Raw genomic sequence first — 144179 nt, forward strand, 5'->3', positions numbered from 1 at the left:
TAAATAGACAAAACTCAGTCAGTGGTATTGTATATTCTTGGTAAGAGAAATGCCTAGGTGTATAATTATATGGTATGGGATTGATTGTTGCCAATGCTTTGGATTGCCAGGGACTTGGAAATTTCTTAACTGTAAAATTGAAGACAATGCTGTTTAGAGAAGATTTATATGAATAAATTTTCTAAATGTGTAATATGTTGGATTATATCATGTCCCACCAATGATAATACAAACCAGATTAATACATAGTAATCAAGTGGATAGATTGACATATTCTGTGGATACCTGTCAATCTTAGCTTGTTTCCCTTGCTATATCAAAATATCTAAGTAAGTAATTTATGAAGAAAAGCTCACAGTTTGGAATGCCAACATAACTCATCCATGTGGCTTCTGCTGAGGGCCTTCTTGGCCATACCACTTAGCTACTGGAGTCACAGTGGCAGAAAATGGAAAAAAAAATCATGAGATGAAAGGAGAGGTGGGAAATGCAAGGAGGGAAGCTCAGCCTTGGCTTAGAATCCACTCTCATGTGCACCACCTCACTCCATGAGAGCAACCTTCTTCTCCAGTGACAGTGATCCCGCTGTCCTAATCATTGTCCACTTGCTTCCTCATCTTAACCTTCCAACCCCAGCCCCTCCCCATATCACCATATTGGAGATCAAGCTCTAACATGTAACCTCTGAGACACATTCTTAAATTATATTCAAACTCTCCAATTCTCTCTCCTAGCTCCCTTAGTCCTCGCCTAATAGGCAATTACCTAATAACTTGACCTCCTTTAATGGGTTGGTGCATTTTTTTGCTTGAGTGAAAGATTGTTGTGTCACATTAGGTTGTAGCATGACATTGTTATTTCCTTTGTATGAGAAGAGTGCATATGTTGAAATACCAAGGTGAAATACCAAGGCATACCAAGGTGACAAGCATAGACTTATAAGGGTGAATTTTATAGGTCAGCTTCACTGGCCTCATGGATGACCAGTGAGTTGGTAAGGGGTTAATTTTGGGTGAGATTTTCTTAGCCAGTATGTCAGGTAAAGGAGATCATCCTCACCAAGTGACAGTGGGAAACATGCAAGTTAAGGACCTTTGTAGGGCAAAGAGCAAAGGAAGAACAAATCTGTTCAGCTACTCAAGGAAAGATAAAAGAAATTATGCTGCCCAAAATGCATTTTTCAACTCACTCTAGTCTACAAGACTTGGACAAATGAGATTTAGGGATTGAGCCACTAGAGTGGTGGTGGCCAGTCACTGCCTCCCAGATCAAGGCTGCTGCCACCAAGGCCTCTGTACTGCAGCAGCCAGATTGAAGCCACCACTGCCACTGCAATGGTGGCTGAGGCCTCAGCCAGAGTAAAGGGGATAGGCTTTGGAGACACCCAATCACACTCACTCACACACTCACACACACACATAGTCATGTAGTGATTTCTCCACTAGCCTGCTACTACACACACACACACACACACACACACACACACACACACACACAACGCAGTGACAGAATAACTTCCGCAAGGTTCGGGGAGCCCACTGCCCCCCACCCCCTCTCACCAGTCCTTCAGCCAGAGTGCCTAACATTATCACCACTACCAAAAGCTAAGTAGCCTTTGAGCAGTGGGCCACTACAATTTAAAGTGGCTTGCTGCCAGACCCCGTCTTGACTCAGGGAAGTCAGCTCCTCCTTTCTACCCTGGGCCTGTGGAGACAGGGAGAGGGAACATAGCCACTGTTCCTGTCAACACCTCAGGGAGAGCTGTACCTGGCCACTATTCCTGCCACAGCTGACTCTTTCCTGCCACTTCCATGGGAGCTGTCCATGGTGACTATTCCTGCTTCAGCCTACTGCCTTCATAGTAAACTGTGGACACATTGTACATTTTGTTATCCCTCAAGGCAGAAAATTAGCCTGACCTCTGCCTGAGAAAGCTCCACCACCTCATCCCACCCACCCCCACCCCACCCCAGACCTCTGTAACTGCCATCTTCAGGCCCTCAGTAGGACTCATCTAAAATTATGTTAATTTGAAGTGAGAAGTCCAGACCAAACACACACACACACACACACACACACACACACACACACACACACACACACACACACACACACACAAATTCCTGAGCATCCTCCAGCTCAGTCTTGAAATCCACATTCTGGAAATCCCTGCCCCAGAAAGATCTGACCTCTAAGAAAGACAATGTAAATGCTGTGTCTGCCCAGTTCTCTACTGTCTCCTCTCTGGAGCAGAGGCACCCACTCCTGGATTAATCCCTCCTCTCCTGGATTTAAGAGATTTACTTCTTGCTGTCACTCTTTCATCAGAGGAGGAAGAGGAGGAGGGGGAGGAGGAAGAAGAGGAAGAGGAGGAGGAGGAGGAGGAGGAGGAAGAAGAAGAAGAAGAAGAAGAAGAAGAAGAAGAAGAAGAAGAAGAAGAAGAAGAAGAAGAAGGAGAAGGAGAAGGAGAAGGAGAAGGAGAAGGAGAAGAAGAAATAATGAAGGAGCTGGGATCAAACTCCAAGGCTCCTTAGTTCCTCAGGGTTTAGGGACATCCCTTCCCTATGAGCTGCATCGGCTCTGTTGAGGAGGCCTCCTCTCAAAGCTGTGAGATTGCTGGGCTCTCATGCCTCAGGACACCCTTGGGACACTGTCCCACCTCAGGACTGGAATACTTCCCCAGCTCTCAGAGCTGTGACACCCTTCCACCCCAGTCCCAGAAGGCAGGCCACCCACATCCACATAGTGAAAGCAACAAGAGAGATGAATTACTGTGCAAAGAAAGACACTGCTACTAGTACCGATGATCTGAGTTTGATCACCAGAACCCACAGAGTGGAAAGAGAGAACTTGCACCCCCAATTTAACAACACTGTGACATCTGCCTTAATGCAGTGTGATTGACACCACTTTTTCATGTCAGTTAAAAGTCTTTCAGTTTCAAGAAACAGAAATCCAGCACAAACTGGTTCCAGAAAAGTAGGCAATTTGTGTTCATTATCTACTTCTGTATAAGAAATAGCCCCAAAACTTAATATTCAAAGAAACTAGCATTTGTTATTCACCATTTCACAGATAAGAAAGCCTGCATAGTTCAGCTGGGTACCTCTGCTCAGAGACTTTCACAGGCTACAATCAAGGTGTCAGTCAGGGATGTGCTCAACTCCCTTAAGTCCTCACTGACAGTTAGCCAGAGTAATCTGTTCCTTGGTGCACATCGGCTGAAGGTGCCCCTCAGTTATTCACCTTGGAGATTTCTGTAAAGCTGGCTTATGACTTCATACCCAGCTTCTCTCAGAGTGAACTAAGGGGGTAGGGTGGGGTAGGGATAGAGAGAGAGTGAATGGAGAGTGTGAGGTGAGAGAAATAGAGGGGAAAGAGAAGACAGGGAAGGAATTGAAAAATGGAAAAGAAAAAGTGGAAGCCACAGCCTTTCTTTAACACTGTATTCAGAAGTGACACCTCACTAGCTCTGTCACATTGTGCTCATTATAAGCTGACACTGAGTGCAGCCTGGATCCAAGAAGAGGGATGACACAAGGACAGCAATGTCCAGAGGGGAAGGTATTTAGCCGACTTCTTTACAACAACACTGGTTGACAAATTCCTTGAAGGGTCTGGATGTGCTTGGGCCCCCCTACCTCAGTCTGTGCAGATGCAGCGGTCTGTAGTGCTCAATATAAACAGCTTTCACACACGCACACACACACACACACACACCACAGGCCTGTGTTTGTGCCTGCCCCTGCACTCACATAATAGAGGAAGCTGTGGTAAGTGCATCTTCTGAGACTGAAAGTACAACATCATGGCGGAGCTAAAGAGATATGGGTGTGACTGGGCTCTAGAGCCATTCCCAGATCCATGGAGAAAGAGTCAGCTGCAGATATTTTATCCCATTTTTTGGATCACGCTCCTCTTCCTTCTCATGGGTAAGTCTGTGTTACAGCCACTACCACTTGCTACTGGCAGTCTCTTAGGCTGGTCTTCTGCCCAGAAGACAGATTCTTGTTGGTAAAATGAGGAAATTATCTTCCTTGTGGTAATTACTCTGCAGTTCTATTTATTCTAAGATCTGTACATTTGTAAGAGTGAGTATATGTATGCAGTGTGTGTGTGTGTGTGTGTGTGTGTATGTGTGTATGTATGTGTGTGTTTCTGAGTGTGTGAGAGAGAGATCATGTGTTCGAACTTTGATGCACCATAAGGAAGTGACACTCTAGCCCCAATTTCAAATAACTCTGCCATGAAACTTTGTTCCCTTCACCATCACAGCTTCCTGCTAAGAAATGCTGACTCCAGGTTGTTTCCTGTGTAGTGTGTATAAATTCACAGAGAGATCTGAGCAAACACTTCTGATGACAAGCTGCCTTCAGATGTCCTAGGGACACAAAAACTTAGAGTTCCTTCTACTTCCTGTCATAACTCTTATATCCACTGGGCTGTAGAAGCTTCATATAGTCAGGTGGCCCTAGACAATGTGCTTCTTTTCGTCCTCCTCCTCCTCCTCTTCCTCTTCCTCCTCCTCCCTCTCCTCTTTTTTCTCTTTTTCCTCCTTCTCTTTCTCTTTTCTCATTATGCTATACTCTACATTTCTTATTTTCTCATGATTTTCTATTATTTTCCCACTGAGAATTCCTGGAGTAGCCTTGCTCCAGATCTCATCTGATTTAATCTAAATTCCCAGTGTACTCTACAAAACTCCAGGAGGCCTGGAATTGGGGACTCTAGGCACCCAGCAGATACCACAGAGTCTTCAAAGGAAAACGAGTTGCGTTGGTCAAATTCCTGAGCTCTTCAGAGCTTTGATAACAATGTCCATCAGAAATATGGATCTTGCTTGAGACAAAAATATCAGGAGTGGGACAGTGCTATTATCTATCCCTAACCACAAGCCAGACACGACTAAGGGAGAGACAGTCTAAGATCCCTATATGATGACTTTGAAGGTAGGCTGATGAAGAAATTTTCAAACTTGAAAACAGTGTGAGAATTTTATAGTGAGCATGCATATACTTAGCATAGCAGCATGGAATATTCACTATGGGGGAATTACCATTTTTTTAGTCTCTCAGTGATGGTCTTCTCCCCTTGCTGAGCACCTAGGTTATACCAAGGAGTTATTTTATTTTTCTATCACTTGCCTAGCTGTCTCTCCACCTCTCTAGGCATCTTCCTGTTCATCTTATTTTTATTTTTTTTCCTCCTTTATTAATTTATTCTTGTTACATCTCAATGGTTATCCCATCCCTTGTATCCTCCCATTCTTCCCTCCCTCCCAATTTCCCCTTATTCCCCTCCCCTATGACTGTTCCTGAGGGGGATTACCTCCCCCTCTATATGATCATAGGGTATCAAGTCTCTTCTTGGTTTACTATTCAGCTATTAAAAACAAGGAATTCCCGAAATTTGTGGATAAATGGATTGAGCTAGAAATGATCATAATGAGTGAGTTAACCCAGAAGCAGAAAGACACAAATGGTATATACTCACTTATATCTGCATATTAGCCCAAGGGGCATGTCCCACAAAAGCCTTCACTTACCAGGAAACTGCGACAGAGGAGAGGACATTCTAGTGGGACTCTAGATGAGAGAATCATGGGAGAAAGGCAAAGTAGAAGGACCCAGAGGGTCCTAGAAGCCTACAAGTAGAACATTATGATAGGCATATTTGGGCCCAGGGGTCATGCTCAAACTAAGGCACCAGCCAAGGACAATACAGGCGGTAAACCTTAAACCCCTACCCAGATCTAGCCAATGGACAGAACACTCTCCACAGTAGAGTGGAGAGTGGGATATTACTTTCTCATCTTATTTTTAAAGAGGGTGTCTTTTTGCTTTTCTAGCTCCTTACAATTTGCAGCACCTGCTTTCACTTAAGTGTTATCATAATAACCCCTGTACATGAGGAAGTTATGATGGGTTTCTCAGTCTTACAGATCAATAAGATGGTTCTCAAAAAAACTCAGCCAGTCATAGGCTAATTCCCCAGTTAAAACAGAAATTTAGAAACAATGTTTTATTGATGACTATAACTGCTTTCATGGGAGAGAGTTTTATGAATGAGTGGTCAAAAGTATGCATGGATAGATGGATGCATGGATAAATGAATAAATGGATGGATGACTTAGAAGGAGAAAGTCTGGAGTCTCGTTCCTTTCTGAACATATGGAATTTGTGACAAATACATGTTTATTGAGTGAACAGATGGAAGCTCCTCTGAGGAGATCAGCTGTTCTTCCAAGTCCCTCTTCTCTCTCCACAGGGCTAGGAGCCTCTGGAAAGGAAACATCCCCTAGAGTGTTGTCAGGGATCCTAGGTGGTTCTGTGACTTTCCTCCTAAGCAGCTCGGGGGATGAAGATATTCAGCATGTTACCTGGATGTATCCCCCAAAGAGTCTTGCTGTAGCAATCTCCACAGGCGATATATTAATTCTGGACAAAGACTACTATGGCAGACTCAAGATCAGCAACAGCAGCTACTCCTTGTGCATGAGCAACTTAAAAAAGAAAGATTCGGGATCCTACCACGCTCAGATAAGCAAAAAGAATTCTGACGTCACCACAGTGGAAAAATTCATACTGCACATCTATGGTGAGTGCCAGAGAGCTTGAGGGGGGATTTTCCATACCACCCCCACATAACCACTGATCCTACTGAACCCTATCACTTCCACCTCCACCCACCAACCATTCCCTACCAATCCCTAAAAACCCTGTCCCTGGCCTTCCCAAATCCATGCTCTTCTCACATGCAAAATGTATTAACCTCATTCCATCAGCGCCCAAAGTTTTAACGTGCTCAAGTATCAACTTTAATTGGAAAATCTTACCTACCTCACGCATAAATAATAGTTGAAGTATATTTTGAAGCCATTCTCCAGTTGTAAACCTATGAAACAAGACAAGTTCTCTGCTTCCAGAATACAGTGGTGGATTTGGGCATATAATAGACATTCCCATCCTGAAAGAGAGAAAAACCAGAAAGAAAGAAGTCACAAACACCAAGGAAAGCTAAAGCTATATTCATTATATGTTAAGGCTCTGTGCCTTATCTTCCAGGCCCTTTGTTATGGCTGCAATGCCTTCCATGTCCCTGGGGTGACCACTCTATTCTTTGACCTTAGGCATTCTTCTGTCTCCAAAATGAAAAAATGAAAGCATCCAATATTATGCACTCCTGTCTCTTCAGGCTTGTGGTGACAGGGGGAGCCCTGAAAATTGTTGAACTGCCTGCATTTGGCGTTTGTTCCTTCTTCATGGACAGCACATACTTGCATCCCTGCAGCTCACTGCATTGTCTTACAGAATTCCAAAGGACTGACAGCTTTCTTTCCGCCCTATTTTCCTTTGTTCACTCTAAGCTTTTGGTATTTAATCAATATAGTCGATAAATCACATGCGCACTTTCTCTTCAGCAGACATTGGCTACACACATGTTCTTCCCAATATGTTTTCTCATGTTATGCAACATAAATAGAACAAAAACATCTGTATTTTTTTCCATTCCATTTATCTCTCTGCTCTTTATTTTTTGTGTAAGTAGCTAAGAGAAACAAGGTGTGCCCTCCACACTTTTAAAAGATATATTTTGATCCTTGTTTCTGTGTAGATGTGTTTATGTTTGTGTGTGCATGTTGTGCATGTGGTACACCAATGGGGGACAGTGTAAGGTATCAAATCCCCCAGAACTAGAGTCACAGAGAATGTGAACCACCCAATGTGAGTACTAGGAATCGAACTGTGATCTTCTGTGAGAGCAGAAAGTGTTCTCAGCCACTGATCCATCTGTCCAGCTCCTTACCTTTAACATTTTTCTCAGAAATACATTTTTTTACTTAAACATTCTATTTTCCACAAAACAGTAGTATACAATTAAGCCAAGTTCTACTCCGCTTTATGTAACCTTCTCTGCTCTCTAGTGTCTAATGGAATATGCCTAGTTTCTGAAACATCACCAGAAAGACTTAAAATGTTCTCATTTCTATCACAATTCTGTTTATGATCTTTATAGATTATATATATATCACAATACATTTCCTAACAATGCCCCTATTTTCTTTCCAAATCTTCAGAATCTGGCTTTAACATCATTTATCTACAACATGGGCTTTTACGAACAGGCTATTCAAAATTCTTCGAACCTCAAGCTGGGCAATGATGGCGCACTCCTTTAATAACAGCACTCGAGAGGCAGGTGGATCTCCATGAGTTTGGAGCCAGCCTGGTGTACAGAGTGAGTTCCAGGGCAGCCAGGGCTACACATGAAGCCCTGTCTCAATAAAAATTTTCCCAACCTCTATCCACTAGCCAGATCCAGACACCTTTCATATTTTTAGATGTTTGTTACAACACCTCACTTTGGGCATGAAAATAGCCAGTGGTTTGCTAAAATTATCATTAAAAAAAATAGTGTTCTCTGATGGCACTAGATAGATGGTTCAGTGGTTAGAGCACTGGCTGCTCATCCGGAGGATCCAGGTTCCACTCCAAGCATAGCCATTAACAGGTGTCAATAACTCCAGTTCCAAGGGGATCTGGTGCCCTCTTCTGGCCTCCGTGTACACTGCATGCATGTTGCACACAGAAATACATGCAGGCAAAACACTCAAACACTTACGTTTTCTTTACTATATCATTGGCTGAGTAGATAAATTATCGAAGTGTGCTTTGTTACAATCTTACAGTCTGATCAAGTTATCTGTAGATTTATATTTCTGAAGTCTGTTTTGGATTGAAAATGACTGTCTTTAGCCAGTGGTGGTGGCACATGCCTTTAATCCCAGCACTCCGGAGGCAGTGGCAGGTGGATCACTATGAGATCAAGGCCAGCCTGGCCTACAAAGCGAGTCCAGGACAGCTTAAGGCTACACAGAGAAACTCTATCTCAAAAAACCAAAAGAAAAAAAGAAAAAGAGAAAATAGCCATCTTCTATGTCCTCAGACGGTTGTCTATACAGTCGGTCTCCTATTTATCTACTAATAAGAATAATAGATAGATTTGAGGCCTACTGTAACTTATTCACACCTACCTCCAAGCACAAACCTGTCTCCTAAGTCACTTTCTGACATGTTGGAGGTCAGGGTTTGAATATATGAAGTTTTGAGAAACATTATTCACTTCATAATAACATCTTTCCATTGATCAGGTATTTTGAAACCTTTGTTGATTTCTAGGGTGTTCTGTATATATTAAGAAAGTTTTGTGCTGCTAATAAACTTAGGATAGATCATTAACATGTCGTGATATTTTTCATGTGTATTGCTACTGTTTAATAAGTCCCACACAGTATGAATAGCAAGCTGTTGCATATGTGTGGATCTAGAAGATCGCTAGGATGAGCAGGAAACTTTGAATGTACGTCTTGTGCACTAATCGACTGTGCAGCTGAAGATAAATAGGACCAAGATATACAGTACAAACCCCTCAGAAAAGTAATTTAAAATGTTGCTTTAAAAAGAAACTCTTAGGAGTAACTGACTCCAAAAAACAAATGAGGAAGAAGAAGCAGGTGTTGAGGTAGTAATGGTCACTTTTCTAAAATCACCTTTGCCTTTGCTTCTGTTCAGTGTTGTGCGTGGACCTATCACCGGTTCAATACATTTAAATATCAGTTGAACAGAAGAGTTGCAATAAAAAGAAAGCCTAGGAGGGAAGTTGTGGGTCCTAAGTTCAGACCAAAATGCAGGGGTGATTAAAATTCTACAACGTGAGCTCCCCATTCCCTAGGTCATGCAGTGTTTGCTCAGTGCACTGGAGTCCCAAGCACAGGGTAGACAGGGAGAATTACGCTCCCGGGAACGTTGACCTGCTGTCATAGTAAGATCCGCAGAGAGTGTCTTAGAAACAAGAGGAGAGGCACTCAGCCTAGGCTGCAGACACACCTTCCTTAGAACAGGCAGGTCTGAAGGTCCTCCAACCCTGGCTTCTCTGCCATCACCTTCTTCGGGGAACCTTTCCCTGCTAAGGATTCCAAACTGAGAAGCTTCCTGATGCTGTTACCCCCTCCTCCCTCAGAGCAGCTAAAGGAGCCTCAAGTGTCCGTTAAATCTGTCACCTCATCTGAGAATGACTCCTGCATCGTCACCCTGATGTGCACAGTGAATGGAGCAGAGGACGATGTCCACTACAGCTGGGCCCAAATGGACTCCCATTCTAATGAATCCCACGGGAGCCACATCCTCACCGTTTCCCTGAGTGCCTGTGACCCAGACCTACCATATACCTGCACAGCCCGGAATCCAGTCAGCCAGAACAGCTCCCAACCTGTCCATGTCTGGCCATTCTGTACAGGCAAGTGGCTCCACTCAGATCTTCCAGGGTACTCTAGAAACATCGTGAACACCCACGGGATCTAAGATTTGTTTTGGTGAGACTGGAAGTGAAAAGAAAGAGGACAACCCAAAGGCCTTCTGCTCAGAGCCTAAGAAAGGCTGGACAGACTTAGAAACCCCGGGCCACTGTGGCACCCAAGGGTACAACAAGGGGTGGGAGTGTTCTGAGGCAAAAGTACAAATTGAGCTTTCCTTGAGCGATATCTTGTCTCCCAGGATCGCCTCAAAAGTGGGGAGGGCTGGACAAGCCAAGAGGGAAAATAACCAAATAAAACAGGTGGTCTCGGGAGAACAGCAGGGATGCCTCATGAAGCAGGGCGCTATGGGAAAAGGATGTGGGGTCCCTGTCTCCTTCAGCTTGACTTGAGGGGGTGGGGACAAGGGAGATAGGAACAGAGGCTGAAGCTGCTGCGATGTCTCATCTCTGACTTAAAATTTAGGAGCCTTCAGAAGGAAGACAGTTGGGGAGACCGTGGTAGGGATCCTAGGAGAGCCGGTGACCCTGTCCTTGGCAACTCTGGCCAGTCAAGACACCAGGAATGTTGTCTGGCTGTCTAACACATCGATTATCAGCAAAGAATGGGAAGGAGCAGCAACAGGCGATCCTCGCCAGACACTCAAAGATCCTGAAGAAAAGAGAGTGAGGATCTCTGAGGAGGACCACTCCCTGAAGATCAGCCGGCTGAAGATGGAGGATGCTGGCCCCTACCATGCCTACGTGTGCTCAGAGGCCTCCAGAAACCCTAGTGTGAGGCACTTCACCCTGCTCATCTACAGTGAGTATCCCCTCACTGGCTTCCTCTCTTCCTCTCCTGTCCTGCTAACAAGCCTCGGGGCAATAGTAACAGCTAGTCAATTCACACTGTGTGCTCAGGAAGGGAACAAAACTACCATAGGTGAGCACCTTCCCTGCCAAGGTGTTCCTTGATCTACACCTCTGACACCTAACTCTTGTCTGTCTGCACTTCTAGGCTCCATCATCATTAGATTGGGGTGGGGATAAGCAGGGCGGAAGCAGAGTAGACTGGACAGAAGCTCTTGATCTCTCAAAACACTGCCATGCAGTAGGATGGGCCACTCCAGCAGCCAGCATGGGAAACACAGAATTTGTATCTTTCTTCTCACTCTTGGGCTTGTACAATAATTTGACTTGATGTTTTGTATGGTTTAAGCCTGCCAGCTCTTTTCCCTGTCTGTTCACATGCAGTAAGCATGGTCTCTGCCCAAGTTTCCTCTTGTCTAGGTCCCTGTGTTTCCCATCTCTACACAGTCTCGTTAAAGTGCTCCAGCAACCTGGTTAGGTTCATGTTACGTTCATATAGTCACGCAAATGCTAAAAGTTAAACATATAATTAAGCATTTTAAAGAACATTAAATAAAACATTAGCAGGCTTATGACAAAGAAGCCAAATCTATTCCATGGAAAAAGGATAGCATCTTCAACAAATGGTGCTGGTCTAACTGGTTGTCTATGTGTAAAAAAATTCAATTACACCCATATTTGTCACCATGCACAAAACTCAAGTCCAAGTGGATTAAAGACCTCAACATAAAACCAGAGACACTAAATCAGTTAGAAGAAAAAGTAGAGAAGAGCATGGAACACACTGGCACAGAAGACAACTTCCTGAACAGAACACCAACTGCCCAGGCCTTAAGGTCAACAATTAATAAATAGGACCTCATGAGGCTGAGAAGTTTCAGTAAGGCAGGAGACACTGTCAACAGAACAAAGTGACAGCCTACAGACTGGGAAAAGATCTTCACCAACCCTACATCTGACATAGGACTAATATCCAAAATATATAAAGAACTCAAGAAATTAAACACCACCAAACCAAATAACCTAATTGAGAAATGAGGCTCAGAACTAAACAGAGAATTCTCAACAGAGGAATGCCAAATGTCTAAGAAACACTTAAAGAAATGCTCAGCCTCATTAGTCATTAGAGAAATGCAAATCAAAACAACTCTGAGATTTCATCTTATACTTATCAGAATGGCTAAGATCAGAAATTCAAGTGACACCACATGTTGGCGAGGATGTGGAGAGAGAGGAACACTCCTTCATTGCTGGTGGGAATGCAAACTAGTACAGCCACTTTGGAAATCTATCTGGTGCTATCTCAGAAAACTGGGAATAGGGCTTCCTCAAGACCCAGCTATTCCACCCCTTGGAATATACCCAGAAGATGCTCCAGCATACAACAAGGACATATGCTCAACCATGTTCATAGCGGCCTCATTCATAATAGCCAGGACTTGGAAACAGCCTAAGTGTCCCTCAGTAGAAGAATGGATAAACAAACTGTGGTACATTTACACTATGGAATATTACTCAGCTATTAAAAACAAGGAATTCCCGAAATTTGTGGAGAGATGGATTGAACTACAAAGGATCATAATGAGTGAGTTAACCCAGAAGCAGAAAGACTCAAACAGTATATACTCACTTATAACTAGACACTAGCCCAAGGGGCATGTCCCATGGAAGTCTTCACTTACCAAGAAATTGGGATAGATGTGAGGACATCCTATTCTGAATCTAGGTGAGAGAACTATGGGAGAATGAGGAAATAGAAGGATCCAGAGGCTCCTAGAAACCTTTAAGACAGGCAGATCTGGGCTCGGGGTTCCTGCTCAAACTATGGCACCAGCCAAGAACAATACGTGCAGTAAACTTTAAACCCCTACCCAAACCCAGCCAATGGACAGGACATTCTCCACAGTTGAGTGGAGAGCGGGGACTAACTTTCATCCGAACTCTGGTGCTCCATATTCGACCACGTCTCCTTGATGGGGAGGCCCGGTGGCACTCAGGGGAAGGATAGCAGGCTACCAACAAGAGACTTGATACCCTATGATCATATACAGGGGGAGGAGGTCCCCCTCAGTCACAGACATAGGGGAGGGGAATAGGGTGAAAGCAGGAGGGAGGGAGGAATGGGAGGAAACAAGGGATGGGATAACAATTGAGATGTAATATGAATAAAAATTTTAAAAGAAGGTAAATATCTAAATTTGGGGTTGGCTAGAAGTGAAATTTGTGAATTTAATGACCCTATATGCTTTTTAAAAATATAAGTGAAATTATAGCATTGAAATTTTTTTAAAAAATCATTAGCAGGCTGAAGGTAAAACAAATTAACAAACAGTCTTACCATTTATTTTAAAATAGTTATGAGAGCTGAGGATGTAGCTTAGGTAGTTGAGTATCCTCCAAGCCAAAGGAAGCCATGAGTTGTCCCTTTAGCACTAAATAAACCAGGTATGGTGGCTTCTGCCCGTAATCCCAACACTTAAGATGGGGAGACAGGACATCAAGAATGTCAAGAACATCCTAGTCTACAGAGCAAGTTGGAGGTCAGAATATATGAATATATGAGATGCTGTCACTAAACAAATAGCCAAACGTAAAATAATTGTCTTTCAATAACAAAAATGAATGTGGTATTTATTTAAATATTAATTTTTCTTTTTAAAATGCTTGGTAACGTTTAAAACATTATGTTTAGAAGAACTGAACTTGTGTGTGTTGATCAACTGGTCAATTTTTCACTGTAAGGCAGTGTTTGGAACAAGTAGTTTCTTTCATATTTCTCTTTACCAGTCCTATTTCACACCTGAGTATCAGGGTCCAAAGAGGTGAAGTGGTGCATATGATATTTCGTAGGTGACTCGTGGGGGCACAATATATTCTTCATGAATGCATTTTTTTGCTTCTTTTTAAGTGTGTGTGTGTGTGTGTGTGCATGTGTGTGTGTGTGTGTGTGTGTGTGTGTGTGTGTGTGTGTGTAAACAGAGGATAGTGTTTAGGAGTTGGTTTTTCATTCTACTATGGAGGTCTTGGGACTCAAACTCAGGGCCTTGGCCTTGGCAGCAAGGCAGTGCTCTGACAAGTCTAGTTCTACACTGGCTCTGCCTTTCCCTCACACAGAGAGACTGAAGGAGCCCAGTGTCACCCAGAGTCCTGTGCAAATGGAGAATGACATCTGCAAGGTCACCTTGACCTGCTCAGTGGAAGATGGTGGAAACAACATGACCTACACATGGACGCCTCTGCAAAAGGAAGTGGATATGTCCCAAGAAAACTCACACCTCAGAGTCTCTTGGGAAAGTGGTGAACGTCTGCCGAACTTTACATGCACAGCCCATAACCCTGTCAGCAACAGCTCCAGACGATTTTCTTCTGGGACCACTTGTTCAGGTCTCTCTCTCTCTCCCTCCCTCCCTGCCCTTTCATCCCATCCCCTGTCCTCCCCCCTCTTCTCCCCTCCTGTACCATCCTCCTCCTCCTTCACCTCCTCCTCCTTCACCTCCTCCTACTACTTTCTTCTTCTTCTTCTTCTTCTTCTTCTTCTTCTTCTTTTCTCTCTCTCTCTCACTCTCTCTCTCTCTCTCTCTCTCTCTCTCTCTCTCTCTCTCTCTCTCTTTCCCTCTCTCCACTTAGGCTGCAGAAGCAGGAGCTTTGATGTTTAGTGTTTGTTTTCCAAGCTACTTAAGAAACTCAGTGAGAGAGTATGAGAGGGAATCAATTAGAGCATCATTTCAGTGTAATGGAATCCAGATATATAATACTAATGCTCTAATAGCTACGTTATTGAAAGCAAAAGAGACGAACATGTTAGGAACTACGTATATCCAAACACATGGGAGACTGAGGTAGAAAGTTTACAGATTTGAATTCAGCCTGAGCGACAAAGTTAAAACTTGTCTCAAAAAAACAAAACAAACAAACAGACAAAAAGCTGTGGATTTAATTCAGTGGGTAGAGTACTTCTCTAGTATGTGTGAGAACCTGGGTGTAATCCATAGCACTGCAAAAACTGAAGAAGGAAAAAAAGCAGGAAGAAGGTGAAGTCTACCTAGGATGCAGTGGTGCTGGGCAGGCTGAGTCAGGAATAACACCTAGAGTGTGGCTTCCTAGGAATCTGAGCGCTTTCTTCCTGGGGTCTGGACCTTCCGTCTCACTTACAGAGAAAGGCAGCAGTGCAGGGGTCAAGCCTACTTTGACATTGGCAATTCTCATTCGTGTCTCATGTCAGATCCTTAGAACTCTGGGTAAGCCATAAAGCTGTCTCTGGGGAGTCTGTGTCTGCCCATGTACTGCGGTCACCTCTTGCCTAGAAGGCTTGCTGGAAACGGCTATAGATTGAATGAAGGAATAATGTATGTCCTTTGGGCTGTCACAGGATTTTAAGAGGCAGTTGAAATGGTCATCGTGCTCTATCAGTCATTTGCCCTGATTTCTCTGTCAGGATTTGCATTAATATCTTCATTATCCTCTCCAAGGTCCTAAGAGACACACGAAGCTTTGGATCCTGCGCCTCCTGGGTATCAGTCTGTTGTTCTCGGGGATGCTCGGCGGCTGCTATATTTTGAAGCACAAGAAGCAGTGTAAGTGTTCTAGAATAACTTTACCCACCCTGAGGAGCCTTTGTGTTTGCAAACTATGAAGGCTTCTAAATCCTCCCATAAGCCCTTGCTACTTCTTTCTCAAAACCTAGTTTTTTTTTCCCCCTCAGAGTGATGAGAAGGCTGGGTATTAGTTGAGGGTCTTTAGTTAAAAATGGTTGTGGCCCAGCTGAAACTTGATTTTATAATTTTTATTATTCTATGTGTATGTGTGTTTTGCCTGCATGTATGTCTGTACACCGTGTATGTAACTGGTGCTTATGAAGGCCAGAAGAGAGCATCAGATTCCTTGAAACTGGACCTACAGATGGTTGAGAGACAGCACACAGGTGCTGGGAGCCAAACACAGATCCTCTGGAAGAATATCCAGTCCTCTTAACCCCTGAGCCATCTCTTCAGCCCTAGCTTAGATTTGTCCAGAGTGTGGAGGAAGGACAAGGACAGGATTTATTATTCCATGACTCGGTGGCCTTAATGGACAAATGGCAGAAGAAGCTCAGAAACCACCAGATCTCCTCATATCCTATCTGTGGTGTTCTCTTTGAGCCAGCTTGACTCTCCTACTGCAGCACAGCTGAGGGTCAAGAGGACGGGATTACCACAGCACAGCAAATTGTAGCTTCTAATAGTGCTCTAAAGGCTGGAGAAGGAGGATGTTTCCCTCCAACTTCAATCTGAAGAATGTAAGAAATATCTCTAATCACCCAGGTGGAAGCCATGTGCTTGTTGTTGAACCAATCACTGCAGACAAGGAGATAAGTGTCCATGATTGACATCTCCTCTAGAATCTTAATATTAGAGCGATAAAGGAGAATTTCTCCCACAGAGCAGGCAGGCTAACACACATGGTGCCCTGGAAGAACTGCTTCTAGGAGAGTTAGAGTTCTGTCTTTCAGAGAGATGCCAGAAGGTCCCCCAGCATTCTTTCCAGATGAAGGTGACCCTATGCTACCCTTGGCCCTATGCTTGTCTTGGGGTCCTCTCCTTCTCTATAGTCTCCTTGTTAACTGTGTCTTCAGAAGCCTCTCACCCTCTCCCTGCAGTCTCACAAAATCAAAGGGATTTCGCTATGCACAGTGCTCTTTGTAGCTTCTGCTTGCCTTCTTGGGTTCATCTTTGGCCGTCAAGTACAGCCAAGCCTAGGTCCCAGCTGAAATACCAAGTAACGTCATTGGTGACCCTGGAACATAGAGAACATAGGTTCCAGATATTAGTCCCAAAGCCTAGCTACTCAAAGTGTGGCCAGCCAACCAGCAACGTGGATTACTTGGCAGCTTGTTAATAACCACTGAATCTTGATCACTTCCACCAGAATACTGACTCCAAAGCTGCATTTAGAGGACCCATATGCCTGCCACAGTTTGAAAAAGCAGCGTGCTGAAAGGGCGTGGTTTAGGAGCAAAAGCTCAAGGAAAATGGTTCCCTTAGAGTTAATCACTGGAACTAGGAGGGGAAGCCTGTCTGCTGGAACTTCTTGGGTCCCTTGGATATTGACTGTTATCACTTGAATGTGATCTAATCATGATGATTAAGGTATTTCTCAGTTCTGAGAGCACAGAAACAAAAGCCAGGTGAAATTGTAAAGCTGTGGCAGGAGCAAAGTCAGAAGCTAATTTCTAATTTTATTAGATACACAGATACCTATTACTCAAGAGCAGCAATTCTCAACCTGGGGGTCATAACCCTCACAGGGGTCACATATCAGAGAACTTGAATATCAGGTATTTATATTGCAATTCATAACTGTGGAAAATTACAGTTATGAAGTAGCCATGAAATGATATTTTGCTTGGAGATCACACCACATGAGGAAATACATTAAAGGGTCGCCACATTAGGAATGTTGAGAACCACTGCTCAGGAGCATCATCAGTGGGTTTCCAGTTAGACCTAAGCTAAGGTATGCTTTCACAAAACAAACTCTTATTCAACACTCCAATAGCACAAAGCATGTAAAAGCAGAACTGTTCTGGTGGAAGTTGGGGTGCAAAGCTGAGATGCTTGCTTTTACTTTCCCATGACCATTCCATGGTACCTCAAATTACCACCTTGATCTCCACAGCTCTGGCACACTAAGGAGCTCCTCTCCTCAACCCAAATCATGCTTATAAAAACTCCCTGTCACATCTCATGAAGGAGATCTATCTACCAAGGAGATGGGGTCAGAGGAGGGACTGGGGCTGAAGTCGTTACACAATGTAGACTTTCTGAGAAAAATAATGCAAACCCCTAACAAATGGAGATGAAAGAGAAACCAGCAATGAGTCCTCATGGCTTTGCTGTGTTCTAAAGTCAACAGATCCTAGTTGTCAGATGTATGGACTCGGGTCAGACAACCCTGTTTAGACACTGCTTCTCTTCCCTACCAAGGAGAGCATCTTAGATAATTCAAGCTCTACCGTTCTTTTTTTTAATATGCAAATATAGTGGTCCTTCATTTTGTGTGAGGACCAGAGTGAAGTGATGTTCAAAATGGTCACTCAGTGATGATTACTGTGGTTGACTATAAGACCAACTCATACTTTATTTCACCCTGACGCAAAGCCAGAGAAAGCACCAGGGACCAAGTCACTTGAATCTATCTGGGCTCTAGCATGTAGGTGAGGACACGCTCAATCCATATGAGATCCAGCTTCCTCATTTCTGTGCTCCATGGTGTTTTAGGCAGATTAAGGACATTTGGAGCATTGCCCAACACATCATAGATATTTAGTGAATGGTAGATGTGATTATTCTACATTTGAGTCTAATGAGCTATTTTATTTACCCCCAATCAGGCTTGGTACCCTCTCAGTATGCCATGTTAGTTACTTGTGACAGACACCTGTTCTGATTGTCCAATGCCCAGGCCATTGCACTCATTAAGTATTATGAATGTATCCATTCTCAAAGGAAGATGATCCATGTTTCACATCTGCCTTAATCACGCTATTCCCCACACAAAATTTACTCTATCACTCATGGAACGCCCACCTCAATTCTGCCCATCTCAAGATCTTTCTTGTAGCACTCAGCTCAACTTTTCTAGAACTGTATCAAGCAGCTGTGCTGGCTTCCTAACACTTGCCGCCCTATGGCTGTGCCGCCCTATAAACTTTTAAAAGAGCACACACGGGCTGCTACAAATTACAGGCCTACCCCCTCCATAAACAATTATGTTAGTGGAATGTCTGACCAATAGATGGATGACCCCCCTGTGATTGGTTTCAGGTTGCTTGGTCACATTTACCTGGTGGAAACTTTCTGCTGGGAAATAGAATATTAGGAATTAGCCAAAAAGGAAACTGTTTCACAAAAAAGTTGGCAGGAGAGGAACTAGGATGAGGGCGGATATATTACTAGGAAGTCAAGATGGGCTTCTGGCTAAAGGTCATCTGCTTCTTACTAAAGAGGATATTGCTCATTGCTCAGCTATTCCTGTAGCAGCATGGAGAATTCTCCCTTCTTTACTGGGGGTGATAGGTCTCATACGTCCCTGCCTAGCACCGTTCATGAGGGAAATAGACTTGCAGACCTTGCTATGTGGACAGTTATCCTTCAGCATTGCCAGGGGGGAAAGAAAACCATAAAACTTTCAGTAAGATGTGTTGGCATAGTTTTAAACACTATATTTATTTTGGATTCCTTACATCTCTTTCTCCCTTTTCCACCTCAATCCCATCCAACACCCCAATGCCTGGCAGGGGAGAAAGAAGTGTAGTGGGAAGAACGCACATAGTTTTCCTTAGCTGCTTCTTCCTGTTTGGGGTTGTCGGGGTTCCTTGGGGCAAGTCCACCCTTCCTTTCAGGATATCTTTGACTTCTTCTCATCGCACTGCATCAACAGCAACCAGGAGCAGCAGGGGCGAAGCACCAGCGTCAGCAGCCTTCTTCTTTCATGGAAGCAGCACGAGGGAGTTCACGGCTGACAAACATCACTTGCCCTCTCGGGAGGCGACTATCAGCTGTGGACGAACTGAAGCAGCCCCCATATCCCACACCTGGGATTAAAACAAAAACCATGTTTACATATAACCCAAAACTTCCACAACAAAAATGGAAAGACGTTTTAACAGGTCAATGGAAAGGCCCTGGTGTACTTTTAACTGGGGGTTGAGGATATGTTTGTGTTTTTCCACAGGCCGCTGATTCTCTGACTTGGATACCTGACCTCCTGATATGACTTTGTAGCAGTGCTTCCCCCTGACCAGCCACCTCAGCAGCCAAGTCAGCAGCTAAGCCTAACTCCACACCCACAGTGTAAAGAAGACAGAGCTGACCACAAGGAGTCATCCATGAATGTTAATCCTTGTGATTCGAGCCCAGAACCTACAGTCCCAGGCCTTGGGCTCCATGTCAAAGACTGCTGATTCTCCTAAAAAAATGCCTTCTGGGCAAAATACATGGGTTCTTTCATTTCATTCTTTTGGATCATCATATTCTAAACCCATTTAAGTCAAAAAAAAATTACTACTCTCTAATTTTCTTCCTTGCAAGGACCATAAGACCATGAATAGACTTTGGGAACGTGTTTAGTAGGACTACTGGGTATCCTCCTTGGTTTGACTGTGGCTTCCCTACTGACAGAGTTGGTGTTAGGATTCTGCTTCAGTCTGCCTACCAATGATGTCACTGTGTACCTGCCACGGGGGCATGGCCCTGCCCAGGCCCATATACAAGGACAAACCGCCCATGTGATGCCCCCTTTCCTCCTTCTCTCCTCCCTCTTACTCTTCTCTCTCTCTCTCTCTCTCTCTCTCTCTCTCTCTCTCTCTCTCTCTCTCCCTCTCTCTCGTACCCTTTCCTCTTTCCTTCTCCCCCAGGCTCATTTAATAAACTCTGCAACATAATATCTGGTACCATGAGTCAATCATTGTCTTAGTCTAATATATAAAATTGGTGCCCTGTAGGGGGGAGGCTCTTCCATGACTAACAAGCCTGGAATCCTTTATGTCGAGCTCCATTCTTCTTGTTTCCTCATAATAACACAAATAACTAATTTTCAATGATCACTTCATGAAAAAAAAAATCCAGGGAAGCTAGACTTCCGGTCCAAAACTACTCATAAAACATAAAGTACTAGGCCAATGCTGCTTAAATTTTCAAAGGTATTAGGCATCTGTTACATGGAGGATATCTTACTGGCTGATTCAGATGTAGATAACCTTAAAGAAAATGTTTGATGAAATAAAATGTGACTTTGCCTTATTGGGGACTGTAGATTGCTCCTAAAGAAATACAAGGAGGGAATTCTGTTGATTATCTAGGATAGATTAGCAACAAATACCTTGAACCCAAGCAACCCCAGAATTTTAAGAGCCAGCTGACACTGAAGGGCTAAGGGTCCTTTAAAGGGCCAGCCCCACAAAATAAATTGCACTACATCTCCCCTATTTTTATAAAAAGCTACTAATTATGCAGTTTTGGAGCCACACCCATGCTACTGTGATGATTTTTGTTTCTCCATTTGTTCCGATGTGTTTTTCAGGGCTCTCTGGTGTCTGGTATGAGCTTTCTGTTGTTCTCTCAGGAGCATGTCTACAATGGAGATAAGAACCTAACAGTGATGCTTCTTTTTCCTGTAACTTTGGTCCCACTTCTCAACTTCTAGACTGTCTTATCTTCTGGTGTCTTGTGTTTGGGAGGTCTGTGCTGAAGGCTCTTAATCTTTGCTCCCAGCTCTGCGAACCTTTGGCTTGCATCCCCAACATGGGCATGCAGGATGCAGTGTTCGGCATAGTCTGTCTTCAGGTCATGCTCATAGGCCTGTTGTTGCTCTGCATTGTGGATGACTCTGCTTTGCAGGAGACCAAAGTCCTCCTTGTAGGCCAGGCAGTGGTTAGGTTCTGAACATTTTTGTTCAGACTTTTCTGGCTGGAAAAGGAAGGCATTTGTTGGCCAAGCTCTCTTTTTTTGCTCTTTGTGGGTCAACGTCCAAGGGTTTCAGAAGACCTCTTCTCCTCAACTCTGAGATGTATTAGTTTTGATGGTATCTACAGCCTTTTGTTTTTGTATAAACATAAACGAACCAGCAACCTCAACCCAAAACATTCCACAGGTATTTTCTATAACCCAGTGTCTCTGAGTCAGTCAGAGTTATATAATTGGTCTGATTGCTAGTAAGTCAGAGTGATAAGATGCCCTGAACATGATTGTCCGACTCACTTCTCCCTCCCCTTGCCAACTCCTTATCTCCTCTGTGTGCAGCCCTGTCAACAATGACCCTAATCTGGGGAAGGCCCCAAGCATCTGGCACCTGAACAGGGATCTGTAGAAGTAAGTCTACTTTTGGTATGGATAAGACTTTATCAGAGGCCTTCCTGAATCCACTGGTTAACAAATGGGAAACGTTGAAAAGTGTGAAGAGACAAGAACTATAAACGAGCCATGGGCCATAAGCCATCTAAAGAAATAAGAGTCTTTATAGAATTATACAGCATACTTTAAAGAATAGGAGAGTCAAAGTTAGTACTTCTCAATCAACTGCTTTATTAAAAGTTATGCAGCAATGTAGCTCTTGGTTCCTGGACCACAGGAGTTTGGATTTAGAAACCTAGGAAAGGATATTCAAGTTTGGTATCAGAAAAATAGATCTAAGAATGGCTCCACTTTATTGGAAAATTTTCATGCAAACTTTAGATACTGATGAGCTGCAAGAAAAGGACACTTAGCCTTGCTCTTCTGTAGGACACAACGATGGAAAAGATACTCCATCATTAGTTCATAAGATTGAATATGAATCCCCCACTATATTCCCTGTTTCTCATAAGCCTTTTAAGATTCAGAATGATAAAGTTGTGGGTGAAGTTGAGAAAGATACAGTTTCTCCTAAGGAAACGACAGATTTAGAGGAAGAGGCATAGAAACAATATTCCTCCCCAACACAGCGCAAGCCTCTCCTTTTCAGCAGTCAGTAAGTCTGGCACTCTCCAGTTTTGTAGAACAACACCTGCTAGAGAGGTGATCTGTTGCTCAAGGGACTTAAGATTGCCTGTGTTGGAAGCCATGGCCTAGTCAAGCTTATCCTGGAAGTTGTCAGACAGATGTGTTAGGTCCTTTTGCTCTGAAACATACAAACATCATTGTAGCTACATTTATGTATTAACACAAGTGTGGAATGTGCATTGTGCACAAATCAGCTAACGATGATTCTCTGCTATATGTTTGAGCAGGTGAAAGGCCACTCTCAGCTTCATAAGTTCTTTTGGATTGTATAACCAAACTGTAATATAAATCTCTGTCCATGCCACATGAAAGGATGACATGTAATAGGAAGTCATGACTAGCAGGTGGCTGACAAGAATCCTGGCTATTGTAAAGACATTTATGTCTCAGTTATTTCCATGTAAGGGATTCAGCACTTATGTCACCCATTTTGTTGTTTTTCATGTCTGCAGTCAAGATTTTCAGTGGGTCTCTCCTTGTCAAATCTGATTTTTACTAACTTTGAAGGAATCAACAGCTTTTTGATTTCCTGGACTTTCCCAAATCAATGGCTCCTGACAGCATGTCAGAGGCTGGAAGCAGTTTCGGGGTACATCATGGTATAAGACCTTGCAAACACCAGATCACCTCCCAGACAGCCCACATGCCTAGTGAGCCCCCTTAACAGGATGGCTCTTGGCAAGTTTAAGCTTTCCACAGGCTAAGAGTCAAAAAGGTCAACATGGCTGACTAAACCACTTCTAATACTATCTGCAAAGGATTATGCTAACTTTCTTAGACAACCCTACAAACAAGATTGTTAAGACAACTAATGAATCATACTTACAGTCAAAACGTAGTTTTGACTTTCTTGTGACCCACACATATTGAGAATTCCCTTGACTCTTATAATATGTTCTTTTTTTTTTTTTTTTTTTTTTTTTTGGTTTTATCTTGCCAGCATTACTTTCTCATCTAGAAACCAACACAAGGAACCTCACACACCACCTTGTAATCTCATCTACAAAAGAAAGATACTTTAGATAAAATATACATACCAAAACATTTTTATTTAATCTTCAAACCCATACATAGACTCATATTTCAGTGGAACTTCAAAACCCACAAAATCAGATGCGTATAGCTACTGCTAAGGCACTGGGGTTGCATCACCCTGAATTTCCACAGTGGAGTCAGTCTCTCTTTCAGAGTACTTTCTTTTCTCACTAAACTCTAACTTTGTTTCTGACTCGTCTTGAAATTCTTTTCTGCTGAGGGCCTTCTTGGCCATACCACTTAGCGACTGGAGTCACAGTGGCAGAAAATGGAAAAGAAATCATGAGATGAAAGGAGAGGTGGGAAACGCAAGGAGGGAAGCTCAGCCTTGGCTTAGAACCCACTCTCCTGTGCACCACCTCACTCCATGAGAGCAACCTTCTTCTCCAGTGACAGTGATCCCGCTGTCCTAATCACTGTCCACTTGCTTCCTCATCTTAACCTTCCAACCCCAGCCCCTCCCCATATCACCATATTGGAGATCAAGCTCTAACATGTAACCTCTGAGACACATTCTTAAATTATATTCAAACTGTTCAATTCTCTCTCCTAGCTCCCTTAGTCCTCGCCTAATAGGCAATTACCTAATAACTTAACCTCCTTTTATGGGGGATGGGTTGGTGCATTTTTTTTTATTTGAGTGAAAGATTGTTGTGTCACATTAGGTTGTAGCATGACATTGTTATTTCCTTTGTATGAGAAGAGTGCATATGTTGAAATATGGGCATACCAAGTTGACAAGGGTAGACTTATAAATGTGAATTTTATAGGTCAGCTTCACTTTGATTTGATAAGATGTTAATTTTGGGTGAGATGTTTTTAAACCAGTATGTCAGGTAAAGGAGATCATCTTCACCAAGTGACAGTGGGCAACATGCAATAGTTAGGGACCTTTGTAGGGCAAACAACAAAGGAAGAACAAATCTGGTCAGCTACTCAAGGAAAGATAAAAGAAATTATGCTGCCCAAAATGCATTTTTCCAACTCACCCTAGTCTATAAGACTTGAAGAAGCAAGATTTAGGCATTCAGCCACTGTGGCAGTGGCCAGTCACTGCCTTCCAGATCAAGTCTGCTGCCACCACAGCCTCTGTACTGCAGTGGCCAGATTGAGGCCACCACTGCCACTGCAATGGTGGCTGAGGCCTCATCCAGAGCAAAGGGGATAGGCTTTGGAGACACCCAGTCACATTCACACACACACACACACACACACACACACACACACACACACACACACACACACTCATGTAGTGATTTCTCCACTAGCCTGCTACTATCCACTGCTCACACAGACACACACAACCCGGTGACAGAATACCTTCTGCAAGCTTGTTGCCAGACCTCCTTCTTGACTCAGGGCAGTCAGCTTCTCCTTTCTGCCCTGGGCCTGTGGAGACAGCGAGAGAATATGGTCAATGCTCCTGTCAGTACCTCAGGGAGAGCTGTACCTGGCCACTATTCCTGCCACAGCTGGCTGACTCTTTCCTGCCACCTGCATGGGAGCTGTTCATGGTGACTATTCCTGCTTCAGCCTACTGCTATGAAAACCAGACACCTTTCCTGCCTCAGAAAGCCTGCTGCCGCCCCCACAGGAGCTGTCCTTTCCTGCTTCAGCCTACTGCCTTCACACTTTGTAAATTGTGGACACATTGTGTATTTTGTTATCCCTCAAGGCAGAAAATTGGCCTGACCTCTACCTGAGAAAGCTCCACCACCCCATCCCACCCACGCCCACCCCAGACCTCTGTAACTGCCATCTCTAGGCCCTCAGTAGGACTCATCCAAGGTTATGTTAATTTGAGGTGAGAAGTCCACACCAAAAAAAAAAAAAATGCCTGAGCATCCCCAAGCTCAGTCTTGAAATCCTACCAATCCACACTCTGGAAACCCCTGCCCCAGGATGCTCTGACCCCTAAGAAACACAATGTAAATGCTGTGTCTGCCCAGTTCTCTACTGTCTCCTCTCTGGAGCAGAGGCACTCACTCCTGGATTCATCCCTCCTCTCCTGGGTTTAAGAGATTTACTTCTTGCAGTGACTCTTTTATCAGAGGAGGAGGAGGAGGAGGGAGAAGAAGGAGGAGAAGAAGAAGAGAAGAAGAAGGAGGAGGAGGAAGAGGAGGAGGAGGAGGAGGAGGAGGAAGAAGAAGAAGAAGAAGAAGAAGAAGAAGAAGAAGAAGAAGAAGAAGAAGAAGAAATGATGGAGCTGGACGCAAACTCCAAGGCTCCTCAGTTCCTCAGGGTTTAGGGGCATCCCTTCCCTATGAGCTGCATTGCCTCTGTTGAGGAGGCCTCTTCTCAAAGCTGTGAGGTCCTGGGCTTTCATGCCTCAGGACACCCTTGGGACACTGTCCCACCTCATGGCTGGGATCTCTCCCCAGCTCTCAGAGCTGTGACACCCTTCCACCCCAGTCCTGGAAGGCAGGCCACCCACATCCACACAATGCAAGCAACAAGAGAGATGACTTACTGTGCAAAGACACTGCTACTAATACTGATGATCTGAGTTTGATCACCAGAACCCACGGAGTGGAAAGAGAGAACTTGCACCCCCAATTTAACAACACTATGACATCTGACCTTAATGCAGTGTAATTGGCACCACTTTTTCATGTCAGTTATAAGTCTTTCAGTTTCAAGAAACAGAAAGCCAGCACAAACGGGTTCCAGAAAAATAGGCAATTTGTGTTCATTAGCTACTTCTGTATAAGAGATAGCCCCCAAACTTAATGTTCAAAGAAACTAGCATTTGTTATTCACCGTTTTACAGATCAGAAAGCCTGCATGGTTCAGCTGGGTACCCTGTTCAGGGTCTTTCACAGGCTACAATCAAGGTCAGGGATGTGCTCAACTCCCTTAAGCCTTAAGTCCTCACTTACAGTACATCACAGTTAGCCAGAGGAATCTGTTCCTTGGTGCACATCGGCTGAAGGTTCCCCTCAGTTATTCACCTTGGAGATTTCTGTAAAGCTGGCTTATGACTTCATACCCAGCTTCTCTCAGGGTGAACTAAGGGGGTAGGGTGGGGTAGGGATAGAGAGAGAGTGAATGGAGAGTGTGAGGTGAGAGAAATAGAGGGGAAAGATAAGACAGGGAAGGAATTGAAAATGGAAAAGAAAAAGGTGGAAGCCATAGCCTTTCTTTAAAACTGTATTCAAAAGTGAAACCTCACTAGCTCTGTCACATTGTGCTCATTATAAGCTGTCGCTGAGTGCAACCTGGATCCAGGAAGAGGCATGACACAAGGACAGCAATGTCCAGAGGGGAAGATATTATCAGGCTTCTTCACAACAACACTGGTTGACAAATTCCTTGAAGCGTCTGCATGTGCTTGGGCCTCCCTACGTCAGTCTGAGCAGATGCAGCGGTCTGTAGTGCTCAATATAAACAGCTTTCACACACACACACACACACACACACACACACACACACACACACACACACACACACACCACATGCCTGTGTCTGCGCCTGCGCCTTCCTTCGCCTGCACTCACATAATAGAGGAAGCTGTGGTAAGTGCGTCTTCTGAGACTGAAAGTACAACATCATGGCGGAGCTAAAGAGATATTGGTGTGACTGGGCTCTAGAGCCATTCCGAGACGCAAGGAAGAAGAGTCAGCCGCAGATATTTTATCCCATTTTTTGGATCCCTCTCCTCTTCCTTCTCATGGGTAAGTCCGTGTTATAGCCACTACCACTTGCTACTGGCAATCTCTTAGGCTGGTTTTCTGCCCGGAAGATAGATTCTTGTTGGTAAAATCAGGAAATTACCTTCCTTGTGGTAATTACTCCGCAGTTCTATTTATTCTGAGATCTGTACATTTGTAAGAGTGTGTATGTATGCAGTGTGTGTGTGTGTGTGTATGTGTGTGTGTGTGTGTGTGTGTTTGTTTGTGTGTGTTTGAGAGAGAGAGAGAGAGAGAGAGAGAGAGAGAGAGAGAGAGAGAGAGAGAGAGAGGAGTTTGAGGCACCATAAGGAAGTGACACTCCAGCCCCAATTTCAAGTAATTCTGCCATGAAACCTTGTTCCCTTCACCCTCACAATTTCCTGCTAAGAAATGCTGACTCCAGGTTCTTTCCTGTGTAATGTGTATAAATTCACAGAGGGATCTGAGCAAACACATCTGATGACAAGCTGCCTTGAGATGTCCTAGGGGCACAAAAACTTAGAGTTCCTTCTACTTCCTGTCATAACTCTTATATGTACTGGGCTGTAGAAGCGTCATATAATCAGATCGCCCTAGATGATGTGACCTCTCTTCCTCCTCCTCCTCCTCCTCTTCCTCCTCCTCTTCCTCTTCCTCCTTCTGCTCCTCTTCCTCTTTCTTTTTCTCCTTTCTCATTAGGCTATACTTCTATGTCTTTGTATTTTCTCATGATTTTCTATTATTTTCCCACTGAGAATTCCTGGAGTAGCCTTGCTCCAGCTCTCGTCTGATTTAATCTAAATTCCCAGTGTACTCTACAAAGCCCCAGGAGCCCTGGCATCTGGGAGGGGGGGTCTAGGCATCCAGAAGACAGCACAGAGTCTTCACAGGAAAACAGGTTCTGGTGGCCAAACTCCTGAGCTCTTCAGAGATTTGATAACAATATCTATCAGAAATATTGATCTTGCTTGAGACAAAATATCAGGAGTGGGCTTGCGCTATCATCTCTCCCCAACCACAAGCCAGACACGACTAGGTGAGAGGCAATCTTAGATCCCTATATGATGACATGGAAGGAAGGCTGACTAAAAAATTTTCAAACTTAAAAACAGTGAGAGAATTTTATATTGATCAGGCATATGCTTAGCACAGCAGCATGGATTATTCACTATGGGAGAATTACCATTTTTTTAGTCTCTCAGTGATGGTCTTCTCCCCTTGCCGAGCATATAGGTTCTACCAAGGGTCCTTTTATTTTTCTATCACTCACCTAGCTGTCTCTCCACCTCTCTAGGCACCTTCCTGTTTATCTTATTTTTAAAGAGGGTGTCTTTTTTAATTTCTAGCTCTTTAAAATTTGCAGCAACCTGCTTTCATCTAAGTGTTATCATAGTACCCCCAGTACATGATGCAGTTATGATGAGTTTCTCAGTCTTACAGATCAATAAGATGGTTCTCAGAAAAACTCAGCCAGTCATAGGCTAATTCCCCAGTTAAAACAGAAATTTAGAAACAACATTTTATTGATGCCTATAACTGCTTTCATGGGAGAGAGTTTCGTGAATGAGTGGTCGAAAGTATGCATGGATGGATGCATGGATGGATGAATAAATGGATGGATGACTTAGAAGGAGAAAGTCTGGAGTCTCGTTCCTTTCTGAACATATGGAATTTGTGACAAATACATGTTTATTGAGTGAACAGATGGAAGCTCCTCTGAGGAGATCAGCTGTTCTTCCAAGTCCTTCTTCTCTCTCCACAGGGCTAGGAGCCTCTGGAAAGGAAACATCCCCTAGAGTGTTGTCAGGGATCCTAGGTGGTTCTGTGACTTTCCTCCTAAACAGCTCAGGGGTTGAAGATATTCAGCATGTTACCTGGATGTGTCCCCCAAAGAGTCTTGCTGTAGCAATCTCCACAGGTGATATATTAATTCTGGACAAAGAATACAATGGCCGACTCAAGATCAGCAATGGCAGCTACTCCTTGTGCATGAGCAACTTAAAAAAGAAAGATTCGGGATCCTACCACGCTCAGATAAGCAAAAAGAATTCTGACGTCACCACAGTGGAAAGATTCATACTGCACATCTATGGTGAGTGCCAGAGAGCTTGAGGGGGGATTTTCCACACCACCCCACATAACCACCGATCCTACTGAACCCTATCACTTCCACCTCCACCCCACCAACCATTCCCTACCAATCCCTAAAAACCCTGTCTCTGACCTTCCCAAATCCATGCTCTTCTCACATGCAAAACATAAGTTCATTCCATCAGTGCGCAAAGTTTTAACGTGCTTAAGTATCAACTTTAATTCCAAACTCTTAGCTAACTCAGGCATGAATGATAGTTGAAGTGTAATTCATTTTGAAGCCATTCTCCAGTTGTGAACCGATGAAACAAGACAAGTTCTCTGCTTCCAGAATACAGTGGTGGATGTGGGCACATAGTAGACATTCTCATCCTGAAAGAGGGAAAAATAGAAAGAAAGGAGTCACAGACACCAAGCAAAGCTAAAGCTGTTTTCATTATGTTAAGGCTCTGTGCCTTATCTTCTGGGCCCTTTGTTATGGCTGCAATGCTTTCCATGTCTCTGTGGTGGCTACCCCACTTTTTGACTTTAGGCATTCTTCTGTCTCCAAAACTGAAAAAAAAAAGAAAGAAAGAAAGCATCCAACACTATGCACACCTATCTCTTCAGGCTCATGGTGACGGGGGAGTCCTGAAAACCATTGAACTGCCTGCATTTGGTGTCTGTTCCTTCTTCATGGACAGCACATACTTGCAGCCCTGAAGCTCACTACATTGTCTTACAGAATTCCAAAGGACTGACAGGTTTCGTTCTGCCCTGTTTTACTTTGCTCAGTCTATGTTTGTGGTGTTTTTAAAAATATTTTATTAATTTATTCTTATTACATCTCAATTGTTATCCCTCCCTTGTAACCTCCCTCCCTCCCACTTTCCCCCTACTCCCCTCCCCTATGTCTGTGACTGAGGGGGACCTCCTCCCCCCTGTATATGCTCATAAGGTATCAAGTCTTTCCTTGGTAGCCTGCTATCCTTCCTCTGAGTGCCACCAGAACTCCCCATGCCGAGGACATGGTCAAATATGGGGCACCAAAGTTCGTGTGAAAGACAGTCTCCACTCTCCACTCAACTGTGGAGAGTGTCCTGTCCATTGGCTAGATCTGAGTAGGGATTCGAAGTTTACTGCACGTATTGTCATTGGCTGGTGCCATAGTTTGAGCAGGACCCCCAGGCCTAGATCTGCCTGACATAATGTTCTTCTTGTAGGTTTCTAAGACCCTCTAGATCCTTTTATTTCCCCTATTCTTTCATGCTTCTCTCACCTAGAGTCTCAATAGGATGTCCTCCCCTCTGTCCCACTTTCCTGATAAGTGAAGACATTCATGGGACATGCCCCTTGGGCTAGTGTCCAGATATAAGTGACTATATACCATTTGAGTCTCTCTGCTTCTGGGTGAACTCACTCATTATGATCATTTCTAGTTCAATCCATTTGTCCACAAATTTTGGGAAATCCTTGTTTTTAATAGCTGAGTAGTATTCCACAGTGTAAATGTACCACAGTTTCTTTATCCATTCTTCTACTGAGGCTGCTTTCATGTTCTGGCTATTATGAATAAGGCTGCTATGAACATGGTTGAGCATATGTCCTTGTGTGCTGGAGCATCTTCTGGGTATATTCCAAGGAGTGGAATAGCTGGGTCTTGAGGAATGCTTGGGGTATTTAAGCAATATAGTCGATATGTCGCATGCACTATCTCTTCAGCAAACATTAGCCACACACGTGTTCTTCCCAGATGTGCTTTCTTATGTTTTGCAATATAAATAGACCCAAAGTAATCCCTGTTTATTCCATTCCATGTATCTCTCTGCTCTTTATTTTTTGTTAAGTAGCTAAGAGAAACAAGGCATACCCTCCACACTTTTTAAAGATGTATTTTATTACTTATGTGTAGATGTGTGTGTGTTTGTGTGTGCATGTTGTGCATGTGGTACACCCATGGGGGACAGTGTAAGGTACCAAATCTCCCAGAACTAGAGTCACAGAGAACGTGAGCCACCCAGTGTGAGTACTGGGAACCGAACTGTGATCTTCTGTGAGAGCAGAAAGTGTTCTCAGCCACTGATCCATCTGTCCAGCTTCTTACCTTTAACATTTTGCTCAGAAATACATTGTCTTAGCTAAACATTCTACTTTACACAAAACAGTAGCATACAGTTCAGCCAAGTTCTACCCCACTTTATGTAAACTTTACTGCTCTCCAGTGTCTAAGGGAATATTCCTAGTTTCTGAAACATCACCAGAAAGACTTTAAATGTCCTCATTTCTACCACAATTCTGTTTATGACCCTTATAGATGAAATACATATGTATATATATGACAATATATTTCCTTACAATGCCCCTATTTTCTTTCTGAGTCTTCAGAATCTGGCTTTAACATCATTTTTTTCTACAACATGGGCTTTTGCGAACACACTATTCAAAATTCTTCCAACCTCAAGCTGGGCAATGATGGCGCACTCCTTTAATACCAGCACTTGACAGGCAGGTGGATCTCCATGAGTTCAGAGCCAGCCCGGTGTACAGAGTGAGCTCCAGGGCAGACAGGGCTACACATGAAGCTCTGTCTAAAAAAAAAATCCCAACTTCTATTCACAAGCCAGTTCCAGACACCTTTCATATTTTTAGATGTTTGTTACAACACCTCACTTTGAACATGAAAATCTCTAGTGGTTTGCTAAGATTGCCATAAAATAAAAAAAATAGTGTTCTCTGATGGCACTAGATAGATGGTTCAGTGGTTAGAGCACTGGCTGCTCATCTAGGGGATCCAGGTTCAACTCCAAGCACGGCCATTAACAGGTGTCAGTGACTCCAGTTCCAAGGGGATCTGGTGCTCTCTTCTGGCCTCCATGTACACTGCATGCATGTTGCACACAGAAATACATGCAGGCAAAACACTCGAACACATACGTTTTCTTTAATATAGCATTGACTGAGTAGATAAAACAATCGAAGTGTGTTTTGTTACAATTTTTCAGTCTGATCAAGATATCTGTAGGTTTGTATTTCTGAAGTCTGTTTTTGGATTGAAAATGGCCACCTCCAGCAGAGCATGGTGGCACACGCGTTAATGCCAGCACTCCGAAGGCAGAGGCAAGTGGATCATTGTGCGTTCGAGGCCAGCCTGGCCTACAAAGCGAGTCCAGAATAGCTGAGGCTACATAGAGAAACTCTGTCTAGAAAAACAAAAAAAAATGGAAAAAAAGAAAATGGCCGTCTTCTATGTCCTCAGATGATTGTCTATACAGTCGGTGTCCTGTTTATCTTCTAATAAAAATAATAGATAGATTTGAGGCCTAGTGTAACTTATTCACACCTACCTCCAAGCACAAACCTGTCTCCTAAGTCACATTCTGACATGTTGGAGGCCAGGGTGTGAATATATGAAGTTTTGACAAACATTATCCACTTCATAATAACATCTTTCCATCGATCAGGTAGTTTGACACCTTTGTTGATTTCTAGGGTGTTCTGTATATATTAAGAAAGTTTTGTGCTGCTAATAAACTTAAGATAGATCATTAACATGTCGTGATATTTTTCATGTGTATTGCTACTGTGTAATAAGTCCCACACAGTATGAATAGCACGCTGTCGCTTATGTGTGGATCTAGACGATCACTAGAAGGATGAGCAGGAAACTTTGAATGTACGTCTTGTGCACTAGTCAATGGTGCAGCTGAAGATGAATAGACCAAGATATACAGTACAAACCCCTCAGAAAAGTAATTTAAAATGTTGCTTTAAAAAGAAACTCTTAGGAGTAACTGACTCCAGAAAACTAATGAGGAAGAAGAAGCAGGTGTTGGGGTAGTAATGGTCACTTTTCTAAAATCACCTTTGCCTTTGCTTCTGTTCAGTGTTGTGCGTGGACCTATCACCTGTTCAGTAAGATTAAATACCAGGTTGAACAGAAGAGTTGCAATAAAAAGCAAACCGAGGCAGGGAAAGTTGTGGGTCCTAAGTTCAGACCAAAACACAGGGGTGATTAAAATTCTACAACGTGAGCTCCCCATTCCCTAGCTCATGCAGTGTTTGCTCAGTGCACTGGAGTCCCAAGCACAGGGTAGAGACAGGGAGAATTATGCCCCCGGGAATGTTGAGCTGCTGTCATAGTAAGATCCACAGAGAGTGTCTTAGAAACACAGAGGAGAGGCACTCAGCCTAGGCTGCAGACACACCTTCCTTAGAACAGGCAGGTCTGAAGGTCCTCCAACCCTGGCTTCTCTGCCATCACCTTCTTCGGGCAGCCTTTCCCTGGTAAGGATTCCAAACTGAGAATCTTCCTGATGCTGTTACCCCCTCCTCCCTCAGAGCAGTTAAAGGAGCCTCAAGTGTCCGTGAAATCTGTCACCTCATCTGAGAATGACTCCTGCATCGTCACCCTGATGTGCACAGTGAATGGGGCAGAGGACGGTGTCCACTACAGCTGGGCCCAAATGGGCACCCATTCTAATGAATCCCACGGGAGCCACATCCTCACCGTTTCCCTGAGTGCCTGTGACCCAGACCTACCATATACCTGCACAGCCCGGAATCCAGTCAGCCAGAACAGCTCCCAACCTGTCCATGTCTGGCCATTCTGTACAGGCAAGTGGCTCCACTCAGATCTTCCAGGGTACTTTAGAAACATCATGAACACCCACGGGATCTAAGGTTTGTTTTGGTGAGACATAGATGGAAGTGAAAAGAAAGAGGACAACCCAAAGGCCTTCTGCTCAGAGCCTAAGAAAGGCTGGACAGACTTAGAACCCTGGACCACTGTGGCACCCAAGGGTACAACAAGGGGTGGGAGTGTTCTGAGGCAAAAGTACAAATTGAGCTTTCCTTGAGCGATATCTTGTTTCACAGGATCGCCTCAAAAGTGGGGAGAGCTGGACAAGCCAAGAGTGAAAATAACCAAGTAAAACAGGTGGTCCCGGGAGAATAGCAGGGATGCCTCATGAAGCAGGGCGCTGTGGGAAAAGGATACGGAGTCCCTGTCTCTTTCAGCTTGACTTGAGGGGGTGGGGACAAGGGAGATAGGAACAGAGGCTGAAGCTGCTGCGATGTCTCACCTCTGACTTTAAATTTAGGAGCCTTGAGAAGGAAGACAGCCGGGGAGACCGTGGTAGGGATCCTAGGAGAGCCGGTGACCCTGTCCTTGGCATCTCTGGCCAGTCAAGACACCAGGAATGTTGTCTGGCTGTCTAACACATCGATTATCAGCAAAGAATGGAAAGGAGCAGCAACAGCCGATCCTCGCCAGACACTCAAAGATCCAGAAGAAAGGAGGGTGACGATCTCTGAGGAGGACCACTCCCTGAAGATCAGCCGGCTGAAGATGGAGGATGCTGGCCCCTACCATGCCTATGTGTGCTCAGAGGCCTCCAGAAACCCTAGTGTGAGGCACTTCACCCTGCTCATCTACAGTGAGTATCCCCTCACTGGCTTCCTCTCTTCCTCTCCTGTCCTGCCAACAAGCCTCGGGGCAATAGTAACAGCTAGTCAATTCACACTGTGTGCTCAGGAAGGGAACAAAACTACCATCAGGTGAGCACCTTCCCTGCCAAGGTGTTCCTTGATCTACACCTCTGACACCTTTTATGCTCCATCATCATTAGATCAGGGGTGGGGATAAGCAGGGCGGAAGCAGAGTAGACTGGACGGAAGCTCTTGATCTCTCAAAACACTGCCATGCAGTAGGATGGGCCACTCCAGCAGCCAGCGTGGGAAACAGAATTTGTATTCTTTCTCCTCACCCTTGGGATTGGACAGTAGTTTGACTTGATGTTTTGTATGGTCTACTTCTGCCAGCTCTTTTCCCTGTCTGTTCACATGCAGTAAGCATGGTCTCTGCCCAAGTTTCCTCTTGTCTAGGTCCCTGTGTTTCCCATCTCTACACAGTCCCTTTAACATGTTCAGCAACCTGGTTAGGTTCATGTTACGTTCATATAGTCATGCAAATGCTAAAAGTTAAACATATAATTAAGCATTTTAAAGAACATTAAATAAAACATTAGCAGGCTGAGGGCAAAAAAAACCACAAACAAACAAACAAAAACACCAGTCTTACCATTTATTTTAAAATAGTTATGAGAGCTGAGGACGTAGCTTAGGTAGCTGAGTATCCTCCACGCCAAAGGAAGCCATGGGTTGTCCCTTTAGCACTAAATAAACCAGGTATGATGGCTTCTGCCTGTAATCCTAACACTTAAGATGGGGAGACAGGACTTCAAGAATGTCAAGAACATTCTAGGCTTCAGAGCAAGTTGGAGGTCAGCCTGGAATACATGAGACGCTGTCACTAAACAAATAAACAAATGTAAAATAATTGTCTTTCAATAACAAAAGTGAATGTGGTATTTATTTAAAAGTTTTTTCTTTTTAAAATGCTTGGTGGGGTTGGGGATTTAGCTCAGTGGTAGAGCGCTTGCCTAGCAAGCGCAAGGCCCTGGGTTCGGTCCTCAGCTCTGGAAAAAAAAAAAAGACAAAATAACAAAATGCTTGGTAAAGTTTAAATCATTGTGTTTAGAAGAACTGACTGTGTTTGTGTTGATTAACTGGACAACTTTTCACTGTAAGCCAGTGTTTGGAACAAGCAGTTTTTTTCATATTTCTCTTTTACCAGTCCTATTTCACACCTGAGTATCAGAGTCCAAAGAGGTAAAGTGGTGCATATGACATTTTGTAGGTGACTCGTGGGGCACAATACATTCTTCATGAATGTATTTTGTTCTTTTTTTTAAGTGTGTGTGTGTGGGTGTGTGTGTGTGTGTGTGTGTGTGTGTAAACAGAGGGTAGTGTTTAGGAGCTGGTTTTTCATTCTACTATGGAGGTCTTGGGACTCAAACTCAGGGCCTTGGCCTTGGCAGCAAGGCAGTGCTCTGACAAGTCTAGTTCTACACTGGCTCTGCCTTTCCCTCACACAGAGAGACTGAAGGAGCCCAGTGTCACCCAGAGTCCTGTGCAAATGGAGAATGACATCTGCAAGGTCACCTTGACCTGCTCAGTGGAAGATGGTGGAAACAACATGACCTACACATGGATGTCCCTGCAAAAGAACGTGGTTATGTCCCAGGAAAATTCACACCTCAGCATCTCTTGGAAAAGTGGTGAACTTCTGCCGAACTTTACATGCACAGCCCATAACCCTGTCAGCAACAGCTCCAGACGATTTTCTTCTGTGACCACTTGTTCAGGTCTCTCTCTCTCTCCCTCCCTCCCTCCCTGCCCTTTCATCCCATCCCCTGTCCTCCCCCCCTCCTCTCCCCTCCTTTACCTCCCTCCTCCTCCTTCACCTCCTCCTACTACTTTCTTCTTCTTCTTCTTCTTCTTTCTCTCTCTCTCTCTCTCTCTCTCTCTCTCTCTCTCTCTCTCTCTCTCTCTCTTTCCCTCTCTCCACTTAGGCTGCAGAAGCAGGAGCTTTGATGTTTAGTGTTTGTTTTCCAAGCTACTTAAGAAACTCAGTGAGAGAGTATGAGAGGGAATCAATTAGAGCATCATTTCAGTGTAATGGAATCCAGATATATAATGCTAATGCTCTAATAGCTACGTTATTGAAAGCAAAAGAGACGAACATGTTAGGAACTACGTATATCCAAACACATGGGAGACTGAGGTAGAAAGTTTACAGATTTGATTTCAGCCTGAGCGACAAAGTTAAAACTTGTCTCAAAAAACAAAACAAAACAAAACAAACAAACAGACAAAAAGCTGTGGATTTAATTCAGTTGGTAGAGTACTTCTCTAGTATGTGTGAGAACCTGGGTGTAATCCATAGCACTGCAAAAACTGAAGAAGGAAAAAAAGCAGGAAGAAGGTGAAGTCTACCTAGGATGCAGTGGTGCTGGGCAGGCTGAGTCAGGAATAACACCTAGAGTGTGGCTTCCTAGGAATCTGAGCGCTTTCTTCCTGGGGTCTGGACCTTCCGTCTCACTTACAGAGAAAGGCAGCAGTGCAGGGGTCAAGGCTGCTTTGACATTGGCAATTCTCATTCATGTCTCATGTCAGATCCTTAGAACTCTGGGTGAGCCATAAAGCTGTCTCTGGGGAGTCTGTGTCTGCCCGTGTACTGCGGTCACCTCTTGCCTAGAAGGCTTGCTGGAAACGGCTATAGATTGAATGAAGGAATAATGTATGTCCTTTGGGCTGTCACAGGATTTTAAGAGGCAGTTGAAATGGTCATCGTGCTCTATCAGTCATTTGCCCTGATTTCTCTGTCAGGATTTGCATTAATATCCTCATTATTCTCTCCAAGGTCCTAAGGGACCCATGAAGCTTTGGATCCTGCTGGTGTCCACCATCCTGTTGTTCTCGGGGATGCTCGGCGGCTGCTATATTTTGAAGCACAAGAAGCAGTGTAAGTGTTCTAGAATAACTTTACCCACCCATAAGAGCCTTTGTGTTTGCAAACTATGAAGGCTTCTAAATCCTCCCATAAGCCCTTGATACTTCTTTCTCAAAACTTAGTTGTTTCCCCCTCAGAGTGATGGGGAGTCTGAGTAATGGTTGAGGGTCTTTAGTTAAAAATGGTTGTAGCCCAGCTGAAACTTGATTTTATAATTTTTATTATTCTATGTGTATGTGTGTTTTGCCTGCATGTATGTCTGTACACCTTGTATGTACCTGGTGCCTATGAAGGTCAGAAGAGAGCATCAGATTCCTTGAAACTGGACTTACAGATGGTTGAGAGACAGCACATAGGTGCTGGAGCCAAACACAGATCCTCTGGAAGAATATCCAGTCCTCTTAACCCCTGAGCCATCTCTTCAGCCCTAGCTTAGATTTGTCCAGAGTGTGGAGGAAGGACAAGGACAGGATTTATTATTTCATGACTCGGTGGCCTTAATGGACAAATGGCAGCAGAAGCTCAGAAACCACCAGATCTCCTCATATCCTATCTGTGGTGTTCTCTTTGAGCCAGCTTGACTCTCCAACTGCAGCACAGCTGAGGGTCAAGAGGACGGGATTACCACAGCACAGCAAATTGCAGCTTCTAATAGTGTTTTAAAGGCTGGAGAAGGAGGATGTTTCCCTCCAACTTCAATCTGAAGAATGTAAGAAATATCTCTAATCACCCAGGTGGAAGCCATGTGCTTGTTGTTGAACCAATCACTGCAGACAAGGAGATAAGTGTTCATGACTGACATCTCCTCTAGAATCTTAATATTAGAGCGATAAAGGAGAATTTCTCCCACAGAGCAGGCAGGCTAACACACATGGTGCCCTGGAAGAACTGCTTCTAGGAGAGTTAGAGTTCTGTCTTTCAGAGAGATGCCAGAAGGTCCCCCGGCATTCTTTCCAGATGAAGGTGACCCTATGATACCCTTGGCCCTATGCTTGCCTTAGGGTCCCCTCCTTCTCCATAGTCTCCTTGTTGACTGTGTCTTCAGAAGCCTCTCGCCCTTTTCCTTCAGTCTCACACAATCAAAGGCATCTCCCTACGCACAGTGCTCTTTGTAACTTCTTCTGCTTGCCTTCTCAGGTTCATCTTTGGACGTTAAGCATAAGCAAGCCGAGCTCCCAGCTGAAATACCAGGTAAAGTCATCGGTGACCCTGGAACACAGGGTCTCTGTTCCAGATATTAGTCCCAAAGCCTAGCTATTCAAAGTGTAGTCAGCCAGCCAGCAACGTGGATTACTTGGCAGCTTGTTAATAACCACTGAATCTTGATCACTTCCACCAGAATACTGACTCCAAAGCTGCATTTAGAGGACCCATATGCCTGCCACAGTTTGAAAAAGCAGCGTGCTGAAAGGGCGTGGTTTAGGAGCAAAAGCTCAAGGAAAATGGTTCCCTTAGAGTTAATCACTGGAACTAGGAGGGGAAGCCTGTCTGCTGGAACTTCTTGGGTCCCTTGGATGTTGACTGTTATCACTTGAATGTGATCTAATCATGATGATTAAGGTATTTCTCAATTCTGAGAGCACAGAAACAAAAGCCAGGTGAAATTGTAAAGCTGTGGCAGGAGCAAAGTCAGAAGCTAATTTCTAATTTTATTAGGTACACAGATACCTATTACTCAAGAGCAGCAATTCTCAACCTGTGGGTCATAACCCTCACAGGGGTCACATATCAGAGAACTTGAATATCAGGTATTTATATTGCAATTCATAACAGTAGAAAATAACAGTTATGAAGTAGCCATGAAATGATATTTTGCTTGGAGATCACCACACATGAGGAAATGTATTAAAGAGTCACCACATTAAGAAGGTTGAGAACCACTGCTCAGGAGCATCATTAGTGGGTTTCCAGTTAGACCTAAGCTAAGGTATGCTTTCCCAAAACAAACTCTTATTCAACACTCCAATAGCACAAAGCATGTAAAAGCAGAACTGTTCCCGTGGGTGTTGAGGTGCAGAGCTGAGATGCTTGCTTTTACTTTCCCATGACCATTCCATGGTACCCCAAATTACCACCTTGATCTCCACAGCTCTGGCACACTAAGGAGCTCCTCTCCTCAACCCAAATCATGCTTCTAACAACTCCCTGTCACATCTCATGAGGGAGATCTATCTACCAAGGAGATGGGGTCAGAGGAGGGACTGGGGCTGAAGTCATTACACATGTAGACTTTCTGAGAAAAATAATGCAAACCCCTAACAAATGGAGATGAAAGAGAAACCATCAATGAGTCCTCGTGGCTTTGCTGTGTTCTAAAGTCAACAGAACCTAGTTGTCAGATGTATGGACTCAGGTCAGGCAACCCTGTTTAGACACTGCTTCTCTTCCCTACCAAGGAGAGCATCTTAAATAACTCAAACTCTAACTTTCATTTTCCTTATCTGAAAAAAAAGTGGTGCTTCACTTTATGTGAGGACAAGAGTAGAGTGATGTTCAAAATGGTCATTCAGTGATGACTACTGTGGTTGACTATAAAGCCAAGTCATATTTTATTTCACCCTGACACAAAGCCAGAGAAGGCACCAGGGACCAAGCCACTTGCATCTGTCTGGGCTCTAGCATGTAAGTGAGGACACGCTCAATCTGTAGGAGATTGAGCTTCCTCATTTCTGTTCTCCATCCTGTTTTAGGCAGATTAGAGACGTTTGGAGCATCATCTGACACATCATAGATACTTAGTAAATGGTACATATGTTTACCCTACCCTTGAGTATGATGAGCTATTTTATTTACCCCCAATAAGGGTTGGTACCCACTCAATATGCCTTGTTAGTTACTGTGACAGACACCTGTTCTGATTGCCTTATGCCCAGGCCATTGCTTTCATTAAGTATTATGAATATATCTGTTCTCAAGGGAGAATGATCCATGTTTCACAACTGCCTTAATCGCGCTGCTACCCACACAAAATACTTTAAAGCTCACCTCAACTCAGCCACTTTTAAAATCTTTCTTGTTCTAACCAGAAGCCATGTCCTCTCACCTCAGCACTTTTCTTCCACCTTCCACATGACACCTATCAGAGGCCACCTTATATTAATGGATAATAAATATTCAGGCATATGACTTCTCTTCTCCAGATAGACAGTGAACTCCAAGGCCAGATCTGATTCATCTTTGTGTTTCCTTAGAAAAACCTTTCTATGTCCATTATTATCCTGTGGGCCAGTCCTGTTCTCTAAGGTTACTGGAAAGACCATCACACATTATGTGTAGTGAGATTTATTCATCTGTCAGATGAATGAACTGTTTAGTGATTAAAAAGGAGGAAGAGAGAGCGTAACAGAACTCCCTAACAAAAGACAGATGGAAACTCCTCCAGCCTTGAGTTATCATCTAGAACAGAAGTCAGAGCAAGTTGGGTCTTTGTAGCAAATTAAGAAAGATGTAGGGGTTGGGACACTTGTTAACCTTACACAATGTGTTCTAGAAACCCCAGGTGGCCACATGAAATTTGCCATGCTCTCCCAAAGGTATGAGAAATTAGACATGCCTGACAAGACTACCAGGCCTGCACCCACACCGGACACCAGCTCTGAGAGCACTGCAACTATAGAGGAGAATGAGAAGATCAGAGTGCACAGCACTGTCCATGGTAGAAATGAGGTGTATGACTTGGTCACTGAAGAGAACACCGCACATGGCTTGTCCTCTGAGGGTCAAGCAGAGTATGACACAGTCACCCTAGATGACACGGTGCTTAAGACTGAGGATGAAGAGGACATGGCATATACACAAGTGTGCCTGATTGTGCAGGTGAGCACTTCTGAGTAACACACCTTCATCCTCCTTCTACTTCTAGCCTGTCTGATGGCCTAGAAAGTACCTACAAACTGGGGGTTGTCTGGGCATAGGACAAGAATCATTCAGACAGACACTCAGTTCATCCATGACTAACAAACCTTGAGCTCCGTTAACATGGAGGAACTCATTCTTGGGTCATCAACCTCAGAAGAGAAGCAGGGACACTGTCCTCAGCACCAAGGCAGCTCCCAACTTCTGAGGCCAGGACACAGAGGGATGTCCTCTGGCCTCAAGGGCTATGGGTTAAATGGAAAGCACTCATTTGATGGGTGATGCTAGTCTGTTACTCACCTGTTACAGGGAGATACCCCAGTTCCTCAGAAGAAAGAAAGCTCAAATACAATCTACTGCTCTGTACAGAAGCCTAAGAAGGTGAGAGTAATTTCCTCTTTCCCACGAACCATAAAGTAAGAAACCGTTCCCAAGTATTTTTATCTGAAAGTCTGAGATTCGCATGGCTGAGGAACTCAAATCTGCTCAGTAAGTATAGTTCTGACACATTCTATGGCCAACAGAGATGTGATTCACACCTGTGTGATTGACGCCTGAACATTTAATAACAGATTTAATATCTGATTTTGATTATTTTCAACATTTACCATAAGTCGATAGAGCTATTATACACACACACACACACACACACACACACACACACACACACACACACACACACATACAATCTAACACCCTGGCTCACCAAAATAATAATTTACCAAGAAATTGAAAATTAGCCAAAGAAAAGAAAGGAAAATTAGCCAACAACTTAATGCCAAGAAAATATGCCATTAATTACAATCTGTCAGTTTATTAAACTATTGAATGGGTCTCTAATGGTGACACATATTCTCTTAATGTTAGAATGTACCATTAATAATAATGGCTACAATCATTAACTAACTCTCAATAAACTCTCACAGTTTATACGACTTTGACAAACATGGCCCCCTACATCCTTGTAACAATCTCTGGAAATGTGTTGTCCTTCACATTTGAAAGCTGAAGAAGCTGACTCAGAGAAATTACTTTTGCCTCTTAAAAAGTTTCCATGCAAATATGTATCTTATGTTGAGTCTATTCCTCCCAGTGCCTTCTACCTTCCCTGTTATTGCCCCTCAGTCCCCAAGTGTCCCCTTGGTTCCCCTGGACAGTTTTACTTCTACTTTGTTTGTTTGTCTGTTTTTGTTTTGTTTTTTTTTTGAGACAGAGGTTCTCTCTGTACCCTTGGCTGTCCTAGACTCGCTTTGTAGATGAGGCTGGCCTTGAACTAACAGAGATCTGCCTGCCTCTGCCTCCTCTAAGTGCTGGGATTACAGGCATCCACCACCAGACCCGCCTTTACTTCTACTTTTATGTCATACATAAATACATACTTTTGTGTAACAATTAATGTGTAAAATCTAGTAACCAAAAATAAGAGAAGCATATGATATTTGTTTTTTTCTAAGACTGTCTTACATGCAGTGCCCCCAATGGCTAGAAGAAGGCATGCGATGCCTGGACTAGAGTTACAGGCAGTTGTAAACTCTCATGTAGGCTCTGGGACCCAAACTCTGGTCTTCTGCAAGAGCAGCCAGTGCTCTCAACAATGAGCATCAATCTCAACACCAACTGTAGTTTTTAAAAAGATTTCTCAATGCTGATTCCATAGTGAGTAGATTAGATTACACTCCCACCAACAGTGTAGAGGTTCCCTTTGTGCACATCCTTGGCAGCACTTGGCATTTGTTTTCCTAACAACTGACATTCTGAATAGGTAAGATAGAATCTAAATCTATTTTTCTTAATTTCCATTTCTCTGATGGTTAGTGAAGTTGAACATTTTAACATGTTTATGTGCTTTTGTATTTTTAGGGGTAGCATTTTCTGTTCAGCTCACTATCCTATTTACCAACTGGGTTGGATGTTTTGCTGCTGTTGTAGTGTTGATGGGGATTTTTCCAGTTCTGTGTGTGCTATGGGTTATCAATCCTCTGTCCCAGGTAGACGTTGCAATGGTGTTCTCCCAGTCTGTGGGCTCTCTTCACCCACCTAACTGCTCTCTTTGATGCACTAAAACTTTTTAACCTCATGGGACCCATTTGTCAATTGCTGTCCTTAGTTCCTGTACAACTGGAGTACCATTCAGAGAGTCGTTACCTATGTCTTCACCTTGAACTGTTCTGCAATTCTTTTCTCTAGAAGTTTCAAAGTTTCAGATCCCACAATAGGGCCTTTGAACCGTTGGGGGTTGATTTCGTGCACAATGAGAGCTAAGAATCTAGCTTTTGGTATCTTTGTCAAAAATCAAGTGGCTGCAGCTACGTGACTTTACATCTGAGTCTCGTGTTCTATTCCATTGACCTATGTGTCTGTTTCCTGGCATTGCTGTGCTGTTTTTGTCACTGTGTGGCTATACTATAACTTGCCATCAGGTATTGTAGTGCCTCCAGCATTGTTCGCTTTATTTGGAATGATTGTGAATGTTTTCGTGCTTCCATATGAACTTTAAGGTTGTGTGTGTGTGTGTGTGTGTGTGTGTGTGTGTGTGTGTGTGTGTGTGTAGAATGATATTGGAGTTTGGTGGACACTAAATGAGTCTATATATTGCTCTTAGCAAGATGATCATTTTCATAATATTAACTTTTCTAATCCATAAGCATAGAAAGTCTTTCTCCTGGTGTCTTCAACTTGTTTATTACAGATGTTGATTGCAGATATCTTTCATTCCCTTGGTTAGCTTTATCCCAAGGTTTTGTTTTGTTTTGTTGGATCTATATGTTTGTTTTGTTTTGTTTTGTTTTGTAGCAATTGTGATGGCACCTTTCTCCTAATTTCTTTCTCAGTATGTCTGCCACTGGTCCATAGGGAAGCTACTGACTTTGTATGTCAAATTTGTATCTTTCCCCTTTGCTAAAAGTATTTTTTTTCCTTAAATATGTCTCATTAGTTATTCTTGCTCTGAATCTGGCTCACTATTTCATTCTTGCTTTCCAAAAACATTGAGTCCTCTAACATTTCTGCTTTTGAATCTACCCCTGAAATTTCACCCTGAAAATTATTCACAAGAATTTTTGTTTGTTTGTTTGTTTGTTTGTTTGTTTGTTTTTGAGACAGGGTTTCTTCATGTAGTCTTATCTGTCCTGTAACTCAGTTTGTAGACTTGGCTGGCCTCAAACTCACAGAGATCTGCCTGCCTCTGCTTCCCGAGTAAGAGTGCTGTGATTGAAAATGGGAGGGAGGGAAGAATGAGAGGATACAAGGGATGGGATAACCATTGAGATGTAACAAGAATAAATTAATAAAGGAGAAAAAAAAGAGTGCTGTGATTACAGGCGTGAGCTACCTTCGCCCTGCTTCACAAGAATGTTTTAAACTCTAAAACTATTCAAACATACTATTTGTCTGTAATTGATGATCCAGTCCATAATGCTTATTGGATGTCTTTTATTCACAGTTGGGTGGGGACTGTGAGCATTCAGATGTGTTTGCAGCAGCACCTTCACCCTGAGAATTTGTCATTTAATAGAGATTAGAATTGATTCTGTCACCGGGAGAAAGGAAAAAATGCTATGTGATTTTTAAAAAAAAATAAATTATTTGTGGAATTCTGAGGATTTCCACCGAGTATTTCTCAGAAACCTGACATCCACCAGCAAGTGGCCCCAGGGAGAAGGACAACAACACAGAGGAGGTTGTGTCCCTGCTCATAGTCGCTGCCAGTTTATTGCTGTGATCTTAGTAGGTAAACTAAGTCCTCGGCCCTTCATATGTGGTACGAAACCTGTCAGGGGAAACTCCATTGATGTCACACTGCTATCCAAACAGAGCACCCCCAAACCCCATCATATTTTCACCCCAGTCCAGGGCTAAAGCTACTCAAATTATGCTCCTGTGATGCTGATGTTAATGCTCTTCAGAGATGACAAGTGTCTCTCGCTAGCGTGCTAGTTGCATGTGCTTCCACACGGAAGCTAGCTGGATGCAGAGTCTCCAGTTTCACAGCCTGGACTGAAGTGAACGGTCCTGAGAAAGGATTCAGAGGAGATGTGGGAGTGACTTTGATCTCTTTGGACAGAGGATGCTCCCATGGACTTTCTTGGTCTTGAATAAGCACACAGACATGTGTTGGCTGAAAGATCATGAGGTAGCCAACATATTATAGGATCAGCCTTGGCCAGGGATTGGCCTACAATGCCCCAAAGTACACTTGTCTCTACACTTGTCTTGAAAAGGCTATTACAATCTGTGGCTGCCTTCCTACTAGGTGTCCAAGGCAGGCCATAGGGTGTAGGTCAATGCCACTAAATCTCCACCAAGAGAATGCTGTTTATCTTAACCTCATTGTTTGTTTGTTTGGTTGGTTGGTTGGTTGGTTGGTTGGTTGGTTGGTTTGGTTTGTGTTTTGCTTGTTTGGGGTTTCCCTTTGTTGCTTTTGTTGGAAACTTTATTTTTTGATTCTTTCTTTTGTTTTTTGTCTTGATTTGGTATTTTGCTAAGGCTATACTCTAGGTACACTGGATGCCCTTTTTAAGCTCCTTTTGAGTCAAATGTCTGTATTTCTATGAGAAAAAAGAAATTCCAACTTAAGAAGAGAAAGTCCAAAGGTTTTATAGATGCTAGGAGTAGCAGGTGTCACTGCACTACAAGATAGAACAGGTGTCACTGCACTGAGGCTGGAACAGCTGTCACTGCACTGGATTATACAGCAGGTGCCACTGCACTGCAGGATAGTCACTCAAAAGGACACCACACATGGCTTGTCCTCTGAGAGTCAAGCAGAGTACAATATAGTCACTCCAGATGACATAGTGGTTAAGATGAGGATGAAGAGGACACGGCATATACACAAGTGTGCCTGATTGTGCAGGTGAGCACTTCTGAATAACAAACCTTCATCCTCCTTCTACTTCTAGCCTGTCTGATGGCCTAGAAAGTACCTACAAACTGGGGGTTGTCTGGGCATAGGACAAGGACCATTCAGACAGACACTCAGTTCATCCATGACTAACAAACCTTGAGCTCCGTTAACATGGAGGAACTCATTCTTGGACCATTAACCTCAGAAGAGAAGAAGGGACACTGTCCTCAGCACCAAGGCAGCTCCCAACTTCTGAGGCCAGGACACAGAGGGATGTCCTCTGGCCTCAACGGCTGTGGGTTAAATGGAAAGCATTCATTCGATGGGTGATGCTAATCTGTTACTCACCTGTTACAGGGAGACACCCCAGTTCCTCAGAAGAAAGAAGGCCCAAATACAATCTACAGCTCTGTACAGAAGCCTAAGAAGGTGAGAGCAATTTCCTCTTTCCCACAAACCATAAAGTAAGGAACTGTTCCCAAATATATTTATCTGAAAGTCTGAGATTTGCATGGCTGAGGAACTCAAATCTGCTTGGTAAGTATAGTTCTGATGCATTCTATGGCCAACAGAGATGTGATTCATACCTGTGTGACTGACGCCTGAACATTTAATAATAGATTTAACATCTTACGTTGACTACTCGTTGACTATTCTTAACATTAACCATAAGTCTATAGCACTATTACATACACACACACACACACACACACACACACACACACACATATATATCCTACTTTATTTCACAAAAAAAAAAAATCTAAGACTCTGGACCACCAAAATGATGACTTACCAAAACAATTGAAAATTGCCCAACAATTTGATGGCAAGAAAAATGTGTCAATAACGGCAATATATTGGCTTATTATAGTGTTGAATGGATCTCTTAATGTTAAATTTTACCATTAAATAATAATGGCTACAATCATTAGCTTTTATATAAAGTCTCACAGTTCATAAGGCTTTGACAAACATGGCTCCCTACATCCTTGTAACAATCTCTGGAAATGTGTTGTCTGTCGTTCACATTTGAAAGCTGAAGAAGCTGACTCAGAGGAACTACTTTTGCCTCTTGTCAAGTCCATGATAATTGGAAGTTGCCGCACTGCAAACCACAAGCGCTTACCCTCTTAAAAAGTTTCCATGCAAATATGTATCTTATGTTGAGTCTATTCCTCCCAGTGCCTTCTACCTTCCCTGTTATTGCCCCTCACTCCCCAATAGTCCCCGTGGTTCCCCTGGGGACAGTTTCATTTCTACTTTCACGTAACTATTAGTGTATACAATATGAGAGAAAACATATGATGTGTGTCTTTTCTGAGACTGCCTTAATCCACTGATTTTTATCTCCATTTGCATCCATTTTTTTCCACAGATAACATGATTTTATTCCTCTTTATAGTTAAAAACATTTATAGCATATAAACATGCCATATTTTCTTTAACCTGTCCTCTCTTGTTGGACGCACAGGCTGGGTCCAGAATTTAGCTCTTGTGACTAGTACAGCAGCAAACAGGATTTGTATCTATGATGTGCTGACTTGATGTCCTTCGGGTGAATACCCAGTGTTAAGAGGGCTGGCTTACACATGGTAGATCTAGTCCTCTCCCTCTCCCTCCTTCTCTCTCTCTCTCTCTCTCTCTCTCTCTCTCTCTCTCTCCCCTCTTTGTCCTTCTCTCTCTCTCTCTTTCATTTAAATTTTTGTTATTTCTATGCATGTTTTCCTGTATGTATCCCTTTACATCTCATGCAGTGCCCACAATGGCTAGAAGAAGGCATCCGATCCCTGGACTGGAGTTACAGGCAGTTGTAAACTCTCACGTAGGCTCTGGGACCCAAACTCTGGTCTTCTGCAAGAGCAGCCAGTGCTCTCAACAATGAGCATCAATCTCAACACCAACTGTAGTTTTTTAAAGACTTCTCAATGCTGATTCCGTAGTGAGTAGATTAGATTACACTCCTGCCAACAGTGTAGAGGTTCCCTTTGTGCGCATCCTTGGCAGCACTTGGCATTTGTTTTCCTAACAACTGACATTCTGAATAGGTAAAATGGAATCTAAATCTATTTTTCTTAATTTCCATTTCTCTGATGGTTGGTGAAGTTGCACATTTTAGCATGTTTATGTGCTTTTGTATTTTTAGGGGTAGCATTTTCTGTTCAGCTCACTATCCTATTTACCAACTGGGTTGGATGTTTTGCTGCTGTTGTTGTGTTGATGAGGATTTTTCCAGTTCTGTGTGTGCTATGGGTTATCAATCCTCTGTCCCAGGTAGACGTTGCAATGATGTTCTCCCAGTCTGTGGGCTCTCTTCACCCAGCGAACTTTTCTCTTTGATGTACTAAAGCTATTTTTTATAATGTTTTCACATTACATCCCAATTATTATCTCCTTGCTTTCTTGTTTCTTCCCATTCCCCTCCCTCTGCCCCCCTATTCCCATCCCCCTCCCTCTGCCCCCTATTTCCCTGCCCTAGACCTCTGACATGGGGGGGGCCTCCTCCCCCACCAGCTGACCACAGCCTATCAGCTTTGTCCTGATAACCTTCATTCCCCCCATCCCCCCACCCCCCACCCCCTACCCCTCAACCCCCCAATACCCCCCCCACCTGCTTCCTCTATGTGCTAGAAGGGCCCTGCTGCCAAGAGGAGGTGATCAAATCTCAGACTTTTTAACCTCATGGGTCCCATTTGTTGATTGTTGGCCTTAGTTCCCATAACTTGAAGTCACATATTGTGGTACCTCCAGCATTATTCATCTTATTTGGAATGACTGTGGATGTTTTTGTGCTTCTGTGTGAACTTTAAGATTGTGTGTGTGTGTGTGTGTGTGTGTGTGTGTGTGTGTGTGAAGAATGGTATGGTACTGGAGTTTGGTGGAGATTGCAAAGAAGGTCTTTCCGTCTCCTGGTGTCTTCAACTTGTTTAGTTGCTGTTAAGTGTTCATTACAGATGCCGTTCACTCCCTTGGTTAGCTTTCTTCCAAGGGTTTGTTTTGTTTTGTTGGATCTATATGTTTGTTTTGTTTTGTTTTGTTTTGTAGCAATTGTGATGGCACTTTTCTCCTAATTTCTTTCTCAGTGTGTCTGCCACTGATCTGTAGGGAAGCTACTGACTTTGTATGTCAAATTTATATCTTTCTCCTTTGCTGAAAGTATTTATCAGTTTTAAGACTTTTTTTTCTTAAATATGCCTCACTAATTATTCTTGCTCTGAATCTGGCTATTTCATTCTCACTTTCTTAAAAACACTGAGTCGTCTAATGCTTTTGCTTTGGGATCTACCCCCACATTTTACTCACCCTCCTGTAAAGCATTCAATAAGAATTTTTCAACTCTAAAACTTGTCTGCTACTTGAATGTAATTAATGGTCCAATCAGTAATGTTTATTGAATGTCTTTTATTCATAGTTGGATGGGCACTGTGAGGATTCAGATGTGTTTGCAGCAGCACCGTGACCCTGAGGATTTGACATTTTAGGTGTCATTTAATAGAGATTAGAGCTGAATCTATCAGAGAGAGAAGAAAAAAACAGTCTATGATCACTTAATAAGCTGTTTGTGAAATTCCAAGGGTTCTTTTTCCCTTCGGATGTTAGTTGTAGCAGCTGTCACTGCAGTAAGGAATAGAACAGATAGGACTTCAGAAGATGAAAGTTGAGCTGGGCTTTTAAAGATGGATCCTCTGCCAGGTAAGGTGGCATGGCCTTACGTAGCTGAATCAGGAGAACTGCCAGTTTTAGGCCAACTGGGCTATATAGCAAAACCAGGTCAAGGGGGAAGAAGAAGAAGATTGAACAGACTCAATAAACACCTACTGAGACAGTTAGCTCACATCCTCTCCCTCCTTCTGACTTCAAGCCTATGGTTTGATGCTTAGGGATTTTGCTGTAGACTTTGGGGATTTATCTGTATAATTCATTACACTTCAGAGCTGCTTTCCTCTCCAGTCTAGTTCTTTGGATCAAACTTAAAGCCAAGAATATTGATTGTCCATTGCTCTGACTTTTAACGTCACCCACAAGCCACCACAAGCACGTCTACACAGCATCCCCATCCTACACACGCAGGTCTGCCCAGCATCTCCACCATAACCCACAGAAAGTAGAAACCAGTGTGTTCCCTCAATCATGTTCTTGACAGAATTTATCAAGATGTCTTCTGAGTTTCTGGGATGAGGAGATGTAGTTCTGGGCCAAAGCTATCATCTTTGGATCAGTAATTTCTCGACCCTATATCAACCATTTTCTAACACATATCTCTGGACAGTGTCTTGACAACCGAACCTTCTCCCCATCAGCAGCAGCTCAGGTTGCATCTCCTCTGTAGGGTATTTGCCATTTATTCACCTAGAACTGAAGTCTAACCCGAACCTAACCTCTCCCATCTAAATTATTACAGACATGTTTGCCTTCTTCCTCCAGTTAGGGGCAGAGACTCGATGGTAGCTTCTGAAATGCAAGGTACTTTTTAAAGTGCTAGATCTGCTGCACTTAACTAGTCTAGTACTCCCCTGGGGAGTGTCCAGCCCATGGCCCTTAGTACTAGAAGACTTCCCACAAATTACAAGATAGGGCATCCTCATCCTGGCCTTGCATCTTTACCAGCACAAACTGAGGAGAGTCGGGCTCCCCAAGGCTTTGTTAACTTCACTCTCACATGCCCTTTTTGATTCATCTAGATGGCGCAAACACCACAGCAAGATGCCAAGCTTTCTGGAAGCTGTACCTATGAGAATTTCACCTGAAGCAAAAAGCAGCTGCTATCTTTCCTGGGGTGAGGATCTGGAGAAAAAGAGACCTCATAAATCCTGCTGCTTCTACAAAAAGGACACATTGGAATTTCCTGCCATGGCTCAGACTTGCCTGAATTTGATCTCTTCCTCTTCTTCCGGTCCCCATTACCTCATTAGCCCGTTTATAAGTCAGGCAGAGACTCCTTGGAGCCTAAAGTCTTTGAACCTCCTTGCTTTATTTGTCTCTATTCAACCTTTACAGTTCCTCCTCTGAACTAAAACCCTACAAAGAGTTCTTTCCTGCACATGGCCTTGGATCCGCATGTCTTCTGTGCCCTGTATTGCATACATAGGTGTGTCTAGTCGTTCAGACAGAGCTTTATATTCAGTAGGAGCTTATGTATGCCCAGTGTGATGGTTTGAATAAGAACAGTCCCCATAGGCATATACTTGATGCTTATTAATCAGTTGGTAGGGGGGAGGGGGGAAGAGCACTACTTGAGAAGGATTAGGAGTGTGTGTGCCCTTGTTAGAGTAGATGAGGCCTTGTCAGTAGAAGTGTGCCAATGGGGGCGGAACTTTGATGTTTCAAGAAGCCCATTCCAAGACCGAGGTCTCTCTTTCTCTTCCTGCTCCCTGGGCATCTGGATGTGGCGCTCTCAGCTGCTTCTCCAGCACCATGTCTGCTCACATACCACCATGCTTCCCACCATGATGACAATGAACTAAGCCTCTGAAATTGTAAGCCAGCCCCAAATAAATGACTTCTCACATAAGAGTTGCCTTGGTCATGGTGTCTGTTCACAGCAGCAGAACACTGGTTAAGACAGAAGTTGATACCAGGGAGCGGAGTAGTGCTGTGACAGGCCTGAATAAGCTGTTTGTTGGAAGAATATGGCAGACTTTGGATTAGGAAAGTAGTTGAATGCTTTAAGCAGGGCTTAATGGGTCATCCAATAGGAGCATGAACTGAGAGCAATGTGAACTGTGGAGGCCCAGCTCAAGAAGTTTCAGGAGGGAAGAATGAGGGGTGTCCCTACATGGAGACCCTGAGAGGCCATTGCATGAACCTGTGAAGGTGAAGCTATGAAGTCTGGATTGCCTTGGAAACCCCAAGGTGCTGGAGAGACCAGAGCCATGGGATCCCTTCCAAGAAGAGCTGCAGACTGGGTGTGGAGCCAGCCCAAGCTAGAGAAGCAGGTGGGAGTCAACAGAGCTTTGACCTCAAACATGGAGACACAGAAGTCAGAGTCTGTCTTGTTGGTTTTCATGTTGTTTTGCTCCAGTATTTGCTCACTATGCACTCTTTTCTCCTTTTTTGGAACAGAAATGCATATCCTATGCCGTTGTATGTTGGAAATATATGATCTGCTTTTTTTAATTTTATGGAGAATTACAGTTAAGAAATTACCATGAAGACAGGTAGTGGTGGTGCACACCTTTAATCCCAGCACTCAGGAGGCAGAGGCTGTGAGTTGAGGCCAGCCTGGTCTACAAAGCAAGTTCAGGACAATTAAGGCTACACAGAGAAACCCTGTCTCAAAAAAAAAAAAAAAAAGGAAGAAGGAAAGAACCATGGGTCTCAGAAAAGACTCTGAATTTTGGAGTTTTAAACAGTTTTGAGACCGTGACAGACTATGAGGACATTTAAAGTTAAACCATATGCATTTTGCATACTATAAGTGTAAGCTTATGGGGGCCAGGGAGTGAAATACGGTTTTTGAATAAAAATTGCCGCCATGGGTCCACATATTTAAGTGCTTACTTGAGAAGGAATGAAGGTGTGGCCCTCCTGGAGGAAGTGTGTTACTGGGGTTGGACTTTAAGGTTTCAAAAGCCCAGCCAGGACCAGTGGCTCTCTCTTCCTGCTGAATGGGCTTCGAGATGTACACCTCTCAGCTCATTCTTCAGTGCCCCGTCTGCCTGTGTGCCACCGCACTGCCCATCAAGATGATGACGAGCTAGACCTCTGACACTGTAATCAGGCCTCACTTAAATGCTTTCTCCTATAAGAGTTGTTGTGGTCACACTGTCTCTTCGCAGCAATAGAACATTGACAGACAGTTTGTCAGCTCATCGCAGGTGTCACTCTTTGTGTAGTATCATGGAAAAGGCTCAGCAATCAGATACACAATTATAATAGTGTATCAGAGCAGAGCATCCAAAAATAACTACTTGCATAGGATTTCTTCTGGTCAAATGATGTTGAAGGGGACCAGGACTAATCCTCCTCCACACCCTCTTTTAGATAGCCCCCCAAAATGAACCCAGGTATTTTCACACATGAGTACACAGGTCTATGAGAAATGGTGCTCACTCTAGTATTATTTCAAATAGAAAATGTGGCTTTCGAAAGGCTCCTTTCATGTCTATGGATGATGCCCCCGAAATGATGGTTAACATTTCCTCTTGCCTCTTCTTATTGAACCAATAAAGTCTGATCCATAAGAAAAAGAAAAAGAAAGAAAGAAAGAAAATGTGGAATGACCTAAGTGCCCATGTAGTGAGACTCTGGTTAAAAACATGGAAACATTCCCAAACAGTGGCCAATTTGTAAAGGAAGCAAAGACTAATATGTTATATGGAATACGTTGTTGAGTGTGAAAAGCAAAGTCCAGAGCATGGCACCCGATGGATTAGAAGACTGTAAATCTACATGCTTATGTAGGCATGGCAAGTCTAAATGGAAATACAAATTCAGTGGCTCTTCCAGAAGAGCCATAGAGAATCTTAGAGTGAAGAGACTTTTTATTGAATGTTTTTTGTATTGCTTGATTAAAAATAAACTTACGTGTGTTTTAATAACTCTTTTTAAAATATTTGTTTCACTTATAATTATGCATATATGTATATGTTTGTGTTGGGCTATTTGCAAATACCTGGAGATGCTCACCAATTGGATTCCACTGGCTGGCCAATGAGATTCAAGGATACATCTGTCTTGGCCTCTCCCATCTCCCATATCCCCTGACCCTGTGCCAGCAGCGAGATTATACAAGTGTGCTGACACTCCCAGCTTCTTAAGTGGGGTGGTGGGGTTTCAAACTCAGGTCTCCATCCATGCTTGTGTGGTAGATACTTGACCAGCTGAGCCATCTCTGCAACACCTATCTTGATAGTTCCTTAAAATGTTCAAGCCAGGCATGGTGTTACATGCTTGTAACATCTACACAGGAACTGAGGCAGAAAGATCACAGCTTGTGATGCACATGTGTAAATCTGCCTCAAACCCCCCCAAAAGTATGTATGTATGTATGTATGTATGTATGTATGTATGTATGTATATATATGTGTATATATATATATGTGAATGATAGCTGTATTCAGCCAAAAGAGCTCCCTCCTTATTTAATCAGACTGGATTATTTCTTCTCCTCAAATTTTGGCTGCAACCCAACCCCTATCTAGATGAAGTGTGTGTGGAATATATTCGTGTCCCTGTGGTACACACTCAGGTCCCGTGCATCTTGCAGCCCTCTGTCCTTCAGTGTTGTGCCCCTGCTCTCCTGCAGATGCCCTTAAAGCCATATGGCCTTGAAATCTACACGGCTGAGCCATGCTGTAAATACATGGGTGCTCCTAGGCATTCAGATTGTGTTTATACTCAAGATCTTAACTACCAACTGTTCACTACTTAGATGTGTGGGTCACTGCGAGGCATTACCGCAAGAGCTCAACAATCAGACGCACAATACAGTGGCAGTGCACGCAACACAGCCTTCCAAAAACTCCTGGGCCTTAGCGGTTCTCTCTGTTCTCAAGAGCTACACAGCCCTTGACACTTCAAAGACCAGAAGAAATCAATGGTAGTGTTGGCAAGATGGCTCAGTGGGTAAAAGTCCTTGCTGCCCAGCCTGGAGACATGAGTTTAATCCCCAGAGCTCATGAAAAGGTCAAAAGAAAGAATCAACTTTACAGAGTTGGCCTGTGAGCTCTACATGCATGCACCCACCAATATAGTATTATTAGTATTATTAGTATTAGTATTTTTTAAAAAGAAATCCATGTTAGTATCATTGGTGTTCATCTGCAATGTTCTGATGCCATCTTTTTAAAATCTACTTTTATGTGTATGATCATTTTGCCTGCGTGTATGTATGTACACTACATGCATGCAGTACCACCTGTGGAGGTCCAGAGAGAGTGTTGGATTGCCTGGAGGAGGAATTACAGCCTGTTGTGATCCACCTGATGTGGGTGTTAAGAACTTCACCCGGGTCCTCTGGAAGAGCAGCAAGTGCTCTTAAACACTGAGCCATCTGTCCACCCCCTTCTCTCCATCATTTTTTTTTTCTATTTGCTTTCTCTGAGACAGGGTTTCTCTGTCTAGCCCTGGATGTCCTGGGACTCATTCCATAGATCAGGCTGGCCTCAAACTCACAGAGATTCGCCTGCCTCTGCCTCCCTCATGGTGGAATTAAAAGCATGTGCCACCGTGCCTGGCTTCTCCATCATTTCTTACTGTCTCTGCTTACCAAACTCCTTAACTCACCTCCTAATATCTGCCTTAAGACCACAGACTCTTTTTAAATATATTCCATTCTTAACACTTGCTTTAAGATGTGCTCTGTGTTCCTACCTAAGGGGAGGCAGCCTACTAAGTGTGTACAGGGATGAGGGATCGAGTGAAACACAAGCAAGCACATGCCTTGGCTGCCTTCAGGGGGCTGCATAGGCCTGGGTGGCTTGCTCTCTGCTACCTCTGTGAGAACAACACTAACAGTAAGCCAGAAAACCATACCCACCTCCATCAGAACTTAAACAGACATGCAAGTGAAGGCTGATCAATGACCCACACTGATGAGTATAGAGAAGCTCATCCATTTAATCCAGATTAACACTGACCCTGTGTGAGAGCAAACGTTCATGTCAAATTCCCTTGATAAGCACAAAGTGAAATTCCTGAAGAGCAAGAGCAAGAGTCTGAGCCAAGGATAGTGGCATGTGCCTCTAATTCCAGCAAAGGAGGGAGGATCTTTGTGAGTTCAAGTCCAGTGTGGTTCACACAGTGAGGTCCAGGACAGCTAGGGTTGTACAGTGAGACCCTGTCTAAAAAAAAAAAAAAACCACCTTGACTCTGAGTCGTGTCCTCTCTCAGTTCACACTTGTTTTCTTCAGCTCGTCCAGAGTCATGGGCCTGCTCCTCCTGCACTGCTGAAGGAGTTAGCCTGAAGAGAGAGACAGCATGGCATGCAGTCCCCAACGGCCTCATCTGCAGCAATCAACTATTTGAACCTTCCCACAGGGAGCACTCCTCAAGATTCTGGATTTGGGTAGCTTGGGTTCCTGAGAGATTTCTGCAAAGAAGACACCATGGGCTGGTGTGGTGGCACACAGCACTGTTGCTGCCACTCGGAAGGCACAGCAGGTGGATCTCTGTGAACTTCAGGCCAGTCTGGTGTGCATAGTGAGTTCCAGGCCATCCTGAGCTACACAGTGAAAAACTGTCCTGAGGAAGATGAAGATGGTGACAAAGAAGACAGTGACAAGATAGATTTCTGGTGATAGGGTTTTGTAAGGCAACCATCACAGTGTGAACAACACTGATGCTAACTGTTACCCAGGATGGCATACCCTCCGGCTGATTCCTCCGTCCAGAGACGTGCTTGACCTACACCCTCTACTGCACTTCTTCCTACTGTCCCTTGTGGACAACTGACCAGAAGCAAAGATGTGGGGTGATCAGAGGTTTCCTGAATTTGAAAGAAGCCAAGACTCCTGCTAGCTCCCAGGCAGCCTCAAAGAGGAAGCGTGCTTCCTCCCACTCTGAGTCACCATCACCTCTGGCTGTTCTCACTTGGGAAGTTGGGCAAGGGAAAGGCCATACTAATGCTGCCATGGGTGGCGGATAACATCTTAGAGACTCATGATTATGCAGCACATTTATACAGTGTTGTATAATTTTAAATTATACAATTTATAATATATTATAAAATGTAAGCCCTGGATTGCAGTGTCACAGAATGTGGCCAACACAACCTGTCTGCCCATTCTTGTCTGGTCTTTAAGTTTGGGAGGTTTGTTTTTTGGTTTGTTTGGTTTTGGGTTTTTTTTTTAACAACCTTGATCTTACAGTGGCTGTTAAAATTTGTTTTCAAGCCATATATAGTGGTACATTCCTGTTATCCTAACACTTGGGAAGTACAGGTGGGAGAATCAGAAGTTTAAGGTCCTACTTGGCTGCTTAGCAAATGCAGGCCATGCTGGGCTATGTCAGATCTACCCTAAAATAAAATAAAGTAAAATATAAAATATGAACCATGAATAAACTACATTTTCTCCAGCCTAGAAGCTGTTCCACAGACTCATGCAGATTCATCATCATTTTCCGTGCTCCCTTCCAAAGTCAATGCTGATCATAACACAGGATGAGCACACTGCCAACAACTAGAAATAAACATCGAAGTTCTCCAGCTCTCTGCGGCTCAGTCTGGCAGGGTTGTGGGCCTTGAGGCTCAGCTTTCCAACCTGCAGGGGAAAGGGAGAAACTTCAGACCTTCGCTCTGGATTATCCTTAAAATAATCTCACAGGATGTGATCTGCTATCCCCATATTACAAACTAATTAAAAAAAAAAAGATCAGAGCATTATGACACATTCCTCAAGGCCACTAATCAGTGGGATGTGAAGGCACGACTTGAATCCACTCTTCTCCAGTTCTGCTGCTGTTTTTAATGCTCCGTGCTCCTTGGTGACTCCCAGCCTGGCCTGGCCATTGCCTCCTTTACAACTCTGGCCTGTCAGATCAGCATTAAGGTTGAGCTACCACTGTAATGCTAAGAATCCCCATAGGCAATCACGTGGCTGAAAACATTTGTATTAGACCTTGGGTGTTTTGATTATAGTATGAAGCTAATCCTTAGGGTGCTCTTTGTGCCTTGAGTTCTCGGGATATAGACTGCAAGCATAGAGACAGGGCTATCACTCACTGGCAGAATACTTGTTTAGCACACCCAAGGCCCTGTGTTCCATAGCTAATACTAAGAAGAACAAATGAAGGGTGTGGTTAGATTATACCTACCTTACAGCATCCTTCAAACCTTAAGTGAGGCAATTTATACCCAGGCAGTGCCAACTTGCTCTATACCTTAGGAGTATCACCTTAATAAACACTAAGACCCTCAGTTAGCTGTAACATTCAGTCTCACATTTGAAGGACGTCCTCTGTAGAAGTCTAAGATCCCCCACATTCTAAAATGATTCCCAATGACTTCCTAATTTTAGGGAATGATTTAGAGGCCTTTCTTTTCCCACTCTCGGATTATCCTCTGTATGTCTCACACATAACCTTCAACATTAACACATAGGTAGCTAATTAGCTTAGGGACGGCCCTAGTTTAGAACCCAGGCTTCCCAGCCTTCAACACATGATATGACTTTGAGTTAAGACATTCAGTTTTCTGGGACCTCAGTGTCTTCATGAAGGGTCCCTGGAGCCCCAGTAACTCTGAGGCTGTTTGGATGATCTTGTTATAAATATGTCCCCTTGGCTGGATCTCAAGAGTCTACACAGACACTAGACCCACTGTGAAGGAGAGTTCCAGAATCTTACCTCTTCATACACAGAATAACTTGGGGAAGTGCTCTGGCTCTTCTTCTTGGATCCAGACTAGAAGTTGAGAGTTAAGAAGGTTTAAGTTTAAGATGAGAAACGCCTTACTCCTGACTCACATGCAAAATCCTAAAGAGAAAGCCCACTAGGCAGGAGTCAACAGTGATACTTGATAGTACCAGGAGAAGCACAATGCATTCTGGCCTATGATATGACCTTCCAAGCTAAAGTCACAATTTAGTGTCCCATACCCACACAGCCCTCCAATCCAGGGACACACATTCCTAGCGTTCACACATCCAAACCCATGTCCTTCAGGCAGGACCACCTGAACCAATGCATCATTTCAGTGCACCCTCCTCTAACATAAACAGACCTAGTGTGCTATCCTTAGCGCATGCCCTGAGCATGGTGGTTTTATGAATCATTAGCTATGCTCTGAGTAGTACGTAGTAGTTTTTATTATTGTGTATGTAGCGCATGTATGGGCATGTGTGCTGCAGTTGCATGTGGAGATTAGAGGTCAGCTTTTCAGGAGTCAGCTCGCTCTTTCCACCACAGGTTCTAGAGCTCAAACGCAGGTGATTTGGCTTGCATAGCTGGTGCTCTTATGTTTAACCAATCTCATCAGCCCTAAGATTTTCTTTTCATAGAATACCAAACCATGCCACCGTGCCTATGAGCATTTATGCTTATATCGCAGCATGTAATTAAAAATAAGTATGTCTCATAGTGGAACCCAAGTGGATTGATGACTTATTGGATTAGAAGATGAATGAAGTCTGAAAACTTGTCCTAAACCCCTTCAAACCACAGCCCCTGACCTGCACAGATTCCCGGTTTTGTGGGATTCTAACTCCCCACTCTGTTGAGGTATAGCCTGTAGCTCTACTCTGTGGTTCCAGCCACAACAGCACTACTCGTCCTATTCCCTCTTACCAGCTGAATGGACAAACATGAGCCCAGGACTCTGTGGTCCCTGACATGTTGAGAGCTGAGGGTGAGCAGGCCTTGCGTCTGCTTGACTCAAGGTCATGGTGGCGGGCTGCTTCAGATGAGGAGCCTCCACTCGTAGCACTGACTAGAACCTTTGGTCTTTGAATGTCAACATTGTGCCTTCTTAGTTCAGTTCACACCTTCAGCTCCAGGCATCAAGCCGTTACCTTGGAAACCTCTCCAGCAGCTCTCACGATAACCTCAGCTTTCCTAGAAACAACACTGGGATCTTCCTGTCCAAAACGCTACTTGTCTGTCCCTATCCTTCACCTACCACAAGAAGTCTAAGAAAATCCTAGAGCCTGATGCTCTCTGGATCTCAGAACTGCTCTTTTTCTCCAGGCGAAATTGGAGAGGCATTTCTCCCTCCCAGACCCTTAACATTTAGATATAACCACTTAGCAGAAGCCACTCAGCTGCACAGAATGGAAGGCAGCTCACGGAGACATACATATACATGTTCTGCAAGCACAGACCTGCAAACACAGAAGACTACACACATGCAAGGATGCACTCCTGTTCAACAGAACCCTCTACAGGACTAGACTCCTCACCTTCCTGCAAGGCTGGACTGTTGCATATATTGAGCGTTTTTCTTGTGGTGTGGAATCAGAAGGCTAATGAGGGGAAAAAAAGTATTTCAGAAATATAGATCGAGCATAACACTTTGCCTGAGCTCTGCCTAAATGGAAGCTATGAGCTCTGTTTACCAATGAGAAGAAGCCTAGAGTAGCTGGGACATAACGACTGGCATTAGTCCCACTGTTACTGTTAGTCACAATTACTACTATTTGTTGTGCACTTATTTCAGCTATATATTTTATTTCCTAACCTTTATGTTATTTCTTTTTTTTTTTAAGGGTAATGTCCCTTCTGCCACAAGCAAGTTTACAGATTCAGAAGAAGGAGGGAAAGGTAAAGAAGAAGAATGAGGAGGAGAAAGAAGAGGTGGAGGGAGAAAAAGGCAAAGATGACCATGGCACACAGTAGAAGAATTCAAACCCAAGATTTTCCAGGGTCTCCTTAACAGCTCAATGGTTCCCTGTGGTAATGTCTTCCTTTTCTAGACCTGAAGTGCATTGCATGCTCATCAGGGCAGGCACCCTCTCCATGGTCAGATGTTCCAGAGGAGGAGTCGCATTTTCATTTAGCACCCTGATCAAGATAGGTTCTTCTTTGAATTTATTCAATTTATTCTCTTTAGAGCCCAATGTGCCTAAAGCCAGAGAACTGGCAGGTACTGGTCACTTTTAGGATGGATTGCTTTATGATACAATTTTACCAACAAGCTAAGTGAGGGCTTTGATCTTCCTGGACTTGGTCCTTGAAGAGGGGAGGAGAGGAAAAGAGGAAAGACAAATGAGAGGTGAAGAGAAGAGATGAGAAAGAAGAAAAAGGAGGGGAGGAGAAAAGGGAAGAGGCGATAACAGGATGAGAAGGTTTTATCAGGAATTTTTCACTGCTGTCCATCACCAAGCATTTTCCCTTGGAAGAGAACACTTGACACTGGTAATCAGTGAAATCGTGCCTCTGCCAATACTAGAGAATATCTTTACAATTCATGCATGAACTTCTATATTATCAGGAGTTAGATGCATGGCAAAAAGAGGAGGGATGAAAACTGAAAAACTGTTCTGCTCAACTTTCTTACTATTCAGCTATGTGTCCTTGAACACGTCAATTAGCCTGAATCTTAGTTTCTTCATTTGTAAACTTCCCAAGACTGTCAAGTGGGAGTTATTAAGAAAATGGCCAATACTGTTAAATCTAAATAAGAGTTTTAGAAAACACCAATACACATTTATTCTTTCCTTGACAGAGATAATGATTAATAGTACCCTTAGAATAATCAGAGAAAACCATAAACTGGATCCTGTAACAAAGTTCACTCTCCCATAGACAACCTAGTCTAGACTTCTGCTAGATGTGAAGAAATGATCATTGCAAACAGCTTCCTAAAGCACCCGAGGCTGTCTTCCAGACCCCAGGGGACACCAATGCCTCATTCTCCATCCAACAGTGTGTTTTAAGTGAGGCGTAGGAAGCCCTGTAGGCTGGAATGGGATGGGCAGGAGAGGCCAGAGGGTACCTTGTACTGGATCACAGAGTAGATGGTTTGTTCATTTCCAGGGGATTTCTGCTCCAGCATCTGATCCTGCACAGAAAAGAGTAAAGGGACACAAACTAATCTCTGTCTGGACTTGGGTTGAGCAGTGAGAGACATCACAAAGAAGAATGGGTCTCCAGTAGGAGACAGGTGCAAAGCTGGGAGAGCCTCATCACCAAACACCCCAGAAGAGATGGGAAGAAAAGTGATTTTGCAGTAGACCAGCAGCAAGGAACCCCCCAGGAGTCAACAGTCCAACAGGTTCCCCGTCTCTTCCTTCCCTTCAGCAACTTTAGAACTCCCTCTCACCTTTGCTGACTTCTGAGTATGAACTGCCAACATAACCACGAACAGTAGGCAGAACTCTAGGCAGATTTGTGCCCCGAACCTTTCCTCTTCAGGACATTGAAATTCAAAGGGTCCAAACATTTTAAAAGATGTGGCAATCGTAAGGCCCCTCCCTAGATCCAGGATTCATGGTTGGCTTACTCTTGGCCTCAGTCCCACCCCCAGAGAAGTTATAAACACACTCTGAGTGCACTGAACATTTCAAACAACTTGCTGAAGCACCTGAAGCTGTCTTCCAGACCCCAGGGGACACCAAGGCCTCATTCTCCATCTTACAGTGTGCTTTAAGTGAGGCTTAGGAAGCCCTCTAAGGTTGGAATGGGATGGGCTAGAGAGGCCAGAGGCTACCTTGTACTGGCTCCTCCCTGCTTGCCTCCCTTCATTTCTGCTCCACAGGCAGTCAGAAATGGAAGTATTCCATCTTGCATGCCTCCCAAAACACAGTGCCAAGTGGGGCTGCCAGGGAGGTCAGGAAGGCTACGAGGGTTCAGTAGCTGAGCTATCTAGAAGTAAGAGGTTGAGAAGCAGAGAAACATCAGCCATTCTTGGCCGCTAGAAAGTCAACAGGAGAGTGTTGCTTTTCTCTTCTGTCCAAACCCATGTGAATGTGTCTCCATAAAGGTTAGATCTGCAGCCCAAAGAGAGGCCATAAGAAACTTGGGGTGGAGGCCTCCAAGTCAAAACCTGGAAATAGTGAGGAGACACCAGGCTGAGGTTGGGAAGGGAGGAACCCCAAGTCAAAAGGTGGTCAACAAGTCTTACATGGCTGTGAATCCTGTAAGGTACAGTAACAAATGGCCTGAAAAGATATGCCCACTGACATAAACAATGCTATGCTTGTTATTTGATTCACCAATCAGCTTCTGATTGTATTTAAAATGCACTCCAAAAAAAGATGAAACTAGTTCCTCATACCATAACTAGATGAAAAGCCTGTGGCTGACTAGATGAGACAGCTGAGAGGAGAACTTAATGCTATTATCCTGATAAATGGTCATATGAAAAAAGAAGAAAAAAGTGGTCAATAGCCTGAGTTCCCAAGAGGCCATATATATATATATATATATATATATATATATATATATATATATATATATATATATATATATAATATTTCTTCCTCTAGCTCCCATGTTTGATCTACTCTAATGTCATCTTTATTTTATGACTTTTTTTTAATAAGCACTTGGGTATCTGGTGGGTACATGTACCCTAAGGCCCAAGAGCAGTGGGAAAAAAAATCCATCTTCTTTTTAGTATTCCACTGCTGGGACAAGGAAGCAGGCAAAAGGAGCTGCCTTCAGCCAGCTAATGCACAAAGGGAAACTGGCCCTGAGCAGAGATTCTTTATCATTTAGATAGGTTCAACCATAACACTGCAAACAACAACTCTATGACAGTTGCACTCATCCTGGCATTCAGCCCAACTGGTAAGACTGAGCTGGAATGAGGAAGATGCCCAGATGCGGTCTGGAAGGGCATGGTGGACACATCCAGCCCTCTGTTATTGACTTCTTTCCAAGTCCGCCCCATCTCAGCAGATACAGTACAGCACCGTGATGCCCTTCTGCCTCGTTTTCATTTTCTCTGCTGCTGGTCCCCCCCCCTTTTTTTTCTCTTTAGGCAGAGCCAGGAAATTAGCGGAGGAAAAAAAAAAGAAGAAGAAAAGAAGAGAGCTGAAGATCACCTTATAAAGACAGCTGTCCCATTCTCTTTTTCCCCTTTCATCTTCCTGGACAAAGGAGGAAGATCCTGAGGCCCTGGAATGTCTGCGTTGATCCCTCCTGATTTGTGGGTCCGTGATATATTCATATATTGTCAAATTTTCTTTAAGGCTGGACTCTGTGTGAGGAAGAAAATAAAGACTAGAACTTCAGAAACCTTCAGAAGGTTTTCTGTCCAGACTTCCATATCATAAGCCACACCTCTCCCTAGGATGGTGAAGATCTTTGAAATGGCTCTAGAAAACAGCAGGCTGATGCTCTTGCCAGGGTACCCAAAGAGCACAGTAGAGCAATTATCCCTGACATATATTTGCCACCATGCTAGAAAGTCACCAACCAAATCCAGCACCTTAGATAAACCGGTACACTGAGGACCATGCTGTAGCTGTCCTGAAGCCACCATAGATAGTGTGAACAGGAGGCTTCAGACATTGGTTGCCCTCCTCCTCCATCCATCCATATTCACATATATCCCAACATCCTTCCCAGGAAAAGGAGATGCCATGTTTAGAATATAGCCCATGGACACAGGGCCCATCCACCCGACCTGATGCCTCAAGCAACAGCATCCCTTCAGGAGCTTTCTACTTACGTGACTGCCTCCTCTTCTTGGCCCACACGCGGAAGCAAATGATAGCACCAAGAAATAGTGTGACCAGAATAACGGTGAGCACCACCAAGGCCAGAAGCTTGAATTCTGAATGGACACAAAAAGGTAGGAGGACTGAGCCCTCCTTTTCTCAGATGTTAGCTTCAGGAACTATCCCCAAACCCACTGTCCTCTCTCATGTGGCCTCTCTCCTCACATCCTATGAATTCCGTTACCCTTGCTGTTCCTCCTCAGCTGGGGGACAGACTGGTCCAGCTTATACATTCCAGAGGACCAGTGCTACTTACTTACCTTTCTCAAGTAATTTTCCTACCTGGAAAAAAAGTAATGTTTTCCTCTAAGAGCTAATTACATGATCTGATACCTGTAAAACATCTTGTGCAGCAAGTGTTACATCTGTCTACTGTTTTAGCCCAGCAAAGACTCACCACACACCTTCTACTACCTGGTTCTTCTGCCCTCACTGCCTCCCCTCATAGGAACTTCATATCCACCATTTGTTTTGCACATGGACCGTTATTTGTAATCCAATCAACAAGAAGAGAATGGTGAGGAATTTCACACTACAGCTATGCACCAAGGAGCTTTTCAGAAGTATTATCTCATTTGACCTTAACAGCAATGATGTGAGGTACCTCTTATTATCACTTCCATTTGACCAACAGGAAAATGAAAACTCCCAGAAGTTAATTAATCTGCCTGTGATCACAGAGCTACTATGATGCTTCATCATAAATAAATAAATGAAGAAATTATGATCTAGGCCCCCAAACCAGTGTTACTACACCTTGCCTGAGTCCTGATTGTTTATTTCCTGCCCACGAATAACTTAGTTTTATTGCCCCTCCTCCCTTTTGAGGAAAAGTTGTATTATTCAATAGGGTAGAACCAGCTCTGGCTAACGCACAGTGGGGAAGTGGTCCTGACCAGAGATTCTTTGCCATTTATATAGGCTCTAACTATAAAACTGAATTTTTACACACTCTTTCATCTTAAATGCCTTTTAGATCCCTGAGACTCTGAACAATTAAACATGTTTTACCAAGACAGAAACTGCAAGTTTGGTTGTTTGGGGACATTTACGATGAAAAGATATTTTCAGTTTTCTTGATTTCCAGGGAAGTTGTTAGCAACGGTCACCTTGCCTGCCTTGCAGAACTGTGCTTTCCCAGATAAAAGATGGAGAGAGGGCTTAAAGAGCATCTATCAGCAAAGGTTATCTTCTCAAAATCTCCCAGCAGAGGCATGCTCCTTTTGGTGTGGGAAAGGAGCTTAATGGTCAGCTGTGAGTGACCTTTCAACTGCCTAATGCAAGCAATGTTTCCGCTGCATTCTCTTTTGAGTAACTTAACATATGTAAGCAAACTTATCAGCAGGGAGATTCTTTATAGTGTTAGTTTACTGCTTCTGTTTTCTCCTTCGGCATCTACACTTTGAGTCAATCCTGTTCAGGTATAGAGTTTCACAGAGGGACCTTAGCTCAGGATTCCTACAGGAGGGATTCCCTGTTCTCTCAGCCATGAACTTCTGGAGGCTAAGAATTGGGCATTTTGCTCTGACTGCTCACTAAGAATTTGGAAACTGCACTCCCTTGGGATCTCCCACTGAAGTAAGGAGGCTCAGGGGCACAGGCTACTGGGTGGAGTAGTGACACAGGACACTGCTGTGACACTTCCTTGGCAGCAAATAACAATGTCAATTGTCCTTGTGTCTTAAGGACTTTCTGCATCGAGAGTCCAGGCCTGAGTAAGGTACATGGGATACTTCAAGTCCAGCCCTGTGAGAACCCCAAGAGCTGCTCCAGGGAAATATTCTGAGGACTTATTCCTTCTGCTTTTTCAGTGTTTTCCTCCTCTGAGAAAGAGGAGCTGTGCCTGATTCCAAGATAAGAAAATACACTACATGAACCTAAACTTAGCATGGTAGAAAAAACTTTGAGCCCAAAGTCAGGAGCTGAGCACAGTTTCTGCTGCAGACTTACGTATAGAGACTCCATGGATTGGGTTGGGTAAGATGGGGTGGTTGGGTAAGATTGGATTGAGTAGGTTGGGTAGGTTGGGATGGGTTGGGTTGAGTGGGTTGGGTGGTTGGTTGGATTGGGTAGGTAGGAATGAGCTGAATGGTTTGGGTTGAGTGGGTTCGGTAGGTTGGATTGGGTTGGGTAGGTTACTGTGTGGGTTGGATTGGATTGGGTTGGAACTGGACTGGTTTTCCTGTAAGTATCATGTGATAGCACATGAAGCCTTTATTTAATAGAAGGTGATGCAACCTTAACTCAGGTAACTTGGGATGAGCAACAAATGCAGAACTCTGCTAAGTACCTTGGCATTTTCCTGCTGCCCCCACTGACATGGTCCAGTGTCATTACCTCCAAGAAAACTCTCCAGCTTGAGGTAAAATATCAGTCAGAAGAAATTGGGTCTCCAATCTCTTAAATTAGGAAGATGATGTTCAGGGAATCACAAAAGTCACTATACAACTAGGTGTTCCCTACAAGGAAGGAAAACTACTATTTCCAACAGAAGAGGAAAATATAAATCCTCCCAGGCTAAGACAGCCCTGTGCCCCTAGGAGGCCAGGCATCTGCTGACGAAGCACCCAAGGCACTGGGCCAGAAGGCCATGCGACCTCATACCAGGGTCTCATGTGAGTCTTCTTGTAGGGTCCATGTTGTGGGCTAGAATGCCCCCCACTTACTCAGAAGGACACTCTGACAGCCCTGGGTGAGGCTCAGGGTGTGGTTTGCCCAGCTGACATTGTTGCTAACATTGCAGGTGTATGTGTGCAGGCTGCTGGCATCAGTGTGGTTCTCCCAGTGGGTACCATTCCTTTGTCCTGAGATCAGTGTGTCCCCTCTGTACAAAGTATAGGTCACATTGTTATCGTTGGGCACAGAGCAGAATAAAGACAGTTCGCACGTCCCGTTGGCCCAGGCCTTCCACTGGTGGTGCAGCTGAGGTGTCTCAACACGATCTAGAAGCAAAGATTCTAGTCAGAGGGTTTTAGAAATACAAGTCTTGCAGGAATCAGAGGGGCAGCGTGGGCAGTGCTAAAAAAAACAAAAAAACAAAAAAACAAAAAACTCACCAAATATAAAAACCTGGAATTTCTTATTGCAAACTGTTCCATTTTTGTTGGTAATCTCCAGATGGTAATGACCGCTGTCACCTTTCTTCGCTGACTGGATACCCAGAGAAAAATCCCCAGTCTTAAAAACATAGCTACTATTGTTTGTCTTAGAAGAAATGTTAATTAGCTCCCTGTCATCAGGGGGACACCATCGCAGGATCACCTCCTTAGTTGTTCTGTCTGCTGTCTTCTTCCAATCAACAGAAAAGGTTTCTGCCTCTATGTCGGAAGGCTTCAGCCAGAGAGTCTCTCCTGAGACACCCAGCACATCTTCAGAAACATCTGAGCAGCCTAGGAAAGAAAGCCTGGTCTGAGGGTGATTGAAAGAGAATGAGCCTTGACGCCTGTAGGCAGCTGCCTGCAACTTCCCCACGCTAAGGATCTGGCAGCAGTGTGAGGAGCCCAGAACCCCAGCTGCGGCTCCTTCTCCCCCCCACCCCCACCCCCACCCCCCACTCCCCGCCCCAGCTCTCCCTCTAGTCAAAAGGAATTCACCGACCAACAATAACAACTAAAATCTCCCTTGAAGATTTGTTTTTTTTATTTTTAATATGCACATGCATGTGTGTCTGTGTGTGGGTCTGTGCACATGAGGGCAGTGCCCAGGGGGGGCCAGAAAGAGAGCACTGGATCCCTTAGAGCTGATGTTTACAGACAGTTATGAGCTGGCCTCATGAGTGCTAGGCACTGAACCCAGGCCCTCTAAAAGAGCAGTCTGCACTCTCAACTGCTGAGTCATCTATTCAGGCCCAAACTACACTCTCGTGAGTACAGACTTTGTGGCAGATAAGTTTCCAATGTGTTGCAAGTACTTAACTTCACAAAAAGCCTGGGAAGGTATTTATTATCCTCATTTTTGCAGGTAAAGAACTGAGTTATAAAATACTTAAGTAGTCTCTGGAGAGATGGCTCAGCAGTTAAGAGCACAGGCTGCTCTTCCAAAGGACCCGGGTTCAATTCCCAGCAACCACATGAGAGCTCACACCTGTCCGTTACTTCAGTTCCAGGGCTTGTGACACCCTCACACAGACATACAGTCAAGCAAAACACCAATTATAGTGTGATTTATTTTGTGTGCTGGCCCTTTAGAGGATTCACAGTTGCTAGTCAACTGTGCTGGTCACACTTGCTAGTCACAGTTGCTGGCCCTTTAAGAATTCTATATTTTAAAGAGTCCTTGACGACAAGACAGGTTAACTTCTGGCAACACCCAGCCTACCCCAAAGAAGATAATGAGCATCAAAGAACCTCCTTATGGAGGTGGCTTCAAATGTTGCAAACCAGCCACTGGGCAAAATGTCCTCGTTTCTGCCACAGACAGAATTCTGCCTGAAAATGGGCAAGCTTGGATGCAGGCAGAGTTAACAGCCAAACTACCAAGACAGGGTAAGCAAGTCCTCAAAAGTTCCTGCATCACAAATATGTCTGTCAGATATATTGGGCCAGAAGGCTGAAGATGATACTCCAACATTATAGAGTTTGGGGTGACTGTTCAGGCAACAAACTGTCTCTGTCATTTTTTTTTCCTTCTCATATTGGAAGCTGCTAACCTACACTTCCAGTTCACTCAAGTAATTAAGTTTCATTCCTTCTCAAGTCTCTGATGAGGTTGAAGACCAGATAGTTTAGTCTTACAATTAATCTTAGCTGTTAACATGTTTTTTAGGTCTAGATAGATGTTTTAAGTTGACAGAGATGAGATATGATAGATATTGATTCTCATTCAGATTTTTAGACTTACCAAGATAGGAAAGATGTTTTCTACAAGGTTGCCAAACACAATTGGCCAAAACACAATGAATGTAACATTCACGTGATCCCTGATTGTTTTGTGGTTCTTCTTGCTGTATGTAATTTTTCTACTTATGTGTAGTAATATAAATATATATGCCAATAAAATAAAATAAAATCTTTTTATAAAAAAAGAATTCTTAGCTGACTCAGATGAGACAGGATAAGTTGTGGTCAGAGCACTGGGGAGGAGGACCCCACCTGTCAGAGGTCTAGGGGAGAAGAATACAATGGAAGATGGAGGGAGGGTAGGAGCAGAACAGGAAGATAAGAGTGAGGGATGTAATGTGAATAATTTATAACAATTTTTTAAAAGAACCCTTAGCTGTTAGAACTGCTTGGTCCTATGACCTTCAGTGTTGGTTTCCCCTTGGATTTCTGAGACCGGGAGAGGATATTAAAAAGCCAGCTGGGGCTGAGGAAGAGGGTTGGGATCAGGTTTGGGCAAGTGGCAGGAAAAAGAGAAGGCAACTGAGCCAGAGAAGATACAGTTAGGAGACAGTTGAAAGTGAATTGGGGTAGCAGAGGAAGAGAAAACAGTGGGTGGCAGCTGAGCCAGGAGAAGCTGAGCAGATAGGCTAAAACAGCTGTTACAGTTTGGAGCTGCTCGTACTAGGGAAATTGTGAGATGGGACTTGTTGAAGCAGACTGTTGGAGAGCTGAGGGAGGAACAGTCGGAAGAAACCTTGGAAGGGGCTGGCCTGGAGTCTGGGAGGAGGACTGGCCAGGAGTTAAAAGAGAACTGTTCACTATAAGGAAAGGAGACATTAACAGAAACATTTAAAGGAAAAAAATTTAAAAACACATTTTACAACCAATGAACATAAAATTATATATATGTACATATATATGAAAATCATTTCGTACATAACCCCAATCACACTGCAAAATGATAAGAAGCTGATTTGACTTTAGTGAGAGATTTTGGTTCAGCTCTCGTTTCAATATAATTTATTATATACGTACATAGGTGTTTACAGGTGCATTCACTTGTGCATGTGGAGACCAGAGGTGGATGTTAGGACTCTCAATCGTTCTCCACATTGTTTGTGTGTGAGAGAGAGGGGGTGTGTGAGACTGTGGGGCACACTCAGGCTGCAGCACACATATGGAAGCCACAGCACAACTTTCAGAGACAGATTCTCCCTTCGCATGCTTTTGAGGTGGGGCTACTCTTGTTCTTTCTCCCACTCTGCATCTTCCGGGCTAGCTAGCCCATGAGCTCCCAGGTAATTCTCCTGCCTCTGCCTCCCATTTCACCGTAGAAGCACTAGTATTACAGATGCTAGCCGCCACATCAGCGCTTTGCGGGTTCCAAGGATCATACTCAGGTTGTTGGGACTGTGATGCAAGCGTCTCGACACACTGAGCCAGCTTGCTGGCCCTCTGCCTTATTTTTGGAGACAGGAGCTCTAACTAAACCTGAAACTCATTGGTTGGACTAGACTGACTTCTTGCTTTCAGAACAAGTGCTATTACCCACTAAGCCTCTCCCTAGACCCTTGTTTCTGGATTTTTTTTCTTTTTTCTTTTTTCTTTCTTTTTTTGTCTTTTTGCTTGTTTGTTTGTTTGTTTTGGTTGGTTGGTTGGTTGGTTGGTTTTTGGTTTTTCGAGACAGGGTTTCTCTGTGTAGCCCTGGCTGTCCTGGACTTGCTTTCTAGACCAGGCTGGCCTTGAACTCACAGAGATCCACCTGGCTCTGCCTCTCAGAGTGCTGGGACTACAAGTGTGCATCACTGCACGTGCTGTTTTCAGATTTTTGAGACAGGGTCTCCCTACATAGCCTAGGCTGCCTATGAACTCACAACCCTACTGAGTAGCTGGGATGACAGACATGTTCCCCCGTGCTCAGCTCCTAGAAGATAATTTTATAACCAACAATGTTAAAGCACCACATTACTAATAGGAATCACTCCATTGTAATTTGGCTGTCAAGTTTCCCCCTAAAGACTCATATGCTGCAGGATTGGTCCTCAGATCATTGGGAGATGGCACTAACTTCACCAACGAACTACACAAAGGTGGGGTTTGGCTAGTGGATCACTAACAACACATCTTCAAAGGCTATGTCTTTCCCATTCCTTCTGTCTCTCTCTGCTTCCCAACTGCTAGACGGTAAACACCTTTGCTTTGTCACACTCTCCCACCATGATGTTCTGCCTCGCCACAGGCCCTCAGCAAAGGAGCAAGCCAACTATAAACTAAAACATCTGAAATATGGCTAGAGATACATCTCTGTTGGTAGCATGCTTGCCTAGCATACACGAGGCCCTGCATTTAACCCTCAGCCCTGCTTAACACCAGAAACAGTGGCACGCAAATGCACTCTCATCACTTAGAAGGTAGAGACAGAAGGATCAGAAATTTTAGGTCATCCTTGGCTACGTGGCAAGTCAGAGGCCAGGCTGGGCAACGTGAGACCTCATCTTAAAAGAAAGGGCAAATACAAACTCTTAAATAAGCCAAATATAAATTTTCCCCATTTTAAATTTGCCCCCCTCCCAGAACACTGAGGTAACCATGCATGGCCAACAGTGAACTGCCAGTGAGACCCAACAAAAACAATGCTGAGGGCTAGAGAGATGGCTCAGTGGTTGAGAGCACTGTCTGCTCCCCTTCTAGGGATCAAGATGTGACTTAATTAATATGGTGGTGGAATTTAAATAGTTACCTCAGGGCAGCCCAGAGCAGTAAATGAAGCCATTTGGTAAGGAACTTTATGTGGCATCGCCCAGAGGCTCTAGACTACAAAAATGACAGTCTTAGGTTAAAGAGAGTGTGGTGGAGGTGGAGGGGATCAGAGAATAAAGCAAGAGAGAAAGGTGGTTATACAAATGGTTCTTAATAATGTATCACATTAAGAAGAAAATAAGACAGAGGGAGAGCAAGATAGTGGCTAAGTAAGATCTCCCAGCATCTTCTCCCCATACCAAATTACCCTGATCAAACCTAAGAAAACCCGGTGAGTCTCCACAGTGGCCAATTATAACAAAATGCAAATATGCAAAACGCAAAGAAACAGTTGTCCATGTCACATACACACAGCCCAACTCCAACCAGTCTGGCGTAAAACAGTATGTCTCCAACTCAGGAACATGAACAAGGTAAACTCAGACTTTAGGAAACCTTGTACCAGGCCTGACGCAGTGAAATCTACTGGCTACAGAGCCCCCACGACTCCCACCACCAAACCAATACCACAGACTGAGTTACCAGAACCACATTAGGCCAAGAGGCTGAATGTTCCACTTCCCTTCTGGTAATTTCCAGAAGCAGGGCAGGAAGTTAAGCCTCCAGTGGCTGGGACGTAGGCAGGCTTGTCTTAGAGCTCAGTGACCAACATGTCACAGTAACAACCAGAACCAAGTAGAAACAGCAATGCAGGACAAGGTACATACACACAAGCCCTGTACCAAATGAAGACCTAGGCACTAAGGTATCAGATATGTTCTTAGCCTATGTCACCCCCAGCTGTGCCATGGTCCTTGTGCATCCCCCAAGGCTGTGCAGGTCCTTGAAACTGTGAAACCCAAGCATGACCCAGGCTAGCATCAATCTAGGTTGTCACAGACTGACTTCACCAACAAAACCTGACACAGGGTGGGGGCTTTGCCAATTTCTTAGGGGCCCAAGGTCTTAGTTTTTAGCATGGCCAGCTCATGTCAAACATACATTCACTCAGTATAGATGTCACTGGTTTCCCTACACTCCAACACTACATAAACTCTGCATCGTAGCACTCTGGAGGTAGTTGCTGGAGGGTCAAGAATTCAAGGTTATTCTTGGTTCCCTAAAAGTTTGAGGCAAGCCTCAGACACGTGAGACCTTGTCTCAAAAAGAATGAAAGAAAAAGTACACATGCATCGCCTGAAAATGAAAGGGTAGGATTAAAATTTCCATGAAAATAGAATCAAGAAGAGAGTAGCCACACTCCTATCATAGAACAGACTAACTACCAAAAAATATCCTAGGAATAAATATAACTAAAGAGGTGAAAGATATCCATAATGAAATTTATAAAACATAATGGAAGAAATCAAAAAGGACCAAAGAATAGAAAGGCATCCCACATTCTTGGATTCAAAGAATCATAATTATTATTAAAATGGCCATACTGCCTAAAATGATTTATGCAAGTCATATCAAAATTATGCAGAAACAGAAATAGAAAGTTCTGCAGAAATAGAAAGAAAAGTTATGTGTGGGTGTTGGCATATGAAGTTACCCACAGAAACCAGAAGAGGGCATCAGATTTCCTCTTTGTGCCAGGCATGACAGGATTTCCTGACCTCAAGCCTTCATCATCAGAGCCCAAGAATACCTTGCTTGGTATTGGGAGGAACCTTGTGCAGTGCATCATTTACCAGGATCCTTGCCTCTGCCTACTAGATGCCGGTGGTACCCTAGGCTCAGTTATGACAAATAAAGAAATGTCTTCAGACGTTGCTAAATGTCCCCTAGAGGAAAACTGTCCTCGTTGAGAAGTGCTGTTCTGGCCATTGAGGTGGAACATGAGGAATAATAGAGTCGAGGTCTCTTTTCCCATGAAGCTCACATTCCAGCTAGAGTGCTTGCTGTAAACAAGCTGAAATTCGACAAGATTTCTCAGAGAAGCCTAAGTGCCATGATTTTAAAAAAGAAAGAAAGAAAGAAAGCCTTTGTAATTTAAAAGGTGACACCAGAGTGTCTGGAGGAGTGTGGTGATTTCTGTAGATTCCTGGTCAAGGAAGGCCTCCTTCCTATCATGTGCTTGGCTGAGAAGCGAAAATAAGAACGATCCCTAGCCAAGAGAAGAGCTATTAGAACAGCATTTCTAAGACATGAATCACAACAAGTTTAAACCCTCTGGGGTAAAGGAACCAAGCAGAGGGCATGAACCTATTGCAGATTTTTTTTTCAGTATTGAGGTCTGAACCCCAGTCCTCATGCATGAGAGGCAAGCTTTCCTCCCCTATGTCAAACATCAGGGGTAAAATAACCAGGCCTAGCGAGGCTTGTGGTTGTCAGCACTGGTGAAGAAATAGTTATGTGTTGTAAGATTTCCTTCCGAGAAGCAGGACATTACTCTGTGTGCTACAGAAGGGAAAGGGGATAGGAAGCCGATTACACTGAGGAGACTGAGTAAGTGGGCTGGAGGGGAGTTTTTGATTGGTTGATACACACACACACACACACACACACACACACACACACACACACACACACACACGATAGATGTGCTCCTCTCAGAACACAGGCAATCAAGTGAAGAAGGTGCAGACCTGGGGCAGCCAGGACTGACCACTGGTACCAGCAGTACCAGGACTGACCACTGGTACCAGCAGTACTGGGACTGACCACTGGTACCAGCAGTACTGGGACTAACTACTGGTACCAGAAGTACTGGGACTGACCACTGGTACCAGCAGTACCGGGACTGACTACTGGTACCAGCAGTACTGGGACTGACCACTGGTACCAGCAGTACCAGCCACAAGAATAGTCAAGAGCAAGATCCAGTAGAAAAGCAGCCGTGTCAGTGACGTGCAACTCATCATCCATCCGCTAAATTGAAAGCTCCACCCCACATATGACTGAGAGTATAGATGGATCACAGGAAGAGATGCCAAGAGCAGCCAGCAGTGCCAAGTCTAGAGACTTGGAGAAAAGAACCTGAAATTCTCACCAGAGAATTAAAAATCCACAGGCAGGACAGGGGCAGAATTTTAATAAGAAATGAAATCTTGGTCAGTGGAAATGAACGGAAATAGAAGAATGTAAGGGTAGTGGCTGGGAGCCATAACCATCCAACATCATTAGCTGGTGCACGGATGCATCTTACTAGCTCAAAGGAAAGGCCAGAAGTTCACATCTGTGCACATCAACAAGGATGTCTCAGGATTGGCTGTTATGATTGGCTGTTTCCCTACACCTGTGTTGTTGTTGTTGTTGGTTGTTTGTTTGTTTGGTTGGTTTGGGTTTTGGCTTTTTTTTTTTTTTTTTTTGCATTTTTATCATTTCTGTTTTTAAGAATGGAGTTATCACGCCATTGGTTCGTGGCTTAGTTACAGTCACTGTAACAGCATAGCCTGGTGCTTCGTATTTGATTGTTATTATTTTGCTACCTGAGATCTGATTGCTGCCAAGGCAAGCAATTTTCATGTACACCTGTCCTTGTGTAAACCTGGCTCTACCTAATTTAAAGTTGATTGATTTACAGGGGGGAAAGGCCAAAACCAGGGCAGAAATGAAGGGCAGAGCTAAGGTTTGAGAGCTTTGAGGAGAAAAAGATCTTGGGAGGGGAGAAACATACCAGAGGAGAGAAAGAACAGAACTGCTATGGGATAGGAAAGAACCACATGGGAGGAGGAACTCTGACGCTGTGCATGGAAAGGAGCAGCCCAGATGACCAGCATAAGCAAGGATTTTGGGATTGTGGATGGGGAACAACCCAGATCAAGAGAGATAGAAACAATTAAAGCAGCTGGCTTGGGATGGGGGCTGGGAGATAAAGGGAGGTAGTTTAGGGGTTAATATCTGCCCAGCCCCCAGGTGAAATGAGGCTTATTCTAAAATAAACAGGTGTCTCTGTCTTTTATTGATTATGATTATGGATTAGATAATAGCATCGCAATAATCCAGACATTTAATATAAACATTATTAGATTTTTTTATATATTCCAACAACAGGTTATTATTTTTGTGATGAAACACCATGACCAAAAACAGAGGAAAGGGCTTATTTCACCCCATAGTTCCATATCAGTCCATTATCAAAGGTAGTGATGGCAGGAACTCAGGCAGGCCAGGAACCTGGATGCAGAGGCCACGGAGAGGTGCTGCTTACTGGCTTGCTCCAAATGGCCTGCTCAGCCTGCTTTCTTGTAGAATCCAGGACCATCAACCCAGGGATGGCATCACACACAATGGGCCTGGCCCTTCCCCATTTATGACAAGTTAATAAAATGCCTTACAGCTGGCTCTTTTGGAGGCCTTTTCCCAATTGAGGCTCCTTTCTCTCTGATGACGCTAGCTTGTGTCAAGTTGATATAAAAGTAACCATTACAACTGACCTCTCATCAAGTTGACACGTGAACACGACATTTTTCACTTAGAATCTTTCTCATGTATTCCTAAGTTGGCATGTTAATATTAAGATCACAATATGAGATGATAACTATAAAAGTCTCACTGTTCTTAAAAATTCAAATATTTTAAAAGTTCAGTCTCTTTAAAATATCTCTAATCTTAGCACTAGGGAGGCAGAGGCAGGTGGATCAATGTGAGTTTGAGGCCAGCCTGGTCTACAAAGTGAGTCCAGGACAGCCAAGGCTACACAGACAGACCCTGTCTCGAAAAACCTAAACAAACAAACAAACAAATAAAATATCCAATCTCTCTAAAAATCCAAAATCTTGGGGGATCCAAGATGGCAGCACCAAACATGCACAGTATATGATCTGCAAGACAGAGACTAGGGATCCAGCTGGGAGCTACAGACCACAAAACCTGGAGAGCCCTAGGTGAGAGAGGTCCACACAGCACAGAACACAGGTGGTTCTGGCCTCAGGCCATCCAACTGGCCCACAGAGGACAGGTACCCAGTCCCCAGAGTCTGGACCCATACCCACCTGTGAACTACAGCCGTGCTCGGTATCACAGACTTGGTATCTGGGATAAAACTGTGGGCTGTGAAGCACCAGACTCTGAATCTGCTGGCCTGGGGAGAACCCAAAAAATGGGTAGATCTGAACTCAGACTGCCCCACCAGTCCATAGAAAGCCCCAGGGGCTAGCGACCACAGGGGCACAGTAGCCAAAGCCTACTGCAGCCTATCTTGTTGTACCTATGCTCTTTCTCTCTCCCTCTCTGACTGATCAGTGAGCTACAGAGAAACATCATCAGTGTCTGCTGGACCAGCGGGAGCTGAGAGTATGGATCTGAGATAGATCTGATCTCAGATCATCCTGCAGGTCCACAGAGAGACCCAGGGCCCACACGGGGCCCCAGCAGCTGATGACACTTTCTCCAGCTACAGCTCCATAGCCACACTCTCAGGTTGACTGATCTAAGGCCACATGGCCTGAACAGATCCGGCAGAAACCTAGCCAGCCACCCCAGTGGACTCTTGCCACGCACTTGGGTAAGACTGAACTGGCCTAAACAGACCAGGCAGAAGCCTAGCCAGTTGCTACAACTGGAGGCAGGGGGCGGCATGGGGGAATGGTTCTGGCACTATCAGACAGAAGTCTAGCCAACCACCACAAGCTAGAGGGTGGTATCTGGTCTTTCAGGCTGGACTGAACCTAGGCCCCCAAAGCCCCAGTGCCAGGGGGCAGGGTTTCTAAAGCCCAGGCAAAGGCAAGATAACTGACTTTATCTACACTACCTTGAATTGATCCTTGATCTGTAGAGCACCAGCATTGGTCTCTGCTGACCCAGTGGGGAGCCCAGGGTGTGGAGCAGAGTAGAGTCCCCTGGAGCTGAAACTAGGTCATCTGCCCAATCCAGGGAAGGGTTCCCTGATCTACACAAGTAAAGGTTCTCAACCTATAGACACTCACCAAGGAACTGCTCTCAACAACAATTGAAGAACACCAGAAACTACCTCCCAATGTCAGAGAAAGCAAGAAAACTAAAGGCCAGCATAAAAACACAACAACAAAAACCAAAACAATATGACATCTCCAGAACCCAGCTCTCCCAAAGAATTCAACCCTGAGAACTCAAACACAACTGAAGCACAAGAAAATGACCTCAAATCCTTAGTAATGAAGATGATAATGGAGGAAATGAATAAAATCCATAAACAAATGCAGGAAGATACCGCCAAACAAATTGAGGATATTAAAGAGGCCTATAGTGAGGAAATGAAGAAATAACTGGAAGAAATTCAAGAAAATACAAAAAAAAATCAGATGAAGGAAATCAATAAAACAGTTCAAGATCTGAAGATGAAAATGGAAACAATGATAAAAGCACAGACAGAAAAAAAGCTGGTCATGAGAGAACTTAGAAAGCAGGAAATGCAGAGGTAAGCCTATAACAGAATTCAAGAGATGGAGGAAAGAATCTTGAGACTAGAAGATACAATTGAAGAACTTGATGCAACCATCAAAAAAAATGTTAAATCTGATAAATTCCTGACACAAAGGATCCAAGAAATCAAGGACACCATGAAAAGATGAAACCTGAGGATAATAGGAATGGAGGAAAGAGAAGATGCCCAGCTCTAAGGCCTAGAAAATATTTTCAATAAAATCATAGAAGAAAATTTCCCCAATTTAAAGGAGATGCATGTAAACGTTCAAGAGGCCTATAGAACACCAAATAGAATAGACCAAAAAAGAAAATCTTCGTGCCACATAATAATCAAAACACAAAATATACAGAACAAAGAAAAAATATTAAAAGTGGTAAAGGAAAAAGACTAAGTAATACATATAATGGCAAATCTATCAGAATTACACCCAACTTCCCAACAGAGACCATAAAAGCCAGAAAGGACTGAGCAGAGGTCCTGCAAACCCTAAGAGACCACAGATGCCAGCCCAGACTACTATACCAAGCGAAACTTTCAATAACCATTGATGGAGAAAACAAGATACTCCATGACAAAAACAAATTCAAGCAGTACCTATCCGCAAATCTGATCCTCCAGAAGCTAATAGAAGAAAAACTCCAACCCAAAGTGACAAACTACAACCAAAATAACACAGGAAATAGATAACTTCGCTGTTGCAAAACATAACCACAAAAACACTCTGCTGCAACCAACATCAAAATGAAGGGACTTAACAGTCACTGGTCGTTAACATCTCTCCATGTCAATGGTCTCAACCCTCCAATAAAAAGTCACAGACTAACTGAATGGATGCATAAACAAGACCCAACATTCTTCTGCATTCAAGAATGCATCTCCACCACAATGATAGACATTACCTCAGGGTAAAAGGCTGGAAAAAGGTATTCAAGCAAATGGACACAAGAAGCAAGCTGGGGTAGCCATTTTAATATCTAAGAAAATAGACTTTCAACCAAAATCAATCAAAAGAGATGAGGAAGGATACTTCATACTCATCAAAGGTAAATTCAACCAAGATGATATCACAATTCTGAACATCTACACCCCCAATACTATGGCACCCACATTTATAAAAGAAATATTAACAAAGCTTAAACCACACACTGATCCCCACATGTTAATAGTGGGAGACTTTAACAACCCACTTTTCACCAAAGGAAACAGAAACTAAACCAAGAAATAATGACACTAACCAATGTGATGAATCAAATGGATCTAACAGATATTTACAGAACTTTTCACCCAAACACAAAAGATTATACCTTTTTCTCAGCACCTTCATGGAACCTTCTCCAAAATTGATTATATAGTAGGTTACAAAGCAAGCCTTAACAGATACAAGAAGATTGAAATAATACTTTGTATCCTATCAGATCACCATGGACTAAAGCTGGACTTCAACAACAACAGAAATAACAAAAATCCTAAACACACATGGAATCTAAACAACTCTCTACTTAATGACAACTGGGTCAGGGAAGAAATAAAGAAAGAAATTAAGGACTTAATAAAATTCAATGAAAATGAAGGTACAACATACCCAAATTTATGGGACACATTGAAAGCAGTGCTAAGAGGAAACTTTGTAGCACTAAGTGCCTTCATTAAAAAATTGGAAACATCTCACATAGGAAACTTAATGATGAATCTGGAAGCCCTAGAAAAAAAGAAGCAGAAACACCCAAGAGGAGTAGATGGCTGGAAATAATCAAACTCAGAGCTGAAATCAATAAATTAGAAACAAAGAGAAGAATTCAAAGAATCAATAAAACTAGGAGCGGGGTCTTTGAGAAAATCAACAAGATAGACAAACCATTATCCAAACTAACTAAAAGGCAGAGAGACACTACCCAAATCAATAAAACCAGAAATGAAAAGGGAGACATAACAACAGACACTGAAGAAGTACAAAGAATCATTAGGTTCTACTTCAAAGGCTGATATGCCACAAAATTTCAAAATCTAAGGGAAATGGACAATTTTCTTGATCAATTCCATTTGCCTAAGTTGAATCAAGATCAGATAAACGAATTAAATAGTCCTATTTCTCCTACAGAAATAGAAGTAGTCATTAAAAGTCTTCTAAACAAAAAAAGCCCAAGGCCAGATGGTTTCAGCACAGAATTCTACCAGACCTTCAAAGATGAGCTAATACCAATACTCTTCAAGCTACTCTACAAAACAGAAATGAATGGAACATTACCAAACTCATTCTATGAGGCCACAGTCACTTTGATATCTAAACTTCACAAAGACTCAACAAAAAAAGAGAATTTCAGACCAATTTCTCTTATGAACATTGATGCAAAAATATTCAATAAAAAACTTGCAAACAGAATCCAACAACACATCAAAGACATCGTTCAACATGACCAAGTAGGCTTCATTCCAGGCATGCAGGGATAGTTCAATACATAGGAGTCCATCAATGTAATCCACCATATAAACAAACTGAAAGAAAAAAACCACATGATCATCTCTTTAGATGCCAAAAAAGCATTTGACAAAATCCAACACTCATTCATGTTTAAGGTTTTGGAAAGATCAGGGATACAAGGCCCATACCTAAACATAATAAAGGCTATATACAGAAAGCCAATAGCCAACATCAAATTAAATGGAAAGAAACTCAAGGAAATTTCTCTAAAATCAGGGACCAGATAAGGCTGTCCACTTTCTCCATATCTCTTCAATATAGTTCTTGAAGTTCTAGCCAGAGCAATAAGACAACAAAGGGAGATCCAAATGGGAAAGGAGGAAGTCAAATTATCCCTATTCACAGATGATATAATAGTGTACATAAGTGACCCCCAAAATTCCACCAGAGAACTCCTACAGCTGATAAACTCCTTCAGCAAAGTGGCTGGATACAAAATTAACTCAAAAAAGTCAGTAGCCTTCCTGTACACAAGTGACAATCATGCTAAGAAAGATATTAGGGGAACTACACTCTTCTTGATAGCCACAAGTAATATGAAGTATCTAGGAGTAACTCTAACCAAGCGAGTGAAAGAATTGTTTGAAAAAATTTCAAATCTCTGAAGAAGGAGATTGAAAATGGCATCAGAAGATGGAAAGATTTCCCTTGTTCGTGGATTGGGAGACACAGTAAAAATAGCCATCTTACCAAAAACAATTTACAGATTCAATGCATTCCCTATCAAACTACCTACACAATTTTTAAAGACATTGAAAGAGCAATTCTCAACTTCATATGGAAAAACAAAAACCAAGAATACCTAAAACGATCCTATACAATAAAAGATCCTCCAGAGGAATCTCCATACCTGATCTCAAGCTGTATTATAGAGCGACAGTAATTAAAACAGCATGGTACTGGCATAGCAATAGGCTGGTTGATCAATGGAATCAAACTGAAGACCCAGAAATAAATCTACACACCTATGGACACTTGATTTTTGACAAAGAAGCCATATCTATTCAATGGGAAAAGGATAACATCTTCAACAAATGGTGCTGGTCTAACTGAATGTCTAGATGTAGAAAACTGCAAGTAGATCCATATTTATCACCATGCACAAAACTCAAGTCCAAGTAGATTAAAGACCTCAACATAAAACCAGAGACACTAAATCTGTTAAAAGAAAAAGTGGGGGAAGAGCCTGGAACTCTTCGGCACAGGAGACAACTTCCTAAACAGAACACCAACAGCCCAGGCTCTAAGGTCAACAATTAATTAATGGGACCTCGTGAAGCTGAGAAGCTTCTGTAAGGCAGAAGACACTATCAACAAAACAAAGTGACAACCTACAGACTGGGAAAAGATCTTCACCAACCCTACATCTGACATAGGACTAAAATCCAAAATATATAAAGAGCTAAAATATAAACACCACCAAACCACATGACCCAATTAAGAAATGGGGCTCCTTAGTTTGAGCGGGACCCCTGGGCCCAAATGTGCCTATCATAATGTTCTACTTGAAGGTTGTGACCATGTCCCCTGGAGAGGGAGACCTGGTGGCACTCAGAGGAAGGACAGCAGGTTACCAAGAAGAGACTTGATACCCTATGAGCATATACAGGGGGAGGAAATCCCCCTCAGGAACAGTCATAGGGGAAGGGAGTAAGGGGAAAGTGGGAGGGAGGGAAGAATGGGAGGATACAAGGGATGGGATAACCATTGAAATGTAACAACAATAAATTAATTTTAAAAAAATTTTTTTAAAAAAAAGAAATGGGGCTCAGAATTAAACAAAGAATTCTCAACAGAGGAATATCAAATGGCTGAGAAACACTTAAAGAAATGTTCAATGTCCTTAGTCATCAGAGAAACGCAGATCAAAACAACTGAGATTCCATCTTACACCCATCAGACTGGCTAAGATCAAAAACTCCAGTGACAGCACATGCTGGTGAGGATGTGGAGAAAGGGGAACACTTCTTCATTGCTGGTGGGAGTACAAACTTGTACAACCACTTTGGCAATCTATCTGGTGCTTTCTCAGAAAACTAAGAATAGGGCTTCCTCAAGACCCAGCTATTCCACTCCTTAGAATATACCCAAAAGATGCTCCACCACACAAGGACATTTATGCTCAACCCTGTTCATAGCAGCCTTATTCGTAATAACCAGAATCTGGAAACAATGTAGATATTCCTTAGTCAAAGAATGAATAAAGAAACTGTGGTACATTTACACTATGGAATACTACTCAGCTATTAAAAACAAGGAAATTCTGAAATTTTCAGGCAAATGGATGGAACTAGAAACGATCATCCCAAGTGAGTTAATCCAGACCCAGAAAGATACACATGGTATATACTCACTTATAATTGGAACTAGCCTAACAGGGATGTCCCAGCACCACATAATGTGGGCATGGCGGCACTCATTAATAATTCCAATACTTAGGACATTAAGGCAGAAGAATCAGAAGTTCCAGGTCAACCTCAGATACGTTACAAGTTTGAGACCAGCCTGGACTGATGAGGCCCTGTCTAAGAAGGGCTGGGAAAGTTAGACAGACCCAAGATGTCCTTACAGTTGTTCGTTTGGGTTTTTCAAATGGGAGAAAATTTGACTAAGAGTGGAAAGCTAGTGCTGGCCAAAAACAGAACAACAGGAGCAACCACACTCTCCAAGTGACTGTGTGCAGGAGCAGACGAGGTAGGAGACACCAGGAAACTGCGGGTAGGACAGACCAAAAATAACCCTAACCATGCTTGCATTTTTCTGGGCTTTTCAGCCTTCAGCAGCTAAACAGCAACCTTGAAAACAGAACCACCTTTGGGAGGATAAAGACTCTGCAGACCGGAAACAAACAAGAATTCCCAGGAAGTGGGCACCCCTACCTAAGACAGACAACTGACAGCTGCCAGGGGCAGGAAGAACTTCAGTAACCAACACTGAGTATATCAACCACACTCCAGGGAAGGACCCATGTTCAAGAGTAGTTGACCAACATTGTGAGAGAGAGAGTGTGTGTGTGTGTGCGTGCATGTGTTTCTGTTGTTTTCAAGTGAGAAAAAAACATAGTTGGGTGGGTATATTGGCAAGTAGGGGAGAATCTGGGAGGAGCTGGGAAAGAAGAACGAATGTAATCAAAATATATTGTATAAATTTCTCAAAGAATAAATTGATTTTTTTTCAAAGGGGGAAAAGGAACTCCCAGGACATTAAGGGCTCAGCTGAGCTCAGAGACTGAATGTATGCCTACAGGTCTCAACAGTGCAGTTAAAGGAGAAAAGCAATTGAATTGGTGTGGACTTTGTGGAGGGGCCATACCCTGGGGCGTGGGGTAGACAGATACAGATAGATAGACAAGAACTGCACAAGACAAGAACTGCACAAGACAGAAGACCCTAGTCCTTATCCCAGGGAGGTATACATTTCAAGGGAGGAAAAAAAATAAGAAATGTTAATATTTTAAAAAATGAGAGAAAGAAAGAAGTTCACACATTCTTACATGCTCAGAGTGAGAAAGGGGGCGAGATGAAGGGTGACTGCCAGTTCAGAAGGAAGTGGCCACAGCCAGTTCCGGTGGTCAGGGACTCCACAACCACTGCTGCTGCTCACAGCCTTGGCTCTTTTCCGGTGATTAAGAACGGATAAGGTAAAATATTAAGTCTATAAAAGGCCAGGGGACATTTGATGAGCCAGTACTGCAGCTTGGGAGAGTGATGACAGTTGAGTTCAACTCCACTGCAGCTTGGGGAAGTGAGCAGCAAGGAGACGGAAATGTCCAGGGGACTGAGTCAGCAAGGAAAGGGGTCGCTGCTGTGCTGACACTCCACAGGGATCACAGTCAGCTCAGCTTTCTCCAGCCAGGACTTGATGCCCACAGGAAGCTGGGAAGTCTGAGTCCCTGAGAGGGGAGCCATGGGAAAAGTCTCCATGGCTAGGGGTGGGGGGTGCATGGGTGGGGGGGGGCTACGGGGAGGGCAGAGTATAATCCCACCAGCCTGCAAAAGGATGTTGAGGTTTTTCTCAGTTGGGCTTGTGTTACCAGGTTCAGGGGGGAGACAACAGATCAGGTCAGTGCTGGTGAGCTCTTGGGAGAGCCAGCAGCAGCCAAGGCAAGCCCAGAGGCCGCAGCCCACTTCCTTCTTCCTCTCCTCTTAGCGCTGTACTGACTGACCCCCGTCTCTTCTCAGGCAAGCTGACTCTGGCTCTTCAGTCAAAACTAACATAGCCCATGTCTCCCACTCCCAGTTCACTGAAGTATCTCTCTTTCTCTAAGATAACTACTGTGTTACACCTCTCACTCAAACTCTGGGTTTTTTCTTGCTTTTATTTAGGCTATTTCCTGGGCCTGCGTTGATCCACTTTATTTAGTTTCCTGAGCTCTTATCATTCCAGATCAGTCCCCTTGTAGCTCCACCTCGATGAATCCCTCATCTTCTCAGATCCCTTTAAATGTGCCAGGGCATTTTCTGCCTTCTCTTGTAGTGGGTATTGTACACACCTGTTTGCCTGCCTGAAGATTCTCATGAGTAAAATCTGAGGGTGGGATATAGTTCAGTTAGTAGGGCCTTTGCCTCCCATGACCAAAGCTCTGCATTCCAGGACAGCCTGGGATACATGGCATTCCATCTTAAAAACAAAAATAAGACATTGGCTTCAACGATTTCCTTGCAAAGGTTTGCCTAGTTCTCAGGACATAGTAAGCCCGTAGTGAATCTGTTTATAATTCAAGGTGGTCTTTCATATAACTCCCAAGAGTGGCTGTATTATAGGCAAAATGGCAAAGAAGTTCCAACGTATGGACTCCTTGCCTTTGGCCTTTTGCTATGACATTGCAATTTCATTTCCTGTTCACAGACCCTAGGAACAAAAAGTCAGTTGCCTTGAAGCAATGTTTCTGGACATAGCTCACACTTTAGTAAGAAAGGCTTGTTTGTATGTACACCATTTGACTGTCCCCTGGAGTGATTTCTGCAGAACCAGAGCCTCTTTGGGTCCCTGAGCCAAAATCTCTCCCACGCCCAGTTGCTTCTCTGCTCACCCCTTGTTTTGGAGAAGGCATGATGAGCAGAAATTGGTTGAAAATGACTCCGTCCTGCTGGGGCCTCCCCGGGGTACCCCTCCAGAGCGGTGACAACTAGAAACCAGTCACTGAGAAATGCAAGGCTCAACACTACCCATGTGACGCACAGCAGCCTCAGCGCTGATGGATCAGACACTCACTTCCCATCCTTCCTTCTCACCCTTATCTATCTTATCTCACCCAGACCAAAGCAGCCAGGCACTTGAAACTCCTAACCCATCTTTTTCCTCAGCATGGACAACCAAAAAAATCCAAATCCAGGGCCCCAGATGAACTCTGTTCTTACCTATCTGACCCAAGTTATCATCCTCGTCCACCTCCATGTTACAGAAAATAATGTACTTGCTCACTCAGCAAATGTACCTTGAACACCCGCTCTGACAGGCATGGATGGCTCTGCGCTGGCAGCGTGTAGTCCTCACACACAAAGAATTTATTCCACCACAGTCCTCAATGACTAACCCCCGGCCCAATTCAGCGTTGCTCAAAACAGATCCGGGGGGCAGATGGGAACAGAGAGGGGGCTGTGGGTGTGGAAATAAATGTGTGCTGAAGATCTACTTGTGCCAGAGGTGATTTTGAGTGCTGAGAATGAACAGCAATGAAGCAAAAAGGTTCCAGTCCTGATTTCTAAGAGCTTATATTCTGGTGGGCTGAAGAAGACGCTGAGTGGGCAGAAAATAGTGTAAAGACGCACTGTGCTATGTAACGTGGGGACAGGAAATGGGAGAAAATGGAGTGAAAGATTGATGACACTCTCAGTAGGGAGGGCAACTGTGACAAGGTGGCTTTTCGGCAAAACTGTGACCGGATGAAGGAGAAAGCCCGTGGCTGGTGATGAAGTAGCTCTCAGGGAGAGAAAAGGGCAGCCTAGTGCACACATCACTGCAGCTTTCCACGCCTCACACAGACTGAGCGCCATGCGCCTGTAGAACCTCGACTGCCTTCTCTAATCTTGCTCCCTGTGTTCCATGTGACTATGTGGAAGGCACAACCAGAGGCTCCGAGCTCCGATCTCCCAGACACATACACACATACACGCCCCATCCCACACCAGCACAGGAATCCTTACCTTGGCTTTGATGGCCCCTGAGGAGCAGAAAGAATGCAAGCAAGGCAGTTTGCCCCAACATCCCCCACAGGACGGAGCAGGCTAATAATGGGTCAGTCCCTTCTCCTCTTCAAGCACTCAGATGTCAATCGGCGCTGCAGCTATCAGTCAGATCTGCCTCCCTGCCTGTCCAGCCACAATTTCCTCAACTCAAGGCTGTTCACTTCTGCTGTGCACTGACAAGGCCACTGAAAAAAAGCCTCAGGCCTTCCACTAGGCCTACCAGTTCCCACAAGCTAAGCTGCCTCCGGTGGGCGGGTGCTCAGCGTGCACAGTGACTCACAGAACCAGCTGTGTATTCTTAGCGCTTGGTCTGCCTTAACCTGGTGCTTGGCCCTCAACCATTCTGGCAGCGTGGAGAGAAACTAAGAGCCATTGTTCCAGACTGCCCCCAAACCACCACACGCTGTGGAAGGAGAAGTGGAAAGGAACCTAGGGCTAGGGTGGGCTGTGAAGAAGAATGCTGAGTAACTGGGTGTCACGGTTGAAGGAGAGGAGTGTGCGGGCTGGCTAAGGAAGAGTCTTGCTGGGAAATATCGAACCAGCCTAGGGGGTCTATGATACCAAATGTTCAGCATGTGAAAATTGTGTTCCTCCTTTAACCTGTCCCCAGAAAGGAAGTGAATGCATTTGTGTTGCTCACCCCATCCATAGCTGGATTCCATCCTGTAGAAGAGCAGGCAACAAAGATCCCTCTGAACATCATGGAGGGATGGAAGCAGTGGTACCCCTCTTCCCTCAGAACATTTTATATTAAGGACAGAGCCCTTATATATACATATATATGTATGTGTATACACACACACACACACACACACACACACACACATACACACACACACCACCTCTTTCCTTCTTCTGCTTTTTCCCTTATCAACAAACACTTGTGGCTCCCTCCAAATCCATCCTGTTTTTCTTTTCTTTTCTTTTGATATTTATTATTTATAATGTATACAGTGCTCTGCCTGCATGTATGCCTGCATGCCAGAAGAGTGCATTAGATAACATTATAGATGGTTGTGAGCCGCCATGTTGCTGCTGGGAATTGAACTCAGGACTTCTGAAAGAGCAGTCAGTGTTTTTAATAGCCAAGCCATCTCTCCAGCACCGCTCCCCCCAATCCTCTTTTTTTATCCTTAGATCTATCCCTAGACTAACCAAAACTGAGCAAGAGTGACGTCAATGAGGCACTTGGCTGCCAGTGCAAGCCACGTGGATGCTCTGGATAAGACAATCAATTTGGAGTCAAAGACCTGGTCCTGAACTGCAGCTCATTGACTTACAACCTGTGTGGTGCTGGAGTTGGGCAGGAGAGATGGTTCAGTAGGTTAAGTTATTTGCCATTAAGCCTTTTGACCTCACTGTGATCTCTAAAATCCACATGATGAACAGAGAGAATTGACGCTACCTCTGACTTTTCCATGCACCCAAAATGTGGGTGAGCACACACATGCACACACACACACACACACAAAAATAAACAAATGTATGCTTTTTTTTTCTCCTAACAATCAACGATATTTGAATACTTGGCATTCCTTCTAGATAGTTTTCAGAGTCAAATTAATAAGCTACCCTTGAGAGTATGAATATAAAACTCTGGGACACACTTGTATAAAAATACCATAATAAAACCCATTGCTTTGTATTTTAATCTTTTATTTATTTTTATCTCGTGTGCATTTGTTGTTTCGCCTGCATTTGTGCCTGTGTGAGGGCATCAGAGACTCTGGAACTGAATTCACGGGCAGTTGTCAGCTGCCGTGTGGACGCTAGCAAATGAAAAAGGGTTTTCCAGAAGAGCAGCCAGTACTCTTAACTGCTGAGCCATCTCTCCAGCCCAAATAGATTTTTGGGTTTGAGACAGGGTCTCTTTATAGCTCTGCCTGTCCTGGAATTCACTGTGTAGACCAGGCTGGCCTTAAACTCAGAGATCCATCTCCTGGGTGCTGGCATCAAAGGTGTGCGCCACCACTGCCCTGATGTATTCTTTTAAGTTAATCGAAGTGCCTGCACTGCTTGTCTAGACTACAGCGAGGGTCTGTGAACTGAAAAGACGACACAACGATGGGTCATTTGCGCTAAGAGAATGCCATTTATTGGGAGTAACAGAGCTGCTTATATAGGGGAAGAATCAGCAATGGAACAGCACTGTGGAAAGTCCCCAAGAGGAGGCAAACCAAGGGCCAAATAATGAGACACGAAACAAGGAAAATGAAGGCAACCAGTGGAGCACAATGTTTCAACTGCAGAGAAAAACAAATAATGTTTCAACTGCAGACAAAAACAAGTAAAGTTTCAACTGCAGACAAAAGCAAGTAATGGTCAGTACCAGCACAGCTGCAGTTCCCCACAGGTCCCCCTTCTGTATATAAAATGAGTTCCTGCCTTAAGTAGTCCAGGATGTCAATGCATGGCTTACCCGTCATGGGAGAGCCCATGTATATCATGAACTTCCTGTCCTAGGTTGATCATACATCCCCCTGATCTTACCCATCATTGAAGACTCATTTATCCAGATTTGGGAAGTGGGATTGTCCATAGCTAGGGACAAGACTGCTTGCTTTAGCCTGAATTGTTGAGCAGCGTGTGTGTGGAGTCGACATAGAAGGATAAGGAAGAAACCCGCCTATGCCACAGCCATGGTACCAATGGCCAAGGTTCCATCCCACTCCTTCATCAGGCTGCCAAAAGTCTGCAATTCTTGCAAAAAATGTGCTTCCTGTAATAGGGGGAATCTGAGTCTCATTAATTTTAACAATTTGGGAAGCCAATTGCCCTGTATAATTTGTAAAATTTATATTCCAAGGTCCGGCCAAATATTGATTGAGTATGTGAAGGTGACGGGAAGCTGAGTGGCTGGAACAGGGGTGACACGAGTATGGGGTACACAGGGGAGCAAGTACCCATGTGCATGTCCCACAGCACGTCAAACTGCTCCTGCAACAATGCAGTTCACTGATTCAAATTTAAAATACCATACTGTATTATAGAATTCAAATGATTCTGAGTAGCCAAAGCATTGGAAGCCTTGGAAGCTTCCTTTGACAACTTATAGCTGCGGTGATAACAAAGTCTCATTTCAAGGTAAAGGCACAATCCCAAGGACTGGAACAACAGCTGTTTCTTCAGTAGTCCAACAACTGCAGGGATGGCATGTCTGCAGGAAGCAATTACTTCTCTGCAAATCCTCTGGTATCGCTGCCTTCCCCAGGTTTTCTTTCACTTTCCTATCTTTGCTAAGTAAAGCATCTCTCACTAACCTCCAGAGAGAAAAGGTAGTTATAGGAATCGTCTCTGGGCCTTCCTTATGTAAGGCCTTTTGCACATCTGACTTTACCTGGTCCTAGTCAGAAAGATCTAGGCCCCCAGAGACTGAAAACCACAGGCTGCTCTGTTCCACAATTTGGATAAAATCTTTTGCCATCTTATACTTAATCCCTGTGCCCTGTTCCCTAAGCAGTTTCACTAGTTGCCCCACCAGAACGGTGGAAGAGCTAGCGGCATCCATCCCAATACACCCGTGTCTTACCTCCAAGAGGCACGGGCCAGCTTCCCTGGGCGATCTGTCAGACTTTCCCTGCTTTCCCTGTCTCGTTGAGACCTCCACTTGCAGCACCCGCTTGTCTAGGCTACAGCGAGGGTCTGCGGATTGAAAAGAGGATGGTGCTAAGAGAATGCTGTTTATTGGGAGTAACAGAGCTGCTTATATAGGTGAGGAACCAGCAATAGAACAGCACTGTGGAAAGTCCCCAAGAAGAGGCAAACCAAGGGCCAAATAATGTGATGCAAACCAAGGAAAATGAAGGCAACCAGTGGAGCACAATGTTTCAAGTGCAGAGAAAAACAAATAATGTTTCAACTGCAGACAAAAACAAGTAAAGGTCAGTACCAGCACAGCTGCAGTTCCCCACAGTTAATAATAAATATATAAATAAATCTGAGTGTTTGTGCCCTACCCTTCTAATTCTTGAAATCTAATCAACAGTATTAGAAAGTGGAGTGTGTTGGGAAGTGATCAGATTTTGGAACAGAACTCTCCTGAGTTGAATTAATATTCTTATTTAAAAAGCGGGGTCAGGCAACCCCACAGACTCCATCCTCATTTATTCTATCATAAATGGACCCCCCAAAAAAAGCCTTCCCAGAGCCTGACTAGGAGAGCACCCTGAGCTTGGACTGTCGCTTTCAGACTTGAGAGACAAATGTGCATGGTGTTTGAACAACCCAAGCAGACTTCAGTGAGGTTCTGCTTTCTCTTTTCCATCAGCCTGCACACCTTCCCTCCAGTTCCATGGTTTTCCCCTCTCCTCTACTTAATCTCCTCCTAAGATGCAGCCCTCGACCCCTGGCTCCCTCACAGTTACTTACCAGTATCCTTGACTTTGAGAGGTAATGGTAGAGATGTACGGCGACGGAGGAAAGTTCCTCACATGACAGATGGAAGACAAGGTCCAATGAACAGCAGTGGATTTAAAAGCTGTCTTCTTACCCTGGAGAAAGAGGCAGGACATTGCCTTGAGTCGGAGGTCAGCTTGGGACACATACCGAGGTAGGGCAATCGAAGCAAGACACTGTCTCATGTCTCTCCTCCAAACACGGATGACCTACCACCTCCTGAGATGGAGTTAGAAGAAGTGCCATATATAGCTCTCTATCTCATGCTCTATCTTGATAGATAGATAGATAGATGGATGGATAGATGGATAGATAGAGAGATTCCCCAGGTCTCGGAAAGTCTGTGACACAAGTTCAATCAAAGGCCAAAATCAGTTGCCAACAAGAGATCAAAGGTTACTCAAGTTCTATCCTTTACCCCTTCCTTTTCCCAAATTATGCTTTCACTACACCTAGGACTGCTCACCTCCAAGACACTTTGCAAACTTGGGAGCCACAGACTACCTTAAGTGTGTTAATTCAGTAGAAAAACTCAGTAATTCAGTAGAAAAATTCACTAAAAACTACTTTAATCTGGTTCATAACGCAAATAAAAATACAGACCATATGGAGCAAGGGGAAAAGAACGTAGTGCAAGGTCCAGGAGACGTCCAAACCAAGTGACAATGGACAGAACTTCTGGTCCTCAGAGACTTAGGCAGACAGAGTCGAATTCTTAAATAAATTTTTTTTAAAAAGGTTGCAGTACACTGTACATATGTGCAAAACTGTCCCCAAAATGATGCTAAGTTCAATCAAATGTCTCTCAGTAACAATGTGATTTAATAATATAATTAAAGTTACTAATTTTAAGAGTCAATTAAACAATATAAAATAATGGCAAAAGCAAATTAAAAAAAAAAAAAGAACTTACTTCTCCTAGAAGTTGTGTGTGGTGATATGTATGCAGTATTGCCACTGGAAACGCTCACACGCCTTGCATCTAGACTTCTTGTACCTGATCACCTCCATGCAGGCTCCCCATGCACACAGCTGATCAACCCTTCAGAGGCTGACAAGATGCTAAGTGGGCCAAACCCTCCACAGTAAATCACTTTGTTGGCACAGACTCTTTGTCATGGTCCAAGATCCCATAAATGAAGATACCTTTAGTCAGCAAAATTCCAAGGCTTAGAAATTACCTCCTAAGAGCCAAGGGGAAAGGCCAGGCCTTTCTTTGGACAAGGTTAATCCTCTTGTGTTCATCTCAAGAGAGAAGATTATTCAGGCAGTTAAAGATGAGTCTTTCACAAAGGACCCACCTGGCTTCATAGGTGTATTTAGCCAGTTTTCTTTTTTTTTTTAAGAATTAAATAGTTAGCCACTATGACACAGATACTAAGAGAGAGCTCCGTATCTTTATTTCTAGCCAACTCATTACTGTCTATATGCTGTCTGAACGTCAGGATGATATCACAGTGACGTGGGGCCCACAGGAGTAAGCCAGAAAGCCGCTCAGGAGTTAGGCGCAAGCTGGGGACAGTTCAGAGCTCCCATGAGAAGCACCATTTTTCCGTTGTTGTTGTTGGTCTCTATTGTTGTGTTGTGTTGTGTTAGATATTTTTTTTCTTGTTTGTTTCTTCATTTTGGGTTTAGGAGATTTTTGTTGTTGTTGTTGTTGTTGTTGTGTTGTTTTGTTTGTTTTTGAGTCAGGGTTTCCTTCTACATATTCCAGGATTCATTATTTATCCCAGCAAGCCTCAAACTTACAGGGATCCTCCTGTCTCAGCTTCCCACATGCCACGGTTACAGGCATAAGCCACCAGACTAGGTCCATGAGCTGTACCTTGATCCCTTTCCTACACAGTTCCTCCACAGCATCTAAAAACCTCCACTAAGCCCTTCTTCCTGCTGGCCCGGTCGCCTCTCAGCACACCTGAACCATGAGTCCTTGGGGGACGCAATCAAACCATGTCCAGAGCTCAGCATCGCCACTAAGCTTTGGACACACAGCTGTTCTTTTTTAGTCTCTGTTTCTCAAAAGGGCTACAAAAGCGCTCCCCAGTGTATGTATGTATGTGTGTGTGTGTGTGCGCACACGTGCGAGTGTGTGCATGCATAGGGACAGTTTCTGCACACTGTGAACGTTCACACTCAGACCTAAGTAAAGCTTTGCCAGACACAGGATGCTAAGACATTGGGATCACAGCAACAATACGCATGCACTCGGGACTTCTTCAATCCCTAGCAGTTAGCCTTTTTTTTTTTTTTTTTTTTTTTTTTTTTTTGCTTATGGTGACTTTCAGCTTCAGCTTAAAGGAATGTTGTGATCTCATAAGGAAGGTAAAAGAGGGAGCATCTTCAAACAATACATGGGGCACCAAGTAGCCTGGCACGCCAGCACCTGAGCCTGGCACGCCAGCACCTGAGCCTGGCACACCAGCACCTGAGCCTGGAAGGGAAGCACAAAGTGCAAATGAGCCAACACGGCTCATCTTAGAATTTTAACATGGGAAACTTGCTGCTCCCAGCTTCAACCAAAAAGCAGCCCTGAAAATGCAGAACTGAGGTTTCCACACCAGCACTAGTAACATGGGGTAAAAGTGATACGTATGGCTGCTTCTTAAAATTGCACAAGAGATGAATAAAAGACTTTTGCCAAATGTCAAGAAAAGATAAATAGCTGGAGAGATGGCTCTTCAAGTAAAGACCCCTTCCTCCAAGCCTGGTGACCTGAGTTTGATTCTAGGATACACACACACACACACACACACACACACACACACACACACACTAAACAAATATGTAATTTTTTAAAATAAAGTAAAGATAAATATAAATTTGTCTTACACATTTATACTTTTATTATACTTTATGGACACAGAGTTGATTTAGTAATGAGTTACATTCTTAAGTTTTTATACTCTGAGGTTTGGCATAATTTGACATATACCAAATTTTTTTAATTTTTAAAAAATATTTATTTATTTATTTATTTATTACATATACAGTGCTCTACCTGCAGGTACATCTGCAGGCCGGAGGAGGGCATCAGATCACATCAGTGCTCCTAACCACTGAGCCATCTCTCCAGCCCCACCAAAATATTTTCAAACACACATGTATATCACACACAATGACCTCTGGGTACCTTATTGTCTACTTTATAAATTATACCTAGCTTGAAAGTTCCAAGTATAACAGAAGAACTGAAGTTTTAATGATAAAGAAACTTGTACAAGTCCATGTTCCCTTTAGTTCTTTGCACTGTGCCTCCCCAGAGGCCCCTAAAAACATGTACACATGACCAGAGTTCAGTATCATCAACCCCTAAAAACCATCAAGTTAAATCATTTTAATGATGGGCATTCACAGTTAACCATAAATGAAATTGATTTTACACAACACAGCTACATACATTCTGGAAGACTGAACTCTTGTTTCGTGTTTTTGTTTCTCAATCTCGTAGAATCCGTAATAGAGCTGACAGATTGCCTGCCTCTGTGTGCTGCTGAGAACACCACACAGATTATGTTTACACACCCACATAAGGTCACAAAAGATTAAGAGACTAGACCTCAGTTCCTCTTTTTCCTCCCGGTTCTTGCCCCCGCCCCCACCTTCCTACAGGACTTTCGCAAGCAGTCCTCTGAGTTTTCTGGCACATCTTGTCCTTCCAGCTACCTCTGATCATGGACCTTAGCACATCTGTGAGCTTTCTTGTTGCTAGGCCGGGCCTCTGAGGACTGCAGCGTCCCCTTGCTCTGTACTTCCTTCCTGCCTTCTCTTCCGGGCAGAGCAACAGCACGCGGCAGAAAGACAGACTGTACAAGAAAGGCTGGGGCGCACAAAACAAAATGCATGCCTTCTTGAAACGGATGCCCTTAAAGCATTGTTTCAGATGCATAAATCCTGATCAGAGACTCTTGCTGCCATGTGTTTAAGTTCTGAGATCCCTTCCCAGTCTATGTAAGCCCAACTTTAAGGACTTGGGAGTACTATTCCCTTCCCCGTATCTGTAAAACACCATCTCTACCTCTCACATCTTTCCTCTACTTTACGCACATAGGTTCCTCCTGCCAACATCTTTAAATATATTTTAGCGTATTTGTTGCTAAGAGATTTATCCAAACTTAATCTCTCTGGGTCATCAGAATTTACAGTGAGTCTCTCTAATAAACCAGCATTGTTCACAAAAGAGCCACGTGTTTTTTTTTTAAGTAAAAAAGAAATCTGTGCATAGAAAATAGCAGCAACTACTAGATATAATCCTAGCACTCATGAGGCAGAGGCAAGTGGATCTCTGTGAGTTTGAGGCCAGCCCAGTCTGGCCCCAGGTTCTAGGCAAGCCTGAAGGCAACAACATACACATATACAGCATATACAAACATGCAGGGGGAGAGGGAGAGAGGAAGAGAGACAGAGACAGAGACAGACAGAAAGACAGAGAGACAGAGAGACAGAGAGAGAGATTCAGTCTTCCTAAAAAGTAGAGACATGAAATTCAAGAGCACTTAGTTGGCAAAAATAATGAAGTCTGATGACATTAAGTATTTGAGAAGATAAGGATTACTGTATTTTTCAGACCATAAGATGTACCTTCCCCCCACAAAAGTGTGGTGGGCAGGGAATTAACGTGCGCCTTATGATTCAATTGCTGTTTTTACTGTTTTTCTTGTTTTACTTCTCTAAAAACTGGGTGTGTCTTATGGTCAGGTGCATATTATGGTCCGAAAAATATGGTAATTGGCTGCACCATGAAAACCTGTCTCGGGGCTAGAGAGATGGCTCAGCGGTTGAGAGTACTGACTGCTCTTCCAAAGGACCCTGGTTCAATTCCCAGCACCCTCATGGCAGTTCTCAACTGTCTATAACTCCAAGATCTGACACCCTCATACAGACATACATGCAAGCAAAACAGCAATGCACATAAAATAAAAATAAATTAATTTTTAAAAAGAAAATCTGTCACAAAAAGCAACTACTATAAACTATAACATCTTTATTCCCTAATGCTGTGCTAATCATAAAAGACTAAAATCAATCTTTAACCCTAAGAATTTCTATACCTCAAAACCTCAAATGAAACCATCAGTAAAATTAAATTTAAAGATGTAATGAGAAAGTATGTCTTAACACACATATCAAAGGATAAATAGCAAGTAATACTCGTTTTAAAAGAATTCCTATTAATCAGCTAATAAGACCAAGAGAGAAGGACAATCTAACAAAAAAAAAATTGCAGATATGAATGAGATTTTTACAGGAAAAAGGATACATCCAATAAACCATGAGGAGCCATCCAATCTCTGGGGCTCAGGAGATAGTTCGGTGGGTGAAGTGTTTGCTGCACAACCATGAGGACCTCAATTTGGTTCCCAGAAACCACATTTAAGAAGCCAAGTGGCTAGGTGTAGCACAATGTGCCTGTAACCCCAATGCTGTGTGGGGGTGGAGCAGATTCCAGGGGCTGTCTGGCCAGCCAGCCTAGCTCCTGGTTCAGTGAGAAACCCTGTGGGGGGAAAGGTAAACAAACAACTGGGGAAGACATCCCTAAATCATCCTCTGGCCTCCCCAAGCACATGCACCAGTGAGCACATCCCACACATCAGTGACACATATGCATATAACCAACACATACATACATACACACACACACACAGATTCAGTTTCACTAGCAATTAAAGACATGCACATCAAGAGCATTTAATCATCAAAAATAATGGAGTCTAATGCCACCAAGTTTTTGAGAGGTGAAGGATTAATTGGATCCATAGTACATTGCGATGGCAGTGCTAATTGGATCTTTTTTTTTAATAAATTGAAACTACCTTATAAATTCAAATGTTCACCAATCTAATGACCTAGAAACTTGACTTCCAGTTACAAACTCATATACCCAACTGAAACTTAGACACATCTGTACCCTGAATCTACTGCTATAGTCACTAATAGCACTCAAATCTGTGAGTTATGACACGGCTTATAAGTATGGAAGGTAGGCAGGCAGTCAGGCATGAAGGAGAGAAGGAAGGAGGGAGGGAGGGAGGGAGGGAAGGGAGGAAAGAAGGGAGGGGAGGAAAGGAGAGAAGGATGAGGAGGAAAGGAAATGAGAGAGGGAGGGAACTAGGAAGGGAGGGGAGGGAGAAGGGAGGGAGGGAAGAAGGAAGGGAGAGAAGGAGGGAGGAAGAAAGAAAGAAGCTGATACTATTATATCACACATCGCTAATGTTTTCCCTCCCAGCCATGAAGAATATCACCTCATCATAAATCATCTCAGGTAATCATAAATATCCCTCCAGAAGGCACATGAGCACTACTTCCTTTCTTTGAAGTTAAACTGAACCACGCATTTGTTCTAGCCACAAAATACAAGCAGAGTCAATTTGTGGTTGAAGCCTTTGAGGAAGGCAAGACATCAACCTGTTTTCCAAACGCAATAAATAACTAAAATGTACAGTACTTGGAGTCTTGGTCATCTTTCTGTCACTGTGACAAAACGCCTGAGACAATTCCTGAGGAAGAAAAGCTTCTTCTGGCTGCAGTTTCGATCAGTAGTGAGTTGGCCCTGTTACTTGTGCCTGTGGTGAAAATGTGAGGGTTGGAAACATGCGGTAGCCATGGTGACCACAAAGCAAAGAAAGAAAGAGGAAAGAAGCAAGCCAGGCCCCCACATCTCCTTCAGGGGCACACCTCCAGTGTCTCAACTTCCTCCTAGTATCACTCACTTCTTAATTGTTTCACCTCCTGCCAATAGCACCACAGACAGACAACAAAGCCTTCAACCCAGAGCCTTTGGGAGACACAAAACCATAGCATTCAGCTTGGTGATTTGTTTATAAGTGACAGAGAAATGTTAGCCCAACCCTAATGGTGTACATCTGTAATTCTACTATTCAGGAGGCAGAGGCAATCGGACCACCATAAGTTAAATAGCAGCCTGACTGCGTGGAGAGTTTCGGGCTACCCAGAGACACAGAATTGAGACACCATCACAAAAAGTAAAAACAAAGAAGAATGGGAAAGAGTGCTATTGCCTTACTGGTAAGAGAGTTACTCCTGGGATAGCACAGTGAAGCATGCAAACCTTGGGGGGGGGGCCAGAGCTTTGGCTGTGTTTACTGCACTTGAGTGCTAAGGAAAGGCATTGTGCCAGCTGTGGTAATGCACACCTGCGATACCAGGAAGGGGGAAGCAAGATGACCAGGATGTCAAGGCAAGCCTTGGATATATAACAACTTTGAGGCTATTCTGGTCTACAAAGATGGGGGGATAGGAAAACACAGTGGCAGCTGCCTTCAGTAATGTATTAGCAAAGAGATGCCCTTAGCTGGGTGTAATGGGACATGTTCATGACCCAGTATTTGAGAGGCTGGAACAAAAGAACTGAAAATTCAAAGATAGCCTGAGCTACATATACAGACCATATCTCAACAAAATAGGGAGGGAGGAAAAGAGGGGAGGAGGGCAGAGTGGAGGGAAGAAGGAAGAGAGACAAGAGAAAGAGGAGAAGAGAGAGAGAAGTAAATGCCCTTAAGAAAGGGGTGCTAGAGAGATGGCTCAGTGGGAAAAGACGACTGCCTCCCTGTGACCCACATTGTGAAAAGAGAGTGTCAATTCCCAAAAGTGGTCCTCTGATCTCTGTGCATGCACTGTGGCATGGGCTTTCATCCACATGCACACAAAATAAGTAAAATATAGGCCGGGTGGTGGTGGCTCATGCCTTTAATCCCAGCACTTGGGAGGCAAAGGCAGCCGGATCTCTGTGAGTTTGAGGCCAGCCTGGTCTACAGAGTGAGTTCAAGGACACCCAGAGCTGTTACACAGAGAAACCCTGTCTCAAAAAACCAATACATAAATAAATAAAATATAGTAAAAATGATTTCCCAGTTTCACCATCTATACTTGCTGGACTTTCCCTAAGAATGTATAAACTTTCAGAAGTGACATTTAAAGACATACTATCACTAATACATTGTTCACAGCTAATACTATAGTTATTGTACAGCCCCTTTCACTAATACATAAGGTAATGTTACACGTGCTACAAGCAGTGACCTTGATTTAATCTAAAGAACAAATATACTTACCATCACTAATGTTTAACTTTCCTTCCCATGCTCCTGGACATATACCCAAAAGGTGCTCCACCATACCACAAGGAAATCTGTTCAACTATGTTCATAGCAGCTTTATTTGTAGGAGCCAGAAATTGAAAACAACCTAGATGTCCCTCAACCAAAAACTGGGTAAAGAAAACGTGGTGCATTTACATAATGGAATACTACTCAGTTATTAAAAACAAAGACATCATGCAATTTGCAGGCAAACGGATGGAACTAGAAAATATCATTCTCAGTGAGGTAGCCCAAACCCAGAAAGACATGCATGATATGTACTCACTTATAAGTGGATAATAGTCATAAAATACAGAATAACCATGCTACAAATACGGACCCAAGGAAGCTAAGTAACAAGGAGGGTCCAAAGGAGGATGCTTGAATGTCACTCAGAAGGAAAAACAAACTAGGCATTGGAGGTGGAGGGAGAGAGGGAGAGAACTGGGTAGGAGATGGGATGGGGAAGGGAGCTGGGATGGGGATTGGGAGGAGGAGAGGGGTACTGTGTGAGGAAACAGAAATTGGTGGGTGGGCATCTCTGGCATGAGGGAAGTGTCTGGGAGTCTATGTGGATGACCCTAGCTGGGACTCCTAGAAGTAGTGGACATGGAGCCTGAAGTCACCACCTACTATAGCTAGACAAGACTTCCAGTGGAGGGAGAGAGACACCAACCCACTCACAAAACCATCGACCCAAAATTTGTCCAGCCTACAAAAAAAATGTAGGGATAATAATGAAGCGGAGATTGAGGGAATGGCCAACCAACGGCTGGTCCAACTTCCCATTCCATGGGAAAGCCCACCTCTGACACTATTAATGATACTCTGCTATACTTACAGACAGAAGTCTAGCATAACAATCTTCTAAGAGGCTTCATCCAGTAGCTGATGGAAACAGATGCAGAGACCCAGAGTCAAACACTAGGCGGAGCTCAGGGAGTCTTCTGGAAGAGTTGTGGGAAAGATTGAGGGACTGGAGGGTGTGTTGGCATACAGTTATTGTGTAATTCAAATGCTGACTTTTGTTTCTACCCCCACCCCCACCCCCCACACCCATATCTGGTTGCAATCCTTGTTCTGAGAATCTCCTGTGTTAATATTGTGTAAACACTGCTCCCAGTTGTCCCCTGATATGTCAATAAAGCAGCTTACAGCCAATCGCTGAGCAGGGGAGAGAATAGGGCTGGACTTCCTGCCAGCCAGAGAAGGAGGAGTTAGGGGATTCAGCAGAGGATTCAGCCACAGGCAGAGGTGCAGGAGAGCTGAAGAAGATTCAGCTGGAGCAAAGCAAGTAATTTGAGGATTTTGGCAAAGATGGCGTCATGATAACATAGAGGGTTAAGAACAGATTTAAACTGCTCAAGATTGTGTTGCAAAGCCCTATAAACAAATATAAAGGAGTCTCAATTATTTGTGTGATAGCTGGGTTAATAAATAGACTAAGAGAAACAAACACTGTTTTATAAAAATAACATCAACAGGAGGGGTCAAGGACACCACAAGAAGACCTACAGAATCAACTAACTTAGTCCCATGGGGCCTCACAGAGACTGAACCACCAACCAAAGACTATGATGCATGGGCTGGACCTATGCCCTCTGGCCATATGTAAGTTGTATAGCTTGGTCTTTATGTTGGGCTTTTAACAGCAGGAAGAGGGGCTGTCTCTGACTCTGTTGCCTGCCTTTGGGACCCTTTTTCCTAACTGGGCTGCCTCATCTAGCCTCAATAGGAGAAGATGTGCCTAGTCTTACTACTACTTGATATGCCAAGGCTAGGTGATATCTATGGAAGGCCTCCTCTTTCTGAAGAGAAAAGGAGGAGGAGTGGATGGGGGGGGGGGGTGACTAGTTATAGGAAAGGGCTGGGATGAGAGGAAGGAGGAAAAGCTGTGGTCAGGATATAAGTAAATTAATTAATTGATTAACTCATTTTTTTAAAGCCTGAGTAGTATTGACTATAGATAACCACACATGAAAAGTTATATTTAGACACGAATTCCATTACTTATATGAATAGGAATTCCTTGCATTCCCACAGTATAATTTTGATTTCCTTATCCTCTTCCATAGGCTTAGCGGGTCCTCTGTGGTCATAAGGACCAAGTAGATGAAGAGGATTCATCGACCACAACAGGAATATCTCTACCTTCCCAGCCGACCCCTTTGTGAACTGGAGGATTGAGAATAGAGGCTCAATATGCATGCTTAGTGCCCATGACCTGTACAGTGACCACAGACAGCATAGCAAGGAACAAAGTTGGAGCGTTTAAAGGTTTTCAGTCAAACTATCGATTCCCTTTGTCAGACAATTTCTTAAGTCATCCCCAGGTGCGAGGACCAGCCATCTGCTTCAAGGACTTTCTGTATCTTTCTTTCCTAGTGTCATGTTATCTATGTTTGTGGCCATTTTTTTTTCATTTCAATTTTTGTCGTCCTTCACTCCTCCATTTCTCTGAGCTCTGGGGAAGCTTGCTTGGGGAACAGCTCCAAGGCAACCTGGAGAACCAGATGAACAAGACTGGGGATCTTAGCATCCTAGGCCAAGGGACTATAACAAAGCATAGTGGCGACTCTCCTGGAGGGAGCGCAGGCCTTCATAGGCCTTCTCTCTGGCAGAGAGAATCCAGGTTCTAACGCCTCTCTGGAGGAAGTGCCCCCCCTGCCCCCCATCGCTCCCCTGCTTTTCTCAAGCAGGGAGGGAAGTCCCTGCTAAAAAGAGACAGCAGAAAAAAACGTAAACTAAAAACTATATTGTACATTCTGAGCCTCATGTAGCCAGTGTAGAAGGGGGAGTCAAAACTGAGCCAAAAGGCAAAAGATTAAAAGGGACCAAAAAAGACAGGATGAGAAAGAAGGGCAGGGGGCCATAAGGCTCAAAATGGAAGGACCAGAAAGCCTGGACCAGAAAAGACAACCTCCACTTTCAAATCCGGGGTTTTAAGCCCTGGGAGTTGTAAAAGACGAAGTGTTCCCAGGATAAGGCTTCTGTTTATAGTATCTTGAGAGCCTTATCTCTAGCATGGGAGAACAACCCTTGGTAATCCGGAGGTTGCTTTGAAGTTTCTTTTATCAGAGCAGGACCAGGTCTGTGACACCTCTTACCAGATGGAATTTAGGATCCCACTGGGATCAAAAGGGAGTCGCCCTAGACAGGCTAACCAGATGGGGTGGACTTTGACCTCCCCCAGCCATGCCCATCAAATTTTGACCTTTCATCAATAATGATTGTTTCCCAAAATATCTTTCTTCCAGTGCATTCTAACCCTCCTGTCCTATGCATTGGACCTGCTTTACCAAGATATGGGAGTAATAATAATTAAGTATTTCTGTACCAGCTTCTATTTGCATAATATTTTTACATAAGCCATAATTTTAATTTCTCCTTCATCTATAATTCCTGAGCGTACAACAAATCCTTGAGATATTAAACTACTTCTCCCCACAATTATTCTACTGTTTCTGAAGAAAGAGGACCATACACGCCAGAGGCTATTTTATAACAAGGAACACGCAGAACCCACTCACATAAGATGTTCACTCGCTGCCAAAGCGAAAGCAGCACTTCCAGAAGTAGCACGCATTAAATCTCCAATACTGGGCCTGAGTGCTCCTCCTGGTCGCTTTGCTAAAAGCGTATTGGTGGCTTGTGTTGTCTGTTCCCAGGGCTCAGAGCTCAGCCCTTTTTTTGAGTTTCCCAACAGTAAAGGATTACCACGCACATCTCTCACTGATCGGTGGCTTTCGTTAGTCAAATGTCTCCCCTTTCCACACCTCACACAAACTCCTGGGGGTTGAAGCCCTTTTCTTTGGTTATGTTCAAGAGAAACATTTCTTTTTGGAATGGCCAGCGGACAGTTTTTCTTTAAATGTCTCGTTTTATCCACGGTTAAAGCATCATATATTTTAAGATCGAAGACCTTTAGCTAAAGTTTTGTTCCAGTCATATTAGCATTGTAAACAGTATGTCCAATGTCAGCAATAACTCTAATCCACTCCTGTAGTGGAGTTCTCTGAGCTTTCAAAGGCCTATGGCTTTTCTCTCATTCTGCATTTGCATTCTCGAAAGCCAAGGACTGAATTAACTCTTTTTTGGGCTTTTTATCAGTAAATGATTATTTCTATGAGCTAAGGTCTTAGCAGCCGCATTACTTGATAAGCTACTAACCTATTCTGTTTTAGGTGTTACATTTTTATAGAACTCATCCAAGAGTTTCAAGAAAGAAACTTAAAGAGCAGAGCCAAATCCTCAGGCAGTGAAGTGTCATTCTGTTCATTTTGGAAGCTGCCAACCTGCACTTTCTGTTAACTTAGGAAGTTAAATTTATTCCTTCTCAAATCTCTGATGGGGTTAAAGACCAGACAGTTTTTAAAAAATATTTATTTATTTATTATTATGTGTACAGTGTTCTGCCTACATGTACACCTGCAGGCCAGAAGAGGGCATCAGATTATATTACAGGTGGTTGTAAACCACCATGTGGTTGCTGGGAATTGAACTCAGGACCTTTGGAAGAGTAGGCAGCACTCTTAACCACTGAGCCATCTCTCCAGCCCCAAGACCAGATAGTTTTAAAATTAAACTTAGTTGTTTAAGAATTGAGAAAATAAGCCAAGGACAATACAGGCCGTAAAACTTTAAACCCCTACCCAGAGCTAGCCAATGGACAGGACAATCTCCACAGTTGAGTGGAGAGTGGGGTCTGACTTTCACACATACTCTGGTGCCCCATATTTGACCATGTCCCTGAATAAAAAATTTTTTAAAGGATTAAGAAAATACTTTTAAGTCTAGATAGATATTTTTAGGTTGATATATAGAAAGTTTGATAGACATTGATTTAGGTCCAAAACTTTAGACTCACCAAGATAAAACAAATAATATTTCTTCAAGGTTGCCAAATATCTTTTGATTAAACATTATATATGTATATGTCTTACCTATTGGTTTTTATAATTTTCATAATTATTCTTTTTTCTTTTTTAAAATTTTTTTATTATTAATTTATTCTTGTTACATATCAATGGTTATCCCATCCTTTGTAACCTCCCATTCTTCCCTCCCTCCCATTTTCCCCTTACTCCCCTCCCCTATGACTGTGCCTGAGTGGGACTTCCTATTGTTATATATAAAAATGGCCTTTTTATTTAGACAGAAAAGGGAAATTGTTGGGGTTGGTCTGATATATTTTGATGCTAATTAATAAAAAGCCATCACACCTGAGCAGGACAAATGGGATAGGCACGGCTACGGTTCCCCAGCTTGAAGAGACAAAGAATCTTAGGAAGAAGAGAGACCTGAGGAGAGGAGAGGAGAAGTTTGTGCCATCATGAGTTAGGTGGAGGAGAAGCACATGGCCAGCGTGGATGGAGGATTTGGCCCAGATGAAGAACATTAGCAAGCATATGGGATTATGGATGGGAGGTAGCTTGATAGACATTATTAGAAGCAGATGGCATGGGACGGGGGCAGGTATGGGATACCTGCCCTACCGTGGGAAGTAGTTTAGGGGATTGATATGTGCCCTGCCCCAGGTTAACTAAGGCTATTTTAAGATAAACAGGTATCTGTGTGGTGATGATTGCTAGAGGGTTAGAAAATACTGTTGTAATGATAAGTATAGGCCTAATAATAAACATTATTAGGGAGTACTTGTAATTTAATAACAACATATCGGAAAGAGCCTTTCTCCTTCCTCTATTCCTAACAGGAAGAAGCTATTTTCTCCCTTATTTTTTATTTTGTTTGATTGCTTGCTTGCTTGCTTCTGGGGCCTTTCTACTTATAGGCCTTGATTAAACACTTCCCCTTCTTCTAGCGAGAAAATCTTTTTTCCTTCCCTTTTTCCTAGCAGGAAGATAATTTTTTCCTTCTAGTATTCTTTGTCTTTGGAACCTTTCTATGTGTATCTAGAAATTTCGCAAATGTGTAGTTAACGTCTCTCCTTTTAACAAGCATTCTAGCAACTGTACATTTTGTTGCTCCTAAGATGGGAAATTAGAATTCTCTGTGTCCCTGACAAATCCTAGAGTCCTCACCTAACCTCATTTAACCTCACTTTCCCTCACTTTCCCTTCAGTCCTGGAATATCCAGACCCCTCTTTTTTCCAAGCCCATGATGTTGGCATAGGTCGATCAAACAGGGTCACTCCGGAATCTAATTCAGGCTCTGAGGCAGCAGGGAAAACACAGTCTCAATGGACTGAACCTCAAACAGCTGTGCGAGAGCATATTGATTGATTGTTACTCAAAAGTTGCTTTTTTGGGAGGGGTAAAACAAGTTCCTCATACCAAAGCCTCCTAATCTAACCGATATGTTTCATGAAGTAAATGTCACTTAAAGCAACTTTAGTCCTTGTTGCTGTACCCAACAATACAAGACATTCCAGGGGTGCCAGCACCGTCTCATGACCAAAGCCCTGCAAAGGCTATAAATCTCCTTCAGAAAACAACTCTATAGGTAACAGAAAACGATCACTGTTTTCTACAATGAATTCTCCAAGGTCAAAGTGCTTCTACAAAACAGCTGTTTCACTCTGATGTCTACCCGAAATACAAATGATTCTACTAGAATCCCACTGCATCTAAGAGCATTTCTGGTCTTCTAGAGGACTCAGATTTGATTCCCAGCACTCGTGTCAGGTGATTCACTGCTGCCTGTAACTCTCATTCTGGGGACTTTAATGCCTTCAGCCTCTGTGCACACCAGCTGGGCACCAAGCATTTAACACCAACACACACACCTATAATGGACATTACATATTCAAAACATCAAATTTTGCTTCTCTACATCAAGAGTCAGAATTCTGGGCTGCAGCATTCCATTCACCAAATCCAGGCCATCTGCCAGCATTATGGATTGCCAGAAGGAAGAAAGATCATCCCTTTAGGGTGGTGGGAATTTCTGAAGTTTGTTTTAATCCCAGGTGTGGGGATGTGGGGCTGCTTCACAGCAGCTAACTATGATTTGCCCAGTGCTCTAGCAAGGGTGTGGCTTTGCCAGCTGTGGGTAGTTGTAGGCTCAATTTTCTTAATAATTATACTTTATTATGAACTCACTAACAGAGCGTACCTCACTTACAACCCGACTAACCCAAACAATAGAAAAAGGAGATTAAATAATGAAACCTTAAGGTTATTAGTTCCGAAGAACGATTCTCCTGGCATAGTCAGCAGGATCTCAGCAAACCCCCAATTCAACCAAGGTTTGCTGCTGGAACCTGGAACAGCAGCTGAGGCAGTCCAAAGCCTTGAAGCCTTCCCTGGAGCAATTCTCTCTAGGAGCGTCTCTCAAAGTGCAGGAATGAACAGCCAAAGCAACAATCCCAAGTCCTCTCTCTCTCTCTCTCTCTCTCTCTCTCTCTCTCTCTCTCTCTCTCTCTCTCTCCAGCCTCTTATTTTGGATATATATATAAATGCTATATAAATGCATCTTTTTAAAAAAAATAACAGAAGCCAAGCAATAGTGGAGTACACCTTTAATTCCAGCACTAGGGAAGCAGAAACAAATCTCTATGAGTTCAAGGTCTGGTCTATATAGTGAGTTCCAGGCCAGCTAGAGCTACACAGTGAAACCCTTTACACACACACACACACACACACACACACACACACACACACACACACACTAACAGAGTATCGTACAATGGGCTGCAAACTTCTGTCTTACTTACTACATCTCCAGCAGAAATGCTTGCTGTTTGTCTCTGTAGCTGCAGACATGCTAGCGTTCCTTCCTACAGTAAATATCCCCTAACCCCTCTATATAGCTGCTCTCCCTTGGTATCACAAGGCAGAAGGCTCCATGTGCAATGGGTGTGCTATGCACACTTGAGTGCTGAGTTTTTGGCTTTCCTAGCTGTAGTGATCTGCACTGGTGTCCATGGTGGAATGTAGGAATTATACTTCTGAGGTCATCTTCATATATTATCAGTAATAGTATCTACATATATTTATTTGTGTGTGTATGCATGTGCACATGTTAAGGTCAGAACAGTTTGTAAGAGTTGGTTCTCTCCTTCCACCATTTGGGCCCCAGGAATCAAACTAGGGTCCTCAGGTTCAGCAGCAAGCAACTTAACTGGCTTACCCAACCTGCCGGCCCAAGGTCATCTTCCTAATGGAAATACCTTTCATGTACTTGCATGAAGTGAGTTATGTTTTATGAATATGGTTTTTTTTAGTTCTAGGTATGGAATGTGGGCTGCTTCTGTTTGTCCACAGACGTTAACTACGACTGTCTCATGCACTAGCAGGAGCTTGATCTTTGCCAGCTGCGGACAGTTTAATTCTGACAATTCTGGAGAGGGAATAAATGCCAGAGCCCAGAGAGGGATGGGTGTGCGCTCCAAAGAAGAAGGTAGCTGCAGCTCCGCCTGCTGCTTCCGGTTGCTGTTGCTGTAGTTTGTCAGGTGTTCACAAGCAAAAAACAAAGAGATGAGGAGAAGAAGCTGGAGATTTTCTGACAACAAAGATTGGACTTGCCTCAAGGAACTCAACAGGAAGTAGCCTATAGAGGTCTATGCCCCTTTCCCCTCTAGCCTTCTTTTTCTCCTACCTAGTGTTCAAGGGTTAGAAGAGATTAGGGTAGAATAAGAGTTGGAAGGGAGGTATAGTTATAAAAACCCAATAAAATAGATTTAAAAAAAATACACCATTTGCATGCATTCTCTATTTGCTCTCTTTCTCCCACTCCTCACAGCACTCCCTTAGGTAGAGTTTGTTGTCAATGTTTAGTGTGAATAATGAGGTTCAGAGAAATGAAACAGGAGGAGAAATAAGTTATTTTCTCCAGATGATACAATGGTCAGTTGTCAGAAATAATGAAAGAGGAGGAACATTTTTATTGGGTACAAAGCTAACATGGAAATCATTTGTATTTGAGTAGTATCAAAGTCTGGGTTTGAGCTGTCTTCGGGCTTGTGGGAAGTTCTGTTTTCCACTGTAGCAACTCGCTGCATTCTTCATTAAATCTAAGTCATGTTAATGAACTACACTATGCAGGAGGAATCACAAACCACAATATGCCACTGGATGAATATGAGCCATCATTAGAGACAGTAAGATTCTAAGTCTGGTGTTACAGGAAGTATGCATTTTATTTGAACACTGGTCTTAGAACCAGATGTAGTTTGTTGGCATCTATAGAACTGTGTAAATTTACAAAGAAAACATTGGCTTAACAAGTACAGCCTCATAAAAGTTTCCTAGGAACTGCCGAAGGAACCATGTAAACAATGCAATGGTCATGCGATAGCACTAATATAGCCCTGTGCACAAGGCAGGAAGCAATACCCAGGAGGAATGGATCCGTTCCACTGAGGGGAAGTGCAAGGAGCAGTGATGCTCAGAGTATTGTAATCTGCTTAACCTGCTTAAACTCTATAGATATACTTCAGTTCCTAACGTAACTGTGGCTCCTCTGCTAGCACCAGCTATCACTCTTAGCATATCAGAAGCCATTTTATTCCCATCTCCATTTTGATCATAAGGTAAAACTAAGTTCAAGTTCTCAGGCCCTACATGTCTGACACGAGGAAGCTTCAATGCTTGCTGTTTAGAATAAAACAATAGATGATAAACGCATGTTCTATTAGAGTTTAGAGGTAAGCCCAAAGCCAGGCATGGTGGTGCATGCCTTTAATCCCAGCACTCCAAAGGCAGAGGCAGTCAGATCTCTTTGAGTTCGAGGCTAGCCTGGTCTACAAAGTGAGTCCAGGACAACCAGGGCTATTACACAAAGAAACCCTGTCTCCAAAAAAAAAGGGGGGGGGGGTAAAGGTAAGATGGAAACCTCCTGCTATGTTCCTTACTCCCAGAGAGTTGGAAAGCCCTCAAGACCTCCCCTACCCTAAATTCCAGTCAATCAACTTAATATGCTTTGTCTAGCCACCTGGGTACATTATACTCAGAACAAAATTAATTCTTATTTTAGCTAATCAAAATGATGTAATGCTGCCCTCCTCTTTGCTTCCCACCTGGTTGTCATTTTCCTCATAAAAAGCCTGCCTTAGAAACAGGCCGGCATCATGGTCTGATTCCCAAATTTGTACCATGCCTTGACTGGTCAGTTTTTGTTCAGCATTCAAATAAACTTGCATCAATCTGAGTCTGGTGTTTGAGTGGTCAGTGTATGGCTTTTCTTGAACCCTAGAAAGAGAATAGAGGAATGGCACTGGAGCAGGAGAGATGGAGCAGGTAACGGAACACTAGAGGATGTTTCTGACTGAATATGTGGTCTGGAGACCATGGCAACAGGCTTTCAGGCCTTAGCACAACTGAGTCCATGTTAGATGCTCCAAGGCACCATCCTGACCTAAGAGCCCATCACATAGACCACTACACCTGCCAAAATAAGAACAAAGACCTAAATCACTATAGTTCGTAGGTCTGGGGAAAGTCCCTAAATGTACTACCCTTGCTTTTTGGCTTCTGTAGCTCTGCTTACTGCTGTTTTTGATAACTGAAGTGTGTCAGCCAGGACATGGTTTGTGTGCATAAAAAGGCAAGAACAGTAAGGCTTGCAGCTATATGATCAGGGCTACATGATTCCCTGTGTAGCCCACCAGACCATGAATAAAGGCTTTCTATTGGCTTCAAGAGTCCAGATGTTCTCTGAAGGAGTTATTAAAGACAAGTTAGTTAAACTGCTCTGAAATTTTTATCCACTTGTAATGTAACTTCTCTTCTAAAACAGTACCCCCCCCTCTCTCTTATGGATCCACTGAGCTCCCTGTCTTTCTCTCTTAGGACAAACACTCACCATATTCCTTTGGGGGCATTGCTTGTCTCTTCTCCATGGTGAAATAGGTAAGGAAGGGCACTGCTCACAAGCACTCAGAACTCTATTCTGTCTCCAGCTGGGATTGTGTAACAGCAGAGAATGAGAGGATTGCCCAGCCTGTGCAGCCGGAGGCCTCAGGAACCAGGTGTCCTGGACAAGTAACTCTGAGCAAAGGCTGCAGTAGGAATGATCATTGAGTGGGCTGAGTGGATTGACACAGTCTGCTTGCATAGAAACTGCTTGTTGCAAGGGCTGTTTGGCAGCCAGGCCCAAGGTGGTCTGAGGATCACCTGGAGCCCCTTACTGGGGGTTCTTGCTCCAGGGGCTGCTAGGGGATCATTGGGGTTTGAGATCTGGGCATAAAAACATGGGATATAAAATTAGCTTATGGTAAAGTGAAGATAAACGTAATATGATCATCTTGCTAGATGTAGAATGGATGATGTGTACAATCTGACATCTGAAACAGGAAATGGAGAATTAACTCATTTAGTAAAGGCCTTGTTGGGTATATTAGTCAGGGTTCTATAAAAGAACAGATCTGATATATAGATATAGATATAGATATAGATATAGGTCAGATATGGAGAGGGGGGTCCAAATAATCCAACACTTGATGTCTCCCGAGTCTCCTAAAGGAAAGACCGAGAATCCAGTGGTTGTTGGATGCATGACATTGGATGTCTCAGCAGTCCCAATCTGGTGCTGGGGTCCTGGGGAAATCCTAAAGAGCCCCCAGTCTTTGGTCTATGTGTCAGTCTCAAAGAAGTACACTATAATACCAGCAAAGGAAGGCCTCAGGGATAGGCTATCAATGCTCATCAGCAAGAGTGAAGACAAGCAAGTAAAAAGCAAATTTTCTTCTTCTATATCCTTTCTTATGTGGACTGCCGCAAGGAGGCCTAGCCTAGATTTAGGGTGTGTCATCTCACCTCAAAGGATCCAAGCAAGAAAAATCAGTCACAAATATGAGCAGCTGCTTCCATTTTAGCTGACTCCAGATGTAGTCAGGTTGACAACCAAGATTAACCATAACACTGTGCAATCCTATGTTTGGGTCCTCAGCACCCACATAAAAAGCTGGGTACAGCAGCATGTACCTGTGCTCACATCTTGAGGAAGCAGAGATAGGTGAATCCCTGGGCCTTGCTGGACAGCCAGGCTAGCTGAATGGACAAGTCCCAGGTTCAATGTGAGTCATTGTCCCAAATATTAAGGTGGACAGAACTGATTAAGATGGTGCGAGAACAGATGCTGGGAATAGCAAGGTGAGAGTGGCATGGATGAATAGGGGGATAGAAGGAACCAGAGGGTTCAGGAGCCCCACAAGAAGACCATCAGGGCTAACAGATCTGGAACTGGAGAGGGCCTGCATGAACTGATGGACCAACCAAGGACAATGCATGCAGTAAACCTAGACCCCCTGCTCAGAATTAGCCAATGGACAGCACATTCTCCACAGTTGTGGGGAGAGCAGGGACTGTCTCTGATATAAACTCTGGTGCTCCTGATTTGACCACTTCCCCCTGGTGGGCCGGCCCAGTGGCACACAGAGGAAGGGGAAGCGGGCTATCTGGATGAGACCTGACAGGCTGTGGTCATATGGTGGGGGAGGAAGTCCCCTTCTGTCAGAGGTCTAAGGGAGGGGAATAAGGTGAAAGAGGGAGGGAGAGTGGGAACAGGAAGATACAAGAGGGGGGATAACAATCCAAATGTAATCTGAAAAAATTATAATAATAATTTTTTAAAAGATGGCTCATTGTATAAAGATACTCACCACCAAGCCTGAAAACTTGAGTTTAATACCTAGAAGCCACATGGAGGAAGGAAAAACTGATTTTCTCTAGTTGTCCTCTGATTTCCATCTGTGTGCACACACAACCAGGAAATGAAATAAGTTTTTAAAATGTGTTTCAACCAGTCTGTTTCTATGCCAATACCATGATTTTTTTTTATTACTGTTGCTCTATGGTACATATTGAAATCATGGATGGAGATACCTCCTGAAGTTCCTTTATTATATAAGATTGTTTTAGCTATTCTGGCATGTTGGAGTTTCTTCCATATGGAGTTAAGAACTGTTCTTTCAAGTGTTGAGACCTGCTCCTTTTGTGTAGCATAACTACGGATATTTTTATTTCAGGCCCACCAGCCACATCATCTCAGCTCGCTGATGATGTAAAAAAAAAATCTCTATACAAGGTCAGATAGACCATAAACTATGTTTGTGATCAGCATACCGTAAGGACTTATTGATCATCAAAAATTCCCCAACCACAAGCCCAGCTTCCCCCAACTACCAGGCACACATTCAAGGTTAGCTAGAACTTCTTGTTAACAAAATAACTTGAATCAGAGCTGACCACCCTGTTCCACCATCTGCCCCCTGTATGAGCTAATTACAGTTTTCACCTTTAAATATGCAATACAACCTCAAGGACAGGGTTCAGATCCCAAAATGGCCACCTCCCTGAGCTCAGGAAATAAAGTTTTTATTTTAAGCTTCTGCGCCTGAAGTGAGTTTTCTTCCAGGAAACCTCAAACCCAACACAAGGTCTATAAAGAACTATGTAAGTATTTTGATGGGAATTGCATTGAATCATTTTGCATATTGCTTTTGGTAAGATGGCCATTTTTACCATGTAATTAGTACCTATCCATGAGCATGCAGATCTTTTCTTCTTATGATATTTCTTCAGGACTTGAAGTTTTTATCATACAGGTCTTTCCCTTGCTTGGTTAGAGTGACACCAAGAGACACTTTATATTATTTGTGGCTATTGTAAAAGATATTGTTTCCCTAATTTCTTTCTCAGCCCATTTTTTTTAGTTAATTTTCTATCCAGCCACTTTGCTGATGGCGTTTATCAGCTGTTAGGAGTTCTCTGGTAGAATTGTGGGGGGTCACTTATATATACTATCATATCATCTGCCAATATCAATAATTTGACTTTTTTCCTTTCCAAATTGTATCCCCTTGATCTCCTTTAGTTGTCTTATTGCTCTCGCTAGGACTTCAAGTACTATGTTGAGTAGATATGGACAGAGCATGTAGCCTTGTCTTGCCCGTGATTTCAGTCAAAATGCTTTAAGTTTTTCTCCATTTAATTTGATGTTGGCTATTGGCTTGCTGTACATTGCCTTTATTATGTTTAAGTATCCATTTTATATCCTTGATCTCTCCAAGACTTTAGACATGAAGGGATGTCGGATTTTGTCGAAGGCTTTTTCAACATCTAGTGAGATGATCATGTGGGGTTTTTTTCCTTTCAGATTGTTTATATATTGGATTACATTGATGTATTGTCATATATTGAACCATCCCTGCATCCTTGAGGTGAAGTCTACTTGACTATGGTGAACAATATCTTTGATATGTTCTTAGATTCAGTTTGGGAGTATTTTATTGAGTATTTTTGCATCAATGTCCATAAGAGAAATTGGTCTGAAATTCCCTTCTTTGTTGGGTCTTTGTGAAGTTTAGGTATCAGGGTGATTGTGGCATCATAGAATGAGTCTGACAGTGTTCCTTCTGTTTCTATTTTGTGGAAGAGTTTGAGGAATATTGGTATTAGTTCTTCTTTGGAAGTCAGGCAGAAATCTTCACTAAAACCATCTGGCCCTGGACATTTTTTGGTTGGGAGATTTTTTTTAGTGGCTGATTCTATTTCTTTAGGGGTTCATAGGACTATTTTAACAGTTTACCTAATCTTGACTTAGCTTTGGTAAGTAATGTCTATCTAGAAATTTGTTCGTTTCATTTAGATTCTCCAGTTTTGTAGAGCACAGGTTTTTGTGATGAGATCTAATGATCCTTTGAATTTCCTCAGTGTCTATTGTTTTTTTTTCCCCACTTTTTATTTCTTTTTATTTATTTATTTAAGTAGTCTGCTCAGATTGCATCTCAATTGTTATCCCTTGTATCTTCCCATTCACTTGTATTTCTTATTTTGTTAATTTAGATACTGTCTCTCTGCCTTTTAGTTCGTTTAGCCTAGGGTTTGTCTGTCTTGATAATTTTCTCAAAGAACCAGCTCTTGGTTTCGTTGATTCTTTGTACTATTCTCTGTTTCTATTTTATTGATTTCAGCCCTGTTTTGTATTATCTCCTGTCATCTACTCCTCTTGAGTGTGTGGATATTTGCTATTATAGTACAGGATAAACAATGTACAATCCACAGACCTAAAAAAGTCAAGGAGAGCCAAAAGGAAGATGCTTGAATCTCACCCAGAACAGGAAACAAAATAGACATCCAAAGTAGATGGAGGGAGGGAATTAGGTGGGAGATGAGACATTGAGGATAACAGAAGTAAGGACCAGGTGGGTGGAGAGAGGAGGCGGGCAGGTGAGGAGAACTGGGAAAGAGAACAGAAATGGGGGGGCACTCCTGGGACAGGGGAGTTTCCTGTGAGTCTATGAGGGTGACCCTAGCTGAGACTCTAATTAACATGTGTTAAGAAGCGTAAAGTTGGCACCTTCTGTAGCCAGGTGGGACTCCCAGTGGAGAGAAGGGAACACCAACTCATACATAAAGCCTTTGACCCAAACAAAATTTTGTAGTCTTGTCTACAAAAGGTGCACGGGCTTTTTGTAGGACAGAGACTGAGAGGATGGCTCAATGAGACTCCATTGAGAGGCTCAAATGATTCCGTTGAGAGAAGGCGAACCAATGACTGGCCCAGCTTACGACCCACACCACAGGAAAGGGTAGACCATTGTAACTATTAATAATACTCTATTATGCTTGCAGATACAAGTCTAGCATAACTGTCTTCTGAAAGGCTTTGTCCTGCAATTGGCAGAGACAGATGCAAAGACCCAAGAGTGAGCAATGGGCCGAGCTCGGGGAATGCTGTGGAAGAGTGGGAGGGAGCTAGAAGGGTCAAGGACACCACAAGAAAACCTACAGAGTAATATAACCTGAGCCTATGAGGGATCACGGAGACTGAACCACAAACCAAAGAGCTTACATGGACAGAGCCTAGACCCCCTATGCATATGCAGCAAATGTACAGCTGGGTCAGCATGTGGGTCCCTTAACAACAGGCATAGGGGCTGTCTCTGAATCAGCTGCCAATCAATGGGTCACTTTCCCCTATCTGAGCAACCTTGTCACTCCCAGCAGGAGAGGATGTGCTCAGTCCTGCAGTAACTTGAGATATATGGGTGGATTGGTACCAATTGGGAGACCTCCCCTTCCCTGGGAAGAAGAAGAGGAGGGAATGGAAGGAGAGGGTGAGGCTGGGGCTAGGAAGAGAAGATGGAGGGGTCTGGGATGGAGATGTAGAGTAATTAAATAAATAAACAAACAAATAAATAGGAAAAGGTTTGTTTTTATTGACTCTTTGTGAGTTTCACATCTTGCACCCCAGTCCAGCTCATCTCCCAGTTCCCTCATGTCTACCCTTCCTTCCTGCAACCTCCCCCCAAAAATAAAAAATACACAAAGAAACAAAAACAAAGCATAGAAAAACATCTCATTAAGAAAGCTGTAGTTGGCGCTGGAGAGATGGCTCAGTGGTAAAGAGCACTTGCTACTCTTCCAGAGGTCTTGAGTTCAATTCCCGGCACCCACACGGCAGCTCACAACTGTCTGTAACTGCAACTCTAGTTCCAGAGGATGCAACACCGTCTCGCAGACATACATGCAGGCAAAACACCAATGCAAATAAATAAATAATTTTTAAAGCCGTAGTATGTCACATTGTGTCCCACAGTATTTTCCTCTGTCCACACATCTTTACTTGGAGATGTTCATTGCAATGAGTCATTGGTTGGGTTCGAGGTGTCTGGCTTCTATGACACCACCAATATTGGATCTTCACTGGGACTTCTCCCAGTTATCCTGTTGTTGCCCTGTGTCATGGAGATCCTGCAGCTCTGGATCAGCAAGATTGGCCCTTTCTCTCTTCCTAAACCTTCTCAGATGGCATAGATTTTGGGGAGGGCCAACTCAGAGCCCTGGATCTGGGCCTGGGTGGTAGCTGAGCTGGGGGCTGCAGCCAGTGAGGGGTGGGGCCAGTTCTGCACAGCTTCTAGACATCTACATGGTCTCCTGGTTTCCAGCAGCTGCCCTGACATCCCCATGGTCTCCGGTGGTGATATGACCCACAGGCACCAACATCAACCCCTGCCGCTGCCTAGCCACAGACCCAGACATGGCCCTCAGCAGCAGCTCAGGCCAGGACCTCACCACAGCTCCAGGTGATGGGGCTGGCCACTCCTCTCTACCCTGATGTCCCCTGTTCCATCTCTCTTCATGATGTTCAAGTTGCTCCACTTCTCTTTCTCTCTCATTTGTCCACCCCCGACCTGCACATTGTGGTGGCTCCCACTGCAGGCTGGCCACACAGCTGGAAGGCCTCTGGGTGACATCTCAGTCTGCAGCATTTGGCTTGGTAGCAAGCAGGTGTCTACAGCCTTCCTATGCCATGCACCAGAGGGCAGGCCTGTGGGGGGCATGGTGGTCCACAGACCGATCTCTTTCTTCCTCCCTCTCTGTGTTTTGTGGTGGTAGGCTGAGCTCTGTGTGTCTGTGCCCCACCTGTGCTGTGGGGCAGAGGGCAGGTCTGTGAGCATCTTCCCCAGGCTTCACCTCATATGGTGACAGAAAGCAGACCTCTGTCCGTCTTCCTCTTCCCATGCTGTGCTTCCTGAATTTAATTTGATTTGACTTGATTTGATCTGATTTGATTTCTATGTGTCCTAGTGTTGGGTTGAGAGAGGGAGCTAAGAAAATTCATCTCAAAGACAGAGGCTTAAAATGAAAGATTTATTCTCTGTGCTTCCAAGGAGGCAGCCAGTTTGGGATCCATACCACATCCCTAAAGGGAAATTATACAGTGTGTGTATGTGTGTGTGTGTGTGTGTGTGTGTGTGTGTGTGTGTGTGTGTGTATTGGTTTTTCGAGACAGAGTTTCTCTGTGTTAGCCTTGGCTGTCCTAGACTCACCTTGTAGACCAGGCTGGCCTCGAACTCACAAAGATCCGCTTGCCTCTGCCTCCTGAGTGCTGGAATTAAAGGCGTGCACCACCACTGCCCGGCTATACAGCATATTTAAAGGATGAGATCACAAAGCAAGGGAGAGTTGACACAAGGGGTTGAGCAAGGGAGACTCCATCATGGTTTTGCTTTGACTTGTGTTGACTGAGTAAATGCTGGTAATTGGGCATTATCCAGGCCACCTGGTATCAAAATCCTTGACTCAGAGCTTTGGTGTTCACCCTCCATCTTGAACACTGTAACAAAATAATAAGGGAACAAAGGAGTGGGCAAGCCACAAGTAATCAATTAGGACATGAAGGAGATCAGTTATATATACATTTACAACTTGTGTGCCCTAGTTTAGATAAAGGCAATTTCTTTCTTTATATTTCTTTTAGTGGTTAACAGACAAGAAACATCTGGAACAACCGTATCAGCGTTGGTTCCTGGGCCTGGGAGCATGAGCTCTGTCTGACTCTGCCAGAAAGATGGAGGGGCTAACTTTGAGATGGCTGGACTCAAGACAATTGTCTCCTCACACTAGGCATAAAATAGCTTTGGCCACCAAGCCAGGCATCAAGCTAGGATGAACAAAGGACTGACAACTGACTGACATAAGACCGACACCATCAACAAGGTGTCTCTTTGCCCATTACCAAGATGGTGGGGGGGGTGTTAATTTTTTTCTAAATAAGGTAGCCACGCCAATTATGATGACGCACACCTTAAACATATTATCCTGCTACCCATCATTGTTTTTTTTAAGGTTAGGAATCAAATCCAAGGCTCTAGTTTTTTCGTATTCTTGTCATCATGATCTCACCTCTCCAAAACTTCCAGTCGACACAACAGAGACCCAATCTCTGTCTGGTTTAGTCTGTAGCATAATTGGAAAGGTCAACTGGGGCAATTTCTGTCTCCTGACCTTGCTCTCCCCAGCACTCCCCAGCTTCATCACCACCAACAGTAGATGTAACACCCTCTCTGGCCCTGCAGTCACACTATGAACACCTCTGGTTCTCTTCTGCTGTTGATCGAAATGAAATTACACTTGGGCCCCAAAGAGAGAAAGAGAAAGGCTGGAGAGAGCATCTGCCACACATTTATACAACCCACACTGACCACCAGCGCCCGGTTTGTGTTGCTTTCAGATGTGTCAGTAATTCAGCCCTAAAATCCCACCCTGACAGTAAAGGTGAGGGAAAGCATGGTACCAGCCCAGCAGATACCAGGCATGAGAGAAGCTAGCTATGCCCCCTGAGTGCTGCTCAAATTTCTGCCTCATAGAGAAAAGCAGTGACTCCTGTCATAAGTCACTAAGTCATGGAGATGGGGAACTGACATGACCCCTATGACACTGGATTTGAACCCCAACTGATACAGGTGACAACAATATTTTCAATGAGATCACAAGAATCATCATCAAAATGGTGGCAGTGGTGTGTGTGTCTGTGTGTCTGTGCGTGTGTGTGTCTGTGTGTGTATGTGTGACTGTGTGTATCTCCATGTGTATGTGTCTCTGTGTGTGGGTCTGTGTGCATGTGTATGTGTCTATGTGTGTGTGTTGGTTGGTGTTTTTTTTTTTTTCAGACAGGATCTCCTATAGCTCGGGATGGTTTACAAATCACTAAGTAGACAAGGACAGCCTTGAACCCCTCATCTTTGTGTCTCCAGCTCCCAAACGCCAGGATTACAGTTATGGGCCATCATTCTTAGCTATAGCTAAGCTAAGCTACAGTTAAGGATCCTTGTTAGCAGCAGTGTAGAGAGAGATTGGAAGTCAGCCAATACTAAAAACAAAAGAGAGTGAGAATGCTCAAATGGAGGCCAAAGTCTTGCTGTGCACATCACTGGCATCTGTCCCATACCCAGTCATTGTCTCAAGGCGGGTGTTTCACTCCCATCCTGGACAGCAATTATTTCATAAATAGCTACGTATTGGCATGAATCCTGGTGATTTTCATGTGGAAGTCCTTGTACAATGCCTCAGAGTGTGTTTATGTTTGGAGATAGGGCTTTTAATAAGGTGGTTAAGTGAACAGTAAGTGATGAGGACAGCTCTTAACTCAATACAGCTGGTCTTTTTTAAAGATAAGGACATCTGAGCACAGAGACACCAGTAATAAATGCACACAGATAAGAAACTGTGAGACAATGAAGTGAGAAGGTGACTGTCTACTCGAGGTTACCAGTGAGGCCTTGGAATGAGGGTCCTGCTGACCCCCTGCTGATACCAAAACTGTGGGGAAATAAGGTGACAGTGTGTAGGCCACTTAATCTGACAGCTCCCTAAAGAAGCACTGTTGCACTATTGGGACCCAATGAGAAAAGTCATCATGAGGGTTCTAGACAATGCTTCCCCTCTCCTGGAGCAGGGGAGGGGGCACATAGGAGGAAATGATCCCTTCTTCCGCATTTTGTGGCAATACATGGGACAACAGTAGCTGCTTTGAGCTCAGTCATAGTGAAGCAAGATGGAGACAGACAAACTGCTTTGTCAGGTAAGCCTGAAGGCTTCTCTCTTTCTGGAGTTCTTATTTCATGAAGTGATATATTTACTTTTTATTGCATTTTTAAGTGTGTGTGTGTGTGTGTGTGTGTGTGTGTGTGTGTGTTTTCTCATACACACCTGAGTGTGTGTATCCATGGAGGCCACCGGCATAAGGCCACCTAACACCGGAGCTGGGAATTGAACTCAAGCCCCCTGGAAGAGTGTCATGCGCTCTTAACCACTGAGCTATCTCTCCAGCCCCAACAGATTTACTTTTTAAAACTACTTTGAGGTGGCATGTCTATTAGTCACCACTGCATACATCCATACCTGATGAACACAAATGTCAAGGACTGGGTGGTTTGGGTGAGGCCACATGAAGAACAGATGTAACAGGAAGCAGGAGCTACAAATCTGACGCTGGTGGTTAGAAAAGGTGATAGCCTTCAAATAGCCTAGATTCTCTTAGACTCTTGGGTCAAGCCAGCTGTAGGCTGTTCTATCATTTATATATCAGTAAGAATGAGATGTATAATGACAACAAAGATGTCAAAATATAAATTAAGGGGCTGGAGAGATGGCTCAGAGGTTAAGAGCACTGACTGCCCTTCCAGAGGTCCTGAGTTCAATTCCCAGCAACCACATGATAGTGAAAGGCCTGAAAAACAAGGCCAAGCTGACCCCTGCCCTAGTTCCAAGAAACCACCACCTGCAGCCTTAGGAAAAACACCCCGTGCGGAAAGCCCCCACACGGCCTGCTCTCTGACCCCCGGTTAACCCGGCCCAAGCCAATCATGCTGCTCACATACCTTAGATACAGCAGCCCAGGCAATCAGTTTAAAGGTCAGCTCCTCCCCCTGGCTTGTGGTTTTAGTCTTTATAAGCAGTCTGTAACAGCTACTCGGGGTCCCTGGGCCTCTCGAGTGCTGAGGTACCCTGACGCGCCAGCAATAAACCTTTGCTCTTTGCATCAGCGCTGTGGTGTTTGAGTGGTCTCTCGCAATGACCCCCCCTTCCCGAAGTGGACTCTAGGGTCCAACAATAGCTCATAACCATCTATAATGTAATCTGGTGCCCTTTTCTGGCAAGCAGGTTACATGCAGGCGGAGCACTGTATCATAATAATAAATACATATATACATATATATATATATGTGTGTATATATACATATATACACACACATACACACACACACACACACACACACACACACACACATAATTAATTCCATACAATTCTAGGGTCGGGCAGTGGTGACATATGTCTTTACTCCCAGCACTTGGGAGGCAGAGGCCAGCAGATCTCTGTGAGTTCAAGGCCAGCCTGGTCTACAGAGCAAGTTCCAGGACAGCTAGAGCTGTTACACAGATGTAGGCTCAATTTCCTTAACAATTATACTTTATTATAAACTTATTAAAAGAGAATACCTTCCTTACAACCTGACTAGCCTAAAAAAGAGAAAAGGAAGATTAAGGAAAATAAGAATCAAACTTGGGTATCAGTTCCTAGGAACAATTCTCCTGGCATAGTCAGCAGGATTTCAGGAGACTAGCAATTCTACCAAAGTTGCTGCTGGAAGCTGGAGCAACCGGAACCTGGAGTCTCAGACAAAGCCTTGAAGCCTTCCCTGGAGCGGTTCTCTCTAGGAGTGTCTCAGAGTGGAGTGATGAACAGCTAAATAATTGGAGATATATATATATATACCCTTTCTAACTGTCCAAGAATATTTTTCAGCTGGCAACAACCAAACTCCCCCACAAAGTGGTTCGACTTCTAAGTGGAAAAACATCCTGACCTCTCACATCTAAGTGGTGAACTTCCTGCTCTCTCACATCTAAGTGATCAACATCCTGCTCTCTCATAGCTAAGTGGTCAACATCCTGCTCTCACATCTAAGTGGAAAAACATCCTGACCTCTCACATCTAAGTGGAAAAACATCCTGACCTCTCACATCTAAGCGGTAAACATCCTGCTCTCTTCTCCATCCCACACTTGGGATCAAATCAAAAACATGTTTATCTCCCCTTCACACAGAGAAACCCTGTCTCAAAAAACAAAAACAAAAGACCAAAAAAAAATCATCTAGGAATCAATAAAATAAAGTAGTAGCCCAGGGTGGCTTACCAGCTCACTACGTAGACAAGGATAGTGTTGAACTTACTCACTAAAAGATGCCTTGATTTTCATTGTGTGTGAACAGTACTTCCCCACTACAGGATCTTATGTACCACAGGCTGTCCTCCAACCTGGCTGGGCAGCAGATAACTGTGACGTTCTGATCCTCCTACCTCCACTCCTCAGATCCAGGAATTTCAGGCATGCACCACATGTAGTTTATATGATGCTAGAGGTTGAACCTATAGCTCATGTATACAAGGCAAACATTCTACCAGCTTGGCTACATGTCTCTGTATTATTTTATTTTACCAATCTATCCGCATTGTAGTGTGTAAATCGGTCATTTGAACTTAAAGAGGATGGCAATATTATCAGTATTATAACAAAGCTCCATACTGAGGATGCTGCATTGCTGAGGAAGAGGCAGCTCATTCCATTATAGCCCAACATGGTACCTGAGAACTGGAGAAAGATAGAGGGCAAAGTTCAAAGGGGCATCATCAGAGGGGCTTTTAGTGATTTGACCCCAAATAAGCCTATTGTAAAGTTTCACCAGTTTGTGGTAATTGAGAAAATCAAGGGCAAAATAGAAAGAGTTGTATGGAACTAAATTTAGGCAGGCTTAATGGCTTATATTTATTCGTAAATGATTCTTTTACTATTTTGTTGTTAAAGCTTCCTTTTCTACTGTCAGTTTTGATACTGTGTGCCTGTAATCCCAGCATCTGGGTGGCAGAATAAAGCGAATCAGGAATTCAAGGGCATCTTTGTCTAAACAGTGAGTTTGAAGCCAGCCTGGGCTACATGAAATGCTCTTTTAACTTCTCCCCCTGCCCCTCCCCACCACCACCAAACGTTTCCTTTTCCTATAAAGTGAGGGCAATTATAAACATTTGGGTTTTTAAAGTATTACTTTGCAAGAAAGACACACGCGCACGCGCACTCGCGCAAACACACACACACACACACACACACACACACAATCCAAATAATTGCCGAATGTTGCAAGTCTCCTCATCTATTCCCTTTTTGGAAAATACACAGATCAATGCACAGTCCCCAAACATGGTGACAGTGCTAGGACATGGCATTTAATGTTTATCTCTTAGAGCCTTTGAGTACAATGAGTCATCACCTTACAAAGAACTATCCTGCAATCAATAATAGTTGCCCCTCCAGTGGCTCCGTGCCAGGAAAGGGGGAGCCTGGCCGAAGTTGGGGCTATTCCCCACTAAGCTTTTCCCATATAAAGGTAAGCATCTTTCCATGGCCACACCAGAGACTCTGCAGAGAGAGTGGGGCTCACCTCGACTCTGCTGGCAACTCTGAGATTCTCGTCAGGTATGGAAGGACAGTAGCTGCCCTTGATGGGATAAGGAAAATGGATTCTAGCTCAGGTCTGCTATAGGGGCCAGAGATGTGAGGAATTTAAAGAAAAGGAAGGAACCTTAGCGTAGGACCAGATAGGAGCTGAGACAGGGATAAGGGGGAAAGATGGTCAGGAGAGAGAGTGACCTTCTTCATGCTTTTCTCTAGACGACCATGACTCACCTCAGCTTCCTGCTGCTCATCATCACTGCCACCACAGGGTGCAGTGCAGGTGAGTCTTGCTACAGGAGCAGCTTCCCCAGGTCACCTCTAGCCTTAAAGGCCAGGTCTCTGAGGGCCAGAGATCATAGGTTTTTTTCCCCTCTCTCTTTCCTTTCAAGGCAGAGTTTCTCTATATAGCTCTGGCTGTCCTGGAACTCTCTGTGTGGACCAAGCTGACATATATGCAGAGGTCAGAGGACAACTTTCAGAAGTTGACTCTCTTTCAACCATGTAGATTCTGGGAATTGAACTCGGGCCATCAGGTTTGCTCGCAAGCACCTTTAGCCTGGAGCTATTTCCCTGGCCCTTTAAGCAAATTGTTAAAACACTATGAACATATTTGTTTTTATTTACCTAGAGCATGTATTACATTGGGAGTTTGTGCCAAGCACAGAATACACAAGGCCCATCTAAAAGAACCAAAAATAAGTAAAGAACCCAAATAAAATAAGGAAGTAGTGGGGTAAGTGCTTTCTGCTCTGTGTCGCTCAGGATGTTTGAGGGGCTACCAGAAAGATTATTGCGCTCGCAGGATCCCCAGCCCTGGTAGCCCAAGGGCAACCAACCAGGGCAGCAGAAACTCTTCTGAAATCACCCAACCATACACAAAAGAGACTTTATGAAGACAACAAGCCTGCAATGATTTATTCTCCTTTACTGGTCATTAGCATTCAAGTTACTAGGTAAGTTTTTTTCTCCGTGCATGTGAGTCCACAGATTGGAGAAGCCTGGGTCCCATCCTACAAAGTTCTCAACGGTAGAACAGAAGTACAGCTGCCTCAGTTATCTCCCGGCTACTGCTGTACGCAGTGTGAGTTCCATATCCACTCCAATCAAATGCAGAGAAGTCTCCACACTGTCTGGGGTTACCTTCTGGGAAGAAGCCTCCTCCACCGATGCAGTGCTGGAACACAAGGAGAGGAAGGAGGAATGAGAGGGTCAGCTGGAGATATGCTTTGGATATGAGCTGCCTCCCAAATGGTGTATGGACTGATCCCCAGTGTAAGTAATAATGACATCAGGAGAAGGGATTGAATAGGAGAACTCTGCCTACACCACTTGGTTCATTGTTGTGTCCACAGTTTTGAACTGACTATTGGGAGGTGATGGAGCTGTGGAAGTCGGGGGGTCTGGTTAGAGGAAATAGATCACCGAAGGAGTGAGTGGCATGTTTTTGAAAGATATCTCACCCTGGCCTTTCCTGGTCTGACTTGGCTTCCTTGTCACTCTGAAGTGAGCCATACTGCTGTGATGTCTTTTCTGCCTGTGTCTGCCCCATTGTGGATTTAGAAGCAATGGAGCTAAACGACCATGGGTTAAAATCTCAGAAACCATCAATGTAAAGAAGCCCTTTGTCTCATCATGGTTCCTATTGCTGTGATGAAACATGATAACAAAAGCAACTTGGGGAGAGAAGGGTTTACTTGGCTTATGCTTTCACATCTCTGTTCATCACTGGAGGAAGTCAGGACAGGAACTCCAACAGGACAGTAACCTGAAGGCAGAAACTGATGCAGAGGCCATGTTGAAGTGCAGGTTAATGCCTTTCTCCTCGTGGCTTGCTCAGCCTGCTTTCTTATAGCCCAGGGGTGGCACCACCCAGAATGTGCTGGGCCCTCTTTCATCAAACTGTAATTAAAGAAAATGCTCTAGAAGCTTGCCTCTGGCCTGATCTTATAGAGACATTTTCTCAATCAAGGTTTCCTCATCTCAGATGACTATAGCTGTGTCAATTTGACATAAAACTAGGCATCACACCTTTTTCCTTTTAAATTCTTTCTCTCAAGTATTGATCAGAGGCAAAAACTGATGAGTCCAGAGACGCCTTAGTAGCCAAATTCTGTGCACTCCTTGTCCCTCACCAGGCTCCCCATTGGCAGTGTTGACATAATTGACTGATAAAACCCCTTCTGTTCACCTTAGTGCATCGCTGTCTCTTCCTACTTTTCCTTCAACTTCTCTGAACCTCCGTTCTCAGATTCCCTGCCTAGACTTTGCCTTCATGAATTGCTTAAGTGCCACTTCCCAGATGGGGACACATTTATAACCCTCCTTATATTTTGTGTAACCCCTTTGGTTTTATTTAAGAACAATTCATTGATGGCTTAAAATCCCTATCTCCCACCCAGATATGTATGTATGTATGTATGTATGTACGTATGTATGTATGTATATATATATATTTTTTTTTTTGGTTTTTTGAGACAGGGTCTCTCTGTGTAGCCTTGGCTGTTCTGGACTTGCTTTGTAGACCAGGCTGGCCTCAAACTTATAGCGATCCACCTGCCTCTACCTCTCAAGTGCTGGAATTAAAGGCGTGCGCCACCACCGCCCAGCTCAGATATTTCTTAAGACTTAAAGATAAGGCTACCATTTCAAAGCACTGCTCAGGGCCTTCCACTCCACATGACAACAAACAAACAACAACAAAACCCAGTTACTATAGCCACACATGACCTAAGAGTAGGGATTTAATTGGGGGAAATTCGCAATTTTATGTTAGTAGACAATACAAATCTTGTGGGAACACCATCATAAACAGATGCTATCATTGATCAAAGTGTGTAACATTGAGTATGAGGAGACAGCTCTGTGGTTCAGAGCACTTGTTGCTCTTTCAGAGGACCAAGGTTTGGATACCAGAACCCATATGGGGCTCACAACTGTTGTAACTCCAATTCCAGGGAATAGAGTGCTCTCTTCTGGCTCATGGGTACCAGAAACTCTTGTGCAGGCAAAACACTCAAACATATAAAATTAAATAAATACATCTAAAACAAGACAAAATAAAGTCCCATCCAAATAAGCAAGTAATATAGGGGCTAGTGAGATGGATCCAAGACATCTCACTACTCTATCAGATAATGGAAGTTCAGATAGATCCCAGAACCCAAACAAAAGAGTTTAACTCCAATCCCCAGGGATCCACTGTCTTCTTTTGACCTATGTGATCACTTGAATTCATATACCCATGTGCACATATACAGATAAAAATCAAATGAATGTTTTTAAAATATCTGGCATCACACGTATGTATATCCCTCCATGATCCAAAACATAATCAGCATCCAGACATCTTGATTTACTACTTGATTATTCACTCACTCAAATGAAAACCATGAGACTAGATGAATGCAGTAGCACACGCCTGGAATCCCAGCACTCAGGGAGGCAGAGGCAGGCGGACCTCTGAGTTCAAGGCCAGCCTGGTCTACAAGGCAAGTCTAGGACAGCCAAGGCTACAAAGAGAAACCGTGTGTGTACAAAAAACAGAAAGGAAAACCACAAAAGTATTCTAAATGTCCTCTCTTCCCATTCTCTGTATTCAACTATTAATAAATTTAAAATCTTTGGAACTCATTAGTGCTCAACGCACCCCCCAAAAAAATTTTATAATACTAATTCAGGTTTGCATTTGGACCATGGAAGCCATTTCTAGACTTGTTTCCTTGTGCTTAGTCTTTCTTCCATTTAGCATCTGTCTCTTTTATTTTACCAGTATCATTTTTGAGAAAAAGAATGCTTGACCCAGTCTTATCTTCCCTTTAAAGCAGTGAGGTGGTGCTCAACACTTATATAGTCCAAAAACCACTGCTGTGATATGAAAGTCTTTTCCTGAGCTAGTCTGTGTTAGCATTTCCAAAATGAGATCATCCTGTATCCCCCATCCATTGTACGTAGTAACATTGACAACAGCTTGCTACTCCCTCAACATCACATACTCTGCCCATTTCATCAATCCCCATGATAGGCCCACGGTCCTCCTTGACAGCAAAGCTGCCTCATCCTGACTGAGTGAAGGACAAGCTAATGGCTGAGGAATGAATGAACACTGAGGTTTTTCAGGAGACCTGGATCCCAGTGAATATACTAATTTGGGGGGGGGGGCAGGGTCTTAATATACAGCTCTGGTTGACTTGGAACTCACTATCTAGACCAGGATGGCCTCAAACTCACAGAGATCTGCCTGTATCTGCTGCCTGGGTGCTGGGATTAAAGATGTGTACCACCATGCTTAGATAGAACATGCTAAATTATTACAGCTTTCACTGTGACAATAAAAGGGATCCATCTTCACCTGCCCATGGCCACAAAGTATTAAAAAACAAAACAAAACAAAAAAAGCATGAGTCTAATAATCCCAGGCTCAGAAGGACACTGGGTTGCTGCAGTTAGTTGAGATGCCAACATCCAAAAAGAGAAGGTCCTAGTGATAGAAAGGGAAGAGAAAAGCCTGAGTGAGGTCTACCAGATGTCCAGTAGTCTTCTAGTAACCCTCAACATAATGAACATCTGTACAACCCCTGGAAGAAATTGGAAAGGATACTCTGAAATCTCAGGCCTGGGTGGAAAATGGCAATACCAGGTATCTCTCTAACAATTTCATCCCCAAAGCCTTCCACAAGACTTCCTAAATACAAGTGTCATCCTAACTCTAGGTAATGAGTGTTTTCTCCTAAAATCTAAGCAAACAGCAACAGTGCATTAGAACTTTGTAACGTTGCTTATGGTCTTTAGTAAGACAGAATAACTGTATCTAGAGAAGTTCTGAACCCTGAGACCAAGCAAGGTACAAGGAAAGGTCACGCTCTCACACAGGTGCACATACTAACATGACAGTGTACACAGATGCACCCTGGCAAACTCAGTCTTATTCATGAGCTTCTTTGGTCACTATCCAGACTCACAAGTTCAGTGTTACATCCAGTGACCTTCATTCCAGCACACAGGGCGTTGCATGCTCTCTCGTTATTAAACACTCTGAATTGGATGTATCCTGCAGTGAATTCTCCTGAAAATGAGAGACAGAAACCAGCATTCAGGGAAAATGCTAGAAACAGGTGTGAGCCCAGAGTTTGGTGATGCCAGAAGTAGAATATATCTAACATATCACACATTGGAAGAGCCTCATCTATTCCCACCCCCAGAGCCCAAGGACCAATCCTTATTTTAAAAAAAAAAAATGCCTTCATCTGCCTGAGCTTGAATGAAGAAATTTATAAAACAGGAAATGCTCTACTGAATATCTCCCAGGGCTTGTCATAGCAGTTGGCAAATGCATTCATCCTGGTCTTGTCACATTTATCTTGCTAAGTTTTCTTTTAAAGCCTTACATCCTAATTTTAAATATGAAGAGCTTTGGATTATATAGCACAGGCTCAACATTTATATGTGCTATATTTGGATTTATAGTAAACAACATAGCAATCTCTGTTCACATGTGCACATGAACCTGGCCTGTTCCTAAGGAACCTGTGACTGGTATTAGGGTTGCTAAGAGTAAATTCCAGAACCAAGTGTCCCTAGTACAAATGCCAACTCTCCTGCTTATGCCCTGTGCTCTTGGGAAAGTTACTTAACCTTCAGTTCTACCGATGCCTTAACTGGGTTAGTAATAGTTCAGAGCGCAAGGGTAATCATGGGATAGAAGTGCAACAAACACAAACGTTCATAGAAGAGAAGAGGGCTGCAGTGGTTGGTAAATGGCGGTTACTTATCAACACCGAACTGGCCACATGTCCTGCAGAGGGTTCAGAAGAGCATTAGAGACTCACTCTGGCCAATGGGGGAGTAATAAGACGCTGTCTTCTGAGCATCACCAAAGTCATAGACCACAGGTAATGCCGGGCCATTGTCAGTCCAACACTTTCCTCCTCCGTATTTCACCGGGTATTTCTACAAGGAACATAGATATCGCTTGGGTTAAGGACACAGAATTGGGATTCCCAGGAACACTACCCTTCATGGAGGGCACAGCACGTGCCCAGTACCTGAGACTGTTTCCAAACCAGTCAGATAAGAAAAAATTCTTCCCTTTGTGTCTCTCCCACACTCGAGATCTCTCCCTCCCTCTCCCTTGCTCTGTCTCCTCTCCCCTCCTCTCATCTCTTCCTCTTTCCTCCTTCCCTCCTCATGCTGCTCCCTTCTTTTCACTTCTCTCCTCCTCTCCTTTCCACAGACTACCCCTTGCCCTCGCTGGCTCCACATTCCTAAGGGAAGCATCATGACACTTTAGAGTTAGACAAACATGGAATACAAGCCTGTGGGATGATGGTTCCAACCTCAAACTCCTGCCTCTCTCCACACCCATGAGAAGCGGCCTCAGCCAGCCATCTTGTTACCTGGTAGAGGCCAAACAGATTCTGGCCCATATGCTGCAGGAAGCCAGTGAAGGTGCGGTACCTCAGCAGGGCGCTTTGCTTCCAGTTTCGCAGAGGAGTATTGTTGGGCACATGCCAGATCCCTAAGTTCTCAGCCTGGATGTCAAAGTAGCCAGGGTTCTGGAAAGCAACCAACACTGAGCCTGAGCAGAGCGGGAGATTTCACTTAGCGAAAGACCCACATGCCCAGTTCTCAGCAGAGCCGATATCTCTGGACTCTATATGGACAGCCAGCCAGCCATGCTCAGATACCTCCATTTCCAAGGATAACTGCCAAGGTCCCACTGCCATCGCCTACTTAACCTATATGTCTAGATGGGTTAAGTTAGGATCCAAGATAAGTCGTTTTCACGTCCCCAGCCCTATGTCAAAGGGCAACCTTCCAACCCTCTCACTCTCACTCTTTCTCAAGTGGCTACAGAGTGTACCAACCTTGTAGTCATCACTTGTGGCCCCCTCAGCAGACCCAAATATGTTGTAGTTGGCCCAGTTGCCATCACCCTCTGGGTAATCTATCCTGCTGCCTTGCTGACTGGACCAGCGATCGCCCACCGTGCACTTCCCTTGTACGCTGTTCTCATGCACGCTGGCCACCAGGGTCCAGCCGCCGCCGGCAGTGGTCATGTCACAGAAGGTCTGATAGATGACGCCACTCTCCGTGCGAAGGAAATAGAGGCCATCTGTAGAGAGAACCAGTCCACAGTCCTCTCGCGTGGGGGCTCATGGTCCATCTCAGCTCCAGAAGCAAAATGGCTCTAGGAACTACAGACATGGCTAACGCCTCACGCCGAGTGTCCTACCACATGTGTCCTTGGGGATACGGGGATTTGTCTGAGTTAGAGAGCCATGCTTCTGTCACTGAGGCAGAACACAGGATTACATAAATCAACAGTGATGTTTCTCCCAATGTTAAACAGTATAATCAAAGGACTTAGCCACTCCACTCATTATATATGCAAAGAACTGGGAACAGGGACTCAGATATATACACTCGTGTGCATTACAGTCCAGTCACAAGACCCAAAAGGCAGCAACAACCCAAGTATTTCTCTATAGAAAAAGCAATAAGCAATGCACTGTGCTGTATATTATACAGAATAAGTGTTGAGTGCTTTCCTGTATATCCTGTAGATCAAAGAGGATGAAGTAGGCTGGAGAGATGGCTCAGTGGGTAGGGACAAGCACCACTAGCAGAGGGCTTGAGGTAGGTTCCCACACTCACATTTGGCAGTCAGTGTAAGAGTGCCTGTCACTCAGCTCCTGTGGACTAGATGCCTTCTTCAGGACTCTGTAGATACCTGTGCACACATGTAGTACACATGCCCACATGCAGACATGTACATATAGTAGTAATAACAATAGCTTTCAAAAATTAACTATTCTACAACATGTGTGAGCCTTGAAGCATGCTGATGACATAAGGCAGAATGCTGGAGAGATGGCCCAGCGGTTAAGAGCACTGGCTGCTCTTCCAGGGGTCCTGAGTTCAATTCCCAGCACCCACATGGTGGCTCATAACCATCTGTAATATGATTTAATGCCCTCTTCTAGCTTGCAGGTGTACATGCAGGCAGAGCACTGTACATAATAAATAAACCTTCTTTTTTAAAAGAAGGCAGAGCCTGGCGGTGGTGGTGCACACCTTTAATCCCAGCACTTGGGAGGCAAAGGCAGATGGAACTCTCAGTTCTAGGACAGCCTGGTCTACAAAGACAACCCAGGATAGCCAAGGCTACATAGAGAAACACTGTCTCGAGAAGACAAAGAAAAGAAGGCAGATTACTCGTATGAGGTAATAATAACTGACAGATTCATAGTAGAAACCAGAACAGCAGTCCCCAGGGACTATGGGAATTTGTTGCTTGGTGACTACAGAATTTTTATTTAAGAGAATGAAAACTTTCTGTAGATGGAGAGTGGTGAAAGTCGCTCTTGCCTCTGAAAACCCTTAAAACTGGTTAAGTGGCAATTTTTTTAATCCACTATGTATATTTTTATCATATTTTCTATATCAAAAAATAAAAAATTGAGCTGGAGAGATGACTCAGAGGTTAAAAGCACTGGTTATGGTGCTGCATGCCTTTAATCCCAACACTCTGGTGGCAGAGGCAGGTGGATAGATGTGAGTTCAAGGCCAGCCTGGTCTACAAATTGAGTCCAGGACAGCCAAGGCTACACAGAGAAACCCTGTCTTGGGGGCAAAAAAAAAAAAAAAAAAAGCACTGGCTACTCTTCTAGGAATTCTCAGTTAATTCCCAGCAACCAGATGGTAACTCATAACCATCTATAATGAGATCTGGACCCCTCTTCTAGCATCAGGCATATGTGTAGGCAGAACACCATATACATAATAAATAAACTATAATATATATATATGATATATATACATATCACCATATACATAATAAATAAACTATAATATATATATATATGAATGACAGGGAACAAAACCTAGTTTCCTAGCTGGGTTATTTGTTTGAGGTTTTGAGACAGGGCTTGTGGCTTTCAATTTTGTGCCTTAGGCAACCAAGCGCTAGGATTCCAGTGTGCTGTTTACATGCTTCCTTACTCACCTTGTGCTCTGGCGTTCTCCTGCTTGATTTCCTTGCAGCTTCTGAACAAAGAAGGGAAAGGAGGGGCCAATTTGTTGGCATCCACGTTATCTTTAAAGAGAAAAGATGCAGAGTTTCAGTCTTATGCAACACCAAGCCTCCCCTTGTCATTCATCCTAAATCACTGTGTGAGTCCTCGTGGCCTCACGCTGAGAGTCAACGAGATCTGTAACTGGAAAGAAAGACAAGAGATTTGAAGTCATGGGCAGCGTTGTGTCCAAGGCCCTGAATAAAGCGAAGTCCAGCTTTGCAGGTAGAAAGAAATGCAGTGAGTCGCCTAGGGAGCCGGAAGCGTGGGTACTGCCCATCAACAGTGCAGAGACTTGACCGAGAGACCAGAGAATGAGGAGCTTTGCATATTAGCTCCAGCTCGGCAACGTCCTCTGAGAGTCCCAAAGGGTGGGAGCAAACAAGAGCTTTGACGTCAGAAGTACTCAGGTCTAAGTAGCTAGAACAAGTCAAGTAGTTTGGAGGTTGCATTTCCTGTATTCCCTAGTGCCTACAGTCAGGCTGAAAAACACCAGCTCCTGGAGATCAAGTAAGATGGCAGTTAGGGACTTATTTTTTCCTTAAAAATACTAAAAATTTTTTTAAAACTTTAGAAAATTAAAAAATAAAAAAAAGCAGTGAAAAGGTATTACATGTTTTAAAATACTATAGAGTTCTCGTAGAGAACAGAACTGAGGAAAACATTCTCTGGCCACTGAAACCCTAAAGCTAAGGTCCTCAGCTTGAGGAGTGACTGGGATGGGACACAGTTCTTGCAGAAGTCCCTCTATAGAGGGCTACACACAGGCACAGAATCTGGTCCAGGACTTACCTCAGCAATCTCCCTGACACAGACCAATTTCTTCAAGAGGCAATAAGCATCCAGCCTATATCTCAAAAGCATCATCTCTATGAGGCTGGACTAGGTAGTATTTATATGTTTGAGAATACATATATCCACAATTAAAGAAAAAGATGCCTTTACTTTGGTAGAGAGTAGAGGTAGAGGAAAAAAAATTTAAGGCGTGATCAGGGGAGCTGCAGTGGTGCATGTCTTTAATCATGTCTTAGAAAGAAAGGGGGGGAAAAGTCATGATCTCTGATCCTCAGAGACCCAGATCCTGGAAGCAGCCTAGTCCAGTGCTGTTTCTAGAGGTGACCTGGGGAAGCTGCTCCTGTAGCAAGACTCACCTGCACTGCACCCTGTGGTGACAGCGATGATGAGCAGCAGGAAGCTGAGGTGAGTCATGGTCATCTAGAGAAAAGCATGAAGAAAGTCAGTCTCTCTCCTGCCCATCTTTTCTCCTTATCCCTGTCTCAGCTCCTATCTGGTCCTTCAACTACTCAAAGGCCCCTTCCCTTGTTTAACTCAGCACACCTTTGCCCTAACAGTAATCTGAGCCAAAATCCTTTCCCCCTATTCAACAAGCAGCAGCCACCTTCCCTCCGTACCTGGCAGGATTTGCGAGTTGCTAGCTGAGTAATGACAGAGAACCTTTCCGCTGAGGCTCCTGTATGTGTGAGGCTCTGGTCCTTTTATGGGAGAAGGCAGCCCAGTGGCACACAAGCTTCCCTTCTGGCAGGATGCCCAGTGCAAATACAGCATGTGCTTATTACAGGCTAATTCTGTGGTTAGTGACAATATTTGTCTATGGTGGTGGTGGTGGTGGTGGTGGTGGTGGTGGAGGTGATGGTGGTGGTGGCGGCGGCGGCGGCGGCGGCGGCGGCGGCAGTGGTGTGAGGTAGTGCTAGTGGTGGAGGGAATGATGGAGGTGTGAGGTGGTGGTAGCTTTGGTGGTGATGGTAGAAGTCGAGGTGGTAGCAGTGGAGTTGATTAAGGTGGTGGTGGTGGAGGTGATGGTGGTGGTGGAGGTGATGGTGGTGGTGGAGGTGATGGTGGTGGTGGTGGTGACAGTGGCTGTGGTGGTGATGATGGTGGTGGCAGTGGCGGTGTGGTGGTGTTGGTGGTGATGGTGGTGATGGTGGTGATGGTGGTCAAGGTGATGGTGGTGGTGGTGGTGGAGGTGACGGTGGTAGTGGAGGTGATAGTGGTGGTGGTAGAGGTATGAAGTGATGGTGATGTTGTTGATGGTGGTCTTGGTGGAGGGGGTGGTGGTGTGGTAGAGTCAGAGGGTGTGGTGGGGGTGATCGTGGTGTTCATGGTGGTGGTGGTGGTAGACATGGAAGTGGTAGTGGTGGTGGCAGTGGTGGTGGTGGTGATGAAAGTGTGGTAGTGGTGACTGAGGTGGTGATGGAAGTGGTGGTGGGCATGGTGGAGGCGGTGGTGAAGGTGGTGATGGTAGAGGTGGTAGCGAAGGTGATGGTGATAATGGTGAAAGGTTTTGTGGTGGTGGTTTTTGAGACTAGGTCTCGTGTAGCCCACAGTTGGGGGGCTGTACAAGAGGAACAGTAAAACAGCCTTAGAACTCACCAGTTACTACAAACACAGTGGGAGTGCCTGGGAGAGGCCGAGCCCAGAGGACTGTGTGTCCTGAGGACTTCATGCTGTTTGTGGAAGCTCTGCTTGCTGCCCTTGCGGTCATCGTGTCCCTTTTCGTCTATGAGCTGTATATGAAAACTCCAAGGGGGTCTCCAGCCCCTCACTGGGCAGTGTCATTGGCACTTACATTATTAGTAATTGATCTGCCGGGGCAGACTAATGATTAAACCGCCACCGTTAGAAAGAATTTAGAAGTGTAGATTGTTAGCAGGGTTAGGTTAAGATGTTTTTGCTAGTGGCCTTGATGTAGAAAATCTTGGGGAACAATTTAAAGTTCAGAGAGGCAGCCTCTTGATTGCTGAGTGAGGGGTGTTTGTGTGACCATGGCATGGCTCTCCCGCTGGGGCTGGGCTGGTGAGCAAGAGAACGATTAGTTTCTTGTACCCGGTTTTGCCCTCAGCTTCCTGATATGACTTAAGAAAAGCTTGTTGGTGAGTAGATGTGCACCTTGAGGATTTGAAGTACAAATGACTGATTGTGTTTTATACATAGGAGTTTAGAGTTGAGATTCTCTGAAGATTCTTTATAAGATTGCTTTTTAAGATAAATAATAAAAAAAAATGATTGATTGCTTCTTTGTAAAACCACAAATTGCAGCCTGCCATTAACAGAAACTGGCTGAGAAAAAAAAAAAACCTTGCTTGCTTACACTTTGTTAACACATAGCAAGTTGCTTAGATACGGTTATATTGGGTTCTTGGGAATAATTTGTCTTTTTCCTATATTTCATTTAAAAAATGTTTAATCAAGGAATTAGGGAACATGATGGATTTTTTTAACTCATGGTAATTATTCACTTAAAGAAAAATAGAATGCTTGAAAGATTTTGCTAGGATATATAAGTTGTGAGATAAGAAAAAAAAAAGGTTGTTGGAGATTGTGGAACCTCGTTTCACCCACCGTGTGTGTGTGTGTGTGTGTGTGTGTGTGTGTGTGTGTGTGTGTTCCTTCACTTTTTCACCAGCCCCAGAGAGTTAAGTCCTACTCCCTCAGAGAAGAGTCTGGTAAGTGACTCATCATGAACTGCATACTCCTCTTCAATTTATCTGACCCATCCAGGCATCCACAATGGATGTGCCTGGAAGGGGCAAAGCCCAGAGGACTGTGTGTCCTGAGGACTTCATGCGCTGTGGAGTTTTGACAACCCACACTGCCTCAAACTCACATATAGCTGAAAATGACCTTGGCCTCCAGATCCTCCTGCCTCTACCTCCCAAGCGCAGGAACTATAGGTATGTGCCATCAATTCTGGGAGTGAGAGGAACGTAAAAAACATTCAGAGCCCTGGGTCCCATGCCCATCACTGCATAAACCAGGTGTGATGGCACACATCTGTAGGGCTTGGTAAATGGAGGCAGGAGGATAAGAAGCTCAGTGTCAACAGGGTCATCCGGCTAGAACAGGAATACAGCATAGATGATGCCACAGAGCTGTGACAGCATGCACAAGACTGGCATGAACTCAAGCCATACAAGATCCCAACATGGACAAAGGAAAGTGGGCACAAGATTTCACTGCTAGCCAAGAAGCTACTTGCAAGCAGCACCTGTTCAGAGTTGTTGCCATCAGTTTCCCCCTAGATGGAATGACTCCGGGCGTAGCAACCACACTCCAGGGCAGGCCTCCTGCACAAAACAGACTCCATGTTTCTATGTGTGCTTTCCTTGTTACAGTTTGGTGATTTGTGTGTGTGTGTGTGTGTGTGTGTGTGTGTGTGTGTGTGTGTGTGTGTGTGTGATATGGGGTTTCTCTGTTCTCTGTGTATCCGTGTGCCAGAGCCCACTCTGGACAATTATCAAACAGACCCTAGATCAGGGAGTAAGGACTAAGAAATAAAAGAGCCAGGCGTGGTGGCACACGCCTTTAATCCCAGCACTCGGGAGGCAGAAGCAGACAGATCACTGTGAGTTCGAGGCCAGCCTGGTCTACAAAGTGAGTCTAGGACAGCCAAGGCTACACAGAGAAACCCTGTCTCGAAAAGGAAAGAAAGAAAGAAAGAAAGAAAGAAAGAAAGAAAGAAAGAAAAAGAAATAAGAAACTGAGGCACAAGAAGTAGTCAGAAACACAGGATAGGCTCAAGAGGACCTGCAGTCAATACTGCACAACCCCTTAACTTCACTCACCAGTTCAATTTACACACATCTCAGGCATGGGGAAACAAAGCAGAAGGTCGCTCTAGGAGATAATGCTGGCATTCACATGGGGACGGGGTGGGGGAGGGTTGGAAGTATGTGTGGGCCTGAAGATGAATCTTATGAAGAAAGGCTCTCTCCCCCACACCACTCCAACCCACCCAGCATCTGCACCTCCAGATGGCTTGTAATGCTTCCTTGTTTTTAAAATATATGTGTGTGTCTTATCATTCAACAAACACATAAAGAGAGTGAGTAACGACAAATACAGAGGTTAATGAAGTATAGAAAAGCAAATATCTGTGGATTGCCATCCAGATCAAGAAATAAAATATTACCAGCACCTCAGAAGCATCAGTTACATCCCTTCCCCATGACAAGCCCTTCCCCCCAAGCCCCCTCCCCCACCCCCCATCTCCAGCCATTACCAGGCCAGTGGTGAGCAGTTCCTTGTGCCCATAATACACTGGCAGAAACACTGCCTTTGTTGTTGTATGTCTGTAGTTTGGTTTGGGTTTTTTTGTGGTTGGTTTGGTTTGGTCTGGGTGCTTTTTCATTTGAGACAAGGTCTCACTGTGTAGCCCTGGCTGCCCCTAAATTCATAGAGATCCACCTACCTCTGCCTCCAAGCTCTGTGATAGAAGGTGTGCGCATCACACCTGGCCCCATATGTAAACCATTTGAGATCTGCTTAAATGAGCACACACAACACATGCAAGTCCTCGGTGTCTTTATTTAAATTACATTGTAATTTATCACTTCAGGGGAAAGGTGTGTTGTTGTTGTTGTTTGTTGTTGTTGTTGTTGTTGTTGTTGTAATGGAAAAGAGACTTGAAGGGACAATACACTGTGGTGAGGGAGGAACGATGGCATCAGTGGCTGTCAGCTGTGGTGGTAGCTTGCTCCTCACTCATGTGTAAGCAGATCAGAGAGCAGAGCAGATAGATGAATTCAGATGCTCCAACAAGCATCTTTAAAATATTGAATGGTACACACCTTTAATGCCAACATTCAGAAGGCAGAGACAGGCAGATCTCTGTGAGTTCGAGGTCAGCCTAGTCTACGTAGTGAGTTCCAGGACAGCCAGGACTGGGTAGAGAGAGCCTGTTTCAGATAGATAGAAAGACAGATAGATAGAAAGACAGACAGATAGATAGAATGTTGAATGAAGCAATTTCATGTTTATCTGGGTTTTTTGCTTTCTCATAAAAATGATTGACTACTTCTCTCTATAGATTTATGTATTTTCTAGTTATTCCTAAATACTTGACTTGTAGCCCAAACTCTGAGTATTTTTGTGGTGCTGGGAATCAAACTTAGGTCACTACAAATGCTACACAAGCTCTGTACCACTCAGTGACAGCTCAGAGCCTATGTCCCAAGCTATGTATCCCAGGCTAGACCTGAACTCATGATCCCCCTGCCTCTGCCTCCTGAAAGCTGTGATTGCTAACCACTTGAAATTTTCTATATTACTGCATATATTTCTCTCTTTTTTTTTTTCTGAGACAGGGTTTCTCTGTGTAGTCCTGTCTGTTCTGGAACTCACTCTGTAGACCAGGCTGGCCTTGAACACACAGAGATCTGTCTATTGAGTGCTGAGATTAAAGACGTGCACGACCACCACCTACCTCCTTTTTAAATCTCAGTCTCATGTTGTTTTGTGTGCACATGGAGTAGCACACTGGTTTTCATATAGACTTTATATCTAGTAAAAATATTCTCTTGTTCATTGATGTGCAAATTCTTTCAGAGTTCCTGCCTAACATTATCACATCTGAAAACAATGACTACTTCCTTACCAAGCCCTATGTTTTCTTTCTCTGGTGTTACCACAAATATCACCTCTTAAATGTCTCTAGTGTTGCGCTGAATACCATAAGAGGAAGTAAATGCCATCCTTCCCCATCATACAAGGAAATATTTCAGTGCTGTGCAGCTAAATATAACATTGTTACGTATTTTTAAGTGTATGCATGTGTGGATATGTGGGTGTGTGCAGGGGCCCTCACATCCCTTAGAGCTGCAGTTACTGGCAATTGTGAGCCACCTAACAAGGGTGCTGGGAACTAAACTCCAGGCCCCTGGAAGAACAGTAGCCACTCTTAACCACTGAGCCATCTCTCTAGGCCCAGATCGCAATTTTTTTTTTATGAATAACCTTTATTGGATTTTAAAAGTTCCCATCTTATTTTAATTTTTCATGAACAAAAGTTTAATTTTCTATTAATAAATTTGGGCCTCTGTGTGTGTTTGGGGTGGAGGTTGTGTCTACTTGTTCATGTGTGCATATGTATGCATGCATTTAGTGACCGCAGACTAACATGGGTTACCTTCTTCAATCACTTTCCATGCTTTTTCTTTTTGAGACAGATTCTCACATTGAACCAATGTGGCTAGACTAGAGCCAATCTGGCAAGCCTCAGGAGCCTCCCCATCTCTGCCTCCCTGTCCCTGGGATTACAGGAACACACCGCTGTGCCAAGATCTCTAGATGGGAGCTGGGGACCCAAACTCACGCTTATGCAGCAAGCCTTTTAGCAAGTGACCTGTGAGTCACCGGCCCCTGTGAGCCCATTTTTCATAGTGGGTGAATTCAGATCTATCAAATGATCATTTTATCTTTATTCTCACATTGCATTCATCAGCACTTTGCCAGGAGACAATAAACGGCCTGATCTTGCTTTTTTTTTTTTTTTTTTTTTTTTTTCGAGACAAGGTCTCTCTGTGTAGCCTTGACTGTCCTGGACTCACTTTGTAGACCAGGCTGGCCTCGAACTCACAGCGATCCGCCTGCCTCTGCCTCCCGAGTGCTGGGACTAAAGGCATGCGCCACCACGCCCGGCGAACGGCCTGATCTTAACTTTCTATCTGCAAGACCCAGAACTCTAGTGATCCCACAGCAGCCCCTGGAGTAAGAACTCCCAACTGAGTAACCTGAAGTCCTCCGCAGGGCCTGGGTGCCGGGGAGCCCTTCCATAGGCAGCGCCGGGTCCAAGAAGAACATAGCACTCACTCAGCCTACATAACGGCCATCCCTACTGCGGCCCTCCCCCACCTCTTATCATGGCTTTCACCTGAGCTCTTCCACCACCCAGGAGCCGCTGCTTAGAGTGGTACTCTGGTACTACAGGGAGGCTGATCCCTGACGCCATCCTGCGGCTAAAGCTGAAGAACACCCCTGCCTCTATGCCTTGCTAGAGACACTACCGAGTTTTGAATGCCCCTCCCCCCCATCTTCTTCCCCACTGCAGATGAGACAAGCAACTAAAACTAACATGCTTGTTTGTTTTTCTCCCAGCAAAGAAGGGCACCGAGATCAGCTGTGCCCAGAGACAGACAGGCAGCAACTTTGGAAAGGAGGTATCACCTGGGAAGTGAGTAAGATTGCTGAGCAGCTTAACCAGCTCATCCTCAAGTGGCGCCGGTCCCCAGACAGCATGTTCAACCACTGATCAATACACAATTCCTCTGGTGCTGTTACCTGCTCCGTTTCTCCTGCCCCAGTGCCATGTCTCTGTTCTCTGAGCATCACTGTTCCTTGCACTTCCCTCAGTGGAACGGATCCCTTCCTCCAGGGTGTTGCTTCCTGCCTTGTGTACAGAGCTATATTAATTAGTGCAATCGCACCGCCATTGCATTGTTTACATGGCTCCTTCGGCAGTTCCGAGGAAACTTTTATGAGGCTGTACTTGTTACGCCAATGTTTTCTTAGTAAATTTACACCTCTCTATCTATGCTTAAAAAGAGAGAGAGAGAATTGAGCTACATTTGGGTCTAAGACCAGTGTTCAAAAAATGTATATACTTCCTGTAACAGGAGCCTTAGCACCTTACTGTCTCTAATGGTGGTTCATGTTCAGTCAGTGGCATATTGTAGTTTGCGATTCATCCTGCACAGTATATAAAGGAACGGTGCGGTTCACTCGTGAAGTCTTAGATTTGGTGGCTGGTCATTCTGACATCGGCAGAGAATGGCTATCATGGAAAAAAGGGACCTTACTGCAAGCCTGAAGACTTGAGCTCCAATCCAGAGTCTGGTACTAATTAGATACAACTGATTTCCATGTTGATTTTACATCCAGTTTAAAAAAAAGAAATTCCTCCTCGTTTATTCTGATCATTGAATGGCCAATTTTAGGGTTTGGGGTTTTTTGTTTGTTTGTTTATTTTTATTATTTGATTGTGCATGCATGTGCCCAAGGAGGCCAGAAGAGAGCATTAGGTCCTCTAGAGATGGAGAAGCCAAGTATTCTTTATATACCCCGGACACACACAAGCCCATAATATATGCAAGTGGCCTAAGTTTACCAGCTGTGTGTTGTAGCCCAGAATTTTGACCCTTGATATAAAGAAGTATTACAGTTTGAATATGAAATGTCTAGCACAGCTTCATGTATTGAGTGCTTGGTCCCCAGCCAGTGGCACTATGTGGTGTGGCTCTGGAAATTTTAGGAAGTCTAGGGGTCTAGTTAAAGAAGGTAGAAGTGCCAGAGAGGTAGCTCTGTGGTTAAGTGCACTGGCTGCTCTTCCAGGGTACCTGGGTTCAATTCCCAGCACCCACGTGGCAGCTCACAACTGTCTGTAAATAAATAAATCAAGGAAATAAATAAATCAATAGAAGAAAGTAGAAAGAGGAGCAGCCTAGGGAGTCTGACCCCTGGACCAGTCATGTGACCATCCTCCATCTATGTGTCTCTGTCTCTGTCTCTTTCTCTGTCTCTGTCTCTTTCTCTGTCTCTGTCTCTGTCTCTCTGTCTCTGTCTCTGTCTCTGTCTCTGTCTCTCTCTCTCTCTCTCTCTCTCTCTCTCTCTGGGGGGGGGGGCTCTGTAGTTGTTTGTTTTCTTTTCTTTTTTTTCTGAGACAGGGTTTCTGTGTGCATCCTTGGTTGGCCTGGACTTGCTTTGTAGACCAGGCTGGCCTCTGAACTCACAGAAATCCACCTGCCTCAGCCTCCTGAGTGCTGGGGTTGCAAGTGTGCTCCCAGCTAACCTTATTTTAAAGAATTACACTTCTAGTCGGGCGTGGTGATGCACGCCTTTAATCCCAGCACTCAGGAGGCAGAGGCAGGTGGGTCGATGTGACTTCAAGGCCAGCCTGGTCTACAAAGTGAGTCCAGAACAGTCAAGGCTACACAGAGAAACCCTGTCTGGGGGGGGGACAAAACAAAAACAAACAAACAAACAAACAACAACAACAAAAAAGAATTACATTTCCAAACCCCTGTTTTTAAATAAGATTGCATCATTATGTCCTTGGGACAAGGACTACAGTGTATCTTCTTGGAGACCATAATTCAACTTACAATAACAATCAATCATCATCTTGTCTCTTCAGGATTTGTTAAATATCTGTGTGTGTGTGTGTGTGTGTGTGTGTGTGTGTAGGTGTGTAGGGATGTATAGAGGTGAGTGCGGGTGTCCATGGAATCCAGAAGAGGCCACTAAAGCCTCTAGATCTGGAGTGACAAGACGTTGTGAGCTGCCCAACATGTGTGCTTAGAACCAAACCTGCAAAAGCAGTACTGCTCTTAACCACCTCTGTAGCCTCTGTGTCTTAAATTGTGTCTATATATTTCTCTCTGTGTATTTATTTATCTACTCATAAACCAGAGCTATTTTCTCTAGATTGAAACACTCCTTCCTGGAAAGATAAAATTGGCTCTTAAGACTCTGAAAGTAAAAGAAACATAGAAGACCTAGGAAGTAAACACAACTCACAAGGCTCAGAAAGGTCCTGAAAGTTACACGTTCACAAGGTCTTGCTCCAAGCTTATAAAAGTTGTAACTGGGAGCCAGGTGGTGGTTGCGCATGCCTTTTATCTTTGCACATAGGAGGCAGAGACAGGTGAATCTCTGCATTTGAAAACAGCCTGGTCTATATCATGAGTTCCAGGGCAGCCAGGACTACACAGAGAGACCTTGTCTACAAAACCAAAACAAAAACAAAAACAAAAAAGAACTCCCAGGAAAAGAGACCTTCTGGTGAGCTAACCTGCTTCCTAGTCCTGCAGAGATGTCCTGGGAAGCAGGTTTATGAGGTGTCAGCCACAGTGAGGAGAGAGAACTTTGGTGAAGTACATCTGCCTTTTTGAGTCATTTCTACTTCTATAAGTAGTTCCTCGCCTGTACTCCTGTGAAAGACTCCAATAAACTCATTTATTCACTAAACTGGTCTTGGAAGGAATCATATCTGGCCCATCATCTATGCCCTACCTGGGGTAAATGGGCATTTGTTCTTATATTCCCTGAAAGTCACACATTTGTGTTCAATGTCCAGGGCTGCTGTCCCCCTCAAAACCCACATACTGAAACCTAACACCAGTGTGGGAGTATTCTTAGGTAGGTATATATCCTGAATGAACTAGGCAAGCATTTAGTCACCAAAGCTCTAGCGTGTTAGAAGAAAAAAGAAAAAAAGCAATGTGACAAGCTGGGCATGGTGAAACAAATCTTTAATCCCAGCACTTGGGAGGAAGAGATAGTTGTATCTCTGTGAGTTCAAGACCAGCCTGGTCTACAAAGGAAGTCTAGGGCAGCCAGGGCTGTTATACCAAGAAATTCTGTCTGGAAAAAACAAACCAAAAACAAAACAAAACATGACAAAATAAGAGACATAACAAACAATAATAGTAATTCCATGGGGCGTCTAGGTAACAGTTGTCAGACAGAGACATTGTGTTTGACATACTAGAAGCAATCAAAGAGACCATGAAATATATTTCAGATACCTGAAATTTTATGTTTAAATTTGAAATTTTAGATTTGGGTTTTTTGTTTGGTTTGGTTTGGTTTTTAAGACAGGGTTGCTGCCTGTCCTGGAACTCACTCTATAGGCCAGGCTAGCCTTGAACTCACAGAGATCCACCTGCCTCTACCTCTCGAGTGCTGGGATTAAAGGCCTCAACGCCCCAGCTCCATCTCTGGCCTTTTATTTGTAAACATTCATCCTTCTTCACTTGCCTATTGGTTGTAATAAATAGCCATCAGCCAATAGCTGGGCAGGAAGTGGAGGGCAGACCTTCTGGGAGAGAGAGGGACTCAGGAAGAAAGCAAAGGTGGGAGATTGACCAGCAGGACAGGAAGGAAGGTGAACGGAAGTGATGTGAGCAGAAGCAAAGAGGTAAAGCTAACCACATGGCGGCAAAGTGCAGGGAT

General features: G+C 43.8%; 4 protein-coding genes across 7 annotated transcripts; 2 read left to right on the top strand and 2 right to left on the bottom strand.

The window, feature by feature from the left end:
* Nucleotides 1-3773: 3773 nt before the first annotated feature.
* On the top strand, nt 3774-20581 carry LY9 (lymphocyte antigen 9). 2 transcript variants are annotated; one of them, XM_084787666.1, is made up of 7 exons: nt 3774-3932; nt 6268-6597; nt 10021-10296; nt 10778-11113; nt 14275-14544; nt 15630-15734; nt 19873-20581. In XM_084787666.1, the coding sequence occupies exons 1-7, from the start codon at nt 3809-3811 to the stop codon at nt 19878-19880; spliced, it is 1449 nt and encodes a 482-aa protein (XP_084643792.1). In that variant the 5' UTR covers nt 3774-3808; the 3' UTR covers nt 19881-20581. The 2 variants fall into 2 exon arrangements, with proteins under 2 accessions (XP_084643792.1, XP_084643793.1); XM_084787667.1 differs by lacking the exon at nt 14275-14544.
* A 6621-nt stretch (nt 20582-27202) lies between these two features.
* On the top strand, nt 27203-54026 carry LOC311600669 (T-lymphocyte surface antigen Ly-9-like). Of its 2 annotated transcripts, XM_084787639.1 has the most exons (11): nt 27204-27385; nt 29124-29453; nt 33770-34045; nt 34531-34866; nt 36367-36636; nt 37695-37796; nt 38922-38975; nt 41275-41600; nt 41949-42020; nt 46843-46914; nt 51168-54026. In XM_084787639.1, the coding sequence occupies exons 1-11, from the start codon at nt 27262-27264 to the stop codon at nt 51231-51233; spliced, it is 2028 nt and encodes a 675-aa protein (XP_084643765.1). In that variant the 5' UTR covers nt 27204-27261; the 3' UTR covers nt 51234-54026. The 2 variants fall into 2 exon arrangements, with proteins under 2 accessions (XP_084643766.1, XP_084643765.1); XM_084787640.1 differs by lacking the exon at nt 41949-42020 and having other exon boundaries at nt 27203-27385.
* A 2000-nt stretch (nt 54027-56026) lies between these two features.
* CD244 (CD244 molecule) lies at nt 56027-87343 on the bottom strand. 2 transcript variants are annotated; one of them, XM_084782446.1, is made up of 9 exons: nt 87126-87343; nt 67646-67978; nt 67256-67531; nt 64541-64645; nt 63912-64066; nt 61859-61924; nt 60324-60386; nt 58774-58830; nt 56027-57689 (listed from the first exon to the last, which is right to left on the bottom strand). In XM_084782446.1, the coding sequence occupies exons 1-9, from the start codon at nt 87184-87186 to the stop codon at nt 57609-57611; spliced, it is 1197 nt and encodes a 398-aa protein (XP_084638572.1). In that variant the 5' UTR covers nt 87187-87343; the 3' UTR covers nt 56027-57608. The 2 variants fall into 2 exon arrangements, with proteins under 2 accessions (XP_084638572.1, XP_084638573.1); XM_084782447.1 differs by lacking the exon at nt 67256-67531.
* Nucleotides 87344-124275: 36932 nt separating this feature from the next.
* LOC311595351 (intelectin-1a-like) lies at nt 124276-133911 on the bottom strand. The gene is made up of 8 exons (XM_084777975.1): nt 133844-133911; nt 133583-133646; nt 132365-132454; nt 130224-130471; nt 129753-129911; nt 129186-129306; nt 128319-128422; nt 124276-124534 (listed from the first exon to the last, which is right to left on the bottom strand). Exons 2-8 carry the CDS (start codon nt 133644-133646, stop codon nt 124382-124384), a joined length of 939 nt encoding a protein of 312 aa, XP_084634101.1. The 5' UTR covers nt 133844-133911; the 3' UTR covers nt 124276-124381.
* Nucleotides 133912-144179: the final 10268 nt, after the last annotated feature.

This window comes from Acomys minous (genome assembly GCF_964271855.1).
Source record: "Acomys minous genome assembly, chromosome: 1".
Lineage (NCBI taxonomy): Eukaryota > Metazoa > Chordata > Mammalia > Rodentia > Muridae > Acomys > Acomys minous.

Coding starts and splice junctions, on each gene's coding strand:
- LY9 (XM_084787666.1), top strand. CDS start 3,809: ATGGCGGAGCTAAAGAGATATGGGTGTGACTGGGCTCTAGAGCCATTC. Junction 3,933..6,267: donor GCTCCTCTTCCTTCTCATGG/GTAAGTCTGTGT, acceptor CTCTCTCCACAG/GGCTAGGAGCCTCTGGAAAG. Junction 11,114..14,274: donor CTTCACCCTGCTCATCTACA/GTGAGTATCCCC, acceptor TCCCTCACACAG/AGAGACTGAAGGAGCCCAGT.
- LOC311600669 (XM_084787639.1), top strand. CDS start 27,262: ATGGCGGAGCTAAAGAGATATTGGTGTGACTGGGCTCTAGAGCCATTC. Junction 27,386..29,123: donor TCTCCTCTTCCTTCTCATGG/GTAAGTCCGTGT, acceptor CTCTCTCCACAG/GGCTAGGAGCCTCTGGAAAG. Junction 46,915..51,167: donor CTGTACAGAAGCCTAAGAAG/GTGAGAGCAATT, acceptor TGATTCATCTAG/ATGGCGCAAACACCACAGCA.
- CD244 (XM_084782446.1), bottom strand. CDS start 87,186: ATGTTGGGGCAAACTGCCTTGCTTGCATTCTTTCTGCTCCTCAGGGGC. Junction 67,979..87,125: donor CAGGGGCCATCAAAGCCAAG/GTAAGGATTCCT, acceptor TTTCTTTCCTAG/GCTGCTCAGATGTTTCTGAA. Junction 58,831..60,323: donor CAGTCCAGCCTTGCAGGAAG/GTGAGGAGTCTA, acceptor CTCAACTTCTAG/TCTGGATCCAAGAAGAAGAG.
- LOC311595351 (XM_084777975.1), bottom strand. CDS start 133,646: ATGACCATGACTCACCTCAGCTTCCTGCTGCTCATCATCGCTGTCACC. Junction 130,472..132,364: donor GGAGAACGCCAGAGCACAAG/GTGAGTAAGGAA, acceptor TTCTCTCTACAG/ATGGCCTCTATTTCCTTCGC. Junction 124,535..128,318: donor CTGGATGTAACACTGAACTT/GTGAGTCTGGAT, acceptor CTTGTGTTCCAG/CACTGCATCGGTGGAGGAGG.